Genomic DNA, 142,362 nt, shown 5'->3' with positions numbered 1-142,362 from the left:
TGACCGTCTCAACATCACCACCGTTTACCGTGTACCGTGACACGTGCTGCATCATAAACTCTTAAATAGTTTTCCTTCTCGTGCAGGAAAAAGAACAATGGAAAGTTTAATAAGTTACGGTGTTCTGTCTTAACCATCGATAGAAGAAACTGGAAGTGAATGAGAAATCTCTAACAAATCCTCACTCTGAAAAAAAAAAACTGTGTAGGATTTACTTATTTCCACTCAGAAATTGCAACAATTGGTAGGACGTTGAATTAAATGTGAAATTATAAAATCAGTTGTATCTGTTAATATTATTTAGTGATCCAGAGTTACCATGAACTAACAATGAACAGTTAATTAATTAATATTAATAAAGAATAAATACTGTAACAGATTACGCCTATTTCTTATTGTAAGTTTACATTAGTTAATTCATAGGACCTTATTGTAAAGTGGTACCAACATAGTTTGCTTAATTTGACATAACAGAAAATGGATATATATTTAAATAGTAATAGTTATTTTCAGAAATGGTTAAGTCTCTAAGTGGATTTTTCAAAAACTATTTAAAATGTCATCCTGTATTTACTGTAAAAATGTTCCACACCTTTTATAATAAAATTAAGGTGTTTAATGTAATGCCAGCATAAAAAAGGTTTTATATCTGAAATGTTATACATTTCCATATTATACTTAAATGCTATAAAACGTTTAGAAATGTATAAAATTCTACATTTATATTACATGTACTGAAATCAAACATTGTTCATTTAAACTGAAGACTAATGAAAATAATGACTAAACACAACAAATGCATTTTACATTATTAAAATGAATTGATTTAACGAAACATACTTTTAACAAATTACAAGTTTATCAAACCCAAAAAACTTTAAAGTATCTCTCAGCCATTTCACACAAACTCTACTCAAACCTAGAAGTTAGCAGTGAGTTTTAATGAGTGTTTCCTCACCTCCTGTGTCTCCTGAGTGTGTCTGGGCTGCTCTCAGCGGTGTGCTGTGTTACTGTCACTCTTCACAGAGCCATGTGATGATTAATCCTGATATTGGCTGTTTACCTGAGCCGCCTGAAGCATCCACATTTAGAAAACCATCACAGGAACGCTTTCTTTTCTTTGACAAGTATAGAATTGTTTCATCATGTGAAATATTACAGACAGATAATGTCAGACTGTACATATGTGCTATTATTTGTAAAGAAATCAATCAACCAGATCGTCTCAAGCTGTCCACAGGAAAACAGTGTGATGATGTCATCAGTCTTTTGGCTTTTTCACAGAAGTCAACATGTGATGTGCTTTGAATGAAAACTAAAAGACTGATCTTCCTTCAGGTTAATAGGCCAATCTCCGTGAATAACCCGTACAGGCCATATTTCACCCCAAATCATAGCCTATTATATACATCAAAGCAGTATTTTTATGAAAATTAGGAAATAACCCTTTTCTTATTACCATAATGGAAAAAGTATGCATATATGCGTTTATGTATATGAAAGTGAAAAGTGAAAGTCGTGACATTTTTGCCAAGTGTGGTATATATATATATATATATATTTGAAATTATATATTTAACTTTGTAGCATTTTTTTATGAAAATTTAACACAAACCATTTTATTCTCATTACTATAATGCAAAAAAAGGATTTGTGCTAAATTTTCATGAAAATAATATTATGTACACTCACCAGCCACTTTATACAGGTACACCTGTTCAATTGCTTGGTAACACAAATTGCTAATCAGCCAATCACATGGCAGCAACTCAGTGACTACGTTTACATGCTGTTAAAATTCGGGTTATGGTCGGGTTAAGGTCACTATTTGGGTTTCTGAAACATTCGGGATAACCCGTTTACATGCGTGAGCAGAGAGAGTTACCAATCCCGATGTAAACGGCGACGCACTGTTAGCGTCTGGACGTACGGACAACAAGACGCAATATGCGTCATTTCTGATTCTTCTTCCTGTATCCAAACACGACAACAACAACAGCAGCAGCAGGCGGATAATGAATAGTTTGGGGCAGATAGCGATAGTCTTTGTTTGCGCTGGTACTGATCCACCAGCAGCACTTGACACTACTGTGCCTCTATACTGCACGCGGGGTTTTTTTTATGCGCCGTCTCTACTCAAAAGACCAAGATTCCTTGCGAATAGAACATGCGCAGAACACACATTTTGATGGGGATATGCCGAAACGCGTTTACAAGACCAAATATTCGGGTTAGAAAAGGGGTACCCCAGGTATAATATCCCGGTTTTTAAAAACCGGGATATGAGCATATCCGGGTTTTTGCCGGTGTTTACATGGCCGTGCGCGACCGGGTTATTGCTAATATCCCGGTTTTGAACGGGTTATTGGCTGCATGTAAACGACTGCGTTTACATGCAGCCAATAACCCATTCAAAACCGGGATATTAGCAATAACTGCGTTTACATGCAGCCAAACGACTGCGTTTACGTCTTTTGATACAGGAAGAAGAATCGGAAATGACGCATATTGCGTCTTGTTGTCCGTACATCCAGACGCTAACCGTGCGTCGCCGTTTACATCGGGATTGGCGACTGATTACACATTCCATGCATACAGGAGTAACTCTCTCTGCTCACGCATGTAAACGGGTTTTCCCGAATGTTTCAGAAACCCGAATAGTGACCTTAACCCGACCATAACCCGAATTTCAACAGCACGTTAACGTAGTCAGTGTATTTAGGCATCTAGATGTGGTGACGACGGCTTGCTGAAGTTCAAACCGAGCATCAGAATGGGGAAGAAAGGGGATTTAAGGGACTTTGAACGTGGAACAGTTGCTGGTGACAGACGGGCTGGTCTGAGTATTTCAAAAACATGTCAAAGCTCAAATCATCTCAGACTGGTTTCTTGAACTAGACGATGAGTTCACGTTACTCAAATGGCCTCCACAGTCACCAGATCTCAATCCAGTAGAGCAGCTTTAGGATGTGATGGAACAAGAGATTCACATCATGGATGTGCAGCCGACAAATCTGCAGCAATTGTGTGATGCGATCAGGTCAATATGGACCGAAATCTCAGAGGAATGTTTCCAACATCTTGTTGAATCTATGCCATAAAGAATTAAGGCAGTTCTGAAGGCCAAAGGGGCTCCAACCCAGTACAAGCAAGGTGTACATAAAAAAAGTGGCCTGTGTGTGTGTGTGTATATATATATATATATATATATATATATATATATATATATATATATATATATATATATATATATATATATTACACATGTGTCCCTGGACAACAAAAACAGCCTTAAGTGTAAATTTTTCAAAATTTAGATTTATGCATCATCTGAAAGCTGAATAAATAAGCTTTCCATTGATGTACGGTTTTTGTTAGGATCGGACAATATTTGGTCGAGATACAACTATTTGAAAATCTGCAATCTGAGGGTGCAAAAAAAATCCAAATATTGAAAAAAATCAAGTTGTCTAAATGAATTCTTTGCAATGCATATTACTAAAAAAATTAAGTTTTGATATTTACAGTAGGAAATTTACTAAATATCTTCATGGTACATGATCTTTACTTAATATCCTAATGATTTTTGGCCGGCAGCCATATCACCCTGGAGCCAAAGACCGGTTTCCCACTGAAGCTAAGCAGGGCTGAGCCTGGTCAGTACCTGGATGGGAGACCTCCTGAGAAAACTAGGTTGCTGCTGGAAGAGGTGCTAGTGAGGCCAGCAGGGGGTGCTCACCCTGAGGTCTGTGTGGGTCCTAGCGCCCCAGTGTAGTGATGGGAACACTATAGTGCCAACAAGCACCGTCCTTCGGATGAGACGTTAAACCGAGGTCCTGACTCTCTGTGGTCAGTAAAAATCCCAGGAAGTCTTTCGAAAAGAGTAGAGGTGTGACCTCGGCATCCTGGCTAAATTCGCCCACTGGCCTCTGACCATCATGGCCTCCTAACAATCCCCATACACTGATTGGCTTCATCACTCTGTCTCCTCTCCACGAGTAAGCTGGTGTGTGAAGGGCGTTCTGGCGCACTATGGCTGCCGTCGCATCATCCAGGTGGATGCTGCACACTGGTGGTGGATGAGGAGATACGCCCTGATTATGTAAAGCGCTTTGAGTGCCTAGAAAAGCGCTATATAAATGTAATGAATTATTATTATAAAAGAAAAATCGATAACTTTGACCCATACAATGTTTTTTTTGTTGTTTTTGTGGCTATTGCTAAAAATAAACCCCAGTGATTTAAGACTGGCTTTGTGCACCAGGGTCACAAATATACTATGCAAAAAAGGATTTATGCAAAATATTAATGAAAATAAATATACACGCCATAATATAATAACATTTACACATCATAGTAGTATTTATTCTATTCATTTGATGTGATTTAAATAAAACGTAACTATTTTAGTCATTTTAATGTTATTATAATCTGTATTGCATCAACAACAATCTAATAAAAATCAACACTGGGAATAATGACAATAAAAAATCCAAGCACATAAGTAATAATTTGTGTAAAATGCACTTAACAATCGTAAAAATTATGAAAAAAAGCTTTGTTTTCTTTATGCAAAGCATTTCGTTGATTTAAAGATGACATGTTTTCTGGGGATCCACTCAATCTAGTATCATTTAATCTGGTCACACATTTTCCCAGCCAAACCTTTTTCCCCCCACATGAATGTGTGATCCGTCGGATCATAACTGAGCATCATTTCTCCAGGGCTGTGGCCCAGAAGTCGTCAGCTGGTTGTTCGGGCAGAACCCAGCCCGGAGGAACTGATGTACCGTCAGGGTGTTGGTCAGAAACCAGGAACTGATCCCACTCTCTCCTGTCAGCCGAAATATGACATCAACACATACTTTGAGTTAAGTCACATTTACTCCGAGTTATTTTTAGAGTTCACTTCTGATCTGAAAACAGACCTTATTTGAATCAGCGCAGGAAGGGAGTGCTCTGCCTGCGTGTAGTAATCTAGGAACGGCTGAAGAGGGTGATCAGGTGGCAATTCAGCTAAAGAAAAAGAAACTAATAGAGTTTACAAGAATGCAACTGAAGAAATGCACATTTTATTTAATATCGATCTACATCTTCCATTTTGTGCTGAGGTATCTATAAAACACAGCACTTATGAACAATGAAAACAAGGCAATAGGTGACATATAAATCCCACTGCACGAAAAGATCACCAGTAGGTTTATTTTGTACTATTTCAGGATGCATCTGTACACACAGTGAAGCACATCCTCAAATAGCACAGAGACTCAGAAATGACTATACTGCCACCTTGTGGTCTCTTTAAAAAAGTTGAATGATTGAACAGTGTTTCACTGTGTGTGTGTGTGTGTGTGTGTGTGTGTGTGTGTGTGTGTGTGTAAAATCACCTCCAAACAGCATTGTGTCCACCTGTCGTTTCTTCTGCAGCAGCTTCTCTTTCTCTTTCTTCAGTCGTTTCTCACGGTCTCGCTTGCGCTCCTCCTCCTGTTCTCCCTCCAGCATGACTCTCAGAGCTTTCTCCTCTGTAGCGTACACAGCCGTGCGCTTATGGATCAGACTCCTCAACCGCTCCAAGTGACCCTCAAACCTCTCGTCGCTCTCCTTTCCTGGAAACATGCCTGATAAAATGGGGAAAAATAAATGGAAATCGAGCCTTATAGGTGAAGTGATTAGACTGAACGAATCTCCGAACATGACGAAGAAACGAAATCTCTTGAAATTCTTTTTTTATACCCCAGTTTCATATTTAAAAACAGCTATAAATACTGATATTCTTATATTATAACAGATATAAATAACTGATTTCTTCAAAAGGTGTGAATAATAACGTTATACAGACCACAAAGTGTCAGATCAATTTCTTGGGGACATTAAAATCAAGCAAACAAAATCATATTTTTTGCTGTACCCTTCCTGGCTGCAGCCTCTTTCCTGAGTTTTCGGAGTTTTTCCAGTGATTTGAGGACGTCCAGCATTCTCTTGGCATCAGCTTGTTTCTTTCTGACTTCTGAGAGAACAGCATCAGCTGCCAGCTTCAACTCTTTCTCCTGAACCGTAACACAACATTTAGATCAGAGATATTTCTGGACATTTATTGCATTCTCTGAAATTTACACTATTATATATTCTCTCTCTCTCTCTCTATATATATATATATATAGAGAGAGAGAGAGAGAGAGAGAGCGAGAGAGAGAATATATACAGTATATTGCCAATTTATATAGTATAATATTTAAAATAATAATACAGTTTAATATTGCAAAATTATATAGCATAACTAATATTTAAAATAATAATATAGTATAATATTATAATTAAAGAAATAATACAATATAATATTACAAAATTTATATAGTATAACTAATATTTTAAAAAAATTATACAGTATAATATTAATTAATATTTAGAAATATAATATTTGATGGGACATTTTAAGGAATATTTGATTAAAGAGCGATGTATAACAGGATTGAACCACACTTGTGGCCCAACTGTTGAAAGCTGTGAGTTGTCCTCACTCTGTTCTTCTCTTCCACTTCAAGAATGCGTTTCATCTGCCATTTATCAATCTCGGCCTCTCGTTCGGCACGTCTAGCCTCCTGCTCCAGCTTCTCCTCCTCGTGCTCCATCTTTCGTCTCCTCATCCTGGCTCTCTTCTTACGAATCAGCAGCAGTTTCCTCTTGAGGCCGCCGACACAGTCCGGGTCCTTCAGGTCCGTCAGGCTCTCCTGGAGGTTGTTCTTCAGCTCGATCGCTTTTGAGAGGCTTTCGGTCCAAACGTCCTCGTTCTCCAAACTATCCTTCAGCACCTGACACAGCCTGTTTAACTCGGACAGCATCTGGACAGTCCCATACAGCTTCTGTCGGACCTGAGAGAGGAACGGCTTGGACTCGGTTTGCTTCGGTTCAGGGGATGTGTGTCTTCTCTTAAGCAGGAAACTCCGAATCCATTGCTCGTCTCTCGATCTCTGCAGGGATTCTTCATCAGAAGCTGTTATTGAGATGGATTTACTCTTGTTTTGGTTGTTTTGTTGGCCGTCCAGCCAGGGTCTGTTCATAGACTGACTGTTGAATGGGTAGTTCTGCCGGTTGGAGGAGTAAAGCTGATATGATGGAGGTGCTGCATTTGGATGTTGAGGCTGGTTTGGTGGGACCTGTCCCGTGAAGTGATGCTCTGGAGGACGCCACTGGTTCTGGGACCAGCACGGAGGCGGGTTCTCGCTGTGCTGCGGAGGGGGTCTGCTCGGGTCGAAGGTGGGGAACGGGGGCCAGAGATGCTGCTGCAGCGCCGGAGGTGGATGCTGATACAGGGGCCACGTATGTCCCGCTGCGGGGGGAGGAGGTGGTCCCGCGCCTCCACCTGCATAAACAGCGCGATTTAAACCCGCGGGAGCGCCGAAGGGAGGCGGTTGGGCGCCCGTGTAACTGAACTGATGATGATAATCCATTCTTTCAATCCGAAATCAACCGCAACCCGGTGCTGAAGCGCGCTGTTGTGAGCGACGCCGAGGACAAGCTTTAAACGGAAGTTATGAAGGAAGGACTTCCGGTACGTCTTCAAAATAAAATCCCTTTCAAGTTAAAAGTGATGGATAGTTCCTAGACGGTACAACCAAACAGGGATAGCATATAAATCTCTAAATATCTCTCTTTCTTTCTCTCTTTCTTTCTCTCTCTCTCTTTCTTTCTCTCTCTCTCTCTCAAGTTTATGATTTTTTTCTATGCTGTAACGTTAACTGGTCATGTTTTTTCGTAACTTTTTTTTCTAATGCATACTCCTACCGGGAGCAGCTTTTTTTTAATAGTATTTTTTTTTTCCTGAATGCATTTTATTTTTAATTAAATTAAATGTGTATATAGCACTGTGCAAAAGTCTTAGGCCATTAGTATATTCACCACCACCACCACAAAATAATGGTTTTAAGCAAGTTGTTTCCATCTTTTGCTGTAGTGTGTCTGTAGGAAATATCAGTTTACATTTCCAAACATCCCTTTCACCATTAATTGTAATAATCCGGTGAGATCTTTGCATGCACAAGAAAAGCTCGTTTAATTTTTTTATCTAATAAATTAAGCACTTGTTAGTATTTTTCATTATATATGATGGATTTATATATAAAATCATTCAGTTATTTTGTCCATTATATCCCTCTTTGTTTGTTCCCGTTTAATAAATAAGTAAATAGGTTTTCATTGTTTATTATTAATAAATCAATGAACAGTTTACCTTCAGATGACAACTTCGGCATCATTTAGCTACTCACCCTCGTGTAGTTATAACTTTATTCCTTGCAAAACAAAAAGAGAAGTCAGACAGAATGAAAGCCTCCTTTCATCATTCACTTTAATTGCATCTCTTCATACAGTGTTAGTGAATGAGGACTGAGGAGGTCATCCACATTTGTGTTCAATGGAAGAAAGGACTGGAACAACACAATCTTTCTCTAATCCTCATTGCAGTGTTCATTAAAATATAACAGAATACCTGCATTGCTCGGTGATAATATTTACATTTTATTCCTTACATACATTAGTTTTGTACATCTGTGCTTAAGTGTGAGGATCAAAAACATACATGGTTTCTACTCTCTCTATACAAAAATTAACCCCTTCCCCACCTTGCACTTAATTCATATCATTCTGTAACAACGCAATTCAAAAGAAAAAAAAGCAATAAATTTCTGTGGAGCGACTAAAAATGAGTTTAGCAGAGATCACTGAGAAACTACTGCAGTTAGTGATGCACAACTTTCTCAAAGAGACCAAAGTTACTCGTGTACCATTTGTTTTAATCTGGCCAATACAAATAAATCTTCCACCACTGGGCCACTTTGTGAATAACAACAGAATTTCTTGACAACACATTGATACAATTCAATACAATTCCAGAAAGTCACTGATATTCTTGACTCTTATCATAATGCAAATAGCAGCTTGAGTGTACTAGCAAAACTGACATGTAAAAATCCCATTGCATTGATTGAAGGGGGAGAAAAATACAAGTCGGAGACCCAATTAACTTAAATTCATATTCAGATGGGTTTCTAATTATTATACATGTGTGTCAGCTACAAAAACTGATTTACCATGGACATATTGGGAGACTTTATAAAAATGATCAGATATAGCTTAATAAGAATCTCTAATTGTATCAATATAACAGTATAACTATTACATGACCAATGTGACACAAATGTGTAATTTATTCCAAGCTGGACAAAGAAAAACTTTGTGAATATGAAGTCAAACACACATTGGTACAAGCCTTCTTCACTTTCTGTCTGTTTGGTGTCCAATCAAACAGTTCATAAAATCACTTGCAAGATCAAGTTAATAAGAATAAAATAAAATTCTCTTTACATTTCACATACTGTTAACAATCTCTTTACGAGGAAAGTGTCAGGGGAGAATTAGGTTTATTTTAAACTCATTTCTCTACGCCATGATTGCTTAAAGTAAAGGTAAGATTTGGGATATTTTCGAGGAATAAGATTTTCCAAAGTGAGTAACAAATCATCACTAGCATACAGTGAGAAATGGACCCTTGGGAGAACTAAGGAGCTAAAAAAATGTCTTGACTATAAACTGGGTTTTTCGTTTTTAGTTCTTGGCAGCATCAGCGTGTCTTGTCCAGTTTTCCTCTTCGATTCCAGAGTCGTACTCCTCCTCAGAGGAGTCTTTAGCTGCAGCTCTGAGAAATGAGGAAAGCAAAATGTCAATGAGATGAATTAAAATGACCACAAAGTGCCATTAAACAAATGAGACACTAAATTCAAAGGGACAGCAATGTGTGCTGGAGAGAACCATTTCTGTTAATAATAATCAAATAAATAAAGAATTTTTAATTGAATCCAGAATGAGGAATCTTTACTTGTTTGCATTAAAAAATAATGATACCGAGCAGATAAAATATTTTTCTTGATATGAATTATTTTTATATATATAAATAAATAAATAAAATAAATTACATATATATATACACATATACATATGTATATTAGTGGTGGGCCGTTATCGTCTCTAACGTGCTGCGTTAACGTGAGACTCTTATTGGACGATAAAAAAAAAAATATCACCATAATCTATTCTCAAAGTTGGAGCTGGACACACACACACACACACACACATACATATACAATTTAAATTATTTTTTGCTAAAACGGTTTAACCCCTTAACTGTCACCGTCCCACAGGTGGGACGTTTGCCATTATATTTTTAAAACAATAATATCTTAGTAAAAACCTTAAGTAATATTGACAAACTATATATCATTTGAAAGCTTACAATCTCTAGTTTTCATATGTGGTATTTGTTTTTTAAAATAAATTACACAGGAGCAATAATTTATCAAATTGCAACAAGAATATTTCATTCTCATTAGGCGTGTTTAGGTCTTTATTCTGAAATAGTGAAAAACATGAAAAATCATGAAAGATTGTTAGAAACCTCAGATTATTTTCATGCCAAGAATTCAAAATACAACACCAATTCAATTTAATGAGAAAAAAAGTGCTGAAAATGTTTTAAATATAAAGAAAAATATTATGTATTCTCGATTTGTGATGCGGCTGAGAGCTATAACGTGGGTTTTTTTGCGTTTATTAGAGGTTGAATTCAAATCAAATTCATCCAAACTGCCCATACTACTTCTGAATAGGATGTCTACTTCATAAATTATATGAAAATTATGGAAAAATATAGTTTAGATCACTAAAACCATATATGGAAATGAAGGCGCCCTTATATGGTCAGTAAGGAAGCTTGGATGTGATCTAATGAAAAAACTATGGTACATGTGCCCCAAACAAAATCTTATAGAAAGCTCATTTTTTTAGATATCAACCTCAAATTTGGAACACAACTTGTTCAGATTTTTGGTTTTGATTTTCTTGTAATTTTAGAGTAAAAAATGTTTTGTAAAATATATATTTTATATAAAATATAAATGATCATATTTTTACTTTATACATTTTCATAAACTAAAACTTCTATAACTTTTTTTTTTCTGTTTCACTTTCATAATTTATTTCACTTCTACAATAATCTGCCAAATGTCTTTTTTGCGTTTATTTATTCATGGTTGATGTAACATGGAGCATGCTTTCAATGAGCCTGTCCATTTGATACATGATCATGCATGAAATCCAGGGGGATTTTTTTGTCCTTTTTGTGGGAGGTTTTAGTTACAACACACTAGATTCTATGTTTGGTAAAGTCTTCTGATCAGAAAGAACCCACCCTCATAAACTTTGTCCAATAATGATCAGGAAAGTAATTCCAATAAGTCTCAATGTCCAACCAGAGCAGCCAGAGCCGTATCTAAGGCTTGTAAGATCTCAGCAACTCAGCTGGCCTATGGGCTCTTTGAAAATGGATATTTACACAACCGTTGTCCAATCCATGGCTGATTGTCTGTGGTTGCTAATCACATGTCCACGTGCATTTTGAAAACACCTGCTGATTGTTTGTAAACGTGCATCAAATGAACTGGCAATCAGCAGGAGCAGCCATTTCATTTGCACCTTCACTCCATGGTTTGTGACATGAATCCACAGAGGCCAAACAACAAATTTTATACACTTTTAGAAGTGATAGACAAGGTTTGTGAATCTAGTGAAGAAGAGCTGAATGAGGAATCTAGTGATGAGGAGCCAGACCTACTTTTTTCAGAAGTGAATGCATCTGAAGCATCTCTAGATCGGTAAGTTGCATTATACTCTTTCCCAATTTGTGATAGGGAGCAGTGTGTAAATGTGATATGTAATTATGTGGGCCTATTCTATTTATATCTTGAAATATTTTGCTATATTTATATTTTTTATATATGTTAGGGAGTAGCTTGCAAATGTGTAATTATGTATATTTCTGTTGAAATATATCTCATGAAACACATTGCTATATTTGTAAATGTCAATGCCTATATATGGGATTTGTAAATATATATTTTTATGTGTGCATTTGTCTATATATATATTTACATTTTTATATATTGTTGTGATAGGCATTCAGATGATTCTTTTGATGACGACTGCCAACCATCAACCTCTGTGGCATCATTTCCAACTGCTTCTAGTAGTTTTGGAGAAAGAGAAGGAGCCAGAAGCAAAGACAAAACAAGAGGGAGAAGCAGTGACAGAGGAAGATGGAGAAGCAGTGGCAGACTAAGAGAAAGAGGGGAAAGCAGTGACAGAGGAAGAGAGAGAAGCAGTGACAGACAGAGAGGAAGAGGGAGAAGCAGAGACAGAGGAAGATTGAGAAGCAGTGGCAGACTGAGAGAAAGGGGGAGAAGAAGTGACAGAGGAAGAGGAAGAAGCAGAGACAGAGGAAGATTGAGAAGAAGTGACAGAGGAAGAGGGAGAAGCAGTGGCAGACAGAGAGGAATAGGGAGAAGCAGAAACCGAGGAAGAGGGAGAAGCAGCGGTAGAGGGAGAGACAATGGTCATGGCAGAGAAAGATCTTCATCTGGCTCCAGTGGTGTTTCCACTAGCACCGATGATCGATGGTACACCCAAGAAGAGCCTGATGTTTCACCACCAGTGATAAAATTCAGACCAGCTCGAACACCTGGACCTCAAATTATTGAAACCGATTCCTACAGTCCTCTGCAGTTGTTTCAACTTTTTTTTTCATCCTCGGTTTGTCAGACCATCATCCGGAATTCGAACAGCTATGCTGCTGAGCACCTGGAGACAGCAAGAAGGCCAAGGCAGGAAATCTCCCTGAAGGACTTTTTCTCATTCCTCTCAGTAGTGATATATATGGGTTTGGTGAAGCTGCCTTCAGTTTCAGACTACTGGAATGGGTCCAGACTGTATGGCATTAGGTTTCCAGCATCAGTGATGTCCTGCAGGAAATTTCAGGCCGTGTCCTCAGCACTCCACCTCAGCGATCCTAAGGTAGATGCTGAGAATGCAAAAAATAAAGGAACCCCTGCGTTTGACCGTCTGAGCAAAATCAAACCAGTGTATGAGCAGATTCGGGAAGGATGTAGAAGTTTTTATCACCCACATCAGAAAATCGCTATTGACGAAAGAATGGTGGCATCAAAGGCAAGGATATGTCTGAAGCAATACATGAAAGCGAAACCAACAAAGTGGGGGTACAAGCTTTTTGTCCTTGCAGACTCCCTAAATGCCTATACTTGGGATTTTTTCATCTACGAAGGGAAATCTCCAGTAGCTCAGAGCCAGCAAAACAAAGGTCTGAGCTACGAATCGGTCATGGCTCTGGTGGATGAAAAGGTCTTGGGATCAGGCTACAAATTATATGTGGACAACTTTTACACCAGCCCGATGCTCTTCAGGGACCTCCTCCAGAAAAACATCTCTGCTTGTGGGACTATCAGGAGCAACAGGGTGGGCTTTCCACAAACCACCCAAAACAAGCTGCCCAAAAATGCTCCCCGGGGAAGCATAAGGTGGAAAAGGGACAACCAGCTTCTCTTTGTCCAATGGAAGGACACAAGAGAGGTATTGATGTGTTCCTCATTCCATTCGGCAAATGGAGATCAGACTGTTCAGAGGAGAGTGAAGACAGGAGATGGAGAATGGACCGTTATGACTGTTCCAATTCCAGCAGTAGTGTCAGACTACAACAAGTAAGCAGAATTTTTTCAGTGGATGATGCAAAAAATTTTTGCAGATATGTTTATATTTTATGTATTGACTTTTATGTATGCTTTTTTACACAGGCACATGGGAGGAGTGGATGTGTCCGATGCCCTCATCGGTTACTACTCCGTTCTAAGAAAAACCAGAAAGTGGTACCGCTCCCTTTTCTTTCACTTTGTGGACATTGCGGTGGTTAATGCTTTCATTATCCACCAGCATCTGGCTGCAATGCAAAGCAAGAGGGCAAAAAATCAGAGGGAATTCCGGGAAGCCCTTGTACAAGAGCTCGCTGATTGGGTGCCGCCTCCTGTTGCTCCTGCTGCTCCTGCTGCTCCTGGTACTCCTGCTGCTCCTGGTGCTCCTGGTGCTCCTGCTGCTCCTGGTACTCCTGCTGCTCCTGCTTCTCACCATCCAGCAGGACACACTCCAAAACACATACAACCATCCAGTAAAGTGAGAAGAAGATGCAGAATGTGCCACCAGAAAACCCCTGTAATCTGCAGTATGTGTGACTTGCCTCTCTGCTTCGTTCCAAAGCGAGATTGCTTCAGTCGCTGGCATGATGGTGACATTTTGTAATCCTTAGCTCTGAATAGTTGTAAATAGTTGCAAATAATTGTAAATAGTTGTAAATAGTTGTAAATAGTTGCATATAGTTGTATGAACAGTTTGTCATTTCGATCTATATAACCACTGTAGATACTATATACTTTTTATTTTGTTTTATTCCTATGTTCAAAAACAATTTATACACAATCAAATTTTGTGTGTTGTGGTGTTGTGAGATAAACAATTTATACACAATCAAATTTTGTGTGTTGTGGTGTTGTGAGATCAAGTAGTAAAGAAGTGTCACCAATGAAGCATGGGAATCCCCAATGGAGGAAAAAATGACACCTAGTGACCTTTGTTGTTACAGCAGCTAAAAGTCTCACAGAAGCTACAAGGTTTGTGATATCAATTCCAAATTTGGAACAAAACTTGTACATATTTTGGGCTTCAAATTCCTAGCATTTTTAGGGTAAAACCTCTTTTGGATTATATATTTTTTCATAAAATAAATATGTTTTTATTATAAACCTTTTTTATTATAATAAACTTAAATTGCTATAACTTTTGATTTATTATTTTTTTTCAACTGCAGACACTTGTACCATAAACCTCCAAGTGTTCTCTTAAAAACAAGACCAGAATCAAGCTTCTATTAAAAAGCATTCCAGAATTACAACCATTTAAATTTAGACATCCCCTTTTTAAGTGTAAACTCAAAAAGGGGGGTGACAGTTAAGGGGTTAACTGCAATGTGCATTACAGTTCAAATAAATATATAAACAAATAAAAAGATGGTGTCTTCAAAGTAAATTCTTCAAATGAATGACAGACCTACTTAGATTTATTTTTTTCCTTAATTTGCCCACTCTAAGCACATTTGATCAGGAAGTGTCAATAGTTCCACGTGTCTCTAAAGAGACTTTAAACTTGACTGCGGACTGATAAGATGAAAAGTAACAAACAAGGTCTTGCAGCTCTCACCGTATGTAGCGAGGTGGCGCTTTTCCATCAACCACTTCCTTGTTCACTTCCACGGCCACAATATCTGAATGTGGCACCTCAAACATGGGATCTAGCAGCAGTTTTTCCTGTTGGGAAATAGTGCCAGCTTATGACCTCACAAGAGCAAATGTCATTATACCAGCTTGCCTTTGAGGAAGTGAAAACTTCACAAAGCAAACAACCAAACAGCATTATCTTACCATTATGGATCTCAGCCCACGTGCTCCGGTTTTACGCTCCAGAGCCAATCTGGCAATCGCTCTCAGGGCATCAGGTGTCATGCTCAGATCACACTTATACAAAACAAAGACACAGCACATCCAGAAACACTTCATCATTCACTTTTTATTTATGTCACCTTTTATTATATATAAGCACTAAAACAATCTGCTTAATAATCTAATAGAAACATATACGTAAGGGATATGTGTACAGCTATAGATATACAGCTAACCATTTTATACCATGGTCTTTTGCCAGCATTGACAACTTAAAGCTATTAATGATGTTTGCAGTGCAATATTTGACCGGAAAGATAAAAATGACAGTCAGTTATGGCTTGTTAGTGCTAGCATTCTGCCCGCTTCAAATCAGACACAGAGATGAAATGGTGAGGTAAGGTCACATTTATTACAATGAATGAATAACATTTATTTGAATGAATTACCGATCAGTCAAGAAAGAGAGAAAGAGATATGACAGTTGCATGAGTGAATCACCTGCGTCTGCGCATCTGTCTCTTACAAACAATGAAGCTATGAGCTTAGTTACTTAAACAGCAATTGTAATATAGAACAGTGATTAAACTGACTTGGAACTATCTGTGCATTAAACCGTTTTAATGCATACCTGCCAGCCAATCAGAATCAAGTACTGAGACAGACCATGGTATAAAAATGTAATATTAATAATTTAATATTAATATAAACACAATTTTTATTTATATATAGAATTTGTAAATCAGGCACCAACCTTGTCCATGCTGAAGAGAGCCTGATACTGAGGCACAACAGCATTGCGTGGCTCTGTGAGGATCCGCACCAGTGTCTCCTCATCCAGGCTGTGCAGTGGAACCACAACAGGAAGACGGCCCACAAACTCAGGAATCATCCCGAACTCAATGAGGTCTCTGGCCTCCACGTGATTCAGAAGCCGGTCCTTCTCCTCGATCTCAGCCACCACGTCCACCTCTCCACCCGTGGTGTTAGCCAGGTCAGCCGCTGCCGCTGCCCGTCGACCTTTCCCAATGTTAGATGGTGTTCCAAACCCAAGGTACTACATATGGAATATGAAGGCAACAGCTACATTATAAAAACAGAATTTTCCATCGTGAAAATGTTTTTATTTTCTGAAAAACCTCCTTTTTGAACCTAGACGGTTCATCTGATTTTCACCAAAATGAATTAACCGAGAAGGTCTTGCATGATTGTGTAAAATAAAACCTTGTTGTTATGTGTCTACATCCTGTTTTTACACACCTTCTCATTCTTTCTCCTGCTGATGATACGGTCAAGTCCGTTAAACGCTCCAGATGCTACAAACAGGATGTTGGTGGTGTCAACTTGGACAGTTTCACCTCTCAGTTTCCTTGTGTTCTTCTCAGGAACATTAACAATAGTGCCTTCCAGTAGCTTCAGTAAACCCTATCAAAAACAATGAAGCACATGACAGTCATCACCACTAAATTAGTTTCAGCTTATTTTTTAAAATCTTGAAGTAAAGACATTGTATTTTTAGGCACAAATAGTTATTTAGACAAAATTATTTGTATAAGCTGCATTTTATGGAAGCTTGTTTCTGCCACAGGATACATAAAATGTGAAATGGTCAGTAAGTATATCACAATTCTGTTTTTGTGTTTTGCAAGAATTGCCAAAAAAAAAAAAAACAGTGAGATAAAAACTAACTGGGATAAAAAGGTAGCAATTACCTTCTTATTCTGTGGTGGAAAAACATGTTTTCCATAGCATTTTGCAGAAATGAGTCAACCACAAGTGATTAAAGTAGTACAGAAATACAGAAGTGAGATTCCAAGAATAACAGACTGTTTCTGTTAATCTTTAACAGCATTCTTGCGTTTTAGGACAAAGTTCAGCTGAATATCAATGACATATCTGAAGTGCGTGACCTAGTACAGTGAATCTGGGTTATTTTTAATGACCAACCTGCTGCACTCCCTCTCCTCCCACGTCCCTTAACTGATGGATCCCAGGAACGCTCCCTATCTTGTCTACTTCATCCAAAAACACGATACCTGAAACAATTTCAACACCCCAATCAAAGTTTTATTGAACAAACTCCTGGACAACATGGTCTGTGGTTAAATGTCACAAGAAGTGTTACCTTGTTGAGCTTTCTCGATCACATAGTTGGCGTCCTGCAGTAGCTTTGCGATGACTGACTCGATGTCCTCTCCCACGTACCCTGCCTGAGTGAGGGTGGTGCAGTCACAGATCGCAAAGGGAACATCCAGGCATTTGGCCAGTGTTTGGGCCAGAAGTGTTTTCCCTGTAGCACAGATTAGTTAGGTTCCTAAATGTTCATATTAGCACATTCTTTTTTTTTTTTATCTTACTGACCCCTAGCTTATAAAAAAATCTGTCAAATTGTACACAACACTGAAAGAGTGTTTCTGTCTCACCTGAGCCGGTGGGGCCCAGCAGCACTATGTTGCTCTTCTCTAGTTTGATGTCAGTGTGTGTGGAGTCCAGCACTTCTCCTCCTCTCTTCTCTGGAGGTGCCTGCTGGTTCAGCTGCTGCTGCATGGAGGCGCCCAGAGCATTTCCATGAGGACTGATCCCTGCAATCTGCAGCAGCTCTGGACAAATTACACAACAGTAGCAAAAACTAAATACAAAATGCATTTATTACGACTTTTCGAAGATTAGGGAATTCACAAAAGATTTCTGAATTTCAAGGAATCTTCATTATGTATGTAATGATTTAATGCTTTGAAAATCTCAGCTTAAGCGGTTATATATAATTATACAACAGACAATGATTTTGATGTCTCACTCTTTATGTTTACAGCAATGCGCTTGCAATCGCAGTCTATAGGGCAAGACATTCAAAAATGGCTTGAATCAAAACATTCAAAGCGCAATTTGTTTGTTAAAACATTTTTTTAATATTTCAATAAATTTGCACAGGCAAAATTAGCAGGTAATTTTATCAAAATAAATAAACGGGGATGCTGAAATTATTTGTGGTAATTGACAGCATGCAACATATGATGTCAGTTAAGATGAACTTGTGTTGAACATTTCTAAGAGTCAATTTGTTAAAAAAAATAAAAAAAATAAAAGCCTATTTAAGTTATAATAAAATAATAAGAGTCAATTGTTAAATTACAATGTAAAAAATAGATGAAAAACTTAAATATATTAGTATTCCACTAATGAGTACATCAATAATATTAAAATAACACTGAAAACGATAGCACCAAAATGTGTACTCTCATCATCAGTGAAGACTAGGTCAAAACGCTTAGTGTGTACAGCTGCTCTATTCACAAGATCTAATGGGATTTCCTGTGACAGGAGCCTCTGAAAGCTGCATATGATGAGAGTTAAATCAGGTCACTAGGACACTCTCTCTCTCTGCTCGGCTGCTAAAAAATATGACATCATTGTTTCCGATACATGCACTGTCACTTTAAATATGTGTTAATATAACACTGAAAAGAAGTTAAAGGAAATGAAGAAAACTGATGTTTTTTTTGGCATTTGTACAACACCTAAAAAGATCAAAGCAAACTGAAACAACACAGAACAGAAAAAAAAACATTTCAAATGACACGGACAATAATGCAGATTATGGGTGTTGACATACACTTACTTGTAAACCTGTATTCATCCTCCCGTCGTCTTAGCTCTAGCTCTACAGAGAAAGGAGGACAGTTATGACGAAAACACTACCAATTCCCACGGTGCAAGAAACCTTGACCTATTCAGTGCACTCTGCTGCAAAATTGCAACTGAATTGTACAAATGCCAAATGACAAAAAAATGACAGATTGCATAAAATTTTGCTTTTGGATTATTGCTAATGGATAATGTACATCACAATGGAGGTTATACTGGCTTCTAAAAAGAGTAGATTAGAAGATTTAAGAAGGTACACAATGGAGACCTATCATGGGGGGCTAGTCCTTCAAACATGACACATCCGAAAAGAGCACTTAAAGGAAAAGTTCACTCAAAAGTGGAAAATCATTCACCCTTATGCTGTCCAAGGTGTAGATGAGCTTGTTTCTTCATCAGAACAGATTTGGAGAAATGTAGCATTACATCACTTACTCACCTATTAGGGCTGGGACAACGCGTCGAGGTCATCGATGACGTCGACGCAAAAAATACGTCGACGCAAAATATGCGCATCGATATGTCGACCTGTTTTTATTTCTCTAAAAAACGTTTGCAAAACGTTTACCTTATGTGCGCTGAATATACGCGATGGCCGGATCAACATTCTGTCCAACGTTATATAACCAATCCAGGGTTTTTTCTGCATTGATCTTTTTTTTTTGGCGGGTGTCAAAGCCTTATTTGATCGGTGAGTGACAGTGACAGAGCGCGTACGAGAGAGAGCCCCGGCTGCGCGCGCACTCACAGTCTTCAAACAACACGAGCGCTTCTTGCTCTCTCTCTCCCTTGTGCAAAATCAAAATCATTAAACACGATAGAAAAAGGGCGAAACACCAAAGTTTCACGCGCAGTTTCACTCACAGTCTTCAAACTACACGAGCGCTCTCTCTCTCTCTTCCCCCACCCCTCGTGAATATTAACCAAAATCATTAGACACGATAGAAAAAGGGCGGAACGCCAAAGTTTCACGTGGAGCAAGCGGAGATTTTTTTTTCTCCATGACAGGCTGCTGGCTCCCACTGTTAATTTTTTTTTATTTTATTTTGGAAAAGCACTCTCTGTATTAGCTTAAAGCCCTAAAGTTTACATTGGTTACTGTATGCTTTCAATTGCTCTAAACAAGTATTTTGGGTGAACTTTTTTATTGAATGCTAGACATCAAGTTATCAAGTTGTTATTTTCATCTGAAAGAAGAACTTTTTTTCAGTAAGCTAGGCCCTATGTGTTCAGTAAGCTTGTTTCAGTAAGCTATGTGTTTTCAAGGCTTCAAGGTTTTATTGATTTTATTTATTTCTTAGTCAGTCTTTTATTTTGTAATTTTAAGAGCAATAAACATATATTGCAATGTTAAGGAATTCATGTTTTTTTCATTCAGATATGTAAATCAACATGTATAAATTGTTAGTATTCAATTAATGGGGAGATAATCGAAATCGAATCGGCCCGGAAAAATGAATCGTTAGATTAATCGATGCATCGAAAAAATAATCGCTAGATTAATCGTTTAAAAAATAATCGTTTATCCCAGCCCTATCACCTATAGATCCTCTGCAGTGAATGGGTGCCGTCAGAATGAGAGTCCAAACAGCTGATAAAAACATCACAATAATCCACACCACTCCAGCCCATCAATTTACATCTTCTGAAAAGCTGAGTGAAAAGCAAACTCTCATTCTGATGGCACCCATTCACTGTTGAGGATCCGTTGTAGAGTAAGTGATGTAATACTACATTTCTCCAAAACTGTTCTGATGGAAGAAACAAATTTGTCTTTATCTTGGATGGCCTTTGGATGAGTAAACTTTAAGCAAATTCTCATTTTCAGGTGAACTGTTCCTTTAAAAGTAGATTATAATATTAATCCCTTAGCAATCATCACTACTACTATTTTATCATATTTAGGTTTAGGGATTTGTTCAAATCCTTACTTAAGCTTTGATATGTAAAGGAATAGCACACTTCAATGAACATTTAAAATCATTTTTGGATACATTTTCATTTTAATCTTCGAAGCACAAAAACCTGTGATTTTCATCAAAGGATCACTTCTCAATTTCGGGCTTTTAACTGATGAGTAAAACTTGGCTTTCTGATTACATCAAGTACAATTTGTATCCTGTGACAGATTAATACCCTAATGGCTATGAGTCTCTTACATAAGAACGGTTGAGTGAAAACCACCTGTTCTTAACTTCTCTGTGTGTTCGACACACACACACACACACACACACACACACACACACACACACACACACACACACACACACACGCTCTGCAGTACAAACCTCTAGGAGTGAGGGAGGCCTGTTTCTCCACCTCCACCTGCTGCTGCCTGGAGCCTGCCGGCATGTTGTTGTAGATGCGTTTGTAATGATTGTACACGGCCACCGACAAAACCTTCTTAGCATGATCCTGACCCACAACATACTTATCAAGATAACCATAGATCTGCAAGAACACAAAAAAAACAGAGACATTACACACAAAGGCGGGAACCACCAGCTAACCTTGTAGTAGGTTGTTACACTGCTTTAAAATCTCAACGTTTAATGAATATTTACCTTTTTAGGAGGCGGAGGGGGTTTCTGCTGGAAAGCCAACTTGACAGCTTCTGCTGCAGACTCTGGGTCTTTACTCAAACTCTTCTTGGTGTCAGTTTCTGAAAGCACCACAAAAAAGTGGTGGCACTTTTCACATTTCACGAAGCGAGTTGATGCTGCAAAAGAGAAAACACCTTACTCAGTTTTTTTTTTTTTAAATCGCTGAACGATTATTGAATGAAAACGTCAACATTGCTTAGTGAGATTATCCATTCGCAAAGGCTGTTGTCTAATTCAATATATGCGCTATGTGTTTCAGATTGAAAGAGTTTGGGATGCTTATAGTGTTTATTTGGAAACACAACGTGCACAGATCATGTTATATTAAAATAGTAATTTCACAGTTGTACTGTAAAATAAAATTATTTGTACATTTTTCTTGAATATAATTTATTTTACAGTGAAATACTACAACAGTAATGTTCATTATTTTGTTTAAAATGTAATAATGTAAATGTATTTTACAATATAACTACCATATGATATCTATGCATATTGTATTCCCAAATAATAATCATTATAATAATGCGCAGCCCATCAAACACCACCACAAACTGGAAGATTTGAAAGAAAGCCTTGAAACATAATTATGTTTAATTAAAGCAAGAAGTTAATAAATAAAGTTGCGATTTAAATCACAATCAGAAATGTTAGTTTTAACTAATCATCCTTTAAGCCATGTTACTAATTAAAATACCAGCAGATGAAAAAGCAACTTTTTGTGTATGATGTATTTTTAGCACTGAACAGTTAGTTCAGTAAACACTCTGACCTATTTAAACAAGCTCAAGGCCAAAAGAAACCGTAAGTCTTTGGAAATAACAAAAAATGGGATCACCTTGAGTAATCCACTCAGCAGACAGATAATTATAAGAAAAAAAATATTGAATAAAATCAAATAAGATTAAAAAAATGCAATGATAATAAAATAAAATAAAACATTTAACCAAAAAATGTCATATAAATGAAGTACTCACAAACAAAAGTTTCTACATGTGTGCAAGGATCTCCACATTTGGGGCACCTCAGCTGACTTCCTCCTTTCCCAGAATTACTAGAGTTGCTCTTTTTCCCACTTCCTTCACCGACAGATTTCTTAAAAGGAAAACAAGTGTAATAAAACAATTTCCAGGAAGAGGATGACTTTAAGGGTTTAGTTCACCCAGATAGCAAAATTATTTAATTAATAACTTACCCTCATGTTGTTCCAAACCCGTAAGACCTCTGTTTATCTTTGGAACACAGTTTAAGATATTTTAGATTTAGTCAGAGAGCGGTGTTCATCTTCAGTTCTCTCTTCACAGCAGTTCAGTCAGTGTACTGTTTGAGTGCATGCATTACTCCGGGATATTGGTTTGTTTTAGCTCAGAGGGATTGTCAGCCACATTAAAAAAGTTAACAGCTTAAGTCATTTCTGGATTAATGCATATTAGAAATGCGAACCGTTTAAAACGATTCAGTTCGATTTGGTGAACTGAATGATTCGTTCGCGAACCTGATATCCAGACTGCTTTGTTTTGAACTCTCTCTCACAACAGACACGGAAGAGAAGACAATACTGAATTAAGTCGTCGTTTTTGCTATTTTTGGACCAAAATGTATTTTCGATGCTACAAAATATTCTAATTGACCCTCTGATGTCACATGGACTACTTTGATGATGTTTTTCTTACCTTTCTGGACATGGACAGTATACAGTACACACAGCTTCAATGGAGGGACAGAAAGTTCCAAAGATAAACAGAGGTCTTACGGGTTTGGAACAACATGAGGGTAAGTTATTAATTACATAATTTTGCTATCTGGGTGAACTAACCCTTTAAATCGATAAAGTTATCACTTCCTTCTCAAACCCTTGTTGTCAGAGAACAAAGAGTGTATTACATGTAACACCACGTATCTATCATCTTACCTTTCCACCATCTCCATCCTTCATCCCATCTTTTGCAGCATAATACACAGACGTCTCGGAGAACCACCTGACGGGGACGCGGCGTGCCAGATGAACCTCACGAGTCCCCAGGCGGCTCAGTAACAGCAGCTGCACTCCAGAGCCAGAGAATCCTGTGGCACAAACACAAACAGAAGAGCTACAGGAGGAAATAATCTCAAAATAACAATAATCTGATGACAATTATGAAGTTTGATGCGACTCGACAGGACACTGGCAACAAAAACCACACTTTATTGGAGCACATCCAATCCAACATATAAAATAATGTTTCTAATCAGACTACAGGAGTCCTGATAAACAATTGCATTTTCATATTATGAATCGGGTAAGAAATGTTCAGGCGAAACTAACTGATGACAAACATAAAACAAGTAAATTAATTATTATTCAATTATTCAAATCATAATCTGATTATATAAACAAGTCAACATCATGTCCAGGGTTTTTTTATTTATTTATTTATTTGTTTTACTTTTTTAAGCATTACAATATGTATCCTAAATGAAGGCTGACTTGTAAATATGTTTATAATTCATTCCGGTTTGTTTATATAATGTTAGCGCACTAGCAGCAGTGCTAGCCGAGCTAACTAACGTTAGGTTAAAAAAAAAATCAAACAAACATCAATATTTTTCAAAGTGTTACTTTCTTCTTACCTCTGTGAGCTGAGTTTAGGAGTTTTCTCGCTGCTGAAGCACACGTACACGACATGTTTGAGTGTTGTTGTGTTTTTTGACAAACGGAATCGGTTGAAGGTTAGCGCTACCCGAGAGCTAACGCACTGAAAGCCATTCAATACAGGCCCGACGATAATAAACGGCTTACATCTAATCTGTTAATTAATAAGAATCAATCACATTCATATGCGAAATATTTGGGGAGCTTACCTAAACACACAACCAGTCTGAACTAGACACTGAGATATATGAGTAAACAACTGATGATGAAACACTCTCGAGTCACTGAATCATTCTGATCGTCCGAGAATCATCTCAGTCGATAAATCAATCCGCAAAGATTCGAAGAATCATTCGGTTCAGTGAATCAATCTTCAAAAATGAACATTGAACATACTGTTACAATGACATAAAACAAAAAAAGTCCAAAACCGCAACTACAATACACCAGCTGTCTCATACACATTACTGACTTATATTATATCACTACACACTCCTAAAAAATAACTGTCCTAAAACTGTAGAGAGAAAAGCACAACTTGTGAGTCATAATTTTCAGAGTTCATTACAGATGAATTATAGACTAAACAACCTGAACAAAAACTTTGCAATCTACTTAGTGCATCTAACTAATTAACTAAATAAGCATATTAGTTATTTTTGAATGCAGAAATATAATTAAATACAAAACAAATAATACAGGGAAAAAAACATAGAACATATGGGAGAATACAGAGGAGATATTATTTTTTTTAAACAAATATATTACAATTTATTTAAAAACCGTTCTATAATAGAGCTTTTTTTATTAGAGAAGACTTTTTGAAGTGACGATAATAAATATAGATCAGAAGTAAATATTTTGCTGGGTTTAAATTTAAGGTATCTAGCTTTGTGGATATATTTATCCATCATAAAAATAAAGTTTAAGACATCATCTAACTCCTTACTGTCAAAAATATCAGAATGGACTTACTGACAGAAAATACTACAGAGCTGGTGGAACACAAGAAATAGGGAAAGCTGATATTTGAAGCCATATGAATGATTTTATTAAACAAAAATACTAAAGATACAAAATAAACCCTATAACACATTTACGGATACACATTTATGTCATTAATTTCCGTTTTTGTTTCAACAGAAAGAAAGAAATGCGCTTTGGAACTTTTTTTTCATTGTAACTGTTCCTTTAATGGCTCCCCGTTGCTCTCACCGCGCATGCGCGCAGTTCGCGGCTTCTGATTGGCTGCTGTCAGTCGTTTGTTGGATGCGGAAGCTGCTGTCATGTGATTCAGCGAAGGGCTACAGTGTTATTTCAAGTCTGCGGATGAAAGTCAATAAAAGGAGATTTATTTCAACAACCAGCACGGTTATGTTTACTCCTCTATCGCTCGTAATTATCTGCTGATTTACATTGTTGTGAAGCGTATACAAACGGCAGTTTTATAGAGATGGATGTGTGTTTTTCAGCATTTAAAACAATCATATGTCCGCTTTTGTACTTATTTAAACGATTATTTCAAATCGAATTTTATATAATTTATTTTGTATAACTATGTATGTACATCTACAAGAATTAGTCTTCCACACTAATCACGTTTTTTCTCTCCTAGGTTTTTCTATGGTGAAATACATGAAGGGGGTGTGAAATCAATGACACAGTAACTTACCTTTTCTTTTCTTTTCTTATACATTGCAAGCATTGGACGATCGTGTCAGTTATTCTGTGAAACATACACGTGTTTAACCCGACATTTCATTTGCATTTCAGCAATGGAGGAGATAAGAGTATCTCCTGACTATAACTGGTTCAGAAGCACCGTACCTCTGAAAAGAGTAAGTATCTATCTATCTATCTATCTATCTATCTATCTATCTATCTATCTATCTATCTATCTATCTATCTATCTATCTATCTATCCGTCCATCCATCTATCCGTCCATCCATCTATCTATCATCCATCCATCCGTCCATCCATCCATCCATCCATCCGTCCGTCCATCTATCTATCTATCTATCTATCTATCTATCTATCTATCTATCTATCTATCCATCTATCATCCATCCATCATCTATCTATCTATCTATCTATCTATCATCCATCATCTATCCATCCATCTATCATCCATCCATCATCTATCTATCTATCTATCTATCTATCTATCTATCTATCTATCTATCTATCTATCTATCTATCCATCCATCATCTATCCATCCATCTATCTATCATCCATCTATCCATCCATCCATCCATCTATCCATCTATCTAACCATCCATCCATCCATCCATCCATCCATCCATCTATCCATCTATCTATCCATCCATCCATCCATCCATCTATCTATACATCTATCCATCCATCTATTTATCATCCATCCATCTATCCATCTATCTCATGTTGAATTGTGGTGCATTGAAAAAATAATTAATAATTGTTAATTGTCATGTTAAAAAGTGTAGTTAACGTGAAAAAGAACTGCCGTAAATGCTAATTAGGATAATATGTATTATACGATGCTGATGTAGCACATTTGTGCCTGTGTGCCTTCTGTAGATAATCGTGGATGATGATGACAGTAAAGTCTGGTCGTTGTATGACGCCGGGCCGAAGAGCATCAGGTGTCCCATCATCTTCCTCCCGCCTGTGAGCGGCACGGCAGAGGTTTTCTTCCAGCAGGTGCTGGCTCTCTCCGGATGGGGCTACCGCGTCATCTCCGTACGTTTCCACATCAGCTACAGATAGACCTGCTGGAATAGACATCTGTTAACATTTTTAAGGCTTTATTCGGTTGCCTTCTGTTTAAAAAAAATTGCATTTTGCATGACTAACATGTCCTCTTGCTTCTCTTCTAACATTATTTCTTTTCTTTTTTTTTCCTGTGATGTGTGACTTGATATTTCTGTATCCAGCTCCAGTATCCCGTCTATTGGGATCTTCTGGAATTTTGTGATGGATTTAGAAAGCTTTTAGACAACCTACAACTGGACAAGGTATGGTGTACCGATTGTTTTATGTATGACAGACGAGAAAGGAGTTTCTTTCACAACCTGTTTTCATTCTCTCTGTGCAGGTGCACTTGTTTGGCGCCTCTCTGGGTGGATTCCTGGCTCAGAAATTTGCTGAAGTCACACATAAATCTCCCAGAGTTCATTCTCTGATCCTGTGCAACTCATTTAGTGACACATCGATCTTCAACCAGACATGGACAGCAAACAGGTAGAGACTTACACTGGATACTCGTGCAGTGCTAATATCTCCATCGCTGTGGATTTGTCTCATGTATAATGTTACTTTTCTAGTTTCTGGTTGATGCCTGGTTTCATGCTCAAAAAGATTGTGCTTGGTAACTTTGCCAAAGGACCCATGGACCCAAAAATGGCCGATGCAATTGACTTTATGGTTGACAGAGTGAGTAATGCCATACTGACTTGTATTGATGATATAATTAGTGAAGTTAAGTTTATTTTACAACATCTAGTAAAAAGTCGATTACAGATCAATAAAACCATATATTCAGAGCATTTGTTCAAGTCGATTTGTTGCCTTAAGGACATTTTACATGAACATTAAAAATGACCACCCAGATTTTGTGAAATGTGTAAACATGCTTACTTTCATTGTACTGAAATAGTTAAGTGAAAAGTAAGCCAGACCAGATTCAGTACTTATTCTAGATCTCATACTGATGTGTGAAGGGAATTTGTCTCACTCTTTGCTCATTTATCAACAAAGAGCTCTCTGTTTGTTTGTGCTTCAGCTGGAAAGCCTGAACCAGAGTGAACTGGCCTCTCGACTCACGCTGAACTGCCAAAACTCCTACGTGGAGCCTCACAAGATCAAGGATGTTGCCGTCACCATAATAGATGTAGGTCTGCTTTGTATACTGTCGGTTGAATGTTTTTTTTCTTTCTTCTTATGATCACCAAGCCTGCATTTATTTGATTAAAAAAAACAGTAATATTGTAATAAGTAGTGTTTTTTATTTTAAAATATTAAAATGTAATTTATTCCTCAGTCTAGTGTACATGATCCTTCAGAAATCATTCTAATATCCTGATTTGCTCAGTTATTACTTCTTATAGGTGCTCAATTATTATTAATGGTACATATTATAAATCAATTTTGGAAACCCTTTTGCCACTTTGTGAAACTAGTGGTACATGTTTTCCCCCTAGGATTTTTTGATGAATTGAAAGTTCCGTGAACAGCATTTATTTGAAATATAAATCTTTTGTAACATTATAAATGTACTTACAGTACAGACCAAAAGTTTGGAAACATTACTATTTTTAATGTTTTTGAAAGAAGTTTCTTCTGCTCATCAAGCCTGCATTTATTTGATCAAAAATACAGAAAAAACAGTAATATTGTGAAATATTATTACAATTTAAAATAATTGTTTTTAAATGTAATATACTTTAAATTATCATTTATTTCTGTGATGCAAAGCTGAATTTTTAGGATCATTATCACATGATCTTTTAGAAATCATTCTAATATGATGATTCATTATCAAAGTTGGAAACAGTTCTGCTGCTTAATATTTTTTCAGAACATGTGATACTTTTTTAGGATACTTTGATGAATAAAAAGAAGAAAAAAAAGAAGCTATGTTTTTAAAATAGAAATATTTTGTAATAACAATATACACTACTGGTCAGTAATTTGGGGTCAGTAATTGTTTTTTCTTTATTTTCTTTTAATAAAATCAATACTTTTATTCAGCAAGGATGTGTTAAATTGATAAAAGGTGATAGTAAAGAAAATATATTATTAGAATATATATTATTAGAATTTTTTTTATTTTGAATAAATGCAGTTCTTTTGAACCTTTTATTCATCAAATATATTAGACAGCAGAACTGTTTCCAACACTCATAATAAATCAGAATATTAGAATGATTTCTAAATGATCATGTGACAGACTGAGGTTACATGTGACACTGAAGGCTGGAGTAATGATGCTGAAAATTCAGCTTTGCATCACAGGAATAAATTATTTTTTTAAAGTATATTCAAATAGAAAACTATTATTTTAAGTTGTAATAATATTTCACAATATTACAGTTTTTTCTGTATTTTTGATCAAATAAATGCAGGCTTGATGAGCAGAAGAAACTTCTTTCAAAAACATTAAAAATAGTCATGTTCCCAAACTTTTGGTCTGTACTGTACATAAAGTACATTTATATATGTACTTATCAATTTAATGCACCCTTGCAGTAAAAAAAAGTTAGTGTATCACAATTTCCACAAAACGGTTTGATAATAATAAATGTTTCTTGATCAGCATAAAAACAAGAAAGTTTAACATTTGTAAAAATATTTTGCCCTTCAGGTTTTTGATCAGAGTGCCCTGTCACATGAGGCAAAGGAGGAAATGTATAAACTGTACCCCAAGGCTCGACGAGCTCACCTCAAAACAGGTGGAAACTTCCCGTATCTGTGCAGAAGTGCAGAAGTTAACCTGTACATACAAGTGAGTCCACAGTTTCAACCAGTTAAATTACAATTCTGTTATTAATTACTCACCCTAACGTTGTTCCAACCTCAAATTAATGACTTTTTTCCTGTGCAACATGAGTGAAGAAAACCTGAAGACCTTTCCCGATGCTCGTTTTCCTGTTTTACTCTCTAGATACACCTGCGTCAGTTTCATGGGACGCGGTATGCCGCTATCAGTCCAGAGATGATCAGCGCAGAAGAGCTGGAAGTGCAGAAGACAAATCTGAGCAGCGACAACGAGAGTGATGGCGAATCGTAGAGAGCCCAACAGGCCTCGCACAAACATCCTCTGAATGCTTACTAGATGAATTGGGACATGAGTTTAACACGTTTCAGCTACACAACATTCAGAGGTCATGTTTCGCTATTCTGTTTTTCTATGACCTTAAACTCAGTCAAATGTGAATGGACTTTAAAGAGCCTATTTTTACTTTACAGAAAAGAAACAATATTTTGATTAAGACTGTAAATAAGTGAAACTGAGTACATGGTTCGAGTTTTCAAATGTTTTGACCCGGTTGCCTTACACAATATAAAATGCACGTCTTTGTTCAAATTAGCACTTTTTATTCCCTGAACTTAATTTTCTGCCTTTTGTACATTGGTGTTATTTTCTGTTACGTTTGTTTTTGTTTGTTTGTATGAATGTTGTCAACGTCATCATGCCTGTTGCTTGTTTGAGTCATGCACTGATATAAAATGAAACTCGTTTCAACATCAGATTGTGTAAAACCTCTTAACTTTTCCAAATGACATATCAGGAGTCCTTGATTTGGAAACAAAGTGTCATTATTTACTTAAATAAAGCTGTGTAACCAAAAGACAGGTATTGATCTTTGTTATAGATTTACAACTATTTTTATTACGTGTTCTGCATTTGCTAAAAGTATTATCATACAATTAAAACACTGCTGTGACTACACGATATAAATCATTAAAGTTTTTTCAGATTAATGAATTAGGCATTGCAAATTTATGGCATGCAAATAAATTCAACATTTATTTTATTAGACCATGGTATTCATATTCATGGTATAATTTAGTATCATCTACATACAATAGTATATGAATACAGCAATCATTCAATATCATGGTATTATGATTTCATCAGTATTGTGATGTTATTCTGAGTGACACATTTTATGGGATTAGAAAAGAGGTGGATGTGAATGCCTCTGGTTTAAAGGAATAGTTTACCCAAAAAAAAAAACAATTTTATGCAAATACACTTGCCCTCAGGTTATCCAAGATGTAGATGAGTTTATTTCTGAATCAGGAAAGAAATATGCACAGACCAAGCACCAATTACAAGTGAAAACAGTCCAAAACAATTAAAAACAAATATGGACTATTAAAAAAAAGATTACTCCAATATTATTGGACTGATTCTTTGAAGGAAACCTGGCAACAAAAATACAGAAACGGAGAACTTCCTGTTGTAATATTTTTGTTTATTGAGACGGTGTTGCATGGACACAGAAAGAAAACAGCTGCATGTTCCTCAGAGACAGCTGGTGATGATGGGTTTGCTTGCGTCATACTTGCACTTCATTTAAAACTGTGACTGTGCTTGACTAGCATTTGGATTCATGTACACAATAACATTTGGATAACCTATACGAGAAGCACTGGAGTCTGCAAATTTGCAGAAATATTTTCATACGTCAATATTAACTTTTAACCTAGTTGCTTCAGATCAGCACTGAATTTTCTGTTGAGTCACAGTCCACTACAGCCATTATAACAAAAATATGATAAATATCTAGATTATAGTTATAAATGCAATCTACAAATAGAGCCTACAGTGTTTATTCATCTCTATAGTTTATTTTTCTAGTTAACTAGCAGTGGACAAATAATAGCTTTTCTGAGGTTAATGTTACATTGTTAACAAGCTGTTTTATTGACATCTTTCACAGCTGAAACACTGCTTGAGGGATCACATGATGAGACACGTTACATTTTCAACATACGGTCCAATGTTCATTCATGTTTATTTCGTGCAGTAAATAGTAGTAAGGGGGGAAGGTTTGGTTCATGAAAAAAGTTATAATTTTAAAGCTCAGATTTGTTTTATATCATAAGTAACAAAACTATTAGTTCCTCAGAGAAATTATTCAAATTGAGAAATCAATGTCAGGCCAGTCCTAATCCGTATAAAATACTGCAGAAGATTATGAATCAATTCATTTCATTGCACCTTCACTCTCATGTCCCGTCTTCATATAAGAGCATTTGCACACACTAAAGTTCACACACACACACACACACACACAAACACACACACACACACACACACACACACACACACACACACAAGTGTGTTACCCAGTATCCTGGCTAATGCAGCTTCTTTAGAATTTTATTTGTTTCTAGTGTTAAACATAACCATTACAGAAGAAATGTTGCATCTACAAATAAATTTAGGACTGAAAGACATGCATAACAGTAAAAAAGAACCTGAAATTCAGCATAACCAAAAATGTCATTGCTTGATGAGTTTTTCTGACAGAGAAAAAAAAAAAGAATCTACATGATCTCCTAAAAAAAATGCTGTGATATTTTCTTCAACAGAAACACAATGTTTCAGTCCAAAGTCATGTGTGCTGTAAATATTTGCTCTTGGTGTGAACGGCTAAGTTTTCTTCACTGAGGTTGTATTTTAGGGAGTATTTGTGTTTCATCAGTGCTGTGTATTTGAAGAGCATCTGATCTCCTGGTTGGTACGTGCTCAGTCTAGGCCTTTCTTAATAAATCTCAGATTACATTGTAGAGCATTTTTTAGCAGAAGATGGATCAGTATTTGCCAGCTGTCGCATGCTTTCTGTTAGAAAGAAAAGAAAGTTATAAAAGAGGGAAGGTAAAGCAAGGTTGTAGACAGTGAAACTGGTAAAAATATACACTCGATAACTCTGAACTGAAACCCAAAGTTTCCAGCTGATTACAAGCGTCTAGGCATAATCATGGTCAAAACATTAGTTGGTCACATACAGGAAAAGACGGATATGAAGTTGTCAGTTATTGGTCAAAATAACCCAACTAGAATTTTAAAATCGAATTGGCACACAAAGTCACTTCAGTGCATTCTGGGAGAGATGCATGCAATTCTGCTAACAAGCTCTTCATTTTGCTGCCTTTGAGTCTGAAATGCACATATGATGCATAAAAATGCAGTCTAGATGGGCATCACAACAGGTTTGGGAACAGACCTTATACACGAATGACCTGTAGTGATGAATTCACCTGCCAGATCGATCCTTGAGATTCCTACCAGACCTTCGTACAAACCCTTGATAGGGTTTTCTCCAGCGGTGATCACTCCGTGCAGCCAGATGAGCAGCATCCTGTGCCCATGCTCCTTGTAGCTCTTTGTACCTATAAAATACAGAGCTTGTCATCACTATCACAGATATCTGTCGGTGTCTTCAGTTTAGTTTGAGTAGTAGTGCCATGCTCTTAAGGATCTTGTTTTCTGATTTAGAGTTCAAAATAGAGTTAAGCAGACTACTTCACACTAATTACTATGGTTACTGGCTCATCTAATGAACCTATTTTCCTTAGTGTAATAAAGACAGAATTATTCAGAAGACTTCTGGGATAATGGGACTTTTTTGGTGCATATTTTCCAATTAGGATTTTTGGCAATTTAATAATAATTTGCCACTGATGATTCAAACGCAAGTTTTGAGCAGTGTAGAGTAGCGCTTGTTGTTTGTAGTTTCTCCGATCACAAATACAGACATGGTTTTATGTTTACGCAGTGCGATATGTAACGCAACGTGCAAAAAGACAGTATAAGTCATTATAATCAGTAATTATGCCCCCTCTGGATGCAACAAATGCCTCATTTATAATGGGTTTTATTGTTTTTGTCTTGTCGGGCTGGGACACACGGCATAACAGTATGTTGAGGGGCGTGACAGGATGTCACACGCTTGAGGTATTCGGCCAATCACAATGCACTGGATAGCTGGCCAATCAGAGCACACCTCGTTTTTCAGACCGATGAGCTTTGTAAAAATCGACACGTTTCAGAAACAATAATATACAACATAATGTTCTTTTTGACAACATATGACCCCTTTATGAAAAGTGATTAACATCTAATATAATAATCCACCCATTTGTATTTCCCCATTTATAGACATTACATTTTAATGGGTTACTTAGAATACAAATTGTATATATATTTATATACAAATCCTACCTTATGTTTGGGGTCAGCATGATTTTACAGAAATGACTTTCTATTCATCAAAGAATCTTGAAAAAACAATTATCACCGTTTTCACAAATATATAAAGCAGCACAACTGTTTTCCGCATTAATAATCAGAAATGTTTCTTGAGCAGCAAATCAGCATATGAGAATAATTTTTGAAAGATCATGTGACCCTGAAAACTGGAGGAATGTATGTATGTGTCTAAAAATACACACACTGTATCTATAACTTTTTTTAAATGCACTCAGCAGAGAGGTACTGTAACACGGAGTCAGAGACATTCGAATCCATCCGCAAGGCTTTATTTTGAATCGTCAACAGGTAGGAATAATCACCAGAAAACAGGAACAACGTAGGTAATCCGGAACACAGTTCAATAGATAGGCAATGGTCGCAATGGCAGGCAGCAGTAATCGTCAACGGGGTACACAGTCCAGAGTCATACACAGAAAATCCAACACAGAGATAAATGCTCAGAATTACGACCATAGGGAACGATAAGACTTCGCAATGAACAAAGAAAGTCTGCGCCTATTAAAGGCAATAACTAATGAGATGATAAGCCACAGCTGAGACGGAAAAGTACTGGGTCCGTGTGAGAAAAGAGTCCGGGCGGAAATAATATTCGGGTGATGGTTCCCGCTGTGTTCGGTCAGAAAGGGCCACAGAGGCGCTATTAGTGACAGAGCCCCTCCCCTGCGAACGGCTCCCGACGTGAGCTCCTATTAGGCGCCGAGGTCTACCACGAGGACGAGGAGCGGGTTTCTCCGAGTGTTCCCGGTGGAATGTAGCAGTAAGTTGGGGGTCGAGCATGTCCTTAGAATTGACCCAAGACCGCTCCTCGGGGCCGTATCCCTCCCAGTCCACGAGATACTGGAGAACCCCGCCTCGGCGCCGAGAGTCCAAGATCTGGTTGATCTGATAAATGTTCTCCTCTGCGTCCATTAGGGGAGGAGTCTCTGCCGGAGCGGCCTCGTCCTGGTCCCCCTCTCCTCTCGGTTCCACAGCGGGCTTGAGCAGGGAAACATGAAAAGTGGGTGAGATGCGGTAATGAGATGGAAGATCTAAACGGAAAGACACAGGAGTGATTTGTCTGAGGATTTTGAACGGACCCACGTACCTTAGGCTAAGCTTTCTGCAGGGGAGTCGGAGTCTCAGGTCCCGGGTGGAGAGCCAGACCCACTGTCCAACTAGGTATGGAGGAGTGGCTCTCCGGAGGCGATTGGCTTGGCGGGTAACTCGTTGGATTGCCTCTCGTAGGTTGGTGTGTGCTATATCCCAGGTAGCTTCGCTCCTCCGTAGCCAGATGTCCACTGCGGGGAGGTTAGTAGGCTCCCCGGACCACAGGAATAGTGGAGGTTGGAAGCCTAACACACATTGGAATGGGGTAAGTTGGGTGGAGGGCTTCCTTAGGGAATTCTGGGCGTATTCGGCCCACATGAGGTATTCGCTCCAGTCCTCCTGATGGAGGTGACAGTAAGCTCGTAGGAAGCGGGAGAGTTCCTGATTCAGCCTCTCCACTTGTCCAATGGATTGCGGGTGGTACCCTGACGTGAGGCTGACGTTGACATTTAACTGAGACCAGAGGGACCTCCACACACGGGACGTGAATTGGGGTCCCCGATCCGAGATTATGTCTTCGGGCAAACCATAAAATCTAAAGACCTGGTTGCAGTGGGAAGTTTGGGAAGCGGAATGAGGCGGCATGACTTTGAGAACCGGTCAATGATGGTGAGGATCACGGTGTTGTGGTGAGAAGGGGGCAAGTCGGTCATGAAGTCGACGGCCAGGTGGGACCATGGTCTTTCTGGGATAGGGAGAGGCTGGAGCAGACCGGCAGGGCGCTGGTGTAGGGATTTGGTTTGGTTGCATGTGACACATTCCTTGACGAAGGTTAGAATCTGTTGAGTCATGGAAGGCCACCAGAACTTATTGAGAACGAGTTCCCTGGTCGCCTGGACGCCGGGGTGGCCGGCGCTGGGATTCTCGTGGATCAGTGTCAGTACGCGATGCCGTAGGGGAGCGGGGACGTAGGTCAGTCCAGGAGGGCATTCCGGAGGAGCAGGGTCTGTTTCTAGGGCCTCAGTGATCTCGGCCATGATGTCCCATTGCACGGGGGAGACGATCTGGGAGATGGGAATGATGGTAGCCGGAGAGGTGTCTGATTGGGACAAGTCGTATTGGCGGGAGAGTGCGTCCGCCTTACCGTTCTTGGACCCGGGCCGATAGGTTATAGTGAAGAGAAACCTGGAGAAGAATAACGACCATCTGGCCTGGCGGGCATTGAGACGTCTGGCAGTTCTCAAGTACTCCAAGTTTTTGTGGTCGGTTAGAATGAGAAAGGGCATGGTCGAGCCCTCCAACCAGTGTCTCCATTCCTCCAGGGCCGCTTTCATGGCCAACAGTTCTCTGTCCCCGACGTCATAATTCCGTTCCGCGGGATTGAGACGAGGGATCCGTCTTTTTTTTTTACGAAGAAGAAGCCCGCCGAGGTAGGTGAGGTGGAGGGTCGGATGAACCCCTTGGCGAGTTCTTCGTCGATGTATTGCTGCATGCTCAGAGTCTCGGGTTGGGACAGGGGGTATACACGACCCTTGGGGAGCGTGGCTCTAGGTAAGAGCTCGATGGCACAATCCGTGTCCCGATGAGGTGGAAGCTGGGTGGCCCGGGATTTGCTGAATGCCGAGTGGAAATCCCAGTAAACCTCGGGAAGGTCCTGCGGGGGTTGACCTTCAGGTTGGGGAACTGGGACCACGTGATGGTTCCTCTGTGGGGATTTGAGACACCGCTGGAGACAAGATTGGGACCACTGGATGATGTCCTGATCCTTCCAGGAAATTTGTTGATTGTGGAGGGTGAGCCAGGGGTGGCCAAGAATAATGGCGTGGTGAGGTGATTGAGTGACATGGAGCTGGATGGTCTCGGTGTGCAGGGAGCTGGTGATCAGTGTGATGGCCTCAGTGATGTGGTAGATCTTTCCAGCACCTAGTGGTCTTCCATCCAGGGCTGCCACCGCCATAGGAGGGTCACATGGAACAAGAGATATGCGATGGCGATTAACAAAGTCTTGGTCAATAAAGTTACCGGCCGCCCCTGAGTCAATAAAGGCTTTAGTCTTGATGTGGCGGCCGTGGATGATCAAGCAACCATCCAACAAGAGAGAGGGTGACAAGGAATTGTGGCTTACCCGAGTGCTGGTGGTTCTAGGAGGACGAGCGGAACATTGAGCTCGGAAGTGACCAGACTGACCACAGTAGAGGCATAGACGATTTCTCATCCTTCTGTCGCGCTCCTCATCAGAGAGGCGGGAAAATCCCACTTGCATGGGCTCCTCCAGGGCGTGAGCCGAAGACTGGGGTGAGGCGAGAGGTAATCGTGGTTGACGACTCCTGCGAGAGCGGAGCAGATGGTCCAGTTTGATCGCCATCTCCATATACTCCTCCAAAGTCTTGCTCTCATCCCGACAAGCGAGCTCAGCCTGCAGGTCGGTGCGAAGCCCTCGACGGAACATGGTCTTAAGGGGTTTTCCTTCCCAGCCCGCCTGGGCTGCTAGCGTGCGAAACGTGAGAGCGTAATCCGCAGCGGTGGAAGATCCCTGTCGAAGGTTTAATAGTTCCTCCTCCGCCTCCTTGCCATCCTCAGTGTGGTCAAACACCTCCCGGAATTTGGTGAGAAAGTGCTGATACGACGGAAAAACCATCTGCTGGCCCTCCCACAAAGCCGTTGCCCAGCTCAAGGCCTTACCGGTGAGAAGGGTGCAGACGAGGGAAACCTTGCCATCCTCTGTCACTAAGCCCGGCGGCAGCGAGTTCACATAGATGGCACACTGCATAAGAAAGCCCCTGCACTTGCCTGGGGAGCCGTCATATTTCTCTGGAAGTGCCAAGCGGGGTGCGTGGATTCCCGTGGTGAAGACCGCGGAAGGCGGCGCGGTGGGGCCTGCAGTGAGATCTTGTGGCACAGCCTGTGGGAGCGACCGCATAGACCGCACCAATTCCTCGGTCATGGTGGTCAGCCGATCTAACTGTTGGTGATGCACAGTCAACAGGGAGGCTTGTCGTGTCAATTCAGTAACCACTCGATCTAAAGCCGCTGGATCCTGAGGTGGCGAAGTCTTCTGTAACACGGAGTCAGAGACATTCGAATCCATCCGCAAGGCTTTATTTAGAATCGTCAACAGGCAGGAATAATCACCAGAAAACAGGAACAACATAGGTAATCCGGAACACAGCTCAATAGATAGGCAATGGTCGCAATGGCAGGCAGCAGTAATCGTCAACGGGGTACACAGTCCAGAGTCATACACAGAAAATCCAACACAGATATAAATGCTCAGAATTACAACCATAGGGAACGATAAGACTTCGCAATGAACAAAGAATGTCTGCGCCTATTAAAGGCAATAACTAATGAGATGATAAGCCACAGCTGAGACGGAAAAGTACTGGGTCCGTGTGAGAAAAGAGTCCGGGCGGAACTAATATTCGGGTGATGGTTCCCGCTGTGTTCGGTCAGAAAGGGCTACAGAGGCGCTATTAGTGACAGTTACATGACGTACCTGTCCATTGGTGCTCTATGGCTCGAATATGTGCTTCTGAGAACTTCCAGTGTCGAGCCAGTGTTTTCCACTCGCCTGGTTTAAGATATTTGGAGGCAAGTGTCCATAGGACAGATCGGATATGTTGTGTCTCCTGTCGATGATCTTGTTTAAAGGTAAGGCTCGTTCCTACCAGAGAGTCAGAGTCACTCGTCACATTTTCCTAAGCAAATTAAAACATTAAAAATACCACACAATCTTAAATTATTTGAGTCATATTTTATCTGTCACAATTCAAGTTTAATGTACAATTAACATACCTTCTCCCATTTGTAAAATCTGTCAGCTTTGATAATCATGTCAACGACATTCACATGATTGCCTCGAGCTGCTACATCCAGTGACGACTTTCCCTGCTATAACATTGAAGTAAATATCTTCTGTTTAATTGTTTGATCACAAGTGTATTACAATATTAAATACAACATCCACACCCAAGTATGACAACAGTAATTTACACCTTGTCGAGCAGATTGAGATTGACTCCAGATATCAGGATCATTTCAGCGATGTTCAGCCAGCCGTGTTCTGCTGCTATGTGCAAAGCAGTTTGAAGCCGCTGTAAGGAAGAAAAAGTTAATTTCACCTTAATCAGTGAAATCATGACTGCATTTGTAAATGTGGAGCACTCACATCATCAACGATGTCCAGGTCGCATCCCGCATCGATCAGATCCTTCACTATTCCTGTGGAGTTGTTGAGCACTGCCAGGTGTAGAGCTGAAGTATGTTGCTGGCAAGGAAAAATGTCTGTAAATACTAGGGGTTTTCTGAATAGTAGAACTTAAACTTGTAATGTTTCCGATGTTTTAGCTCCTGGTTCAAGAATAAGGTAAATTTTCAATTGTGCCCAAATCATGCACTCCATATTGCAATCTTACTAAAATGTATTATATTGTGTGCATGCATATGTATTTTTTGCTAATAGAGAATGTTTTTAGAACTTTGGCTACATACTGGCAAGATTCTAACAGTTCTAAACAAACATCCTTGCAGTAACGTTAATAGAATGTCCAATATCAATCAAAATGTATAACAACGTTCTCAAAACGCTAGTACAAAAACATTTATCTAAACTTTTTTCTGAAACATTTTAGTTGTACATTCATATAAGATGGTGTAGGAAAAACTCAAAAGTAACATTCCCATAATGTTTGTGAAATAATAACATTAAATGTATAATAACATTGCCATTAACAATTAAATTACAATTAAAAAATTCAAAGAACACTGAGAAATAAATGTTCTATATACACCATTTATCCATTATGTATGTAATTAGGGAATAAGGTGATCTTATTCATATATTCTTTTAATGTCAACAGAACTTGAATCACCAACTGTTATTTTACACAGAATGTTGGCATGAAGATCTAAATCCATAATAAAGGTTATCTACTGCTTGAACTCAAATTGAGGACAAAAAGCATTTGAAAACAAAGCACACAGGAGGTTAGATTCAGGGGACTCCTCAGTCAAACATTTTGAGAATAGACATGCTTTCGACAAGATGAAAACCCCACTTGTCCCAAATAGTGCTTTGGTCATGTCCTTAAAGTCAAAACAGCTGCACGATACTTCTGATAGCGGTGTTCTGTATAATATTGTCTTAAACATGTCTGTAACATAATCAAGATGGCCTTGTACCTAGACTTACTGACAATAATTAGTCACAATACTGTACATATACAGTAGGGGTGTGTGTGTGACATTGCTAACAGAGAATCCATTAGTTGTTTAATCTGCATGCCATAGTGACCCCCCCCCCCCCCCCCCCCCAAACATTCTCTCCTGTTCTACAACAAAAGTTATAATTCTTGATAGCAAGCAAAAATGTAAAAAGCATGCAGAAAGCTGGGGTTTTTAGTACTGACTGTGTCTACTGAATCCAGGTGGATCCCAGCCTGTACCAGCAGTCGCACCTCTCTTCCTGAGCCATGCTGGACCACCAGATGAAGAGCAGACCTGTTACTCTATAAGAAAAAACATATGACCATGCACTGTAGCTTGATGTACTAAAAAATTTGAAAATCCCATTGGTCATGATGAAGACTCATCACGAAGTACTCACATGAGTGAGTTCATTGACATTGCAGCCAGCCTCCAGCAGCAGTCTGACACATTCATAATGCCCTCCTTCAGCTGCCAGATGTAAAGCAGTCATGCCATCCTGACAAAAGATCCCAATGTGAAACAAAGAAACAACACCAAAAAAAAAAAAAAAGAAAGAAACTGGTGCACACAAAAACGGGATCGAATTACAATGTTTTTTTCATCAATGCTCTCCCCGGTGTCCATGATCTTCTGTAGGATGTCACTGTGGCCTTGCTTAGCTGCCAAATGCAGTGCAGTGTTTTCCTCCTGCAGTTCATGAACACCATATTAATGCCGCATCAATCATTTCTTTATCCTTTGTAATTGACAATACTTTTCTTTTTTTTTTTTTTTAACTAACCAAAGTATGACCGGAAAGGCGTCTACTGTAGCATGCTGAAATATGTTTAGTTTCTCTTTTGTCATTAGGTCAGATTAATACATTTGGAGTTGATTTGTTTTCTATTTTGATGATTTCTTTGGCTCCATTCTGCATTGATTTTTTCTTTTTTAAGAGCTTACTGATGTCTGAACACAGTGAATAAAATAAGAATACAGTGCCACACCACTCAAGTCTACATATTTTATTTGGATCACATTTGCAAGTTTTTTGAAGAACATTATTCTGAAACCTTGGCTGACACACAGAGGAGTGTGTGTCTGTCCCTCACCTTGTCCTTGAGGTCATGAGCACAGCCCATCCCAATGAGAAACTCCACCACCTTCAGGTGTCCATGCCCTGCGGCCAAATGAAACGCGGTCTTACCTGACTGACACATGTTAGAAAGGACAAAATGTAATAGACTCTTAAAAATAAAGGTTCCAACAGGGGACGGTTTCATAGCAATGCAATTGAAGAACCATTTTTGGTTCCTCAAAGAGCCTTTCTGTGGACAGTTCTTCATTTAACAAGAATGTAAAGAATATTTTAATAATCTGAAGAGCCTTTTGTGCAAGCGAAGGGTTTTATAGATGTTAAAGGTTCTCCGTGAAACCATGAACCTTTATTTTTAAGGGTAGTTTCCATAAACATATAACAGCTTTACTTCATCTGTTAATATTCCAATGGGAAATAAAACATGTTTTGACAGAAAGCACAATGAAACTACTCCAGAATATTGATAGTGTGATATCTGTATTATTGATCCGCTTTGCAAAACATCTAATGGGAATAAATGTAAACTTGTGTGTAATGAGTAGCAGAATTCACAACAGCTTGAAAATCTGTGAAAAAAATAAAAGTTTGTTGATGTTCATAATACATGTCCCCACTCATATTGACTGTGCATGATTCATCTATTTTCTCTGAATTGAATTTCTATAACCAAGGCTGTGGAGGCAGAGAAAAACAAACAAATGATCCAATAAACTCCTCATGGATAAAACTTTCATGGAGCTATATGTCCTGTTTTAAAGCTTGACCTTTTCACTGTCTGCTCTTTACGTCAACAAACCTCTTCCCGAAGGCAATTCCTTCCTCAAAGTCATTCCTTGAAAAAGTTGAACTGGTATTTGCGTGAACACTGTGCAATCATCACAGCTGTTATCAGTCTCTTAGATGGAAAACAGCTTAAAGTGTCCGCAAATACAGTATGTAAGAAGTCATGTGATCAAAATATGAACAAATAGTAACTTTTTGGACAAATTCTGTCAAACTGACCACCTCCGTTTCACCCACAGAACTTACACATTTGTATCAGTCAAACTCTCTTTCAGAATTTTCTCTAGTGTAAAATATGTTTTTCTAGTTACAATACATTAGAGAGCAAAACCCATTCTGTCTCTTAACTTTGCCTGGGCTCTAGGGAACTGAAGGTACACTTCTGTGTAATAAAAGACTTCAAAATCACGGTCATTGTGACAAAACATGAGATTCTCACCTTGTCGACTTTATTAAGCTGCACGCTTTCCAGATCTTCCATGATATACTCCAAAATACTGATGTGACCCCTCTGGGCAGCACAGTGCAAGAGATTCAAGCCATTCTGAAAAGAAAAACGGAGAGAGTTCAGTAAGTGGGATGCATTGAAATGAATGATGAAGCCCTAATGTAGGCCTGTACACATGCCGATCTCATTTGTATTGGTTAGTGGTCTTTAAAAGCTTCTGAAGACTATTGGTGAAGAGAGCAGAGCACATCGAGTGAGATGTGCCACTGTCTTCTTAAAAACAAAATACCTAAAAGGATTTGTCCAATCGAGTCTTACTTTGTTTTCACAGGTGAGCTTTGCCCCAGTTGAGACAAGGAGCTTTAGGACCGAGAGGTGACCAAACCATGCGGCTAAGAGCAGAGGGTTCATACCGAACTGGAAAACAATCAAGAATCTAGTCAAAAACAATATTAGCCTGCAGTGAATACAGTTTTTATTATTTAATAAACACAATCCAGGGATGCATACATGTGTAGATCCTTCTGCTAGCAACAATAAGGACATGAGTTTGATTCCCAAAACTGACTTTTTGCACCAAAAGCATATGGAATGACCCGAGACATGCTATATACTTCAAATGTTTTTATAAATAGGATGTTTTTAATAATAATTTTCGGTTAAATTTTATGAAATAAAACTGCATGCATTAGAATTAAATTACAGTAGTTATGCCCACATTACTACTTGAGGGACTTTTGTGTTTTAAAAATGAAACTCACTCCACAGGACCATTTATATGAACTGCAAAAACAAAAACGGGATTCAAAAATGTTGACCATCTAAAAAAATAAATAATAATAATAATAATAATAAATTAATAAATCCTCTTTCACTTATACTTTAACATTAATTTTTAATATTAAATTTCATTGTGACATTTTAATTATCCCTTGCATTTCACGGCCACCCTTTGTCGTTGGTGACACGTTTGTGCACAGATTGGACTTTTATTCTCTGCATATGCAGTGACACGTTCTTAAAGTTCTTTAACATGCTATAATTTCTCAAATATTTCAAAAAGACTTTTCAGATTCCTTAAATTCTCTGTATAATTTTATAAAATAAAAACAAATGCATTCAGCTCTTATTACAGTATATATATATATATATATATATATATATATATATATATATATATATATATATATATATATATATATATATATATATATATATATACACACACACACACTGTACTGAACATTTATTTTAATCTTAAAATTTATTGTAATATTTTAATTTCATGGTCACCCTCTAAGTTTGTGTGCACAAATTGGATTTTTATTTTCATTTTATTGTGGCCTAGTGGTTAGAGAGTTTGACTCTTAACCCTAAGGTTGTGGGTTCGAATGTACACTTTGGATGGGTTAAATGCAGAGCATGAATTCTGTGTATGGGTATATATATATATATATATATATATATATACACATAAATAAAAGATTTCCAGGTACATATTGGTCAACTGCTCAATAACCTAAAAAAGGTTTTGCCATGCTTTGTCTCTTCAATCGTTGTTGGTGCAACAAGCTCATAGCCTCCAGTAATTTACAGGCCACATGGTGAATGAACAGCAGCCCATTAAACATTTATCCAGTTGAGCAGTATTTCACTTATCTGTGCTCATACAGTAAATAAACACAGAACATGAAACATTCCGCCTCAAATGTAGCTACATCTGAATCCGTTCAACAAAATGCAATTGACACGTACGCTGTCCATATCATCCACCTCCATGTCATGGTCCAGCAGCAGATGCACTGCCTTCTCACTGCCGGCTCCTGCTGCCCAGTGAAGGGCCTTACGGTCCATCTGTAAAACCAAAAACACATGAAAAAATGAAACAGCCACTTTGAGTCATAATGCATTATCTTTGTCATGTTTTCAGGTGATAAATACTCTTTGTCTATGGTTAAATAAGTTGCAAATTTTCAACCTTTCCAAGGGCATATATGAAGACTGCTCTTTTACAAGAAAGACTACTTTAGAGTGTCTAGTATAATGCACAGTCATAATACAGTGCATGTAGATCTGCACTGTTCATATGTTTCCGCATTGGCTATATCTCACCTTATTTTTGACTTTGATGTCCACCCCTCTTCTGATGAGCTCCTGCATTCTCTCCGTGTCATTCCTCTTCGCAGCATCATGAAACTCCTTCTCCGAGCGAAGCACTAGAGTGAAAGGTGACATCATTAAGATATGACCCGCTATTAAAGATGTATGGGGTACAAACATTAGCAGGAACAATGATTATCCACATGCATCAACACTATTCATATCTAATGTTTCTTAAGAGATCTTTTCAATCTAGGTTTCAGATTCTATTTTAATTTGACACATCATTAAGATATGACCCACTATTAAAGGGGTACAAACATAAGCAGGAACAATGAAAGTCCACATGCATCAACAATATTGATATCTAACACTTCTTTCCATTTTTATAGAGAATTAAAATCTATGTTTTAGATTATATTCTAGTTTTATGCATAATTAAGATTGAGGATGGGATCGATTACTGGTGTATGGGGAGGGTAGGCCTATATAAAAAATAAAATATTACAAGATATAATTAATAAATAGTATAATATACTGGAGGCTGTAAATATTTTGATGAATACAACACAGCACTAGAAAAACGAGTCTCTTTAGTGCATTATATAATAACGTTTTTATTGTCAACTATTAGTGTTATAAGCAATTCAACGAGATGCATATATGAGAATATATTCCTCTCACTTGCCCTAGTTATTGTCCGTACTAATACCGCACTACAACACTGTTTTTTATTTTCAGTATGCTATTTTAACACTCACATATATCGTCTTCAGACACCAGTCCGTCTTCCATCGTCATCATGTGCGCATCCTCTGATTTGTCTCTACATTTTCATCTTTTGCTGTGATGTTTCGGTCTGGTTGTCGCTCAGCCGAGCTCAAGCCTGCCGCTTTGGGACATGACGAATCCTGCTGAAGCGAACGAAGGTTTGGCTCATGAATATTAATTAAGTCATGCGGACGCTGCTTCGTGTTTTTCTATGGACGCTGCTGTGGTCATAAATATTAATTAGATTGTGCTGAAGTTATTTCCAATGGCAGTTAATGAATATTAAATAGGTCACGCCGACGTTGTCCTGAATTATAGTTTAATATTTTCGCTACCACTTCATCGCCATTTGTGACAGACAGCAGATGCCATTTTTATGGCATCATATACAGTACAGTGAAAGTTAAGCTTCTTCTTCCTCGGGTGAACAAACAAGAACAACTTGAAGAAAATAATAATAATAATAAACAATATAAAAGGTGAAAAAAAATGTCTGATACTGATTATTTATTTTAAGAATACATTTATTTTAACAAAATGTTGAAAGCATTTGTTTTTATTGGACGATATATATAATTTTGGGATAAAAGGTATACTTTTATAGGCTACTCCGACTATCTTTATTTGAAGTTATTAAATTCATTACTCTATATCATCAGACTCTTTTCATCGAGAGCGGATTTTTCATGGATTCGTTTTCTTCTCGGATTTGATCTTTGTTGTGTAGCCTAATAATAGGCAATTGAGCTTGTTTGTCTGCCTGATGGCTTTAGGTAAACTAACTTGAATGCTGGACAAATGTTGACCTGTTTGAACAAAGAAAGCCGACACATTATTATAAGAAACCTCCACTAGAGAGAGCTGCAGACTCGCTGGCTTCACTTCCGAGACTCATTTCTGGCCAATTAAATTTTTTCATGCACAGCTGTTGGGGCTAATAGGCCATTTAAAGATTGTGAGTCACAAATTCAGTTGATTTTTGCTTGCATAGTTGCATAAAACAACCAAGCAATGCATGTTGGCTAGAGAAGCAATCCAATATCCATATCAGAACAAACCACTGTGCACAAGGCTGAATGGGAATGCAATCATCACGTTTTTGTTTAGCAAATCAAGGAAATTTTCTTAAATAAAAAAATCAAATAAAAAATGCATTACATCATTTCCTCACCATTATGAATGGGTGCCATCTGAATGAGTCCAAGCAGCGACTAAAACTTTATTTATGAACAACATTGTTCATCGCTACATACTAAAAATACTACAAACATATAATGTGACATTAAAAACATTAATAAGCTACATTGTTGTCACATGAAGTCTGCATTAATCTTTTTATGTGCAACAAAGTCATAACTCTTGCCAGTCTGATTAAATAGTTGCATGTTAAATCACTCCTCAAGTCTGCCAACTCTCACATATTCAGCTTGAGAATCATGTATGGCACCGTTCTCAGGAAAGCGACTGTAAATCGGTTTGCTTTGGTGCACATGAAACTGACAGCAGGTCTCCACACTTCTAGTTTATTCATCACTTTGGAAAGTAAAGGTGAAGACCATAGGTGAAGACGACAGAGTTGCATTGTGGGATGCAGTATCCTGTGCAGTGCTTATGCAATGCATAACTGGAACAATTTTCTAGTCACATGCATACTGAACATATGCCTAATATGCATCGAATATGTACTGCATACAGTATAAATATTAAACAAAAGGTATGCATGTTTGTATGCAGTTCTCAGTACGTGTACTTTGTAGTATGCCAATACTTTCACTATAGGGAAACAAAACAAGACTTGGTTTCTAAAAACAACCAGCAGAGTGAGACAGGGTGAAACCGAAGGTATCTACTACACACTATTTTGATAACCACACCACAAATACAGATCTGCTATCGGCCTTATTTTGCAATGGGGAAGTAAGATATTTACAGTGAATGTGCTAGACTTTCGCTTCATTAGCCACTACAGGCAAATAGCAACAACAAAGTACATAAACGGTGAAACTATTTGCACTTCAAAGCAGTGCGTTTATGAGGACGATAATACATTCAAATTATACGACAAGCCATAAAGCTGGCCAAATAACTGTAAAATTCAAGTTGCAAATACTACAAACAAGGGGGATAAATGGAGAAAATAGAAGAATGTTATCCCTAACAAAAATATTTTACCAAAGTTTTAACCAAAATTGAAAAAAATGAAGGCTGTTAAATAGTGGAATCTATTGGTCAACATATTTTCATGGTAAAAAGGGAAGGCAGGATTTAGGGGTGTGGTGAGGGAGCAGCGTCCTGCTGATCGGTTCCACATTTCACTATGATACATGAAGTGGAACAGATTTTGTTTTTTTGGCTAAAACACAGCGTACCTGCCCAGTCTAAACTTAATGGGGAATTACATAAGACTTTTACTGTTTATATATACACACAGACAGTTATACTTTTTATAAGCCATCCGTACACACACCCTACCACTCACAGAAAAACTAATGCATTTACAAAAATAATAAAAACTTAGTTTATTTTTATACCAATTTTACAATTGAGGAGGTCTCCAAAGGGAGGTTTTTGGAGATTTGGTCAGGTTTTGCACACTTTTAGGAACACATCTGTCCCCAAAATTTGGTTAAGTATACACACACACAAACACGTAGGGTTTCCATGTTTTATGGGGATGATATTCCTTAAGTGAAATGGTTTTTATAAATGTACAAATTGTTTTCTACCCCCCTTACTCTAACCCTACCCCTCACACAAAACTATGCATTTTTAGATTAAAAAAATAAATAAATCTTGCTTTCTATTTTGCTTAAGGGGACCAACAAAATGTCAACAAATTTAAGAAATGACAGGTATTCCGATCTTTTGATGCGCATAATGAAGAGAATAGCAGGCACACACACACACACAGACACAACTGATTCTCATAAAGTACATTTACTCTTTTTATATGCAATCCAGTTCATGACATCACATGGGCATGTTAAGAGCTAAAACACGTCCTATTTTACTAATTTCTAAACTGACCAAGTATTTGTTAACCACTGTGTATGTATATACAATGTGTGTATGATACGTTTTATTATGTCACTGATTTCATTATAAATACACACTAAGGTTCAAAGGAATTAGGTTTATAAAATAAATTTTAAACATGAATAAAATTGCATCTAGAAAGTTTAAAGCAAACCCATTGAGACATCAGAATATATAGAATTCATTTTAATTTTTTTGACAGATTTGATTAATGCAGGTTTGATAAAAAACATCAGTATCTTTTAAAAAAACAAAAACCATTATAAACTGTTCAGCATATGACATTTCATAAAAATAGAGACATGCTTTGCAAAGCAATGATTTCCCATTTTTGCACATTTAATATGCAATTGGATTAAAAATATATTAGTGCAGTTAGTAAATACAATTAATAGGCACTCGCACATAAATCCATCAGCCTCTTCAAACATCAACCGTAAACATTTAACAGTAAATCTACATTTGATCTTAAGCTTTGATTAGACAGACAAACATGAATGTCAGAACATTAATAACTTAAATATTAAGCATTCCCCTGCTGGCCGGGCTATGTACAACAATGTTCAAATATTCACTGAGCTATAGTTTCATTAAACATATTAGAGAAATGATACAAATTGAAACTTCAGAGGGAAATTAGGAAATGAAACACTAAATGTACTGCGCAAAGGACAAAGTACGAAAATGAATCCCATTATCAAAGACTACATACTTTATATAATGGACTATTTACATGCAAGATCATATTTTTCAAAATGGTACCACAAAAAATAATCACTTTTCATCATGGGAATATTCTTGATTCTGTTAGGTCTAGAATACACTGAAGTAAAACTCAGCTACACAGTTGGTTTTGCAGACTTTCAGTAACTGTTAGCATAATCACATTCTCTGTGCGTTAAGAAGCTAGAGGTGAAGTGCTGCATGAATCTCGTATCTGCAGATTATTAATAGACTGTGTGAACAGGGAACCGCTTTGCCCATCGCATCAGTATGAGAAAGAAAAAAAAAGGAACAGAGTATTTAAGAGATACTTCACCCGAAAATAAAGATTAACGGTTGACAGTAGCCATGGACTTCAATTGTAATTTTTGTAGTTTTTTCTTTTAAAGAAACACATACTTTTATGTAGCAAGGATGCATTAAATTGATCAAAAGTGAGAGTAAAGACATTTCAAATTTAGATTTCAGTTATTTCGTTACTTTCTATTCATCAGAGAGTCCTGAAAATATCAGGTTTCAACAAAAATATTAAATATTTAAATATATATTCAAATAGAAGTTATTTTTAATTGTAATACCATTTCACTTTTTTTTTTACTGTGTTTTTGATCAAATAAACGCAGCCTTGGTGAGCAGAAGAGACTTTTGAAAAACACTTAAGTCTTACCAAAACCTAATGTTTAAAGGCAGGGTAGGTAAAAAATGTATAAACAACTTTCTTCCAAATTTGTTTAAACTTTCTATATATAATCAATGCATAATTAAAATGTAAGTACTCTGATAAAAAGAGTATAAAAATCGAGTGACTCTAGACCGTTTAATCTGTATTAAACACAGCTCATTATTTCCATTTCGGGACGAAACATAGGATTGGCTTAGGCGACTGTCACTCTCTCGCAACCATGGCAACCACCCTTTTGCCACACATGACCTGCCCACTTGCGCGTGCACGTTTGATTTGAGGAATTCAACAGGCACGGATCCTAGGAATACCAAAACAATGGCAGAGAAACAGCAAGCAAAATTCACAGTACCAGCCTATGCAGTTAGTGAAGGCAAACCAGGCAAAAAAAAAGGAAGACCGTAACAGTACAAGAAAAGGCAATGAACAAAAAGTCTTTGGATAAACAAAGAAATAAAACGCGAGTTAATATCGGCATGGCTTTCCAGCGATGGCGAGAACTGAGGGAACTCAAGGGGCTGAAAAGTGACTCCTTGATGGCTTTATTTCTGCTGGACAGGTAAATCTTTCTTTTTGTATTTTGATCATACATATTTTTCTGTTTATTTTTTCATGAAGCATGTGTCATTAGCACACGTAGCTGCGTAATATAGCTAACATAACATTACTTAGCGAGCCGTAGTAGAGGCTTTTGAAGGAGCCCAGAAGGGAGGGGGTGGAGTGAATGGAAATAATGAGCTGTCTTTGAAACAGTCGTGAGAGGTCTACAGACACTCGATTTTTATACTTTCTTTTCAGAGTATTTACATTTTAATTATGTATTGATATATAAATAAAGTTTAAACAAATTTGGAAAAAAAGTTACCTACCCTGCCTTTAAATGGTAGGGTATTTGTGAAAGTCTTAAATAGTAAGGTGGATATTTTTAGATAAGATAATCATTAATCAGAACGGACAAAAGACAAACAGTAAACTATAGACTGCACTTTATATAACAGACATGGATCAGGAAATATAAAGCTTTAAACTGTGATTATTAACCCCTATATATTAGAAGTTTAAGGCACTGTAATTGTTTACTTAGCTACTTATTTTGCCTGACATATTACTGAAAAATGTGTCTCATAAGACACAATTGTCTTTCGGTAAAAAAAAAAAATTATATATATATATATATATATGGGGCGGGGTTGGTGGCCAAACAGAAATCTCCCTGTGAATTATCTTGCATATTCAGGTTGGCTGAAATGGCTTCAAAGGGCCAGAGTTTTAAAAGAATTAGGGTTTTATTCAGTTTGGCCCAAGTTAGCGAAACAGCAGCACAGCACCTTTAAAGTGGAAACTGGGACTGCTGATTAAAACATACAAGCACAAGCTTTAAAAGCACTCCGGTATCGCTCCTTGGTAGCCACTAGAAACATTTGAACATGTCCATTGACTCTTAAATTTTCAACTCCTCTTTTTTTTATTATTATTATTTTTTTTATACAAAAAGTTGCAGTGCAAAACTCAGCATACAACATGTCACCCTTCCACAAATGTGTTAGGTGTAAAACGCTTACTTATCTAACAGTTGTTATGTGCAGTTGTAACTTATGGGGGTTTAAATCCATTTTAACAAAGGGCCAAATATAACTAAACATGGGGTAAGAAACAGAGAAAGCCTAAAGAAAGACCACACTACATGACATAACATCAGGTATGCTAACCCGGCTAGCAAATTTAGCATGTTTCTTCACAAAATAAAATGTAGCATGTACAAATTTAGCTCAATTTTTACTAAATGGTTTGTCTTCCTACCAAAAACATGCAGGCCTTCAGTGTCATCATCTAAAGCAGGAGTTCTCAACTCTAACCCTCAAGATGCACTTTCTAGCAGAGTTTAGCTCCAACCCTGATCAAACTCACCTGGCTGTAAAGTCTAGTAATCCTGAAGAACTTAATATTCGAATATTAATCAATATTGTTGATTAAAATGTTTGGAGAAAGTGCACCTTGAGGGCTTCTTGAGAAACCCTGATCTAGGCAGTTGCCCAATCATGTTCCTTGCAATCTATCTACCTGCAAAGTCCAAACACCCTGATCAAACACATCTGAATGAGCTAATTAAGATCTTCAGGAGCTCTTGATGTTTACAGACAGGTGTGTTGGAGCAGGGCTAGAACTATACTCTCCAGGAACATGTGCAGCCCAATTTTTGTGTCCGTGCTGACAGTCCACGTACAACCCTCATTACACACACCTGAGCAAGCTCATCAAGGTCTTCAGGATCCCTAGAAAATCACAAGCAAGTGAGTTAATCGGGGTTTGAGATAAACTGACCGGATTTGAGGAACCCTGTTGTAGAGGCCATACAGCTACATTACCAAAACTATAAAGGTCAAAGTAAACTGCAGACATCCACACACATCGTTTGCATGCAGCCCAATTTTTTTGTCATGTACAACAGTGCAGGCAGGTAAATGTTGAGACCGAGCGAGTCCACTAGGTGGTACTCCGCATGTGTCAAACTCATCCATCCACGGTTCAGTATACTTGGGACACGGCTGTGCGCGAAAGGGAGAAAAGTATACCAGAGCCTTAAGGCATCTTAGTCGTTTTAGGTTTCTTAGAGATTTGAAAAAGGTTGGGGATAATAATTGCATATGATCATTTTCATACTTTGAAATTTAATTTTCAGCATAGATCAATCATCCCTACAGTTTCCTTCCACCAACATTTACCATTAAAAACTTAATCTGTTTCTGTTATTAAGATTGTTAAGATTTGTGGCTTCCTTTAATAACTGGTCAGATTTCCTGACCCCCGGGCTCGAGTCCCCTTTCGTTTCCGTCTCACCACTCTGTCCTGTCACGATTGCACTCAGCAGCTCTCCAGTTTCTTTGATCTCAGAAGACATTTTGCTTTGCAAGTCCTTTACGTCACTTCCTTGTGGATTAATTGGCATATTTTTTTCCTTGCTTTCCATCTTATCTGCATTCTCCACAAGGAGGTCACCTAGGGATGCGGAGCGGGCCTTTGAAGAATGCTTGAGAGGCATGGTGAGGTCCAGGGACATGTTGGCACATTGACTTGGGGTTGAATTTGCATTGAGAACTGACGTCTTTGAGGTGGTGGATGGGGTTTCTAACAATGGCTCCTCCAAGCTCTCGGCTTTGCTGTCAGAAGGTTTTAGATCCTCCTCACTGGTCTCCAAATCAAGTTCCTGGGAGCTTCCTTTGAGCTTTGCAGAGGATGGCGTAACATGATCACCGGTTTCAGACTCCTCTCCTGAGTGCTGGGCACTGTCTAAAGACTTCTCCTCCAAATCTTCACTTGACACATCACCAATTGGCTCAGTTTTGGGTTCTGGAATAGCCAATTTGATGTCAGCTGTTTCTGAAGACGCAACGACCATTGGGTCACTTTTTGAGGCAGTGTCTTCTTTCTTGGCAGGTGCCTTGCCTGGCTTCTTCTTGGGTGGAGCAGGGGGTCCGGGGCTCTTTTTCACAGATTCAGGGGTTGAAAGTGGAGTAAGATTAAGTTGAGAAGGTTCTAGTGAGGTTGCAACTTCTCCAGTGGTCTCAGAGGCTTTCTTTGAGTCTTGCACTTCTTGTTCAGGTTCTTTTGAAGGCATAATGGGTGAATCCAACATCACTACTTCGGGTTTCATGACCTTTTTAGATAGAACAATGGTCTCTACCTCTTCTAACTTATCCACGTCTTCTTTCATATTTGAAACTCCATCTAGCTTGGTACCTTCACCATCAACGTCCTTATTCTTCTCTTTTTCCTCTATTGTGACTGTGGCTGGTGTTACCGGTTGGGTAGGCTTCATATTTTTGGAAGGGGGAGTAGGGGGCTGGATGCTCTTGGTGGAAGAGGTTGGTTCGGAAGAGTCAGTGCTTTCTGCTTCAATCTCCACTTTACTATCCGAGACATTCTTCTCAACAGCAGCCCCATCAACAGAGGCGCAAGGTTTTAACTCCTTCAAAGGAGGCATCGGTGGGGTCCTCTTTTGAGCTGCAGGTTCCTCATTTTTGGCCTCATCCTCTTTATGATTTTCACTGGGTTTGTTGTCTTTTGATGGCGGCATGGGCAGCTTTATAACTTTCTTCTGGGGTGTGGACTCTTCATCAGTGTCCTCCTCTGGAATGTTGTTCATCACTGCAGATGGTTTAGAAGGTTCCATTTGTTTATCCCCTTCTGTTTTCAAGCCATGAGTTCCATTCTGTACCGTGACCTCACCATCAAGGTCTAGTCTCAACATTCCATCACTTGAAACATTTGCAGCCTGTAAGAATAAACAGAATATTATTTTTAGAGGATATGTCTGGCTTATTTTTGTTAGTGATTTAAAGTATGCATTAAATCAATCAAAAGTGACAGTGGAGACTTGCATGGCTACAAAGGATTTTTAAAAAAAAAAATGATGTGCTTTTGAACCTTCTATTCATCAAAGATTTCTATAAAAAATATATTAATCAACACAACTGTTTTCAAAATTGCTAATAATAAATGCTTTTTGAGCCGCATATTAGAACGATTTCTGAAGGATCATGTGACACTAAAGACTGGAGGAATGATGCTGAAAATTCAGCTTCTTTGCAGAATTGTTTTCCACAATATATTAAAACAGAAAAGAGTTCATTTAAATTGTAATATTGTTTCACAATATTACTGTTTTTTTATTTTTATCTAAACTGTTTTTATATCTAATAAATTAGCATGATAGACCCGTGTACAAAACCAATATCAACACTGCATATTTAATATTTTTCATCATTAAACACTCCTTTAAAAGTTCATATTTATTACACTAATCTCTTAAATGTAATATTTGGCAAATCTCAAAATGAATAACTATTTTCATATTGTACATTATAAAGTTGTGATGGCTAACTTCACTTAAAATGCATTTATTTATCAAAAGTATTTATTTCAGTTTTTATTTATGTATTAGACACATTATTATGTAATTTGAATATCAGTATCGGTCAGAAATGTAACTGTGCATTCCTAGTTGTTCTCCAGCTGGGGTGAGAAATGTTGAAAGACTTTTTTTGTCCATCTGAAATGATTATATCATACCTCCTTCATGTGTATCCTTGTTGGCGGCCTTCTTCCACGGTCCCCTTTTGGTCGGTTCCGTGTAACATGTTCTAAAGAGCAGCTTTCATCCACTTTTACCTGAGATTTAAAACATAAACAAAAATACGTTTCTGTAACTGTATCTTTGTCCATTCATGCAACACCATATTTATTCAGGAAGAACACAGAGAAAGGATTAGTGCATGCTTATCTATATAAAAAAATTCACATATGGCTATTGTAAATGTTTTTATTTTCAGTCATGGTGCTATTTATGTGAATGTGTCTTTAAAAATCACAGTAACATTTTACAGTACCTCATCAAAAACTGTGTTCTTTGACTGATTGATTCCTTCACTCAGTGCATTTATCCAGGCCTCTTTCTCCTCCGGGGTTTGTGCTTGAAGTTTGACATCTTGGACCTAAAATGATCAACAAATTAAAAATTTAAATTAAATTAAATTAAATTAAATTAAATTAAATTAAATTAAATTAAATTAAATTAAATTAAATTAAATTAAATTAAATTAAATTAAAATAAATTAAATTAAATTAAATTAAATTAAATTATAAGTTAAAGAAACTTGTGTGACATGCACACACATGAATAAAACACTGAAAGAATGACAGAATCAGTTGCAAATGCTAATCCTGTTTTGTTTTTCTGTTAAATGAGGAAATAACCCGAGCTGGATCAAGCGTCTAGCATTATGCTTGATCACAAGCATTACCCACCAGATCACATTTTAACAATTATATTCAGTACTATATAAAGGTTTTATTAAAGGTCCAGTTTCTGTTTTGCATTGAACATCCCTGATGATTGGACACATCGTCAAAATGAAACGGGAAAATACAAAGTGATTTATCCGTAGGATGTCCCATTGTTCAGTTAGGTTTATATAAAGTGTCACTAGCATCCTGTATATTGCCAGACTCAGCATGAGTCTCCGAATTGCTCCGAAAATGTATGTTCTTAGGGTGTGTCTAAAATATTTGTGAAACAGGAGGGTTTGGAATCTCTTAAATCTTTAAACTCTTTTCAAGAACTACAGTATACGTGAGGTTTAGTTATAAAATAAAACAGCAGGCTGTGGTGTCTGACTCATACAGCTGGCTGGTCAGTTTTCAGGAGAGGAAAAAGTGACAAGTTGGTCTGGCTGCTCTTTACACACACACACACACACACACACATATTTTCTCTTCTAGTCTCTTGACATCTGCTGAGCTCTTTGCAGTTCGCCAACGATTCGCTCTCGTCATCTGTTAGTAATAATGCATATTTCGCCTGTTAGGTATCTTCAGAATTTCTCAAGTCCTCTCCCCACCTCCAAGACTCTGGATTGTTATAGTGTACAGTAAGCAATGTATACTGTGGGTGTAGGAAAGAATCACAGCTCTTTCAAATAATCACATTTTGTTGCTTTGCAGCCTGAAATGAAGATGAATTATGAATTAATTAATGTAATTCTAATGCTGCAATATTCAAGGAATCAGACATGTGGAATGACCAGCTTCTCTTGCAGTGGCTGAAAGGGTCATCTCGTTGGCCTTCATCTGGACAACCTGCTTGTGCAGGCTTTCAGTCACCTTAGAGTGGCCCACCGTCTTGCAATCTCGTGAAAATTAGAGGAATGCTGCCAGTTAAATAAATAGGGTTTGTCATATGATTAAGTAAATTAGCACCAGGTGCCAGGTTAACACCAATAACTTGGAGGTATATGTAAGTGTTCTCTAGTTTTGAATCGGAGTTCTTTTTCAAATATCTAATTTAATTGTTTTATACTGTGCTTCAGTAGGATAACTTCAAAAAGGACTAGGCAGTATCGATGCAACGATACATTTAGCCCATGCTTCAATACATATCTCGGTTTTGAGCAGCACTCTAAACACATGTACTGTCTGTTTCATTCATTCATACTGGAAGCTGAAGGGCGTCCTCGAGCAGAAACACCACATACGCATCACAGAAGCAAAAGTTCCTCATGAATCAATGACTCATGAATCTTTGTTCTTCCATCCAACTTGGATATATTCATAATAATTAAGTATATTCATAATCCGTTTCTAATCGACAGTCTTTATTACAGTATAGAATATATTTTCTGCTACATTCTGTGATAAGGAGCCACATAATTATTATTATTTCAAACATTTGGCTAATGTGAAGTAAAAAACATTCAAGTTCTCTTTTGTTGGACAGCAGGTTTAGAAATGCTTCTCATTACAAAGGAAGATGCTCAGCGTGTGTTGCTTTTTTGCAACATTATAATGAAACACACATTATAAGTTGGGAGGTGTTGCCTAATCTTAACACATATGAAATAAAATGCAAAGAAATGATTTAAACACAAAACTGAAAAAAAAACACAATTTACAAGCAAGTATTGAACCGTGGATGTTGTACCGAATGATTCAATATTATATTATACACACACACACACACACACACACACACACACACACACACACACACACACAAACACACACATATATATATATGTATAAGATGAAAAACTTCACTGAAAATTTTAAATGTTGTTTCAACTAACTGATATACAATACATTTAAGCTGAAATATTAAAATTACTAAAACCAAAACTGAAATTAAATAAAATATATTATTAAATAACTAATAAAAAAGACAAAAGCATTTACCAAAAATTTATTTGAACCTAAAACATTTTTAAAATGAAAACTAACTTAAACATAATAAATAGTGGTGGGCCGGAAAAGGGTGGCTTGCCCACTTCAGGTTGGTGGAGAGTTCCTGCCTCAAGTGGAGGAGTTTAAGTATCTTGGGGTCTTGTTCACGAGTGAGGGAAGGATGGAACGGGAGATTGACAGACGGATCAGTGCAGCTTCTGCAGTAATGCGGTCGATGTACCGGTCTGTCGTGGTGAAGAAAGAGCTGAGCCGCAAGGCGAAGCTCTCGATTTACCAGTCAATCTACGTTCCTACTCTCACCTATGGTCATGAGCTTTGGGTCATGACCGAAAGGACAAGATCCCGGATACAGGCGGCCGAAATGAGCTTTCTCCGCAGGGTGGCTGGGCGATCCCTTAGAGATAGGGTGAGAAGCTCAGTCACCCGGGAGGAGCTCAGAGTAGAGCCGCTGCTCCTCCACATAGAGAGGGGTCAGCTGAGGTGGCTCGGGCATCTGTTCCGGATGCCTCCTGGACGCCTTCCCGGGAAGGTGTTCCGGGCGCGTCCCACTGGGAGGAGACCCCGGGGAAGACCTAGGACACGCTGGAGAGACTATGTCTCCCGGCTGGCCTGGAAACGCCTCGGTGTCCCCCCAGAAGAGCTGGAGGAAGTGTCTAGGGAGAGGGAAGTCTGGGGTTCTCTGCTTAGAATGCTGCCCCCGCGACCCGGCCGCGGATAAGCGGAAGAAGATGGATGGATGGATGGAGTGGTGGGCCGTTATCGGCGTTAACGTGAGACTCTCATCGGGCGATAAAAAAATATCGCCATTAATCTATTCTCAAAGTTGGGTTGGGAGCTGGGTCTATACTAGGCGAGCTATGATGACTTTCACCTTGATATTTTAGCGCGGATGTATACCTGGCCGAATTGCACTGTAGGGGGCGAGCACAAGTCTTTAAACCTGTGTGTATGCCTACTGTGAAATTACCATGATGTGCTAACATGGATGCAGCTTGAAGCTGCCAGATTTGCTTCAGGGAATTTTTTTTTTTTTTAAGAAGCTTCCCAATGGAAACCTCGACAAGACGCACGCCTGTTTCACACATAATCCATCTGCAGTGCATATGCAGTCCGTGTGCGTTTCGTATGTGGTGCTGAAGCAGCACGGGCTCATACTCATTGTGCTTTCACACAGGATGCGTTTGCAGTCGCTACTCGGTACGTAAACGATCGCTGCACTGCTGCAGACGCACTGCTCCTGGAACGCACTGCAACCGCGTGAACGCTGGAATCCGTTAACATGGGTGCGTAAAAAAATACGAAACGCATAGACACTGCAGACGGAGTAAACAGGCGTAAAAAGGTTGTTTGCACCTTGTGTAATGTGTAATTCGTTTACAGCTTTCTCAAGCAGTTTTTGCAGTTTTGGAAACAGGAGATGAGCCCCTGGTCTAATGCACCACCTGGCTTGAGAAACCCGTTCGAATAGACTTACTTTTAGTCATTATTTTATTTGGTTAGCACACATATTCTGAATGCCTTTGGCAGAATTCGAATGAGCCATTTTAATCTAGATTAATTCCAAGATTACAGTGAGATTAATCTAGATTAAAAAAATTAATCTATGCCCACCACTAATAATAAATAATATTGAAATAACACTGGTATTTGAAGTGTTAGAGAAAATAATATTACTTCTTATTTTGCTCACCATTTCACTATTCATTCACATTTTCACATTCACATTTCACAAAGTCATTCACTTTCTTTAAAAATTCTAAAACCAACATAAAAAAAATAAATAAAAACTTGGTACAGTACATGCTTTCCTTTGATCATCTCAGACATATTTATTCATCAGCAGCCTGATATTTTACACACGGCATTCAGTCTATAGAGAAAAATCTAATTTTCACTAGAAAGTGAAAAAATTATGGTTTGTGGCTGTTTTGATATACCACAAGTATATGCATAGTTATACAGGAAATTGTGCCCTGTGTTTTTGTATGTATAAACACTAGGACAGGAAATGATGCCTTGCTAAAGGTTGTCTAAAGGGTTTTCCCCCTATGGCTGCATTAATGTCGTTTTAACCCTAAGTTAAAGCCATTGTTAACAACGAGTCAGCAACATACAACATTTTTAAACCTGGGTTATGAAACCAAGACTAAAGTACAGCAACAAAGGTTTAAACTATGAATTACCAAGTCATGATAAGTGTGAACAATGTTGAAAATAACACTCTGTGAAAACATGTAACACAGGATGTTAATCATTTTATCTTACTGCAATATTTGACACTAAGCACAAATACATGCACCACTCATGCAACAGCCGACCTTTCACACACACTTTCAGCCATTATTCAAAGTAACTTCGACAGCAGTGAAGGGTCACAGAGCTTGAGGCATGAGTAATTGGCTCATCATTGGTCATGTGTTCATTAGACTCAGTACAATGAGCTAGTGTGCCTCTAGTGCGTGCCATATTGAACTACTGACGTCACGACTGCAAGCCAGCCATCCACAACTGTGTATTGCATTGTCATCCTAATGTGAGCCACTCTTTATATCATGCACAAAGGAAATGGTAGACTGATATATTTGACGTGGTACAGCACTGTAATGTTAATTATTACCTTGTTAGCGTACTTGGGGCTTCGTATTAGTATCAGTCTGTGTTTCTTCGTGAAAAGACTCTTTAACTCATGGCAAGTCTCATAGTTGACCAAGTCCAGTTTCTCCAGGCATGTTGTCAATTCCTGCAAGACAGAGAAACATTTTTCTAATCTGTAAAAGGATAAACAAGAGGAAAATTGTATTGCTCAGAGGTTGTTCAATGGAGTTTTATTTAAAGGCATAATTTACCCAAATATTTTGTCAAACCTGTATGGCTTTCTTCCTTCCGTAGAAATCATGGGAGATAGTTAGCAGAATGTTCTCACTGCATTAAGGACTAAGGACCCTGTGGTCACCTTACACTTTCATTGTATAAAAAAAGACCTGCTTGGGCATTCTGCTAACTCCTTTTGTGTTATACAGTGTACATAAAGATTAATTAATTAAAATGAATCTGAAATAAAATATTATATATCTAATATATAAAACTACAAATGTTAACCTTAAATAAGAGCACTAAAATCACTAAATGAAAAACTTAAAATGTACATTTTTTACGAAAACTGATTTTTTTTTAAAACATAATTTGATGGGTTTTTTTTTAATACACACATAATTCCGAAATAATGTAACTTAAAATATAATAAATAGAAAAACATAAAAATGAAAGCTAATTCAAAATCTTAATAATAGTATATAAATAGTACGTAAATAATACTTTCTTCAAAAATTCCTTATGAAAAAAATACATGCACACACACAAAAAAAAAAAAGTTCATGGACACTTTAAGAGTACAGAGCTAAAAAATTCAGTGTATGAAAATCTAATTTGTGATTTTGCATTGTTATGTCTTAATATGAAGGTGGATACTCTATAATTCAACGTTTTAATAATGATAGATGTCTAAAGATGAATCTAGATTTGTTCTGCTCTTCATTTAGGTTGGTAATCAATACTGATTTATCTCAGCTTTGTAGAAAACGTAATTTCTTAACTGACCATCCTTAATTCATCAGCGCACATTATTCTAATCATGTAATTTTCCATCAAAAATAATCTTCCAAACTTACTCGCACTGTAGCAAGATTTGACACCGGAGGCTACACCGGCTATTGTTATTCAATGTAATGGTGAATGAATGTTAATCGACAGCCAAATAGCTACAGTATAAGTAAAAAATGTTTTAGCAATGGTTTGGAGGACCACTTTACAATCCAATCCAATGGATACACAACCAAGTTCCAACCTACAGTTTTTATTGTGCAATAACATATTTTACTCAGAAATACATGAAATTATGAAAAGGTACAGTAGGTTGGGTTCATGTTGACTTCGTAGCCTATGTTTCATCATGATTTAGCAGACTTACCTCATTCTCATAGACTGCAATCACTGTTCGGTCCAGATGAATGTATCGGTCCTTGTAGCTGCCAAAGTACCTCCCTGAATACTTCTTCAACCAGCCGGCCTTCCCAGCGCTCGTCACCTCTTTGGGCTTGGCTGGCTCCTCTTTCACACCCTGTTTTGGAAAGGAAGGGGCAAATCCGCATTGTTAGTAAACCTAAATTTCAGTTTGACTTGACATGCATTGAGATCTGAGTCCTTACTTCAAGAGGAAGAAGAAATATGTAGCGGCTTTAAATATATATATTTTTGACTGGCATATGAGTTACATGTGACCTTTTTTTTCACACTCAATAGAAAGGACAGATGATGCATTATTCCCACATCTGTGCGGTTTCATTTTTTACAGCCTTCTCATGCCTTTTGGGGATCTTATCTGAATTTATCATTAAGCTCATAATTACTGGCGTTTGTTAAGGAAAGCCTTACTATTATTATGTCTCATAATTTAGGGTTAGAGATTTAAACAAACTTCTTACATTTGAATTAAAAGTTGAAAATGCAAAACTAAGTTTTAAAGACTTATGATTCTCCTTTAAAAAACATACATTGAAGCAGGGTTATTATTATTATTAAGTAAACTAATATTAAATTCTAAATGAATTGAGCAGGTTGAGTCCAAAATTTCTGAAGAGACTCATTCACTTTATATGATGCACAGATTTAATTTAGGCTTTTATGTAGATATTAACTTTGATCAGCGAACATAAAAAGAAGGTCAACTGTACTTGCTTGACGCGTGAAAACAAACCTCACTGGTCCTTGCAGAATCGCAAATGTGCTGCATAACACAACAGATCCAATTAAACGCCAATCCATTAAAAAACAAAAAACAAAAGTGTATCCATATTCAAAATGTAATAATCACTTTAATGTAGCTTGCGCCAACAGTTGTACATTGAAGCAGCAGCGGGAGCATGACCTATGAGGTTAACGTTTGTTAACAGGAGCAAAGGAAGCAAAGTTTCCTTACTTTAGCAAAGGAAAATCAGTCTCCTGTTGGCTTAAATCAAAATCCTCCAACATCCTTGATGTAGTGATTATTAAGTTTTGAATATAGATAATTTTTCTTACAAAAATACATCGATTCGCTACAGAAGGCCTTTTTCACCCCCTGGAGCCATGTGAGACTTTTTTTAAATGGATTGGCATTTTTTATTTAACTTCTTTTGGACTGATGCATGCCACACCCTCTGAGTCGCATGAAACAGCTTGAAAGATCAAAGACAGTTTTTTATATAACTCCGACTGGATTCATCTGAAAGAAGAAAGTCATGTATGCCTAAGATGACTTGAGGGTGAGTAATTAAATTTTCATTTTTGTGTGAACTAACCCTTTAAAAGTTTAGCAGGCTGCATGAAATTTCTCACTATTGAGGTAACACAGTGCTGTTCTTGAAGCAGATGAACTTACAGTTTCACTATTAGTAGAGATGCTGCTACTGAACACTGTTGAGAGATGCACAGACACACCTAATTTCATGAGGCTCCTCCAGATACAACGTTGGTAACTTCACCTCTTTCTATCTCTCATAACTGCATTAATAACTGCACAACTTTCAACAGCTCCAGCCTCCGTTACTAGGTCTAAAATGACATTTTTGTAATTAGCAACAGAGGATGAGCTGCGTAAGAAATTAATCATACACACAAGAGCATTTTTAAGCCTGTTGAATTATTAGCGAATAATACATACCCGACGTATTATGGCCTGCTTCAAATCGCGGCCGCATCACCACCTAGGGTCAATTATTTCATACATAAAAGCCTAAATTCAAACTGTTCATCATATGAAGCAATTCGAGTCTCTCCAGGAAAATTTGGACTAAACTGCTCAATTCATATGGATTAGTTTTATAATCTCTTCATTAACTTTTTGAAGTGTCAAAGTGGTAGCCACATAGACTGTCAATGGAGGAACAGAAATCACTCAGATTCCATGAAATAATATCTTCATTTGTGCTCCAAAGACAAAAAAATGTCTTACATGTTTGGAACTACACAAGGGGGTGAGCTATCCCTTTAAGAAAATGTAAAACAATAGTTCTAACAATCATGATTATGAGAGTAAAAAAAGACACAGGCAAGTATAGTTTTATGCTTTTTTACAACCCGAATTCCGGAAAAGTTGGGACGTTTTTTAAATTTTAATAAAATGAAAACTAAAAGACTTTCAAATCATATGAGCCAATATTTTATTCACAATAGAACATAGATAACATAGCAAATGTTTAAACTGAGAAAGTTTACAATTTTATGCACAAAATGAGCTCATTTCAATTTTGATTTCTGCTACAGGTCTCAAAATAGTTGGGACGGGGCATGTTTACCATGGTGTAGCATCTCCTTTTCTTTTCAAAACAGTTTGAAGACGTCTGGGCATTGAGGCTATGAGTTGCTGGAGTTTTGCTGTTGGAATTTGGTCCCATTCTTGCCTTATATAGATTTCCAGCTGCTGAAGAGTTCGTGGTCGTCTTTGACGTATTTTTCGTTTAATGATGCGCCAAATGTTCTCTATAGGTGAAAGATCTGGACTGCAGGCAGGCCAGGTTAGCACCCGGACTCTTCTACGACGAAGCCATGCTGTTGTTATAGCTGCAGTATGTGGTTTTGCATTGCCCTGCTGAAATAAACAAGGCCTTCTCTGAAATAGACGTTGTTTGGAGGGAAGCATATGTTTGCTCTAAAACCTTTATATACCTTTCAGCATTCACAGAGCCTTCCAAAACATGCAAGCTGCCCATACCATATGCACTTATGCACCCCCATACCATCAGAGATGCTGGCTTTTGAACTGAACGCTGATAACATGCTGGAAGGTCTCCCTCCTCTTTAGCCCGGAGGACACGGCGTCCGTGATTTCCAACAAGAATGTCAAATTTGGACTCGTCTGACCATAAAACACTATTCCACTTTGAAATAGTCCATTTTAAATGAGCCTTGGCCCACAGGACACGACGGCGCTTCTGGACCATGTTCACATATGGCTTCCTTTTTGCATGATAGAGCTTTAGTTGGCATCTGCTGATGGCACGGCGGATTGTGTTTACCGACAGTGGTTTCTGAAAGTATTCCTGGGCCCATTTAGTAATGTCATTGACACAATCATGCCGATGAGTGATGCAGTGTCGTCTGAGAGCCCGAAGACCACGGGCATCCAATAAAGGTCTCCGGCCTTGTCCCTTACGCACAGAGATTTCTCCAGTTTCTCTGAATCTTTTGATGATGTTATGCACTGTAGATGATGAGATTTGCAAAGCCTTTGCAATTTGACGTTGAGGAACATTGTTTTTAAAGTTTTCCACAATTTTTTTACGCAGTCTTTCACAGATTGGAGAGCCTCTGCCCATCTTTACTTCTGAGAGACTCTGCTTCTCTAAGACAAAGCTTTTATAGCTAATCATGTTACAGACCTGATATCAATTAACTTAATTAATCACTAGATGTTCTCCCAGCTGAATTTTTCAAAACTGCTTGCTTTTTTAGCCATTTGTTGCCCCCGTGCCAACTTTTTTGAGACCTGTAGCAGGCATTAAATTTTAAATGAGCTAATTAAGTGGATAAAAGTGTAAAATTTCTCAGTTTAAACATTTGCTACGTTATCTATGTTCTATTGTGAATAAAATATTGGCTCATGTGATTTGAAATTCCTTTAGTTTTCATTTTATTAAAATTTAAAAAACGTCCCAACTTTTCCGGAATTCGGGTTGTAGTTTTGCAATTATTATTAATTAAGAAACTAAAATCCAGCTGCATTAAGAATTCCCAGGAAATTTCAATAGGAGTCTATGCAAAGAATTTCCTCAGGATGTCTCTTTAAAGGGTCATCGAGCTGTTTTTCCAATTTCACTAGGCCTTTGGAAAGAGCAGCATGTGCTAGAGAAGGTACAAATGTCAGAGGAAAGAAAACCTGGAGAATAATAGGAGCAGCACTGTGCCACAATGCCCTGTCTGGGAAACCAACAGGTCACCCATGCCCTTGCAGCGTCTGTGCTCAGGGAGGGGGATGCAGTATGAGACAGCTCTTTGTTTTTCTCATTCTGTTTGTGTGTAAATTGGAGCAGAGCGCATGGCACTTCACAACACACTCACCGGAGAGAGACTTTGGGTGGGACAGAAAAATCTATATCGTGAAAAAACAGAGAGCGGAGCCTATATGGACGTACAAAGTGGAGCGTATATGACAGCAGAGCAAGAGAGAGAGTGTGCAGTGTTTTAAAGCATATGATAAAACAGGAAATAAGCCAAAACATACGTTAAGCTCGGGTCGATCAAACAGGAACTCACAGTGCTAGATGAGATAATTTAAGAAAGCGAGAAGTTTCATTGGTGGTGTTTGCTGTGGCCTGCTTCAGTGTTGCTGTTGCTCATACTAGGGTTTGGGGTATTTTCAGATCATTAACACAAAGTAAATTTTGCAGTTTAACTCATTCCCACACGTTTGTGCTAAAAACATGGATGTGAACGTGATCAGATATATGAGTATGTTTCCTTAAAACACCCTAGCAATGTCTCCAATGTTCCAGTCTTGCATGGGCCAGAAAAGGAAAATTATTTGACAAATTTCATTTTAATTATTACATTTGGGATTTTCACTGAACTTGAAAAACCACACAAATGTTCAAAACAAGTGAGCAATGATAATAATAAATTAAATTATTACTATTGTTAATTTTATAAAGCACCCGTGGCTTCTTTAAATAAAGGCAATTTAAATAAAACAAAGTCATCAAAACAACATGTATTATATATTATATAATAATAATAATAATAATTAACATTAACAATAATATTACTATTATTAATAATACTTTTATAAAACTCCATTAAAGTTTTCAATGCAGTTTACGTAAGACATAAAAAATTATTATTATTATTCATTTTGTATATTATGTATTGTTTTTAAATTCACTTTACATAGACAAAGACATAAGAACAATACTTAATATATAATATAAAAGTTAAATAAAAGTAAAATAACAACAACAATTATTATTAGTAGTAGTAGCAGCAGCATATATTACTATTAGTGATAATAATAATCATTTTATAAAGTTTTCAAGATGGTTTACGTAAGACATAAGAACCAATGCATAATATACATATAAATAATAGAAAGTCAAATTTATTTGATATAAAAATATTTGCAACATCTCAATCACAGGGAAGTGTAAAACAAGAATGCCAGTCAGAGAAGTAAAAAAGAGGAAATAGTGACCAACGTGACAGATTTTACAGGAATTAAGTATTATTGCTTCACTTGTCCTCCTTACTGCTAGTTTTACAAAACTTCTCTCTGGCATTTTAATCTTTTATTGGAATTTTTTTTTTTTTTTATCATTGATGTTGTTTTCATTTTGTTTGATTTATTTATATATGTGATGGAAAGCTTATCAATCTGAAACCAGCTCAATCCTAACAAAGAAAGATTCAACTGGAATGCGCAAGTTATGAAATTTTACAAAATGTAATATAAAATATTTATTTAGCATCCTTGCTTAATAAAAGTATCAGAAACTATCTTGGAGTATGGAAACATTTGAATGGCAGTGTATTATTTTTCGATAAAAAAAATGCTACAAATATTTCTACTTTTTATACTTTAATGCAATTATTTAAATGAGGTTTTTCTTTTATTGGGGTACTGACTAGTTCATATTTAACAGTGCCGGCTAAGTTACAAAAAAAAAAAAAAAAAGTAATAGCTGCTAATTACATGTTTAACAACATTATTCGATTACTGTACTAATTAGGCTACTAAACTTGCATAAATTATTCCTGAACTGACCAAAATATTTAAAGAGTCAAAAAGGTCACCGAAAAAACATACATTTTGACATTAGATCATAGATTCAGTATTTAGTAACTAATTAATTACATAAAAATAAAGAGTAGTCCCTTACTTTAACCTTTCAATGGAAAAGTAATTACATTACTAATAATTCAAATAACTTAATGCTTGATACATCACTTAATCATTTTCAATTATTAAACGTATTACTCAATCATGCATTACACCCAACATTGTTAACCATCCACTAAATGTCACATAAAAACAGAATGAACCGTGGTTAGTCGCTTTTTCCTGTATAGCTTAAGTAGGTGACTCTTGACCAAAACAAGCCACAAAATAACACAGATGTTATGCTGATAGTGAAGAGATAAATGCCTAAAAATGGTGCACAAGTGCACTTTTACTGCTGATGCTTTTACAAGTTTATGACAAGCTGAAAAGACGAGGGCAGGCTCATTAAGAGATTCATTATGAGGTAGGCTAAACACTGAGTGATCTTCCTAAAAAAACAGTGAACAGTGAAGAAGATTTCCATGGCTCTCTGAAGCCCCAGGACAAGCCAAATTCACTGTGACCACAACAGCTGGTCTTTGTCTTAATGTCACATTAAATGTTTTTCCATGCTGACATTATTATGTTCAGATAAATACGGCATCAAATTGGCCATGATGTACACAAAAGCCATTCAGGCAGAAACAGATCCCTTGACACAAACATCTGTACCTATTCATCTCAGTTCACATTTCAACTCCAGACACTTGTGTTCTAACAAACCACAACTAAGACTTTAGACATTTGAGGCATGCTAATGTCAAGGTAATGTCTTCTTATCAAAGCTAAATAATGAAACTAGCTATGTACACTACATATTAACAAAGTGTTTTTCTTCAGCTCTGACCACTGTTACTTCCTTGTTTCAGTAAGCATTTCCTGAAACTACTTGTTCACTTAGTAAGAGCATCTTTTTAGCAGAAATCTGTTTGTGTTTAACATACAGATGGTTTAAAACAGAGCTAGCTAGCTAGATAGATAGCTAGATAGATAGAAGCTTTGAAATTAGGCATATTAAATATGTTTCCTGCTCATGATAAGAGTGTTTTGATTATGTTTGTAAAGATACTCAGTATCTTTTCTGTCACATGACCTTCTGCCCTAGATATGTATCTAAATGTAAAAAATAATAATAGCTTGACAAAACATCTGATCTTATCCTTTAATATTCGTATCTAATTGGGCTCAACTGATGATGTTTTTTTTTATAGAAAAATTATCAAAAGCCACTGGTCAAAGGGCAGGATATATATATATATATATATAATTGTATACCCCTATGGGTGGATGCAACACCTTCGAATCAAAAACATGCTATCTATCTATCTATCTATCTATCTGTCTGTCTGTCTGTCTGTCTGTCTGTCTGTCAATCTGCAGAAAAAAAAAAAAAAAAACAGTTAACCAACACATGGCTTGTCTTAGAAGTGTCGGATGCTGCTGCCCTTCACTTCCTGGTACCGATCTAAAGCTACATCACCTCGATCTGATGAACAGAATATTAATAGTTCATAATTAAGGCTGACTCTACTGCAGCATTCCACGACACATTTTAATCTCAGTGCACAAAAGCAAACAAGTGATGCAACCCACCATTTCAAGACACTCAGTTTTCACTGGACAAACTCAAAGTCAAAGTTAAAGTCAAGTGAGTTTTGCTTCACGTCGCCAGTGACTTAAAAGATCCAAAATTAGAAAGATTATTTAAAATAATGCTAAAAATGTTCCATTTTCAAATACCATCTGCATAGTGATAAAGAAAGGTATGTGAAATACTCACATCTTCCATGATATTAAAAACACAAAACAAAGATCCCGTTATGAGCAGAAGAAAACGCCCGACGCAGGACTTTATCTCGGGTTAAAACTGTCGACGTCTCTTCGTCTCCACTTTCTCACATCCACCATGACGATGAAAAACAAGGAACTGTGTATGAGGCTAAACTTTAACGGGACTCTGCGGCTCTTTTTCCTCTTTCGACTTTCAGCAGTCACAAGTTTGAGACACAAACAAAAAAATAAATAAAAGTTGATTTCCGGTAAGACCCCAAAAGCCTCTTTTGCTGCCAAGAGACAGCACGGCCGCGTCTCAAACACATCGATGCCTATCTAGACAGCATCGGAACGACAAGAATGCCACTCTACACTCGCGCGCTCTTACAGAAAGTGCTTTGACGGACGTAGCGCGCGAGGTCTAGAATGACTTTCCAGTTAAAAGACTTTTGAATGGAATTTGTATAGATCTATTTTGGACCGTCTATTTACGCTAATCTCACTACTCAATCTCTCTTCTGCCTCTAACATGTCAACTACTATAAAGATGTTGTGTCCACAACATTAAGTCTTTTGTGATAAATTAGTTATATTAAAATCTACAATGACAGCATTTATGTTTTGTCAGTGTTCCCTCCTGAAATGAATTCAAAAGTGCTCGAGGTGCCTACTGTTTTCATGTTTTCTCACTGTTTTCTCCTCGAGGTCAAGCGATTTTTGAGTCTAGACCTACAGCCCCCCCCCCCCCCCCCCCCCCTCAGAATTCTTAATTTCCCCCTCAAAATTCCGAAAATCATAACTGCAAGGTAAAAACTCAGAATTCCGAGAAAAGCCAAAATTTTGAAATGTAAACTCCGAAATGAAATGTTTTGAAATGTTTCTCCAAATTGCGAGAAAAAAAGTGAACGGGGGAGTGAAATGTCTTTTGTACCACATCAGTCAGTTAATAAAGTAAATCTTCTTATAAATCTATATATGTTTTCATTTGCATAAAGGGACATTTCACCCAAAAATGCAAATCCTCTCATCATTTACTCACCCTCTGAGTTTCTTTCTTCTGTTGAGCACAAAAGAAGTTATTCTGAAGCATGGCTCCCATCAACTGTTTGGTTACCAATATTCTTCAAAATATTCTTCTTTTGCATTCAACTGTGAGTAAATGATGACAGAATTGGCCTTTTTTGGGTGAACTGTCCCTTTAAAATGAGATTCAGATAGGGCATCTATGAAAAAAACAATGGCAAATAACAAAACAGGTGCTAGAGGTAACAAAAACTCTCACTGAAGCATAAATGTGTTTGCATGATGCAAATTATAATTATATATATATATATATATATATATATATATATATATATATATATATATATATATATAACTGTGTGTGTGTGAAATAGTGTGTGAAATAGTTTGTGATTAGTTTAATAAAACACTGATTTAAAAAAAAGTAATTTTGCATGATGCCTATTCAGCACAATATGAAGTTAACCAGCTCAGATAAAGTATAAAAAACTTCATTTAGATTTCTCCATGATTGCACAAGCAGGCCAAAGGATATATCTGCAGAGATGTTACACTTCCTGGGTGTGTGGAGCACGTCAGCATGTCAACTGAACAGGAAGAGGATACACTTATAATCACACATCACATCACGAACCCAATGAAAGGTGATGTGAATTAGAAGGAGGTTGTGACCTCAGCCAGCTCTTGAAATTCTAATTTGGCAACCAGCATTTTTCACTTACCCACTTCATCTGCTATTTATAAAGACGACCAGTCAGTTTCTGTTTCGCGTAGACCTGCAGGTGTTGATAAAATAAAATTGTCAGATTATTATTTTTGTCTTGACCTCTTTACAAGGTATTAATTTAGAGCCACCATTTTTTTTTTACCCATCTCACTTTTGCGATACTCGTAAGTAGCTTTAAGTAAGTAAATTTGAAATATTTACTTAAATACAGAGCTTTTGTTGCTCAATACTACGGTTCCCCCTCACAAAGCAGTGCTGCATCTGAGCCACACACCGCTCAAACCAAAAACTTCTCCCAGACGCTGTGTTTTAAACCACAGAGCTTTGTTTTTAGCCTCAGGTTTCTTTTCTAGACTATTTCAGAGCTCCTCTGATGGATGGCTATCAGCTAGCTAGGTCTTCAAATCAACATTATTGTTTAATGTTTAAGAGCACCACCACAGATGAAGTGATGATTGTCAACTAGTGCAGGGCTGAAGATAATATTTAAGTTATATGCTATTATATCGCTTCACTTTTAGAGAGTGTGAAGAAGGAGGACTTCCTGTTTCACAGAGAAACAATGCAGCAGTTAATATTAAATCTTTGATCTACAAAGATGCATTTTTTTCTTTTTATTTGTTGCTTTAAAGATATTTGTATATCTTTACATGCATGTTTTACTTTTATACCATTTCCAATTCATACAGTAACCATTAATCCTCATAATGTGGGATTTTTTTTAACACTTTGCACAGATATATTAGAGTGGAAATAACCACAGTGGATTTATCGATTACAAGGAGTGTGATAAACATGAGCATGCATGTATTAAAATGTTGTGAAACCACACACATCGCATAGAGAGGACAGGGGAAGCACACTTCTTTTTTTTTTTTTCTGGTTCCAGTTTCTTAAGTGTATTGCACCCCCTACTGCTCCTTATTAACTTCTTATAAACTATGCATTTTAATATGATTGCCTACATTTATGGATTGACACCATACAATTTAAGGCTTATTCACACCAAGAGCAAAAAAACAAAAAAAACAATGATAATGTATTCAATAATAATAATAATAACAAACTTTTATTATTGTTGCTGCTATTATCATCACAATTAATGTTCCATTAGAGAAATAATATTTTAATATTTAATGAGTATAATAATAATATTAGTTTTGCAAACACATTATTATTGTATATTTGCAATCACAGTTAAGCTTTCATTATGGAAATAAAGTACTTCAATATTTATTCAGTATAATAATATTAATAAACATTATTAACAAATAAACATCATTATATTGCTATTATTATTATAACAATTATTCTAAATAATGCAACATTAATAGTAACTGTATTTTTATTATTACTACAGCAGACTTTCTATTATATATTACGGAAATAAATAATTAAGCGTTTTGATATTTAGAACAGTATATTTTGTCACATCTTACCATGTGCATTATTTCACCAACACTAAAAATACAAATAAATTTTTAAGTTCACACTTCAGTTAACATGCACAAAAATGGCTAATGATATGATATAATATATATATATATATATATATAAAAATATATCTAATAGTAAATTTATAGATCATCAACAAATTGACCAGTACATATGCATGTTTGACTCCACAGATTGTTTGATAGACCGAAAAAATCCAGGTAGCATCAAATGAAACAAAGATTTCACCCAAATACTTTTGAATGAGATTTATTTAAATAGGACATTTTTATAAGAATGGTTATAACACAGGAAAGCCACCATAGATGAACATTTCTCTAAATCAGAGACTGTTCTTTTTTTTTTTTATTAATATATTCACACTTTGGTGAAGAAATATCATCTGCACAGGCAACACTGCTGTTCCTCGGGGGGTTTGAATTTTTCTTTTTCTCAGTGAGGGATTAATAAAACATGAGCACAAACTCCAAGTGCCAATCATGGAGGCCATAAAATATGACATCAGAATTAATAGAAGCTGCTGTAAACTACCCTACAAACCGAGATCAGATGCAAACATGTTTGATGCACTGAGAATGAACCATGCAGAAATAATAAAATAAAATAAAAATAACAACAGGTGTCACATCTGTTCACATACCGTATGGAGCTCGATGTCTTCTGATATTAGTGTAAACACAGCGCTTATATTTGCCCTATTAGTTTAACAGAAAAGGCCAACTTTTTGTTCATAACTGCCAGGCTTGACTCTGCACTGTTTCAGTTCGATCTACTCCACATAGTGCTTGATAGCCAGTACCAGTAAGCCTCGTAATCACTTGGCAGTCATGTAAAGAAATACAACAGTGCTTTCAATGAATCATCTGCCTCCTCTCACACTACAAAAGGTGCATGAATTTAAAAAAGAAAATGAAAAACAGGTAAAAGCATTTGAGACTTTAGTTGTTGGTGAGTGAATGTCACTCAGGTTTGCTCTCATGGAACATCTGGTAGTGTGTTTGCTATAACAGCTGTTTTAAAGAGATAAACGTACAGCCAAACATCAACCAAGACGAGATGGTTCATAAAAAACAAATGAGTGTATGTTCTGGTCAATCTTAGCTCAAACCAAACAGCTAAAATGTCCACATCCAGAACTGCAGCTGACAATGAGAGCAATTGGTTGAATCTCATGTAAACAGTCAAAAACACTTTCGGGTCATATTTCACCTTATATAAAAAAATTTTTTTTTAATATATATATATATATATATATATATATATATATATGGAATAAAGGAAATAAAACCATTTTAGGAGAATACTGAATACATTTTATTTAGAGACCATTAAACCTCTAATTCTCATTATAATAAATTTATTTTAATAGTATGAACAAAATTTTAATAGTGCTGAAAAAAAGGACAACACTTTTTCCATTCTTCTAATATCCAGATAAGGAGTTGTTTTGCATTTTGGTAATGAGAATTTGGTTTCATTTTAATGAATCTGAATAATTAGTGGAACAACTTGCATACTGTACACAATCCAACTGGTTCTAAAAGTTGGCTGAATTTTCTTGCAAAATATACTTTATTATTTTCTTCCTTTTGATTTTGGGGTGGCATATGACCCAGATATTTCTGTATGAGATTCATGCAATTCTATTTTTTACTCATTGTATATTTGCATGTAATAAAGGCTACTGTTACCCTGCTGTTACAATGCCTCTGATTCAGGTGGGGAACATCCTGGAAAGGTTATTAACCTCCAGCAAAAAACAAAAACAAAAAACAAAACACGTGAGGCAAAATGTCACGTGTCCTCTTCTTATGTTGTTAACACATTCTTGAATATCTGTAAAGAATAAATATTTCTCCAAAAAGCAAGCAAAAAAAAAGATGCATCCCACTCCATGTTCCATGCATGTGTGCTATTTACAACTTGAAATACACACTTGTGCATAAAGCCACCCAACCAAGCATTCCCAAAACACAACACACTCCGCATGGCTCAGACCTGTAATGCTATGCTTAAGACAAGCCAATCTCAACTCCAACTATAAAAACGACTTCAGACAAAAAGCACTAAAAAATTAAAAACAGACTAAAGAAGAATCTCCACAGAAAGCTTGGAGAACGGAATACATTTCCGTGCCGTTTTGACAATCAACTCTTACAGACTGCAATACTGACGTAGGAGTTTTATTAGAATATTCTACCTTTTTATTTCAGTAAAATTAAATTAAACTAAATAATAACAAAATGCAGATGCCACGTAAAAAGGATGCAACATGGAGATGGCCGACCGGAGATCATAGCACGTTTGCTGCTTTTCTATGCTCCGAAACTTGTGATTCAGCAGTTCCGCTCAGTCTTCAATGTACTCCCACAAGTCTTTCTCATAGCCCTCGTGAACGTGCTGCAGCAGCACTCGTCGCCGGCTCTCACAGTATCTACACAGGAGGAGAAATGCAGAAAAGTCTTCAAACATGAGCAGTGCCCAACACATTCTGATAGGAATGTTATAACAATGTCCCCTATTTCGTATCCAGTTAAACTAATCGGATTTGAAGTAGAAATCATTTCAGTGCAGACTGTTTTCTGTAAGGGCATTTTCACAGGAGAATATAGAGATAAAATGGATCTGTTCTAGGGATGCATCGGAATTTGTGCCATCGGAAATGGCAAAATAGCCAGCACGTTTATTATGGATGTGAGCGCTTTATTTGAAGACTTGTGGACTGTTCAACTGTAACATCCACAGACTGCAATAACAGAGCCTGAAATCGCCAGAACAAATTTTAATATAACTCCGACTGGATTTGTCTGAAAGAAGTCATATACACCTAGGATGCCTCGAGGGTGAGTAAAACACAGTCTAATTGTCATTTTTAGGTGAACTAACCCTTTAAAAACTAAAATGAAAATTAAAAACAAAAGCAAATTAAAAATACTAATACTATGACGGCATATAAATAACACTAAAATAACTGCACTGCACAAACTGTACAAGCAGCAGTAGACAACATCACAATTTCATGCATTTAAAAGAAAACAAAGAAAAACAAAAACACAAGAGATACAATATTGTGATTATGGATAATTTGCTCACCTGTACTTATCCTGAACTTTCTGTTTGATATCTTGCAAAGAATCCTGGGAGATATCTCGCTCTAGATAACCCGAGAGCACCTCTGTAGCGTTCTCCAAATCAGCCTGATTGTTCTGGAAGAAAAAAAAAAAAACAGCAGTAAGACAAAATATAGTTTGAATGTTAGTCCCACCAACAACAGGTGGAGTGTTTTGGAAACCTGTCCAAAAACAGTCATTATTTTCGCAGCTATAAAACAGTGGGGTTATGCAATTAAAAAACAAAACATGATTTTCCCCTCACCTCGAAGATGATGGACTGGTTGTTCTTTCTGAGGTAGAAGGCGAAGACGTAAGTGAACATGAGCGTGGAGCGACACTGGCACAGCACATCCACAGCCTTCTTCAGGAACTGCACCTCGATCCACGACATGTTGTGCTGCTGCATCTCCTCCATCTTCTGCTTCACCTGCGCATACAGCTTGTGCTCGAAGCGCAGACTCTGCATGTGGTTCATGTAGCGGTTGCAGTAGAACAGGTAGCGCTGCAGGGCTGCACGGGAATGCTGTGACGCATATAAACATATTCAGGAACAGTTAATAGGCCATGGATCTCTCTGGACAGGGAGAAGTCATGCTTTCCTGCAAGAGCTCATTTGAGTCTCCTTGGATGCTGGGTCAAATAATGACTTAAAATACCTCTTGAGCATCTCTGGCAGCCTTTGCATCATCTTCATTGTAGCGATTGCAGTTGTACCTGTAATCAGTGTGATAGGTACATGTTAGTTCAATGCTTTACAAGTATATAAAAACACAAGCATTAATAAGAGGTGAAGCAGACTCACCAAGCAGAGCCGTGAGGTTCCCAAGGGCCGAGACAAACCCAGCAGAACTCTGCTTTACAACTTTGGTTTCTACACACCATGTGATTACAGCCACCATCTTTTTCAATGGTCACATGACATTTGGGACATTCCTAAGAAAAACAGGGATACCCATTTAAATTAAAGAAATATTGTGGGTTACACACAAGTTAGTATAATTGAGATCTTTACTAAGCATCTGTGGCATGTTGCCGATTACACAAAAACGAACTTACCCTTTCAGCTCATTAAAATTTATGGATTGACAAAAATTCACTTTGCAAAGTGAAGATTTCAGAAATTTCTATATTTTCTCTCCTGCATCTCTGTTTGTTACTAGTCAAATTAATGTAAATGAATTTGTTAAATGGCCAGACCGTGTTTAACAAAGTTCCTTTTCTCTCTGGATACAGTATGGGATTAAAGTAGTACAACATTATCTTAATCACAATAAAATAAATAAATATTAATAAAAGTGAATCGATTATATTCACAGATTTCTCCTTAGTACCTTGGTATTTGCTGCAATCCAGTTGGATGTTTCACTGTCATCATCACACTTCTTTATCCACTTCCTCAACCACTGGAAGATTAGAAATATTATTAAAGAAAAATGAAACCTCTCTGGACAAATCTAATCCAATAATATCACTATCAACAATGGAAATAATCCAATCTAAAATAAGTGACTAATGCTAACATGACAGTGAGTGCATAATTAGATGTGAACATACCTTGCATTTTACAGGATCATGCCAGTTCTCTCCACAATTGAAACTATTAATTGAGGGGGAAAAAACAAAAAAAGTAAAAGGGAGCCACTAATGAAAATACTGTCATTACTTACTCCACCTCATGTCGTTCAAGTGCAATATGCTGTTGTTTGTACTTACATATTAAAAAGAAAGAAAGTGACGTGACATTCAGCCAAGTATGGTGACCCATACTCAGAATTTGTGCTCTGCATTTAACCCATCCGAAGTGCACACACACAGAGCAGTGAACACACACACACTGTGAGCACACACCCGGAGCAGTGGGCAGCCATTTATGCTGCGGCACCCGGGGAGCAGTTGGGGGTTCAGTGCCTTGCTCAAGGGCACCTAAGTCGTGGTATTGAGGGTGGAGAGAGAACTGTACATGCACTCCCCCCACCCACAATTCCTGCCGGCCCGAGACTCGAACTCACAACCTTTTGATTGCGAGTCCGACTCTAACCATTAGGCCACGACTTCCCTAATAACACCATACAGCTGACGTTGAGTCAATAATGACAGAACAAACTGTGTATACTGACATCATTTATATTATTGCAGCGTTAACATCCACTGAAACTCTGCACTGCTTTCTGCATCATGATCAGACTCTTACCAGAACTGCCTCCCGCATTTGCAGCGAACTGGTTTGGCATCAGGATACTGAACTTTGATCACATGGTGGCAGTCGGGAGCTGGACACCATCTCAACAGTCTGTTACACTGCAGAAGTGCAGAGAGACAACCAGTGAGAGAGACTACAAAACAGCTCACTGCAGACAGACTGCATTACATAGATACCAATATTTACCTAAATGTCATATTCATGCCATTCTAAAGCTTAACCATTAAGAAATTAGATGGAATTTCTAGATTTAGCTTCATGTCAGAGTTTACAGCCAGACCAGTTAGTGTATTTCAAAATCTGTCCTGATTTTTAAAGTCCTGTAGTGTATTCCAGCCATTACCCTCAGGTTATCCAAGATGTAGAGGAGTTAGTTTCTTCATCAGAGCAGATTTAGAGAAATTTTGGTATTTGGTACCTTTATCCCAGCTTATTCTTGGAGCAAGCCAGTTGCATTTTAGACAGTTTTACACAACAAAAATGAAGAACATCTTACCTCTACAAAACTATTGGTGATTAAATGCTGATACTTCAACTTCACTTTAGAATCTGTGATCAGTCGCCTACAAAAGAACCCATAAAATATATTTTAAAAAATTATCTAAAAAATACAGAACAAAATCTTAAAGTAAACAAGCTAAATCACCCGAAACACTTACATTACAGTGTTATCGTCAACCAAAATATCACAGCTGTGAGCAGGACACGAGATGGTCTGGAGAAACAACAGCAAAAATAAATATAGAATCAAGCAGCAATTATCAAGGCCAAGCACTACAGAAGCAAGCAAGGCAGCAATCATCAGACCAACTGTGGCAAGGAGTAATTGAAACCATTTTAAGATGATTTTAGTCAAAATGGCTGAAAAATTATAAATAACCACTAGTAATATAATTTAATGGCTTAGGCCTAAAAAAAAAATTTGTTTGGTTCCGGTTTCCGACCGACCCTGTCAATTTATGTGCGACCCAAATTTATTTTATGAGACTGGGGAAGAACGGTCTTTCACACATCGTTAATTAAATTACAGTTTCCTTTAAATGCTGTTTTACACTTAAGTAATCCGTTAAAAACCATTAAGTATTGCATCAAAACCCTTTAACTGTCAATTCCTAAAGTGAGCTATAACTTAAGGTTTGGAAATCGTAACATTAAGAGAAACACGGGGGGAGTCAACAATATATCGCGGAACAGAGAGGGCACTGACAACATGCTGACAGACAGGACATTAACATTACCAGCTTACTTTTAATATGAAACAAAGTCTCATTTGGTTATTTCACCTTTCAAATGTGGTCATTTTTTAAAGAAATGTAAACAATAAATACCGTTTTGTGGCTCTTGAATGTGTCGAACAGATCGCTGTAAGTTAGATCATCAGTTAAAACTAACTGATCGTCTCTTGCTTCTAGTTAATTTATAGCATCAAAATCAAATAAACCACATAAATGAACATAACAAAGAATGTTGTTTGACTACAAAAAGATGTCTGTACACTCCGTTTTTCAAGTTCAAATCCTCCATGTTAATCTACTATGAGATCGCCTGTCAAACTCCCGCGAAGGCTTTTTGTGTGTGTGTGTGCGTTTTGCGTGTCTATGGCAACAACAGACTTTAAACGGGAATACAGAATCACTGTCGTAAAAGTACCGGTACACACATTTAAAATCAGCGCGCGCGTGTGTGTGTAAAACTGCCACTGGAGAAAAAAAAATAATAATTAAAAAAAATAATAAATCCCTACCGACCAATGACCTCAACTGACAACCAACCGGAACCAAACTTTTTTTTTTTTTTTAGGCCCTATCATTTTTGACCAATAGGTGGCGCTGTCATTAAATAGATGTGTGTTCTATGTGAGGTGACAATGGCAAACACAAAGTGGTAATCACGGAACCGGATTTACTGATTAGATGCGCATGATCATATCGTTAGATATATCGACCAGCCCTAGGGGACACTTTACGGTCAAAAAACACTGTCCTTCGGATGAGGCGTTAAACAGAGGTCCTGACTCTCTGTGGACAGTAAAAATCCCAGGATGTCTTTCAAAAAGAGTAGAGGTGTGACCTCGGCATCCTGGCCAAATTTGTCCATTGCTCACTGATCGTCATGGCCTCTTAATCATCCCCATATAATGATTGGTTTAATCACTGCCAGTTGGATGATGCACAGTGTTGGTGGATGAGGAGATCCCTCCTTATAATGTAAAGCACTTTGAGTTCTTAGATAAGATCTATATATAAATATAATGAATTAATATGTAAAAGCTTTGCAGAGATTCAGATTCAGATGCCAAGTTCAGATGCAGAGTTATTTTGACATCATGCTTCAACTTTGTTGAGGGGCTATTCAAAAACGGTTTTGTCTATTGACACAAGATCCGAAACTTGTTGTCAGCACAGTCTGAATTTGGTGAAAATCAGATGAACAGTTGAGGAGTTTTTTAAGAAAATCTAAATGGTGGACAGGACGTTCACAGGAGAAAATATAGATAGAATAGGTCTCTACTTGGGATGCATCAGAATTTGTGCCATTGGAAATGACAAAATAGCCGGAATGCCTTCCGCGTATGACTGATAACGGAAGTGACAGAAAAGTGTTTCTTACGTTTGAAATATGGATACTTTTCTTACAAAAATGCATGGATTCACTACAGGAGGCCTTCATTCACCCCCCAGAGCCATGTGAGGCACATTTTAGGGCTGTGCAATTAATTGAAAAAACGGTTCGATTTCGATTTTGGCCTCCAACGATCATGAACATACAATAATCGAGATAAAACGATTATTGCACCCCATTCTTGCAGCGCTGCGTTTTCGTTCCTCCATAAAAGCCGAATTTCCCATGCAAATCAGGGGACATGCTTTATTTATAAAAGTATATTTATTCATGTTTTTAAAAGTGTGAAAGAGAATTTTCACAGCTCCTCAGGAAGAGATATGCGCTTAGAGACGTAACAGAACACAGACATGTAAAGTCATCTTTTAGCTCAAGGTGCGCGCCTAAACCCTCAAATACACGCAAAAAAAGTGTCAAAATAGTGCGCTTGGTAATTATTCATGAATACCTTTGTCGGCCATGTAATAAATGAACAAAGAGTTGAGAATGAAAATACGTGTGTTATGGTAATTTGGATCCGTGCAGCTCTTAAAGTAACAGCGGGCTATTTTCCTGCTGCGACTGTGTTTATTAATCAAACAACAAAAGACAAATTTATAAATCACACACTGCTATTGAGTGAAGGACTTTTGTAGCTTTAAGAAACAAAAAACAAAAAAGTGTAATTCTTACAGTGAAGACTGGCGTTTTATTTTACATTTGATTATTAATTTCTGTAGTAGGATGTAAACTGCTTGAGACTTGCATAAAATAAACATTAAACCACAGTTTGTTTCATCTGTATCTTTTTAGTCTATTGTATTTGATTTTTTATTACTGACAGTTAAATTATTTTTAGGGATGGGCGTTTTCAGCAAATATCACATTCGAATATTTGTGCTCACAAAAAAACGAATATTCGAATATTCGTTTATTCAAATTAAGTTTAATGAGACGGACGTTATTTTTCATCAACATTTATTGTTTCCGTCATTTTGAACAAGCTTGAACATAACACATCGTGTTTTGTAGCTGAAAACCTTTAACAATGCGTGCAAACAAACAAAAGTACAGATTAAAAGCAAAAAAAAAAAAAGTGAACAAAGAAAAAACGTAAAGCAGCCTGCAGCAATTAGGCTATTGTAGAACGTAGCCTTCACTTAACTTTGAAACTTTTAAACTGTCAGCAAATCTTTTTTTCTATTGTTTTACATGTTCTTGTTAAGAAACACAGGCATGTAAACATGATGGGGGAAAGTCGGCTCTTTAGTCTGTTAACAATAAGGCCGGCCGCGGAGAAAACGCACTCTGACGAGACAGACGTGGTCGGGACTCACAAATAACGGTGTGCTAAGCGAATAAGTTTTGTGAAGCGCTTCGTGTTTTCGTTTCACAACTGAATGGGATCCTCATCTGGTGGAATACATGGCTCCAGCAAGAACTGTTCCCACTCGTCTCGGCTGGACTCTCTGTAATCATCGCTGAAGAACTGGCTCAGCCTTTTCCGACGAGTGGGCATTGCATCTTCTTCATCGTTGGTGACGGCTGCATCCGCACCACTCGCATCAAGGAAAATGTTCTGATAATGTTCAAAAAAGTTTTTTTTCTTCTCTCATGTTTTCATCGAGAAACCTGAGATGTTTGTGCCGAGGGTCTAGGGCAGACGCCAGAAGAGGAGTTTTCACTGCATTCTCCAAGTTAGCGGTGTTTATTTGTTGCTTGAGAGATGCCGCAACAATGTTCTTGAATTCGGTCACTTTCTGTGATTCTCCACGGCATATTTGAAGTACTGTAGAAGACCGCAGTTCTTAGGGGCCGTTCACATCGCGTCTTTTGCACGCTCAAATTCGTTATTTCCAATGTAGGCGCGCGGTATGCGCGCTCATAATGGAAGCGACGCAGTCGCGATGCGCACCGCATTGAGTTAAAAACATTTCAACTTTTCAGAATGCCGCAAGCGCACCGCAGGTCATGTGACAAGAACTAAACATTCAGCTTCATCCTTTTCCGTAACAACGTTGAAAGCTCAGCCAAGATGAAGGAACAGCTGATCATAGCTGTATATGGATTGCCATTTTGAAATAAATTTAGTAGCAGAGCTACTGAAAGCAATTTTTTGTGCTGCAAATCTATTTATCCTTTGCTGAAATTTCCGCATCTTCATGAAGAGAGCGCATCATTGTTGCTTAGCAGCGGCAGACGCCTCAGAAGCACTTCTGCCCGAGCACTTTGGAAAGAAGGAGATAGCGGCGCCTAGCGTTTTCCACACGTTTTTAGGCGCGATGTGAACGGCCCCTTATTCATTTCATTAATTATTTTTTGCTTGCATACATCTTCAAATATGCCATGGAGTATTCCAGAAAGTGACCAAAATAGGTTTTACTGTGAACTTTTTTTTTTTTTTTTGCGAAATTCGAATATCATTTTTTTATCTAATAATTAGAGCAGAACGAATATTCGAATGTTCGACTATCCGTGCACACCCATATTTTCAGTAATTTTGTGGACTTTGTTTGTTTGTTTGAAATTCCGCTGGTCTCTACAATGTAGATGTCATAGCAACCGTATTTACAGAAGATACATATTTGGTATGTATAACTTTCTTTAAATCACTCATTAAGTTTTGGTCATATGGTCCCCTCATAATGTTAAATAATCGTGATTACAATATTGACCAAAATAATCGGGATTATGATTTTTGTCATAATCGAGCAGCCCTAGCACATTTATTATGGATGTGCACACTTTATTTCACGACTTGGTATCCATGTTCTCAGCATGACCCAAGGAATATTTTGAGACCTGATTTAAATCAAAAGTTATTTGCATTTTTGTAAATTTCATTATTAATGGTTAATAGCTTCATAAGAATTGTTTATCACTTTTGACCAATAGGTGGCGCTGTTACCATATTGATGTGGCATGGTCAGTGTGAGGTGACACAATGAATGTTATTCGAGAACGATTGGACTAATCTAATTGAATTCCATAAATTTTTGCCCGCATCGTCTGAAGATGGTCGGAAAATCAGACAAACTGTCTACAGTGCGACAAGTAAAAAAAAAAAAGTTATTCAAGCTTAAAAATCTTGACCCATAGAAATCTTAATTCTGGTGTCCATTTGACTGGGCATGAACCACAGAATCAGGAAAAAAAGTTTATTGTTCAAAAGTTATTAGCATAAACATGAGTGCAAATTTTAACTATTGGTGGCGCTAGAGGTTTTGAGATAGAGACTTCAAACTTACCACGGTTAATGTTAAGACTGTCCTCTATCTGTGTGCCAAATTTCATACCTTTACCACAAACGGTTCTATGGGCTGCCATTGAGCAGAAAAAGAATAATAATAAGAACGCCAACGAAAACAATAGGTGCTTGGCCCCTAATAACCAAAATTGAGTCGAGGATGCGACTGTAACATCAGATAGCAATGAGCGGAACAGAAACCCACCTGTCCCATGCCTTCCTCAATGATTTTGGTGGTTAAGTAGTCGCCCCAGCACTGCATGCAGAACTTGTGTCCACATTCAAGACCTGTGAAATACTAGGAAGGAACACACATTCCTACAGAATAAGTCATCAAGTTGCGCAAACTGAGTCACTTCAGTGGACTTCAGTTTTGTTATCACAGTTTTGTTATCACATTTCTAAGGAACTGATGAAGGTTTAGGAGCAGTAGTGAACAAGATGGCATTTGGCTTTAACTGGGAGACACTGACCGAGTTTGGGAAGTTGAGATAGCAGATCTGGCAGGGCATATCCTGACTGGAGGAGCGTGTGCTCATTGGTCGCGTTTTGGGATTTTTACTGGGGTTTATGACATGGCACTCTGTAAACAACTTGTCCAGATTTCCATCAAAGTACCTGCAACACCATTTAAAGGTTGCTCTTTCAAACAGCACATAGACCTATTGTAAATGTTTATTCATACTTCTTATCACAATGTCCTTTAACCGAGCTATGCAAAAATTTTATGACAATGTTAAAATATAGTGAAATAAACACAGAAAATGTCTTGCCTCTCCATGAGCTTCTCTTTGTCCCAGTTGAAGTGACTGAGGAGTATTCTAGTTATCGTAGCTGGGTTCTGAAAAAGACACAACAACCAGTGACGGGTCTAGTTAAATCAAAGTCTGTTTACTCTGCAGCTATATTGGCAATGACTCTGGCAGCTATTTTGGGCATCCAAGTCAGGGCATTCTGTCTTATCTGACTGAATGGGGAAATCCTGAGATCTCAAAAACTGCTTGACACATTAACATTAAAATACAGACATGAACTGTCCCATAAATGCTGTTTCTTATCCACAAATAACATTAAAAAAAATGTACATTTGAGGTTGGTTTCTATAGCGAAGACTTTACCAATTGGTGTTTGTTTGGTTCTTTTATTTAGAAGACTGAAATGATTACGCAATACAGCATATTGCACCTTCTCACAATTATAAGTCATATAAAATGTGTATCATCTTTGCATATCTGAAGTCTCTGGTTAAATCTTGTTTCAGTTTATTTTGATATAGCAGACTTTTATTAAAAAAAAAAATTCTGCTGTGTTTACAAGGTACCAGGCTTATACACTTGGCGCTTTTGATGAAGAAATAACAGGTGGAGCTAACAAATTTTAAGAGATTTTTAACAACAAATACACTGAAAGATATTAAGAGACATAATCTCGGTTTCACGGAGAAGGCTTAAACCTGGTCCCAGACTAAAGTGTAAATCCAAGCGGTTTTAACTGAAAGAAACTTGCACTGACCGATCTTTGAATATATCAGTGCCTTTGTTTTGTCTCAAGATGCACAAAAGTAATGATTTTTCTAAAGGCACGTTAATAAAAATGACTTAAATGTCTTAATTAAACTATGGCCTACTTCTGGCTTAATCTACACCCTGTCTGTGAAACCGGGCCTTAAAGATATAAAAAATATAGAGTTTTGTTAGAAGAAACCACAGATTTATTTGCACTTATTACTCTTGATACAAAATTTCCCAGCATTCCTTGTACAGCTTTTCTCAGACATGGCCTTGTTATTATTTTTACACACTGAAAAAATTGGTGTAGTTTTCACTCAGAAGTTGCAAGCAATATTTTTTTACATTATTTATATATATATTTTTTTTATTTAAAATTAAAATGGATATTTTATTACTGTGGTATAATATATTTCACATAAACCACTACATGGTCTTTTTTTTAAATGCAGCTTTGCAGATGGTCTTTTCCGGTCTAAGAGGGTGGCTCTTGGTCAGGTTGAGCTGCAAAGCAAACTAAACTGTTATATCAATCATCTGGCACAACATGATTAGCTTTTACCCACTTGACTTCTTACAAATTAAAAGGCGAAGCTGTATTTGTCTGTCAAGCTATTTACCATTCAGATGTAATGCTACCCATCCAAAGCACACATTTTATGAATTTCACTAATATACTATTACTGTCCCACCAAGTCTTTAACAGCTCAACTTATGGATGATATAAGAAATCAAGGAAGACGGTGTCTAGTATTACAAAGATTTATTTTGTGACCAACAATGTTAATAATTTGAGGTTTTCCATAAGCTATACAAATCAATAAGTATCTTAAGTTCACTGCCCAACAATGCATATGCTTCACATGTTGAATTTTGTATGTTTGCCAACAATTAATGCAGATTCATGCAGCAGCTTTCTTTACCCAGGTTCATAAAATCCCATGATTTTTTTTCTTCTCCATATTCCTGATCTAAACACTCACAAAATACACAACAGACAGTCATTCATCCATGTTCAAAAACACATTAATAACGTTTCACCGAAGTTTTCCAATCGTCACTAAACTTGCAATGCTAGTTTGCTTGGCAGATGTGCTTTTGTTGAGCTGAGATGTTGTAGAACCTCCCCAAAATATAACTTTATAGGGTTCTGTGCCGTTGTTTGGACAACCAAATATGTTTCATAAGCCTAAAACGGTCCATTTTAAACAAATGTGGCATGTAGCATTAGCTACAGTGACGGTGCTAAACTTAAATCTGCAACCAGAAACATAAAAACACTGCCATCGGACTCATAGCACAATTTGAATAAGATTAAGATTACATTTAGATATCATTCATAAAAGCTGTCAAATAAAGTTCAGTCTCTGTAAACTGGCTCGCTAAATCTAGCTAACAAAATAAATCACTTAAATAACTCCTAAACACAAGGCACCAAAACAAACACATAAAATACCGCATAAGATTAACAAAAAAAAACGGTTTATTTCGCATCATTCGTCCTCTCCTATCAGTTAGCAGCTAATGCTAAATGCTAACAGCACCAGCTCTCCATATAAACAAACTTAACTTACAACTTCCAGATATCACGCTAAAGCTTCTTATCTACCTGTATGACCTCGTTGACCTCCCTGATGCACTCCACCATGTGCTGGAGGATCTGCTCGGTGGTCAGCACCTCGAAGCGGTAGTCCTCCTCGTCCTGGCCGGGCCCCAGGCCTCCTCCGCCGGTGTCGACGCAGTCATCGGGCTCTCCTCCGGCCACGGCCGGGTCCAGCAGCTCCACCTCGCCCAGGTCCTCATCCTCGGCCTCTTCTTCCCCGCTGTCCTCGCTGCACTCCTCCTCCTCTTCCTCCTCCTCCTCTTCCTCGTCAAACTCGTAGTTGTAGCCCTCGTCCGAGTCCATGTCTCAGTGTTGTAGGGTGAATGTGATAAAGTATGTTTGTTTGACCTGCGCCTTACTGACTGAGCTGATCCTTATTACAGACGCGCCGCGTCACTGCTGCGTCACGCTCTACAGTCAACTAACACACGGAACACATCAGGGTTGCCACGTTTCCACAAGAAAACCCGCACAATCGCTACTCAAAACTGCGTTTCGATGGGCTCCTCAGTTAAAAATTGTGTTCCGTGGTGTAAAATACACGATTTTTGGTAAGGGTCCCCTGCTAAAATTAGTATTCCAGGGGATTAATATCATGTTATTGGAGTCGCTGACATGAAAAACATACCCGCGTCAACAGTGTATAAGTAGCATAATTCCGCGGAAAACCCCTGACTTGGCAACACTGGAACACTTCCTCACATGCTTTGCGTTTGTCCCTTTTTATACAGTCTGGTTTGTCGTCGTAAGAAATATTATTCAATTAACCTGCCACTTCTATTAGCTACATTTAATCTACATACATGTAAATAAGGGGGATTTCCTTTTTTAATTTTTATTCTTCAATACCATTCAATACCCAAAAACACTATTAGGTTTAAAAATTAGAAAGCTGTAAAATGTGTTAGTATGCTATTTGTAAACAATTTTTATTTAACTTTTTATACACACACACACACACACACACACACACACACACACACACACACATATATATATATATATATATATATATATATATATATATATATATAATTAAAATATTAATAAAGACTTTAATCGTATCTAAAGATACCTGATAAATTGCGAACTCAAAGGGTCAAAAAAAATTACGAGCTGTTCTTTTCAATTCATTTTCTATAAAAAAAAATGCCTAAATAGCTATAGTCATTCAGATGTCATTCAGTAGGTGCTAGTTTGGGTCTAATTTGTTATTAATATTCTTGTAACACTTTACAATAGGTTAATGCACTAAATAAGACACATCTTTGGTACAATATTTATTATGTATGGATTGAGAATAATATAATAATATTAAATTGAGAATATCAAATTAAATATCAACAGACTGTCAAAAAGTCAAGACCTCTGAGCTGGGACAGACTAAAATCATTGTAATACAGTAAGCATTTTAATCTAAAAACTTTTGAAAATATTTTTACTTAACATATGGTCAGTGAAAGATTTACATTAGGACAGGAAAATACTTTTTGTCTGTATTTTTCATATTTTTAGGATATTTTTTATATTCTGTCTATTTCTCGGGGGGGGGTTTTTATGAAGAGAAATAATGTGCTAATGGCCCTTAAAATTAATTCTTTATATATAATATATATATATATATATATATATATATATATATATATATATATATAGTGACATTATAGTAAACTAAGTTTTTAAAACATTCAAGCACAATCCCCCTAGACAAACAGTCAAGAGAAACAAAGTCAGACAGAGATCCATATGTTTTATTCTATTACAGGCAGGGCAGTGTAAGTGTGTGCATTTAAATACATTCTCATTCATGAAAGGTGAAAGACTGGCAGGGCAGTGACAAACATGAAGAAAGTTTTCTTTTCTTTTTTCCAAAAATGAATGTTCAATCGTTAAATATTTTCGGAAGTCAGCATATGGCCACAGGATCAGATTTTCATTCCTGAATAGTCATCATTTTTTCTCTATTTATAATTTAAACGTAGATATATCAATATAGCTATACATTTGAGATAAAGTCATCACTATGGTACAAGATAGAGATTTTTTATTGTTAAGTCCCATTGATTTTATATCTATTTTTTTTAACACAACAACTGGAAAAAAGACAGTATTTACACTCATGTGAAAAGACAGTGCTATACACATCTTTTTTGTGAAAAAGTACAGCAGTAGCAGCTTAAGTTATGAGTTATTTAGTAAAGCAGCAAAAAAAGAACAGGAAAACAAGTGCTTATTTTGGTATATATGCCAAACATTTGATCATTTATATTACATCTCAAAAAATCTCAAACGAAGAAGTGTTAAGTTTGGTTTTGTCACATGCAGAACCTATAACCAATCATTAACAAATTATAACATGCAATCAAAGCATGATAGCATTGGAACTGTGATACAAAACAATCGACAGCATACAAAATAAAACACTTGACCCATTTGTGACCCGCAAAGCTCTGTGGTGACAAACCGCTGTACTTTTTCACACACCCACCCAAAAACTCAAACACTTCACCCTGAAACGGTATAAAAAAATGCAAGTCTAAGTTATTAAAATATTTTGCCGTTGAGATAAATCACTATTTATTGTATTGTAGCAACAACAGTAGAAATTATTTTTTAAAAAAGCAGATGAGAGGAAATCTCTCTATGCTTATTTTGCTACTGATTGCACATCATACCCATCCCGAAAGAGACTTTTCTCAAAGGAGGCGTCTCGTGCTGCGTAAAAGACATCGCAGATTCAGGCGAATCATTTAAAGGGCGCATTTTGTGACATATATCGTTTAATACTCATATAATTCAACAACTCTTCCTGATGTCATTTGCATTTACGGGCAGTGGTTCGTAAACAAATAATTATAAAAACAGAAAATCATTATATTTTAATTTCACAGAGTTCAAACATTTGACTTGTATGAAGTTGGCTTTTTTGGCAATCGGTGAAAAAAGAAATCATATAAAACCTGCATGCGTAAATTCAAGAGGATTTATGCAAATAAGAGAAGACAAAAGTTAGCAAAAGCATTCAGCATTTGCTCATGCACATCGAGAGCTCATAGATGTCCACCAACCGTCAGTGCCACCAGTTACACACACTCAGCAGGACATTCCACACAATCTTCAATTAAAAACTGAAAAACTACAATCCAGCAAAATGAACTATTTATTATCCTACGCCTGAGACGTCTTTGTCCCATTCTTCATTCTTCAAGGTCCTGAGGAAATGTACCCCACTGCTTGTTGTGTGCGCCCCTCCCCGTAACTCAAGATTAAGTCTTATCCCAGCCTTTCCCTTATATGAAACTGCCAACCTTTGTGATAGCTTGGTGTTCTGTAGTGTCAATGTAAACATAACCGTAACATTGGATTCAATGTGAACGTAGGGTCATTTGTGCAAGCTTCTTGATATGCTAGCAACATCTTTAGTGTTCGAAGGGGCCTCTCAGCCCCTTGTGTGATGCAGGCAGCGATTAGGACACTTCATAATGGTGATGCAACAAGACACAGTGCATTCAGACATGTCTTACAATAGTACAAAATGAGGTCTTCTGTTCTTGGTGAATCCTTAACGGTCCACAAGTCTGGAAGTCTTGGACTGGCCGCGTTGCTACGCATGCACGTTTCAACAATCGGTTCAGAAGGAGCAAAGAATAATGATGGGGAAGGAAACCATAGGGTAAAATAAATAGATGGAAAAGGAGAGCTGTGAGCTGTGGAAAGTGGGCAGCTACACCATAGACGACAATGGAGTTTCCTTGGGGTTGGGAGTAGCAGGGGAAGTTCGTAGTGCAGACATATGGTTGGCGGGTGGCACTCCATCAGTAGGAGAGAAGTCATTGAGTTCTCCAGAGGATGAGAGTGGAAAGGATGGAGAAAGCGAGATCCCGGAGGAAGGGTCAGCTGAGCCGGCAAACGTGCGAGGGGGCTTGGGAACCAAGTTGGGCTCTAGAGTAGCTCTAGCCAGAAGCTGCCTGTCCTTGTCCATGTCTTTCACACACTGATCTGCATGGTGTTCCTCAGCCTGACTGTATGATCCCCGTCCAGACTCGGATTCTGCATCGGACAGCTCGAGAGGTGGAGAGCTACTGCCGTCGAGCCTAAACAGAGAGTCCAGGTACTGGGCGAACTCTAGGACCGCCTGACTGGGAGTGCCATTGGACAGCGGCCGAACTGGTGGAAGAGTCTGGGACCGGCCACTCTCTACCTCTCCCTCTTCAAACACTCTATCCTCGGGTGTTTCTGGCATAGAACCAGTCCGGGATGCTACTGGGCAGGATTCTTGATTTTTAGGAACAGCTGACGGCTGGCAAGCCACAGGTGTTCCTGAAGACCACCGGGACTTCTTGCCCGGGCTGGCTGGCTGATTTACGATAGTTTGTCCAAGGGAAAGTGGAGAGAAGTGCCCGCTGATGCGGGTGTTGAGATGTCTGGCATCATTGGAAGGTACTTCCAGTTCTGGAGGAGTAGGGCAGTATGGGCCAGCCTCCCCCAATTCAAGGTCCAAGCCGTCTGCGGCCAGCAGCTCTGTGTGAGAGCTCAGCGACGGATTCTCTTCTGGGATGGGGGCATCCAAAGGGAAAGGTAGACTCCCCAGACAGGGCGAGCCTCTCAGGGCAGCAGATGATCGTCGGGAGTCCAAGCTGTAGACGGATTCGGCATCAGAAAGACTTTCCATGATGGCCAAGGGGGCTTTTCGCTCCCGTAGCTCCATGGCCAATCGCTCACGAGCGCCGGTGAGCACCACGGGGAAAGGAGGAGGCGGACACTCCGAGAAGCCATCCAGCGAGATCTCAGAGCGGGCACAGGAACTACAGCAGGACAGGACAGGACCGGAAGTGGGCACAGGTGTAGAGTAGCATGTAGAGAAAATAAACAGAGACCAGAGAGACAGACAGCATGGAGGGAAGAAAGAGAAGGGTGATGACAAATAAAATGAGGGAATTAAATAAAAGTAGCAGGGGGGAGGGGATCCAAGAGTAATTAAGAATATAAAAAAAACATTAAAAATCCATAAAATGGAGTCAAAATAATAAGTTTTGATGGAAAAAACATGAAAAAAATAAAAAAATTTTATATTAAATCAATGATTTTATATATATATATATATATATATATATATATATATATAAAACACATTAAAAAAATAGAGCAGAGAACAGGAAAAAGAAGGAAACATTTTGAAAGAGAGGAAAGAAAAGGTTTATGGTTAGGCAACACTAATGTGACTAACATCTAGGCTGATCTTTTCTACTGAAACCAAGAGGACGAGAGGGAACTGTATAGTACCATACACTGTACCTCTGCAGTCGGCATGAGTGAGAAGGACAGGCAAATAGTGTTAAAATCAGATGATAAGAAATGCTTAAAACACCTAAAGAAAATCTACATCATTGATCACTCATTGGTGTGGTGTGATTGGTCAGTCAGGTGGTTTCAAAAACTGATGGGTCCTCGTGACTCACCGGACACTACTGTTTCTGCGGTGATGTGTGGCAGGCGTGGGCTGCGGTGAACTAGACGCATCGAGGAAAACCGTTTCTGGATTCAGGTCCACTTCTGTAGGACTAACCATTATCTTAGCAGCAGACAGTAAAGCTGTCTTCCCTTTATTATAGTTTTCCAAAACCTGCAGGATATACAGGAAAAGAGAAACACAAGGCAGTTTAAAAAAATATAAATACACATGAATAAATGAATGAATAGACAGAAACAAGCAGGTCTCACAGCCTACTTGAAATTGTGAAAAATGTTATTTATGTATTATATGATATCAAGATGAAATAAATGCACCTCAAAACATTTTTATAAGGTAAAGCGCAATTTTAAGATACACATTTTTTTATTACATTAATTTGTTGCAATGTTAACTACAGATTATTGAAGCATAAATTTATTTGAACAAAACTATCAAAATAAATACTTTGTAAACATACTAGGAAGAATTAATGCTTTTGATATTCAATTAAAAATCTTTTCATAATTTTAAACACAATTACAGAGTGACATACAGTAAAATGATCTGTATTATGTGCATGATGAACACAAATCCAGCAAGACAATCAACAAGGACAAAGTTGAGTGGAACAACAAAGGAAGAAGTCCAACACCCATAAAAAAAATGATAATGCGTATTTCTTTATTAATGTGTGTAAACATGAGTATGTATAGAGTTAGAGACAATAATCAGTAAATTAGAGACAAATATAAGTAAATGGATATAATGAAATGCAATGGAAGAAACTGTGTAAATGATGTACATGTACCATGCAAAAAAATAACTACAAACTACATACTACAAACAATAACAAAATAATTGCACAAAACCATTTACTTAAAATAAAAGCAACTGAATTCATTTTAGTAATAATAATTTAAAAAAGCATCTCGAATGAACGCTAAACTTCATGTTAGCTCAAATGATTAGTGAGTAAACATTGATTTTTAATCCAATGGTCCATTTAGCACATTTTCTGCAGACATTCACAGATCCTTCTCCAAAATGACAGCAAAAATAAAGATAAAATTAAATTCTACATTCCACTATAAACACATAATGAGATTTTTATCCTGGTCATACATGTTGGAACAACATTAGGTTGAGTAAATGATGACACAATGTTCACTGTTCCTTTAAATGTACCCTGTGAGGCAGAACTACCACCACCAACAAGCAGGGAAAACAAACACTGATGCCCACCGCAAGAAGCACCACAGGCCTAAATCCACCTCCAAAAGTAATACACCAAACGTAAAAGACCAGGTGACCAACTCAAGGCACACGCAGAGGGACAAAAGCTGCAATCAAAATCCTGCTGCAAACTGCTAAAGCATAAACCAGAGATCAAAACAGGAAGTTAAGAAGAACTGACAGAGAGACCAGGAACCTGCAGAAAGGAAGAGAATGACACACAGATGCCCAAAGCTCGAGCTGATGGATATTTCCGGCAGCGACGAACAGAGATTATTAGCTGCAAAGGAAGAAAGCACATGCATTTGGTTGTACTGTACATTGTGTGACATACACTGCCCTTCAAAACTTTGGGGTTGGCCAGATTTTTATGTATTTGGAATAACTCTATGATTTTCACCCATTACACCATTAAAAAAAGAAAAATACAGTAAAAGTATTACAATTTACATTTTCCTTCAATAATAATTCTAACAGGCTAATATGATTCTCAAGAAATATTTATTTTTATTATCAATGTTGAAAACAGTCGTGCTGCTTAATATTGATGTGGAAACTGATGCTTTTTTCAGGATTCTTTGATGAATATTAAGTAAAGAAAATGACTTTTAGAAATATAATTTGTTTAACTTGATAAATATCTTGTTGAATAAAAGTATAACGTTTATGTATGTATGTATGCATGTATATATATATATATATATATATATATATATATATATATATATATATATATATATATATATATATATATATATATATATATGTATGTGTGACCATACATTGTATGGGTCGAAATTATTGATTTTTCTTTTATGGCAAAAATCATTATTATCATTAGGATCATGTTCCATGAAAATATTTTTTTTTTGCCACTGTAAATGTATTAAACCTTAATTTTTGATTAGTAATATGCATTGCTAAGAGAGCTTCATTTGGACAACTTTAAAGGTGATTTTCTCAGTATTTAGATGTTTTTGCACCATCAGATTCCAGATCTTCAAATAGTTGTATCTCGGCCAAATATTGTCCGATCCTAAAAAACCATACATCATTGGAAAGCTTATTTAGAAACTGAAAACAGAGAGACTGCTTTTGTGGCGCACGCACGCACGCACGCACGCACGCACGCACGCACGCACGCACGCACGCACGCACGCACGCACGCACGCACGCACGCACGCACGCACGCACGCACACACACACACACACACACACACACACACACACACACACACACACACACACACACACACACACACACACACACACACACACACACACACACACACACACACACACACACACACACACACACACACACACACACACACACACACACACACACACACACACACACACACACACACACACACACACACACACACACACACACACAGCCAAGCTACGAAACATGTTATCTGTTTCTGATGCAGAAAAGCTAGTTCATGCATTCATGACCTCTAGACTGGACTATTGTAATGCACTTCTGGGTGGTTGTCCTGCTTCTTCAATAAACAAGCTACAGGTAGTCCAGAGTCCTTACCATGTCAAGAAAATATGATCATATTACCCCAATTTTACAGTCTCTGCACTGGCTACCTATTAAGTTCTGTATCAGTTACAAATTATCATTACTTACCTATAAGGCCCTAAATGGTTTAGCTCCTGTGTACCTAACTAGCCTTCTACCACGCTACAATCCATCACGCTCCCTAAGGTCACAAAACACTGGACTTTTGGTAGTTCCTAGGATAGCAAAGTCCACTAAAGGAGGTAGAGCTTTTTCACATTTGGCTCCCAAACTCTGGAATGGCCTTCCTGATAATGTTCGGGGTTCAGACACACTCTCTCTGTTTAAATCTAGATTAAAAACGCATCTCTTTCGCCAAGCATTCGAATAATGTTTCTCTTAAATTGTGACTGCAGTTGCATCTGATCAAATGTGCATTCTTATTCTTTAGCTTGGGCTAAACTAATTAATTTTACTTTGTTGGAACAGCAGCTATGCTAATGATGTCTCTATTTGTTTCTATGTTTTGCCGCGGGAGCTCCAGTCTGGATCCAGAACACCGGAGAAGAGATGATGCTGACCCCTAAGAGGACCGAAGATGATGCTAAACCTGAATCAACAAACAGAACTAACAAATATTGCTACAAGTGTGACTGCATCATATAATAATTGCTGTTAATAATGTTCATCGTCTAGCAGAGTACGTCTTGTATTAACTTTTTCTAAAAATCCTGTCATACGTGCACAAACTGACAGTCACCACTTATAAGCTACTACTAAATATTGTAGAAACTTAATTTTCTGTAAAGTTGCTTTGTAACGATTTGTATTGTAAAAAGCGCTATAGAAATAAACTTGAATTGAATTAAATTGAATATATATATATATATATTCATATATATATATATATTCATATATATATATATATATATATATATATATATATATATATATATATATATATATATATATATATATATATATATATAACTGACCCCAGACTTTTGATCAGTAGTGTAAATCAGAGGCTTGAGATATAACATGTGGCACTAAAAGAAGTCTCTTCAGACCGAGCAGTCGAGGAACTCAATCTAGACTGAGGAGAAGTTAAAGGTGTGTTATCAAAAACGTCAGATTCTGCAGAACTGTTCTCCGCTGAGAGATCAGCTGATGTGCTTTTAGACATTAGTCCGGTTGAGGAGATCTCTGAAAAGTCTGGATTTATGCTGGTTTTCAACAGGAACTCTGGGAGAGAAGGGGAATCTGATGTGTTTGGAAATGGAATGATACTTTGGGAAGTTGTCTTCTGGAATTTAATGCGGGACTCAGGAACAGATACATCAGTCACTTTGGAAGATATAGAGCCATTAAAGGCAATGGTTGAGTCATGGACAGATGAGGGCATTTCTAATGTAGAGGTTAATGTAATGTTCGACTGGCCAGAGTTTTTGGGAGCACATGCAACCATTGGGGATTCAGACTGAGATGGACATGTTGATGGTTGTTGAAGGACACAGAAATTGTCTCCTGGCTTTATATCTAAACTAATTGAAGATGTATCTACAGAAACAGACACAACAGGGGTGAGAGTTTCTGTGATAGCGTTCTGAGGGTTTGACTTGTAAACTGCTTGAAGACTGACAGTATTATCGAGCGATAAACCGTTCCTGTGAGTGTCTGAAGCTCGTGGCTGGACAGAAACTGTTTCACTGGGAGTTTGAGAAGTAGAGCATGTTTCTCTAACCATAAAACATTCATCTGAAGAGAGAGGTGTTAGAGAGGGATCTGGGAGTGCATTAGGGACAGAAACACACGCTTGGATGCTAGCTCTCTGGCTTCCAACCTGTGCAGCAATCAGTTCTGAAATTAAATAAGGGTTTTCCAGCACCTGTGAAGACAAACCAACACATTACCATACAACAGGCATAAAAACAAAGGAACATACTTTCAAAAGAAAACAAAACAAGATAGTCCAAATTAAGAGCAGCTAGATTTGCAGCAGGACAAATTATGCACCCAAAGTGTAATACTTTAGATTAGGGCTCTGAACAAACTCCTATCCTTAAATATGAGCAATAGTAATAGCAATAGGAAGAAGGAACAGCCATGCCAGAAATGCTTTTATGCTCGTGGAATCCTGTTGACGGCAGACAAAAACAAAAACAAAGACATGAATGTCCAGACAGAATACACAAGATGTTTACACAGACCTGCAACACATATACCTGTCCACTGCAGCCCAAAAGCCTTCCAAGCAACTGATTCAATGACCCCAAACCCATTCCGATAACAAAGGCAGATCTGGGCACACCAGAATCCACGGGTACTTACTGTGTGTTAGATGTTATTTTACAGGGCTGAGCAAGATGCATTAAAATTATCAAAAGTAACAGAATGATTAATGAAGTATCAAGTGAGTAATGGCTGCTGAAAAAAAAAAAGTGTGACCCTGGAGCACAAAACCTTTTTTAAGTCGCTGGGGTGTATTTTTAGAAATAGCCAAAAAAACATTGTATGGGAATTTTTTTTTTTTTTTTCTTTTATGCCAAAAATCATTAGGATATTAAGAAAAGATCATATTCCATGAAGATATTTTGTAAATTTCCTACCGTAAATATATCAAAACTTCATTTTTGATTAGTAATATGCATGGCTTAGAATTCATTTGGACAGCTTTATAAATGCAATATTTCTGGATATTATTTCTTCTGAAATGGCTTAAAAGGTGTCATTTTCTCCCAATCAAAGGAACTATGATTCAAAATATTTAAATACAGCACAAATCTAATTTATAAAAACATTTCTAACCACACAGAGAGTTTTGTGAGTGATGATGCAAATGAATCATTGTTTGGACTTTTGAATCAATTGACTGAAATGGATAGACTGAACTGAATTACAGAAATTAATCAAAATAGCCAATTCAAATTTTGTTACTAAAGTTGAATCAGATGCATTATTAAAATAGCTTTGTCTTAATTGTCTCATAATCATATAAAAGACATAAGTCAAGCAAAGATTGCAAAACTAGACTAATGAGACTTAAGGAAACTTCAATACAAGCGCATCAAAATAATCCCAATATTTTTATTATGCAAGATCACTGTATTTATTTTAGAAATATTTAATATATTCTCCAGTACTAGTGGAAAGTTTGCCATTTTATTTCATATTATTATTGCATTCATCGTTGCTGGATCCGGTCTAACTCAGATTTGCCCAGAATGAAGTTGAACATAACTTTGCATTTAGCAAGAGTTAGCCAGGAAAACATGCACAAAACACACATGCATATAAAACCACACACCTTGTTGACGCCATCCATCACCACATGGGGCATGTGTTCATTCAGCATGGCTGGAGAAATGATGACCTCATCAAAGGCCTTGTTATCCCCCCACAGAGCGGAGTAAGTGGGCTCTTCCTGACCACAACTACATAGAGAGAGCGAGAGAGAGATGGTATGAGGAATGTCAGACTTACAGTAAAACGGCGTAGACTCTAGCGAAACTTTGACTCAGATAAATGCAGGATGTGATGCATACAAAGTTCATTACTGGAAATGAAAAGTCCCAGTCCTCATAGCAGCACCGAATGGAATTACAAAAGCTATTTCCAAACATGTAGAAGTCCACAGAGAGACCATGTGTTATTTGTCTGTTTTGCACTATTGAAATCATGATTTGAAATAATATTTTTCTTATAAGAGTAATTTTGAGAGGAAAAAAATCTCTGTAACTAACAAATAAACAATTATCACCTTAGCAACATTTGCATTTCAATAGACCTGTATTTTTGTAGACCCCTAACTGCCATCAAAGTAAAAAAAATATTTCCAAATATTTATTATACTTACTAGTAGTACTTACATTACTGTTCAAAAGTTTAAGGTAAGTCAGATTTTCTTTTAAATACATAAATAAATAAATACTTATATTCAGCAAGGCTGCATTAAATTGATCAATAATGAAACACTTGTACACAATAAACACACACACACACACACACACAAACCCCATGAAAAGGCATCACAATTATTTTCAACATCGATAATAATAAATGTTTCTTAAGCAGCAAATCATATTATACTGATTTTTGAAGGATCATGTGACTCTGAAGACTGGAGGAATGATGCTGAAAATTTAGCTTTGCACCACAGGAATAAATAACATTTTAAAATATAATCAAATAGAAAACAGTTGTTTTAAATTCTAAAAAATATTGGACATTATTAAAATTTTTATTGCATTTTTTATCAAATAAATGCAGCCATGGTGAGCATAAAATACTTCTTTCAAAAACTTACTGAATCTAAACTTTTGAACAATAGCGTACATTTTTAAACTTCAACCACAATTCTGTTTAAGTGCCCATTTACATCTTTTCCTACAGCTAAATTAACAAAGAAGCAGGAAATCTTAAACAAGCAGAATCTATAAAAACATTTCTCAATGCCCTATATCTGAAAAGAAGAAACCCATTTTCTTGTTCCACTAATCCACTTAATTTACTTCCACTCTACTCACCAGATCTCAGGCGGGTGGTTGTGCACCACATGAATGACCCGTCCCGGTGGATAGAGCGGAGTGGAGGCTGACAGGGCGATGCTCAGGTCACTGGGGTGCAGCCACAGGCGGGAGTTAGAGGGGGTCACGCCCTGAGATACAGGGGCTTCTTCATCCAGGGGTAGCTCTGATTTAGGGATGCACTTCGTACCCCCAGCAATAATCCGCCACTGAAACAAACAATCGAAAAAGAAACTTACAGGCTCTGTTCCAAAACCTAGTGAGCAGCCTACGCAGGCAGCATTTCAAGCATCATTTCCTGCTGAGAGCAGCTATCCAGCAAAGCAGCAGTGTGATTATGTAGAAATGCATCACATAGAGGCCACATTTCTCACAAAGTTCCCTGAAATTAATCAGAGCCTGGCAGAACATATAAGTGAGGTATAAGACGCTGTTCATGATGCAAACTAATTAATATGGCCTTCATTTCTTTCATGCATCATCTCAGCTGCACGTCATTGCAGTGTTGGATTTGATAGAAATAGCAAAAAAAGTTAGCTGAAGTTGTTTGGTTAATGGTGAGTCATTTATATAAGCTAAACTGAGTAGGTGACTACTTTCCGGACAGCTGGTCTACTATAAGTTATGTAAGCCCTAATATGAAGTACAGTTCTGTTCAAAAGTTTATGGTCAGTAAGATTTTTTTTTGGAAATTTATTTTTTATGTACTCTATGCCAGCCATGATGTATATGAGCTTGTTTCTTCATCTGAACAAGTTTGGAGATATTTAGCATTACATCACCAATGGATCCTCTGCAGTGAATGGGTGCCTTCAGAATGAGAGTCCAAACAGCTGATAAAAACATCACAATAATTCACAAGTAATCCACACAACTTCAGTTCATTGGTTAATGTCTTGTGAAGTGAAAATATGCATATTTGTAAGAAACAAATTCATCCTTAACATTAAAACGTCACTTCTCACCAAAATATGAGTCTTGTCACGGTTGGTAAACAGTGATCTCTGGGTTTTTCACGATGTGGGTGAAGTCTGTGTGTTACGCGTCAGCACTGATTGTTTCCTGTTACTCTCTTGTGTGTTTCTGCGTTTGGATGTCCGTGTCTCCCCGGAACCCCGTCCACTCATCGCATCTCACCATCGGATCATCACTTACCTCTCGGCTCGCTTCCCCACAGTTCCTGTGTCACCCTCTCCTGCTGCCAACTCATCACCGCACTTCGGATCCTCTACTCACCTGCATCTTCCTGGACTGTGTATCCCCGGCCAAGTATCATCTGTGTTTCCATCTTCATGTACTGTGTCATTCATATCATTAAATATTCATTTACTCGCACTTGCTTCCTGCCCCTCCTTTCACCAGTCGTTACAAGTCTATAATCCATGATAACGCTTCTTCCAATTAAAGCCCAGCCCCATTAAAATCCACCGAGATGTTTGCTTAAAACTGTATTTGCTAGTAAACAGTGCTGGATCTGTGCATATTTCTCTTCTGATTCAGACAAGATGATTTTTTTTTTCACTGGAGAAAGCAACGGTGTGAAGATTAAAAAGTATAGATGGATTTTTAAAAAATATATTAACATGCAGCATTTCACTTCACAAGATGTGAACTGATCGACTGGAGTTACCTGTGGATTACTGTGGTTTTAATCAGTTCAGTGGTTACACTCGTTCTGACGGCACCCATTCACTGCAAAGGATCCACTGGTAAGCAAATGATGTCAATTAAAATTTCTCCAAAACTGTTACATTGAGGAAACAAACTCTGGCCTGAGGGTGAGTACATTTTCAGAAATTGCTATTTGTTATTCTAAAACTAGTAAAAAAAATAAAATAAAAAAAACTTGCAAAACACCTTTTTTTTTTTTTTTTACATCTTACTGACTCCAAACCTTGAATGGTAGTGTATTTTTTTAAACTGCACGCAAATTAGAAGCTCAAAGCCACAACCTTGAGAAAAAAGTTTAATGGTCCAATTACTGAACTAGAATAGAGACATAAAAAAGAAAAATCAGGTTAAAAAAAATCCCACATCTGTGGTTATAAATAGTAACATAATTTATAATTGACTTTATTCGCCCAGAGGAAAAGGATAAGGGAAAAGCCCAATGTGATCGATAATGAGGATAGTTAATTATGGAACACTTCAATGATAATAAATGCTACTGTGCCATCACCCACATGCATAGACCCTCTAGAATGCTTGATTCTGTACACACTTGTACAAATGTACACTTTTATTTCAATGTACAGTCAACTGTTCATTATGGCAAACTTAACCACTTCTTGTCAGGGCCGTGATCTTCCTAATTGTGCAATAATAATAATAGAGTGATTGAAGATCATCTCTTACATATTGTGTACAAACACTCCAGTGACTGAAGGGAATAAAGAAAATTCAAAGCAAGGCATGTGTAAAAAAAAAAAAAAAACATTTTTCAAGGTAAATTATTTTTTCCTTTATAGCATTATTCAGTTTTGTTTCCTTAAAACTGTATCACATTGACTGGAATGGAATCAATATAATAGTTACAGTAACAGTAACAGTTCTTTTCAACAAAACTGAACGCACACTGAGACTCTGGGAATAAGCCAGTCTAAGCAGTTCACCTTTGGTTTATCACTCTTCTGTAGGACTTCAAGTAAGTGGCGACGGAAGCCCTCAAGCTGAGAGAGGCCAATCCTGAACGAACACAACAGCAAAACATTAACATCAGTCTGCTCAGACTTATAAACGCATCCGAGCACAACTGAACTCTCACTTACCTGGGGACCAGATCTTTTCCTAACACGACTGAGGTGACGAACTCTTTCGAGTACTCCATTGCATCCTCACTATGAATTAAACAGAAACCGAAGCTTGAAAAGCAGTGTTCACAATCTGTTCTTCTTCTGCCATAATGTGACAGATTTCAGAGTGAAATGTGAGATTCAACAGTCGATTTAATGATGACTTTATATTTAGATTCACAAAGAATATGTCCGTTTTTTAATTTAATTTAATTTTTTAAGTGTGGCAGGTAAGAGTTTTGCCATTACCTACTGAATTAAACCGAAAACGTTTTGAATTACTCTCAACTCAAATAATATCCTTCCAAAAGATTAGTGCATCCTGTGAATTTGTGCAGCCATACATGTTTTTTGAGCTAATTCTTCCCACAACAAATTGCATTACAGAGAAGAAGATCTATAGCTTGTGACAAATCTCTTTCAAATTTAGAAAAACAATCAAAGAATGCAACTATGGCTGCCATTATGGTTTTCAAATGTATGAACATAGAAGTTACACCACCAATGAAACGTTTGGTAAGATTTTATTTTATGTTTTTTAAGGTCTCTTTCGCTCGCCAAAGTTGCATTTAATGTTTTTAATAAAAAACATTGTGAAATATTACCGCAATTTAAAATAACTGTTTTCTATTTTAAAGTTCCCCAATTATACCATTTTGAATATTGCATGTAATCTAGCGGAGATGTGAATGCAAACGATATGCAAAGTTGTAAAGCTGAAAGTGCATGATAAATAAAGTTATGAACAGCCTGAACAAGTCGTTAGTAATTCGAATCCCACTTCTGTGAACCATGCTTTGTTCCTCATATAAATCTATTCATAACTATGGCCAGAGGTGGGTAGTAACGAGTTACATTTACTTCGTTACATTTACTTGAGTAATTTTTTGGGGTAACGAATACTTTTCGGAGTATATTTAAAGATGGGTACTTTATACTCTTACTTGAGTAAATTTTTGGGGAAAAATCTGTACTTTTACTTCGTTACTGTGGGCGACGCTCCTCTCGTTACTTTATCTTAATGCAATAAATGTTATAATGCTTCAGTTTATTCCAAACGCGCTGTCTACTTTTCTCTGGGCAATGAGCGATGCCCATTCGCGAATGATTCATTCTTTTGAGTCAATTCTGTTCAAAGGCTTGATCAAACCAATTGGCAAACGAGTGAATTGGTTCATGAATCAGTTTGAATGAGTCGTTCAGTTCCCTGCCGCACGCGCTGAGCGTCTGAAGTGGTTCACTCCGAGTTGTAACGTTTAAGAACAGAAAGAGCGCTGAAAACGTGGCTGGAACTGCACTGAATTGAAATCTGCAAAGGTTATTATTTGCTAGCGATGGAGATCCTTATTAGATGAAAACCGCGTGTGCTGTCTACTGTTTAACAGGTAATAACTTGGGCTACATTCGATTACAGTACACGATACCACTGTGACATTAGTTTGTTGTACGTGTGTGGCTTATAACAGAAGGGAGTCAAGTTGAATTCAGCTTCCAAAAGACAAAAAATAGCCGATTAAGATTTTATTAATTTTAATACAATCACACTGGTGCAAGTACGTTCAGCGAGTCATATTATCAGCTGCTAAATTCAGATCTGTGATTGCTTGCTGGCGCTGAGCCAGAGATAGATGCGTTTATACAGCGCTGCGCATTATAACCAATCACACATGATTCTTTTGAGCTTATTAAAGCATTGGCCAATCAGAGGCGTTCAGATGAGTCATCGCTAAAATGCCGGTGCTTCCTTCACTCGCTCACTGACTGAATACCTCTTTCTGGCGAATTCTCTCGCAGAAACAACAAAGTGCAGATGTGTGTACGAATCTTTAATTAAGATATTGATTTCACAGTGTTAACAGTTTCAGTGATTTTAATGGGAGTTTCTGAGAGTGATTGAAATCTAGACTGTCAGTGAAAATGATCTTTAATAATGTAAATGCTATTTGCTCTCTTTCTGAACAATGAAAGATTAGTAGCAATATTTATATCACATTAACTTTCAATGTTAAATTCACCTTTAATAAAAAGTCAGTCGTATTAAAAATATGTTATGGCATGGCACCTATATCTGTTACTTAAGTAAACAGACAGGGTTTTATAATAAATTACATAAATTGGAGTAAAGGCTGATGAAATATATACATTTATACACGCACACATACATTACATACATGTTATCTATATATCTAAATAAAAATAGGCTCAGTATGACCCAAAGTAACTAGTAACTAACTACTTGAGTAGATTTTTTATCCGATACTCTTTTACTCTTACTCAAGTAACTATTCAAGACTAGTACTTTTACTTTTACTTGAGTAAATATTTCTAGAAGTACTTTTACTTTTACTTGAGTACAGTTTTTGGGTACTCTACCCACCTCTGACTATGGCTCATAAATGATGACGATGGCTTCAGAAGATAATTTTTATGATGCTTTTTTTAGAGTTTATAAATAACCATTCACTTTCCTTGAGTGGAAACCGAACTTCTAAATTTATGATTCAGAGCAGAAAGAAAATAATACAGTTTTGGAACGACATCCAATTGTAACAATAATGACAAAATTTTCATTTTGGCACAAAATAATCCTTTAACACATCAGATCTCTTATCTAATGTCATCATGCTTCAGTGACGGCTAGACACTGTTTCTCTCCTCTCTCTCTCTCTCTCTCTCTCAGAGGAGATGAGTTCTCAGCTTTCTCTATAAATGTAGTGTAAAACGGATGCCAGATCAACATTTGAGAGGTCACACTGACCTGAGCAGGCCGCCGGGAGGGGAGTAGGAATAGCAGTGCAGTGAAGGATACTGCGGCCGGAGGAGGAAGGACAGGATGGCAGCTGTACCCGCACCAAGAGAGTGACCCACAATCACCAGCCCGTAGTGCATCGTCCCTTTACCCTGAGATACACACAAACACCACGATCTGGGGCTTTTAGTGTCACATCATATCATGCACAATGCAACCATGCAAATGTTGTCTGAAGTTGTCTAAGTTTCGTCTCGTTACTCATCTGATTCTAAAATAAAAACTGAGACATTTTTAAAGACCTGCACAAATAAAATGAATACTGTATATATATATATAGAGAGAAAAACTCAAAGTGACGCTTCATATAAGTTTTAGAAAATTATATGAACACTTTTGCAGTCTGTGGGAAAATATTTTGAGTAAGCTCTGTGATGTCTAAATTAATAACCATAACGCGCAGAATCATGTGTTTGCACTTACCAAATCTCTCCCAAAGGCTTGAGAGAGAATCATTTCTTGCTCTAGTTTCTTCTTTATGTATTCAGCTGAATAAACCATTCCCTAAATGAAAGATTCTTGAGAATGAGTGTGCAAAGTTTTTGTGTTCATATGTGTCAATATGCGTGTTTTTATAGCACCTTGTGTCCGAGCCATGTGCCGTGCTGCTCTTCTAAAGGCAAACGCTCAGAATCACCCGTAAGATCCGTTAAAGCATCCTGAGAATGACAGAGAAAGATAGCAAAAGGGGAACAAATTTACAGCAAACTAGCCATTAATGCAAAAAAACGACTTGCTTTATTTTACAATATTGACTGTCTCACTGTATCAGCAAACCTATAACATGGCTACTCCTCAAATAAATAAATAAATGGACATGAAGTATTGATTTGAGTCCAAGTTATTTTATTATGTGAAATGTAAGAGACCACAGAGTGATTTGAGAAACATGAAACTAGCACAGGATTGTAGCAAATCAATAGCTTAGTACTACAGTCAGATTTTTATCCTTAAAATGTGTGTTAAAGTACTTTCTTTTGTCACTGCTCAAGTATTCTGCTTATAAACAACTAGTATTTTAATTGGATGAAGATATAATTAAGCCTGACATCACAAGGTTGTGTGTAAAATGAGAAAGAGCTGTTAAAAGTACACGTGTGGTTGACCCACCTTAGGGGACAAAGTCCCTCTGATGCTGATCACGACTTTTTTCTTTGCATGATCGACTGCTACAAAGAAGGGCGTCTCATAAACCTGCAAATCCCATCAAAAATACGGACAATAACTTGTATTAATCACACGTTTCGCATTTATCACTTTAGCTACGGCTTCTCAAATTGAACTATTTTAGTCTGGTCGATGACTCAGTGATGTGAACAGACATTTATCACACAAGACGTGACGCCTCAGGAGTTTGCAGGACGGGGGCTGAGGAATTAATTTAAGATGCCATACCGCATCATGGCAGGATGTGTAGACAATCTGGACCTCTTTAAGGTCTCGGTCCAGAAATTGTCGTCGGATGGCAAGAACGTTACAGCCACAGCAGTTATCCTCCTCAACCGTGATGGACTGAGAGAGACGAGAACCTGAAACTGTAGTGTTACAGCTGACAAGAGAGAAGAAAAGAGAAGAGACACAGAAGAGAAAAAAAATTAAGTAATTTGATTTCATTTATATGTCCTATGAATAAAATCTATAAAAATATATATAAAATGTAAATAAAATAAAAATGTGATTTCTTATTGACAATAAATCACATAGTACAGACCAAAAGTTTGGAAGCATTACTATTTTTAATGTTTTTGAAAGAAGTTTCTTCTGCTCATCAAGCCTGCATTTATTTGATCAGAAATACAGAAAAAAATGTAATATTGTGATATATTATTACAATTTAAAATAATTGTTTTTAAATGTATTATACTTTAAATTATCATTTATTTCTTTGATGCAAAGCTGAATTTTTAGGATCATTATCACATGATCCTTTAGAAATCATTCTAATATGATGATTCATTATCAAAGTTGGAAACAGTTCTGCTGCTTAATATTTTTTCAGAACATGTGATACTTTTTTAGGATACTTTGATGAATAAAAAAAAAAAAAAAAAAGAAGCTATGTTTTTAAAATAGAAATATTTTGTAATAACAATATACACTACTGGTCAGTAATTTGGGGTCAGTAATTGTTTTTCTTTCCTTTTTTTTAAATTAAATCAATACTTTTATTCAGCAAGGATGTGTTAAATTGATAAAAAGTGATAGTAAAGAAAATATATTATTAGAATATATATTATTAGAATTTTTTTTTTTTTTTAATAAATGCAGTTCTTTTGAACCTTTTATTCATCAAATATATTAGACAGCAGAACTGTTTCCAACACTCATAATAAATCAGAATATTAGAATGATTTCTAAATGATCATGTGATAGACTGAGGTTACATGTGACACTGAAGGCTGGAGTAATGATGCTGAAAATTCAGCTTTGCATCACAGGAATAAATTATTTTTTTTAAAGTATATTCAAATAGAAAACTATTATTTTAAGTTGTAATAATATTTCACGATATTACTGTTTTTTCTGTATTTTTGATTAAATAAATGCAGGCTTGATGAGCAGAAGAAACTTCTTTCAAAAACATTAAAAATAGTCATGTTCCCAACTTTTGGTCTGTACTGTATATATGTATATATATATATATATATATATATATATATATACACACACACACACAAACACATACATACATGTCACATTTTAATGTTTCAAATAACTTTTTGGAAAATAAAACGCTAAAATATAGGTGAAATAATGTTTCAGACAGATTTATGTAAAAATGAAACAACATACTTATTCTGACCTGTACTTGTTAAAATATATAAAATAATTATTATAATTATAAGTATTTATCTTGTATTTTATAATATTTTAAATCATTAGAAAATTTTCCCAGACAAACGAGCAAAACATAGCGGTTCAAAATACGCGTACACACAATTTTTGTGTGCACACAAAATTTTTTTCCAATTTATAATAAATTACATATATATTTTATAATTATACTCATGACATGTCATGTATTATTAATTCAAAAATCAATTAATATTTGACAACAATTTATTTAACTGCCGCACACCCCTGGTAGTTAGGACTAGGCTTCCACTTCAGTTTAATCCAGCTTTAGGTTTAATAAAGAGCTAAGTCTACCAAAAACATGACATCAGGTAACTATACCATTATAAGAGCCTCTCTTATTAGCTTTTATCTCATTTCCTACCAGCTGTGCGGAACAATCATATCATATTTTTACGTACGAGCAAGTGCTGATAAGTCTGCAGAGTCCACACACTGGTTTTCTTAAAAGATATACAGGCCAGCCATACGCCGCCATGGCAAACAGCATGTAGTAACACACCTCCTTATACATGGCCATCTCAGACTGTAAACAGAAGGAGAACATCATAAATAATAAACATACATCAACACAAGCACATATATATACATATATATATATATATATATATATATATATATACACACACACACACACACATATATATATATATATTGTATTCTTCAAATACCAAGTTCTTGAGGTCCAAGTATTTAGTGTTGCGAGTTACAGGTATCCCGGACAGAAAGGCTAAAACATCATTGTTTGCCTGCAAAGAGAGAGAGAGAAAGAGAGAGAAAAAAAAGTGTTATCATTTGGACAGTGAGGGATAATCATCCAATCAAAAGTAATGTTAAAGACAAGCTAATGCACACCTGATCCAAGATGGCTGCCCTCTTGGCCCGCTGTCTCTGTCGGAGCAGGACCAAGCCAGCGATGATGTCACTCGGCACGATATCCAGATCCCGGAAAAACTCGGCGAACAAGCTGGCCACCTCAGAGTAAGCGTCCTGAGAGAGAACATCTTCTGCTGAGAATGTGTGTGTGTGTGTGTGTGTGTGAGACACTCTCACAGTAACTGGCATCTGTGTGTATCTGAGTTGGTGTTGGAGTCTTACGGATTGTGTATCTTTTGTTCGAGTGCAGCACATGAAGAACTTGAGTCTCCTGCTCCAGCTGCTGGCTTGACCTTCTTCTAGCCTGTGTCTGAAAGAGATGAAACCCAACTGAGCAAATATCATGAATAATAGGTCAATATATATATATATACACACATACCGGTATATATAAAATACACAATTCCAGTTAATTTTAAAAAATGAGATGTGCACGAGATTGCTGATATGAAACGAAAACTTATTTTACATAATATTTACTCAATGCACTTAAAAAAAGCAGTACACAATTCATGAATTCATTAATTTTATTAATTATTAATTTTTCCAATTATAATTATAATATTAAAGTAATTTCATGTGCTTTTGTCATTTATATTCATTTTTGTTTTTTAATATTTCTATTTAACTTTTATTTTTTTATTTATTTATTTGATTTAAGTACTTCCACTTAAAAGAAATGCTGCTTAATCGAAATAAGACAATAAAATAATTATAATAATTATAAGTATTTATCTTGTATTTTATAATATTTTAAATCATTAGAAAATTTTCCCCGACAAACGAGCAAAACATAGTGGTTCAAAATACGCGCACACACAATTTTTGCATGTTCCAATTTATAATAAATTACATATATATTTTATAATTATACTCATGACATGTCATGTATTATTAATTCAAAAATCAATTAATATTTTTATTTTATTTCATTTCATGTGCTTTTGTCATTTATATTCATTTTTGTTTTTTAATATTTATATTTAGCTTTTATTTATTTATTTGATTTAAGTACTTCCACTTAAAAGAAATGCTGCTTAATCGAAATAAAACAAGTTTAAGTTCTTCATTTTAAAATTTGTTTAAGTGATTGTATGTGCTTTTGTCATTTTTATTAGTTTATTAGTTGCTTTTTAATTGTTTTTCTTAGCTTTAATTTATTTTTAATTACAATTTTTAATATTTGTATTTTATTTTTGTACTTCAACTTACTTAGAACCTATACTTAATATTATACAATTATTGTCAATTAATATATATATATATATATATATATATATATATATTAAAGTTTTATTTTCAGTAAATAATAACATAATAATAATATAACATTGCATAAAACATGCACTTTTAGCAATCTGTAAAAAAAATCTATGTTGTGGATTTTAATAGGGTTAAATAAACACTACACTCTTATTGGATGCATAAAGCATAATAGAAATAACAAAATAATTAATGAACAAAATATTTAATAAATGAACACTTAAAAGGTGGGAGAATTGTAAAACTTTGCAAAAGATATCCCGAAACAAGCTAGCATGAACACTGTTAAGCGCTGTACCTGAGAGTGTATGTTGTGAGGTTACGCTGACGACGGCGAGTTGCTTTCAGCTTCACAAAGGTCCGTCCGGTGGGGTCAAAGGTACACATCATGGTGAAACACAAACTGAAGATGACCAACCAATTGCACGCCACAATTCCTGTCGAAAATAAATGAATAAACCAAACAAATTTACTCATTTAAATGTACAATATACATCTTCATTTGGCGCTTATACATTCAGTTGAGCAGGAAGCACTTTACAGTAAAACTAACCAGCTGTCTCTTTGTCAGTTCGTGTCTGGTATAGACAGATGATTGGCATGGAAGTGAAGTGTGCTATTATGGGATGGGGGAGGACAATGAGCGACACTGATTCATGGTCTGCACACACATGGGAAAAGCTACACTAGGCGTATTGTTAGAAAGCGCGCGTTACGATTCCAGGACATAAATAGCTATAAATGACTTTCAAGTTTTCAGAAATCTGCTGAGATTAACAAGGGGAGGTTTCATGAGATTTTAACAGATGCCTGGACTGCCTCATCACGCCACACCCTCTGAAGACTGTTGTTTATTTTTATTTTTTTACTTGTTTCCGATAGTGGTGAGGCATGTTAGGGCTCACAATTTCACAAAAACATTAACAACATTGATAATAATAAGAGCCATTATTAATATCTGACCATCAATAAGAAATGAGAAGCAAATCAGCGTACTAGAATGATTTCTGAAGGATCATGTGACTGAATAATGATGCAACATTCATACAGATTTCAAAACAGCTTCAAACGTGGCTCTGATCCCAGACTTATGATACATTCGTTATGAATAATCTTGTCTTTTGGTTTGCATCCATGCAAATAAAAACAGAGAGAAAAAGATCAAATGACTTTTATCCAAAGCAGGGAACAAAAGCATTTTGAGAAGGAGCCAACAATATTCGTAATATACAATGCCAGGTTTATTTGACAAAGCAAGCTAGAACCTTTAGTTTAATTTAGTACATTTTATATGTGTGAAGTATTTAATTTAATGGATTCTCCAAAAACAAGCAGTGGCTGTTAAATATAAACTAGTTTATCATTAAAAAAAACTGTGATATGTGATCTATATATCATTAAGATGGTTATAAAATTACTCACAATGTCAGATTTTAAGTCATATTTCCCACCCCCTACATGTCACTTAAGGGCTTTTAATTTCAAAATCCCTTGTAGCCCTTCGGGCAGGCATTCTTCAGATTTTGGCAGCCAAAATTAATTTAAATAGCCCTAATAAAAAAAAAGATATCAGCTAAACTTCACTGTGGACAAATCAGCATGATTCAAAACTTCTGTCTTTCAATTTGTTTCTTCAAATAACAAGTCAAAAGTGTCAGGGTCCAATAGATCACAAAATGCATGGCTCGGATCAAATTACAGATTTTGATTCACAGATCGGATCGATTTTTGGATGAGCAAAAAAAAAATTATTATTTAAAGAACACTTCAAATACTTTGATACCACAGCAGAAACTAGTAGCACAACTAAAAAAGTTCAACTATTATAACTAAAGACAAGTGAACCGTCAGTAACAAATGAAGCACAAACAAACAAATTAAAAGCATAGATAAAACATAACAAAGCTACAAATAAAGTAAATGTCTAACATTAGTTTTCAGGCACAGAAATGTAATAATTAAGTGTAAAATAACATTGCCTAGTGTTCACTATATAAATGAAACACTTTGTTAAAGCTGTTTTCTTGAATAACATTAATTACACAGACAGCAGCAGGTATTTATAGGCTACTGTCCCTTTAAGACTTTCTGTTTATCTTCACTTCATTCAAAACACAAGCAACTTATTAAGGGAATCTTTGCTGAGACAGGCATTTGTAGATAATTTTGTGTGTAAGTGTCCGCTCAAGTGCAAGGACACGTGAAAGAGGAATCAGTTCTGTTGTCTGAAACACGATGTTTTGAGTGTGTGCGCGCAAATAACAGCGCTCAATTACCGAATTGAGTTCTTGAGTGCTTGAAACGTTAAAAACACTTAAATGTTAAAATTGGCAAGACTTAGAAACACTTTCAAATGATCAACTATGTTCTGTTTCACCCCTACAAGCGAGAGAACAACGTGAAGCAAGGAAGGGATTTTATTTTACTATTCAAGATAGCCGGAGTAGTGATTTAGTAAGGCCTGCACTTATGGTTTTGATTCATGTCTTACCCAGGGCGAGGTTCTTGGCAGTGATGTCGGAGCAGGGCTGGTAGTACTGCACCAACCAGGCGATGCCCACCACCGCATACACCAGCTCCACTAGCAGGATGGCTGCAGAGAGAGCAAACAATTCAAGGTTCAAGGGATGATTTAGGACCTAACCACATGGAGTAGGAGTTTTCATCTTAAAATCATGTTGCTCTGTAAATTTGCAGTGAAACAACGCAACCCAAAAAATCTTGTTATGGTAAGCATTAGGATTATTATTGCTCATACTTTGTTCATTGATTTGGTCAAAACTCAGTCAAATGGAAGCTTGTTTCCATCATGGGATAAAATTGTAAGTTTGTCAATACTTAAAATAATGAGACCGAAAACTCGCAATTCTAACAAGTCGATAAAACGTTGAAGTTACCATTTAAATTTTTATTATATTGCAGAAACAATAAAACAGAATCCCATGATGTAAACTCAAAATTCAGAGAAGAGTCAGAAGTGCAAGACGTACATTAAGAATTCTGAGGGAAAACGTCTGAATTGTAATATGTGAATTTGCAATTGCGAGAAAATGTTTATTCTGTGGCGGCAGCAAAAAAACATACTTTTAATGCAAAACTGAAAATTCAGAGGAAAAAGTCAGAAATGCTAAAAATTTAAATTCAGTTTTCCGAGGGAAAAAGTCTGAATTGCGAAATATGAACTTGCAATTGCGAGAAAAAAATCTGAATCGTGAGATAAAAGGTTGCAACTATTTTCTATTTTTTATTCTGAGGCAGCAGCAAAAAAACTGAATTATTTAATGCACAATAAAATTTCAGAAAAAAGTCAGAAATGCAAGATACAAACTTAGAATCCTCTTTATAACTTCCAATTGCAAGATAGAAACTCACAATTCTAGGAAAGAAATGCTTGAATTGTGCGATATAAACTTGCAATTGCAAGAAACAAAAGTCAGAATTGTGACATAAAAGGCTGCAATTACCTTTTAATTGTTTTTTTATTCCATGGTGAAAACAAGCTTCCATAAACCTCTGCGTGTGAAAAAAAAACGAAAAAAAAACACATGAACGCATGCAATTACTGAACAAAATAGTCCATTTTAATTGGATTGAACTAAGAGCTCAGGATTTTTCACTGAGCTCACTGCAACACATTCAGGGATTGCTTACTCCAATAAGGACACTTGTTGCCTTAACATTCGAAAAAGAATTTACCACAGAAGCAGTCTATGATGCCTTGTGAGATCGCATGTATTAAGAGAACTAGTAGAAGATTTTTTCATGGTTGTTTTTATGTGCAAGTGTGCGTCTTACCCAGCCGTATATAGAGCACGTACTGCACTGCCTCTCTAGGTTGTGTATACAGGATGCTGCCTCTCATGCTCAGCCACATGATGGCACTTTCACAGATCAGACAGCTGACCAGGATGCCCAGGTAACCGCGACCGTGATCCACCAGCGTGACCGAGCATGATTGCCCTGAACTGTACGGCAGCCCAAAGAGAACCACGGACAGAACCACGAGCCTGCCGAAAGAGCACAGCCGTGACATCGCATGAACATACACATGACCTTACAAACCTTGGAAATCTGATATTATATATGACATGTGGGTTAAAAAGAGATTTTCAGAATACAAATTTACATGTTTGTCGCCTCAAAATAGCCAAAATGAGTATAGTTTTTTGGCAAACTTTATCATTATTCTTCATTAACAGCTGACAAAATGTGTATAAAAAATAAACAGTAATAACAATCACAACTTATTTACATCAATACCTACAACTGACACAACTCAGGAAAGTGAGTTGCTTAAATAAAACCTAGAGTTGTATTATCATATTTATGCTGATAAACTTTAAAAAATCAAGTACAGCTGCTTATGATGCAATTGAAGCATATACGGAACAGATTTGTCTGTAAATGTTAAACCATTTCTTATTTAACTGTCGCATTGATTAAACTAAATGTTATCATTTACATAAGCATTGATACACATACATAGATCTACATATACCATACACATACCGTTCAAAAGTTTGGTACCAGTAAGATTTTTTATGTTTTTTAAAGAAGTGTCTTATGCTCATCAAGACTGCAGAAATGCAGGTAAAAATGTGTCTGTTTACTCGTGCATGAATGTAAAAGAACAAACTTTACAGACAAGCACAAATACAGACTCACCATATGCAGTGTAGTATGAACAGGAAGAAAGCCGGTAACACCAGGTCATCACTGCCGACTGACCAGCGTCGCCGAAACAGTACCATGCCCGGCATCACTGCCCTGAAACACACGTCAACACACTCCAGTTACGGACCACCTGACTCACACACAGTAAGACTTCTCATTCGCCACATCTTCAATTCTGCAATAAAGACGAGATAAACACGACAAGACCAAAAAAAAAGATGCATGGAAGTGCGATTGCAGAAAAAAACTCCTCAGCTTACATTATGAAAAAAACAAGTGTGTCCACACATTTCAAAACACAGAACAGTATTCTTATAATCAGCCACTTTAAAGAAATAGTTCACCCAATTTTTTTTTTCTTCTGCCATTTACTCATTCCCATTTCATCACAAAAACACCATTCAAGTATCATTTAATTTTTGGGTGATCTATTTTTCTTTAAGTTTTATAATTGTGCATCAGAGATTGAAACTAAACCTGGTCTGATAGGAATAAGACACTAGAGAGAAAGAGAGAGAGGATTGAGGGAAATTATGAAAGAGGAAAAGAAAGGCAAAGAGGAAGTGGCCCATGAGAATGACGACAGTCTGACGACGTCTATCCTAAAGCATACTTGCCTACTAGTTTGTTTGTAATGGTAAAGCTGTGTGGTTGCTAGGGTTTTTAGGTTTTAGGGTGTCATGTTTGGTTGCCAAGGTGTTGCTTTGCAATTGCTAGGGAATACTTGGTGCCCAGTGCATTGTTATGCAGTTGCTAGGGTGTTCTGGGTGGCTGCCAGAGTGAAGCTATGTGGTTGCTATGGCATTGCTAAGCAGTTACCAGGGTGTTGCTATGCAGCTGCTGGGATGTTCTGGGTGGCAAGTGCATTGCTCTACAGTTTCTAGGGTATTTGGGTGGTTTCCAGGGAGTTGCTATGTCATTCAGAGGGTGTAGCCGCAAAGGCACTGCTAAGCACTTGCTAGGGTGTTCTATTGTTAAGGTTTCAGGGTGGTGCAGCGCAGTTGTTAGGGTGTTCAAGGTGGTGCAGCGCAGTTGTTAGGGTGTTCAGGGTGGTGCAGCACAGTTGTTAGGGTGTTCAGGGTGGTACAGCACAGTTGTTAGGGTGTTCAAGGTGGTGCAGCACAGTTGTTAGAGTGTTCGTGGTGGTGCAGCACAGTTGTTAGAGTGTTCGTGGTGGTGCAGTGCAGTTGTTAGGGTGTTCAAGGTGGTGCAGCACAGTTGTTAGGGTGTTCAAGGTGGTGCAGCGCAGTTGTTAGGATGTTCAAGGTGGTGCAGCGCAGTTGTTAGGGTGTTCGTGGTGGTGCAGCGCAGTTGTTAGGGTGTTCGTGGTGGTGCAGCGCAGTTGTTAGGGTGTTCGTGGTGGTGCAGCGCAGTTGTTAGGGTGTTCAAGGTGGTGCAGCGCAGTTGTTAGGGTGTTCAAGGTGGTACAGCGCAGTTGTTAGGGTGTTCAGGGTGGTGCAGCGCAGTTGTTAGGGTGTTCAAGGTGGTGCAGCACAGTTGTTAGGGTGTTCAAGGTGGTGCAGCGCAGTTGTTAGGGTGTTCAAGGTGGTGCAGCGCAGTTGTTAGGGTGTTCGTGGTGGTGCAGCGCAGTTGTTAGGGTGTTCGTGGTGGTGCAGCGCAGTTGTTAGGGTGTTCGTGGTGGTGCAGCGCAGTTGTTAGGGTGTTCGTGGTGGTGCAGCGCAGTTGTTAGGGTGTTCAAGGTGGTGCAGCGCAGTTGTTAGGGTGTTCAGGGTGGTGCAGCACAGTTGTTAGGGTGTTCGTGGTGGTGCAGCGCAGTTGTTAGGGTGTTCAAGGTGGTGCAGCGCAGTTGTTAGGGTGTTCGTGGTGTTGCAGCGCAGTTGTTAGGGTGTTCGTGGTGGTGCAGCGCAGTTGTTAGGGTGTTTGTGGTGATGCAGCGCAGTTGTTAGGGTGTTCGTGGTGGTGCAGCGCAGTTGTTAGGGTGTTTGTGGTGGTGCAGCACAGTTGTTAGGGTGTTCGTGGTGGTGCAGCGCAGTTGTTAGGGTGTTCGTGGTGTTGCAGCGCAGTTGTTAGGGTGTTTGTGGGGGTGCAGCGCAGTTGTTAGGGTGTTTGTGGTGATGCAGCGCAGTTGTTAGGGTGTTCGTGGTGGTGCAGCGCAGTTGTTAGGGTGTTTGTGGTGGTGCAGTGCAGTTTTTAGGGTGTTTGTGGTGATGCAGCGCAGTTGTTAGGGTGTTCGTGGTTGTGCAGCGCAGTTGTTAGGGTGTTCAAGGTGTTGTAGCGCAGTTGTTAGGGTGTTCGTGGTGATGCAGCGCAGTTGTTAGGGTGTTCAAGGTGGTGCAGCGCAGTTGTTAGGGTGTTCGTGGTGGTGCAGCACAGTTGTTAGGGTGTTCAAGGTGTTGTAGCGCAGTTGTTAGGGTGTTTGTGGTGGTGCAGTGCAGTTGTTAGGGTGTTCAGGGTGGTGCAGCGCAGTTGTTAGGTTGTCTATGGTGTTGCAGTGCAGCTGTTGGGGTGTTCAGGGTGTTGCAGCGCAGTTGTTAGGGTGTTCATGGTGGTGCAGCGCAGTTGTTAGGGTGTTTGTGGTGGTGCAGTGCAGTTGTTAGGGTGTTCAGGGTGGTGCAGCGCAGTTGTTAGGTTGTCTATGGTGTTGCAGTGCAGCTGTTGGGATGTTCAGGGTGTTGCAGCGCAGTTGTTAGGGTGTTTGAGGTGGTGCAGCGCAGTTGTTAGGGTGTTCATGGTGGTGCAGCGCAGTTGTTAGGGTGTTTGTGGTGGTGCAGTGCAGTTGTTAGGGTGTTCAGGGTGGTGCAGCGCAGTTGTTAGGTTGTCTATGGTGTTGCAGTGCAGCTGTTGTGGTGTTCAGGGTGTTGCAGCGCAGTTGTTAGGGTGTTTGAGGTGGTGCAGCGCAGTTGTTAGGGTGTTCATGGTGGTCAGCGCAGTTGTTAGGGTGTTCATGGTGGTGCAGCGCAGTTGTTAGGCTGTCTATGGTGTTGCAGTGCAGCTGTTGGGGTGTTCAGGGTGTTGCAGTGCAGTTGTTAAGGTATTAAGCTAGTAACGGTTTAATCTATCACACAAATGTGGCGATCCAAAACAGTGAATCGAATCACCATTCAGGCAAAAGTTTGATTTGGTTTGACACCCAGAACACATGAGTTATTCGTCTTATCAGCAAGGCATATAGGCATAACTTTTTACAAATCGGCCAATGGCGATATTCACATTTTTAGCCTTTATCAGCCGATTCTAATAATGGTCTGATAATATTGCACTTCCCTAAATAGTAGTAATGCTTACCACAGCAAACACCAACTACAAGACAAAAACAAACAGAGAGAGTCTTGTGATTGTGAACGAGGACTACTGATGGTTTCCATGGATACCGCTTTCAGTTCAGACACTGTAAAGCTCTGACCCAGCAAACTTTCACTGTGTGGCAAAATCACTCTATTTATAACACAAATCTCAATCAAAACATTTAATCGATCAACAGGTACTTTCAGAGAACACAGGCAACGTTCTATGTTGTGGAGACAAAACTAGATGGCTAATGTATGATAATACAGGATGTGATGGACAAGTTTTCTGATCTTTTTCTGGATCGGGCTTTTTAGTGGGTGGTGTGGAGCAGAGGTTCAAGTCAACATGAAATCAACATTTTCTTCCTTCTTCCATTGGTTTCAAGATCCAAGTTTGTTCAAATCCCAAAGAACACACAAAATAATTCTTTGCACTCATATCACTGATAATGATTGTTTTTAACCAATTAGTTTTTGTCAATATTTGTTTAAACAAATAGATCCCGCCCCAAACTCCCGCCATTGGTTGACAAGTCAAACCCAATAAACAAACACTGCAATGATTTGAAAGCTCTCTCATAGAAATTCAACATAAATAACTGACTTGTAGTTGTCTCTGCACATTAAAAAACAGCAGAAGTATTTTAACACCAAAAAAGAGACTTTACCTTTAAACTAGAAGTCTTGAGGTACTAGTTAATCAATCCCTGCCTGATAAAGTGACAGATTGTAAATGGTTTCACTACAGCTGTACAATAACACACGCAGCCTATTACACTGTTAGCAGTTCATCCATTCATCTTCCCTTTTCTCTTCACACCTGCGTCTCTCAGTTTCTCTCTTTCCTACCATCCATCTATCCATGAAGACACATCCCTAAAACCAAAACACAAATATGAAGCCTGTCTGGATACCAAAAACACTTCATGTAGATACAAAAATACATCCATTCTCAGCATATAAACATCCTGCTCACATCCTCAGGAAGGCAAGATGAAACCCATGAGGCAAGACTCATCTTGTACTCTGCTATGAAAGTCTAAGGCTATTCCTACAGTAGATAAAAACTAAAATCACTCCCATTATAATCAACAAACCACTTAGTCCCCCATTTCTATTTTTGTCACAACTACGCAGGCAAATCCTTTTTTCAGTTTATTTAAAATAAAATTATTTTATTTACAAATAGCATGTGTTATTATTTTTGTGAATTAAATTTGGTGCATATTTAAATAAATTAATCTGTGTTCTCTACTAACTAATTTTAGGACTTAACACTCAGTACATTGGGGTCAGTATTTAAAATGTTTTTTTAATTAAATATATATATATATATATATATATATATATATATATATATATAGGAGCAGCAAATCAGTATATTAGAATGATTTCTGAAGGATCATGTGACACTGAAGGCTGTAAGACTGATGCTTAAATTGATCACATGAATTAATTAGATTTAAAAATATAAAAGTATATAATATAAGTTCATTTAAATTGTATTATTTCACAATATTACTGTCTTTACTTTATTCCTTTAGTCCAAGAGAGACTAACAAATCCAAGTAGTTCTAAAAACAACCGGTATTTCCTGCCATTATTTCCTGCATTAACAGAAAACACCCTACAATACAATGTTTGTCACTGAGGGGACCTCTAAAGGGAAATGGCTCATATCATTAATCACCTAAAAGAAACAGCCAACAAAAAGCAACACCCTAAACCAGAAGGGCCATCATATACAGTTGTTATAGTGATTATAAATACTGAATGAGTGTGCAGTCAGTCTGTCTTATATGAGACTTATCTAAAGTCTTACAACTTTAAATCCATTTTAAAGATTTCACCTCAAAAACTTGCAAAACGTTTCATATTTGTTTTTGATTTTATACATTTCAGAATTAGACAGCATGTTCAAACTTACTCAGGCATATACACTCTTTCAGAGCAGACATAAATCCGCAAACACACACACACACACACACAAACACTGCAGGTGGAGCTGGAAGATGTTGAAAGAACCAAGTGGGCGGCAGGGAAAGTGAAACATGATGAGGTTGCAGGGTAAAGGAGGACTAGCATGAAAATTAGGAGAAAAAAAGACAGAAGGCAAAAGAGAGCAAGGGTGAGTGAAGGAGGACGAGAGAGAAGGAGGGAAGGAAGAATCTGGAGCAAGAGATGAGAGGAGAGGCAGGGGAGAGTGGGTGTGTGTAGCACATGGTCCTCAATCTAAAAAAAGGACGAGAGCGGTTGAAGCCAAACTCGGAGTATGGATGAGTGAGATGAAAACGAGAGAAGACAGAGAAAGAGGGCTGCAGCTACACAGAGATAGGTCATTTCACCAGAGAAATTAAAGATGTTGAAAAAAATTTAAATGTAGGAATCTTCTAATCAGGATTTTTTTAAAGCCAATACATTTTTTTGTTTTTGGTCATCTGAACCATCCCAATGCCAATAATTTGGCCATTTTATTTAACAAATTTAATACTGCATATTTTTCTTTAAAAAACACAGGCCTAATAAAAACAAGCTTAAACTAAATGTTTTCCATTTTAGGATTTTCTTAAGTTATTTATTAAAGAAGTCTGAGGATGCACTTCTGCAACACCAAATCATCAAATCGTTTATGCTCATGTCTGAAAATTTTCCCTTCTCTGGAAAAATCTAGGTTAATCTATAAACACAAAAGTTATATGGAAAAAAAATCATTAGGTTTGAGACTAACTTTAACTTAAAGTGATTTATAAGGGGAAAGACTGAATGGAAAACAACATCAGAACTGATGGGAAGGTAAGAAAAAAAATTGACATGGTCGAATCTGGTCAATAATTGATACGCTGGGCAAAAAAAAAGATGGATGGATGGTTTGAAGTTAACACTTCAGGAAGATGGTTGTAAAGTGGAAAGATTCTGAATTTGGCCCTGAATCGATCAAATAAAGTGTTGACTTCATAATGGAAATGAGGGATTATGTACTGACATGCCAAGGAATGGGTAGGGGGTGGAGCGCAGCGTGTTGAAAAATAAATAGGGCATGACAGGGGGAAAAAAAAGTGTTGAGCGTGTGGCAAGGAGAAAGAGAAAGACAGAACAGAGCAGAGCAGGATCCAGTCAGCTGGCTGCTTTCATGCTGGCTCCTTGTATCAACACTGGACTCATAGCAGGACTGAATATTTGCCTTTGTGCACTCTGGAGACATTCACACAGGACATGTTCTGGTGTTCTGCATGCACTACTTTGCAGTCATTGTACACATGCTGCAGACAGACATCTTTGGTTGTTTTCCAGCGTCTCCTGACATAAGCACGTACATCAAGTTAAAAATACTTCAACTTGGCATACACAGCACATCATCTCAATTTGGGGGTGCAGCAAATTAATCAGATGGGATGATAAACAAATGCATTATACACAGCAACTATTATCTTCACTGAGATGATATTAGATGCATATATTCTTTCTATATTATCATAATTATATATGGGGTGAGTCTGTTTGTGTGTATGTATGTATATATATATATACTTTTTTTTTCATTATATATTCTTATATAAGTAACTTGTGGGTTGAAAAAACTGTATTAGAACAGTGTAATTACAATTTCATTTATATAAATGATAATAATAATAAAGCACTACAATACCTACAATCCACAATATATTCCCTATCACGTTGGAGATGGATCTTGGAAACAATTCAATATTTAACAACAAAAAAAAAAAAAAAATACACTGATTTGTAACATTTATCCATGGCTCTAAGTAAAAGTATAGTATGATATAATGCACAGCATAAACAGTTTAGCACACTGTGCATGTGCTGATGTTTCTATTTCGTATACATCATTCACTGCGCTTCATTATTTCATTTAAGAGCACAGGTCTCATGTGTTGTGCCTTTGTCTTTTTTTCAGATTTTCAAACATGAGCAAGCTTGAATATTTGCACGATACACTTCTGCATCAAATTAAAGGTTGTGACGCTATGATTTATCTCTGAGCTAGCTTGGTTTGTTAAGAAATTCCTATGGAGAAAATAAACAGGAAATATTCTTCCAGATGCAAAGCCAAAAAAAGTGGACAGTCACTTCTGTGCTTTACTGTGTGTGCAAATTAGCAACAATATATAGATGTCTGTAACTCAAGAATGAGTCTTGTAGCCTGTCAGTCACCTTCAGAATGCCACGCCTCCACAGAAATACTTGCCCGGAATGGCGTTGCATTAAATAGCAAAATAATAGCTTGTGAAACGCTAGAAGTACATCCAGTCTCACTCAGTGGCCTTATTAATATGAATGATATGCTAATGTATTATGAGATTGTACATCCACAACACCTCATCCAAATGAGTCCTAAATGAAAGCAGCCTGAAGTGATGAGAAAATATTTTACTATTTTTTTCTGGTCTCATAGTGCCTCATAGCCCATTTCCAAAGCTGACTACAATCAAATCTGTAGCAGCTCACAATGAGATGATTATACATATAAAAAAAGTTTATACACACATATTTTATGCATATTATAATTTATAGAAAAAATATATACATAAACAACATCTGAACAATTAATGATACCAAATAAAATGCACAAAATTTGATACAATTAACTACACACACATTTTATTCTAAACCGGTTAATCTCATAACATTATTTTTAGACATAATGCCACATAAACTTGGAGAAAATGGAAACAAAGACAGATCAAATTGAACCTCAATACAGTGTCATGAAAATGTGACACTTACTATTTGAGATGATATATATATATATATATATATATATATATATATATATATATAGATATACCAAGCTGCAACACAATGATCTGTGACGTCCGTCTGACGCATGTGTAAACAAAAAAATTACAAACAATTACAAAATAGTGCAGACAGAATGCAAAAATGCATGGTCTCTTGTTCTACTGAATTCGCACTCGCACACATGCATGATGATAACACCAAAGAATATGACAATCAATGGACTGATTCATACATGAGTCACTTTAAAACTCAAGACATTCACTGAAAAGCCTGACTGGAGATGCATTGATGGGAATCCTGAATAATCTGGACCCGTTTTTATCTAGGTGAGGTGATGATTAACTCCCGGAGTCAATTAGTTTAAAATAAAACACAGATTTGTATGATTAGGTTCATGCTGTGAGATGAACAATGTGCTGAAACAGACTTTAAATAGATAAATGCAACCTATTGAACAGAAAACAGACGAAAGTGACCCACATTAAAGGGCCTGTATCAGTCAAGCAACCAGGTTTAGATTTTAAGAATTTAACACACAGTCAGTTATGTTATTAAACTTGTCTTTGATTGAGAGAGGTGGACTTTTGCATGGTTCAGCATTAATGAAAAGCTGTGATTAAAGTTACGTGAGCCCTGAAGATCTACACATTGCTCAATAATGTATTACCAGAATGTAATACAATTTTAAACTATACAGCTGCTACATTTCTCTAGGCCACATGCAATCTCTTGATGTTTTTGTTTTTTTTTGGTGACAGACTGCAGGATGTTGTGGAGAAAACGTCTCCGTTGTTCTTGCAGAGATTTTCGTAGAATTTAAGTTAACTACGGGACCTTATGTTTGTTGCACATCATAAACTCATGATCAAACTCTAACATTCGATCTCATGCATGAAACACAAATCAAACCAAGTTTTTGTTTGAATCGTTCATTAAATCGTTCACCATTCTCATGTAAATTGTTGCACTTAATCTATTGTTTTATCACAAAATTTCATTCTGCTTCGGTTTCATTAATAAGGCCCAATGGCAGTAATTACAGAACCAAAACAGAACCAAAGTGTTGCATCATTTAGAGCAAAGACTGGAGAGACTTAGGGCAAAATAACAATCACTCTCCATGAACTGTTTTATCCTACAAAGGACATTATTTGATCTGATGATTGTTTATGCTGTGAGAGGCTTTACTGGCTTACTGCAAGTGTGTTCACTACAGTGCAATACTGGAGATTTCATGAGAGGAAAGCCTGCTTCTGAAGGCCGAATGGAGCCTCCAGGCCATTTCAAGACCCCACCTACACCTCAATATGCAGTACCACACTGTCTGAAGAATAGGGTTGGTTTGCTTGTTCGTCATGGGAGATGCTGGAGAAGTAGGGCCGAAGGATAATGGTTAAATTATTTAGTACATATTTATCACATACATTAACACACTCTCTTACATAATGAAAACTGCTAAAACCTTAAGTAACTTCTTCTAAAAGGGAGTATTAATATTACTTCCAATGATTCCTAATTATGTTCATGTTTTTCTATTAAAAACAACAAAGAAGACCTTGTATTGTCACACAGAGGTGGAATAAATGCATTTATGCAGGAGCCATAATCGCAAAAACAAAATATTTAAGATTTGCGTTTGGATTTATTACAGTTCGCAGATTTAGTTGCAGCAAATTGCACAATCGGCAAGAGACAACTTCGGACAAGTCCTTTAGAGATCTTAGTAAATAATATTGTTGTACTTGCATTAAAAGCATTCCAATAGTCCAATAATATATGCTTAGTAGAAAGAGGCTCTTGCAAAACATAAACAGGTTGGCCCTTCACTTTTCACAAGAAATGCAAGATTTAATAAAATAAACAAAAAACAGAAGGGTGGGACTTTTTTTTATCCATCTGGAAGTAATTAGACTGAAAAATATGGGCTTTCATGCAAGAATGGAGCCATTGGACAGTTTCTGAAAATAATACTTTTCAAAGCCAAACTGTAAGATCAGGACTTACTAAAAATATAAGACCAATTTTGATTATCTTTAAATGCACATTAGCACATATTAGTGATAAAATGATCTATATCGGACCAGCCAGACTAATCATCTGATATTTGGCCATATCTGCATCAGTCGCATCAGTTTCGATTAATGTCAATAGATAGCACTTATTATGTTTTCATTTTAGCAGCAACTTTTTTTCAGTTGACAATCTGTTCAAATACAGGTCAAGAGTTAAATCAGCAATCCTTTTTATTTAAAGCGCTATATAAATAAAGGTGACTTGACTTGTGTGAATGACACTGTGCACCTTCTATGTATCTTATTATTTAAAAGCTGCTTGTGATGGGCTTTGTTTCATCACGTGTCTTTCTCATCACCACCTGCTTCAGGTGGTTACCAGTGTATTACAAAAGTACAAAACAGATTTCAGTACTTCAATAAGTTGGTATATTAATATTATATTAGTTAAATTACAGTATTAAACTGTACATTTAAGGTAAAACCATTAAACCTAAATCGGTGTTACTGTATTTTTTTATGGTATAATTCTGGTAACCACAGCTGCCAGTTTTTTTACCGTATATTTTACGGATTATTTTTTCCATTGTAAAACCTGCTGTTTGTCCATATACAAAAAGCTACACTTAGTCATTTACAGCAATTTCCTCTCTAAGTGAACATGCATTTGCTGGCCCCTTCAAACCACTGATGGGCTTTATACAGCCTCGAAGATACAACCACAACCTGTCCATTAAGAATTAAAAGCCTCTGGTTCTGAACGTCACTGTCCTTTTCACACCATGTGTGTGTGCTGTACACATGAAGATCTGCAATACCGTTGTCAAATATGAAAGGAGCTCAGACATCCTGAGCAAGAATTATAAAACAGACATTCTCTAACTCACCACAATATACTGTCGTTACTTGGTCATGGACCAGAAATGCTGGGTGTGCTCACATGCCTGCAGCAATGCATAACTCTTCTTTAATAAACCCACTGCTATTCTTACAGGTTTATAAGGTATGACCTTAAAGATTGCTAAAAATTCATAGGTACAAATATCTGTATATTCAAAGAATACCACAGAACCACTATGGTATCATGCTCAAACAACCCTGAAAATACTATACCTGAAAGTACTATAAATATAATACCTGAAAGTACTTTCTGTGCAATAACAGTGTTGAGTATGACATTCGGTTATGAATTGATGAATTATGTATTTCATATTCTATATGAACTATGGTAAAAGTATAACTGATGATTACAGACTCTGGTATTTTTAAAGGATCTAACTTATTTCCAAGAGCACAATGTTAAGACCATGGTACATATCTCAAGACATGGTAATATCAAGGTACTCTGACATGACTTACAAACAAATACTGTGGCAGTACTATGGAATCAAGCGGTATACCGCTGTACTTAAGTACGTAAGTAATTTAACATTGCACAGAATGATTACTATATTTGCATACCATGCTATTAGACACTCAAAGTAGTGGTCGACCGATATATCGCCAAGGCCGATATATCGGCCAATATTTATCATTTTTTAAATATCAGTTTAAGTTTTTCTGCTTGACCGATGTGTTCAAAGTGGGACTTTTATTTTGGCGGCGCTGAGAACGGCAGGGGCTGAGTGCACACAGTGCTCACACTCTCTCTCTTGTTCGTCGTCATCATTAACAGATCTGTCTAACATGGATAGAAGTCTGTCTAATAATCAGACAGAACGGTTAAACAAAGGAATTAATGTATACAGAAAGTATTATACCAATTGCTTTTATATTAGGCCTGTTAGTAATAGAAAGGCATACATTATAATACTTTCTCGTTTGCCGTCAGCAATAAGCAAATATGCATTTATATAATTGACACAAATCTTTGAATGAATAATGAACATTTAATTTCAAAACCTTGCAAACTCAGTCAAATCCAGCTGTGAGATCTTGTGAAGTGTGTGTGTGTATCCAGCATGATCACGTGTTCTCATTGTGACAGTCAGTCCGTGTGAATTGAATGCTTTAAAACTTTAAACTCGTGATTTTAAATTATGCTGCGCTTTATGCATTTGCCCACTGTCATATTCACGTCATTTTCAATGTGTGCTGTATGTAAAATGAGTGTTACCCTGGCTTTATTTCCCCTGTTGGTTACAGTGTTTAATTTCTTTTCTTTTTATTATATTTTTATTTATTTGTGAAAAATACTGTCATCTAAAGTATAAGCATTTATTTTTTAATCCATTGTCAAATGATTTCAAATTTCTTAAATATTAATAATAATAATATAATTAATTAAATTAATTAATAAAATATAATTAATAATAAATATATTTAATATAATATAATGTAATTCATTTCTGCATTATATCTGCCCCTCTGCTTTCCGAGATATCGGCAGTCAAAAAACACATATTGGTTGACCACTAACTCAAAGTACAGTCGTGGCCAAAAGTTTTGAGAATTATATAAATATTAGTTTTCAAAAAGTTTGCTGCTAAACTCCTTTAAGATCTTTGTTTCAGTTGTTTCTGTGATGTCCTGAAATATAATTACAAGCACTTCATACCTTTCAAAGGCTTTTATCGACAATTACATGACATTTATGCAAAGAGTCAGTATTTGCAGTGTTGGCCCTTCTTTTTCAGGACCTCTGCAATTCGACTGGGCATGCTCTCAATCAACTTCTGGGCCAAATCCTGACTGATAGCAACCCATTCTTTCATAATCACTTCTTGGAGTTTGTCAGAATTAGTGGGGTTTTGTTTGTCCACTCGCCTCTTGAGGATTGACCACAAGTTCTCAATGGGATTAAGATCTGGGGAGTTTCCAGGCCATGGACCCAAAATTTCAACATTCTGGTCCCCGAGCCACTTAGTTATCACTTTTGCCTTATGAAACGGTGCTCTATCGTGCTGGAAAATGCATTGTTCTTCACCAAACTGTTGTTGGATTGTAGGAAGAAATTGCTGTTGGAGGGTGTTTTGGTACCATTCTTTATTCATGGCTGTGTTTTTGGGCAGAATTGTGAGTGAGCCCACTCCCTTGGATGAGAAGCAACCCCACACATGAATGGTGTCAGGATGCTTTACTGTTGGCATGACACAGGACTGATGGTAGCGCTCACCTTTTCTTCTCCGGACAAGCCTTTTTCCAGATGCCCCAAACAATCGGAAAGCGGCTTCATCGGAGAATATGACTTTGCCCCAGTCCTCAGCAGTCCATTCACTATACTTTCTGCAGAAGATCAATCTGTCCCTGATGTTTTTTTGGAGAGAAGTGGCTTCTTTGCTGCCCTTCTTGACACCAGGCCATCTTCCAAAAGTCTTGACCTCACTGTGCGTGCAGATGCGCTCACACCTGCCTGCTGCCATTCCTGAGCAAGCTCTGCACTGGTGGCACTCCGATCCCGCAGCTGAATCCTCTTTAGCAGACGATCCTGGCGCTTGCTGGACTTTCTTGGACGCCCTGAAGCCTTCTTTACAAGAATTGAACCACTTTTCTTGAAGTTCTTGATGATCCTATAAATTGTTGATTTAGGTGCAATCTTAGTAGCCACAATATCCTTGCCTGTGAAGCCATTTTTATGCAACGCAATGATGGCTGCACGCGTTTCTTTGCAGGTCACCATGGTTAACAATGGAAGAACAATGATTTCAAGCATCACCCTCCTTTTAACATGTCAAGTCTGCCATTCTAACCCAATCAGCCTGACATAATGATCTCCAGCTTTGTGCTCGTCAACATTCTCACCTGAGTTAACAAGACGATTACTGAAATGATCTCAGCAGGTCCTTTAATGACAGCAATGAAATGCAGTGGAACGGTTTTTTTGGGATTAAGTTAATTTTCATGGCAAAGAAGAACTATGCAATTCATCTGAGCACTCTTCATAACATTCTGGAGTATATGCAAATTGCTATTATAAAAACTTAAGCAGCAACTTTTCCAATTTCCAATATTTATGTAATTCTCAAAACTTTTGGCCACGACTTGTACTTTAAAGAATACCACAGTCCTATCGTGCTAGATGCCCAAAAACATGGTAATATTCGTAAGTGCGATAACAATCTTACCGATAATCGATAGTTACTGTGGTCAAGTGTTGTGTTGTACACAATCTCAGATAGATGACAATACCCGAATACTGAATGTACTCAGAGGTGCTTCAAAGAACCGCAATACACGTACAATATCCAAACAAAACATTTGTTTTTCTTTTCATTAGCGCAATAACTGTAACGTTAGCAACTATGCTTTTCTGGAGGAAACTCACCTGTAGTCTGAGTGCGTCTTCCAGAGACCTTCTTCTGCATGGACTCGCTTAAATCTCCCATCGTCACACACACACACACACACACACACACACACACTATTAAAACAGCAGAACCGACCCAGATCACGCTTCCGAACCAGCCACAGGTCTCAGAACAGCAACAGTTCCGTTAATGCGGCGTCCCGTTTGCATTCACACGGATACATGAAGGAGTGAGGATTTGTTTAATTCGGGCTGTCCAGAAACGAATGTCTTTTTATTTCATCCCGATCGGCTCGGTTTCACTGACATTCCGCCGTAACGTCACGGATATTTTCACGCCTTTCCAAGCACGCGTCGCGTCAGAAGCCGCTCCATATTCCCTTCAAACCGCAAAAATGTCCACGCACACCCGATTCTAACATGTATTCCCCAGGCTCGGTCATGACATGCCCTCTCCGCGTAGTAAAATCGTGCGGTAAGCCCAGGCCACGCTCAGTGTGTCCGCGGCAGCAGCAGGTCCCAGTCAGATTGATTGCTGTATTTCTTTGCTACGGTCTTTTTTCCATACAAGCAACGTCGTTGCGATTCTCCATTCCAGTTGCGCATACTAGACACGCATCCCTATTCCCGCCTGCGCTCCTGGCGTATCTCACGTCATCCTTTGGTTGCCGTAAGAGGCGCTGCGCTTTTCCGCTGCTTAGGAACCACTGGCACACTGCTGGGACGGGCTTAGTGAATACAGAGGAGGAGACCCCTCCAAAATAGTGTGCTGGGCGTGCCGTGGAATGACGTCATTTCCCGAATATCTTAATATTTCGTAATCAGCAGGGAGTGAATGGATAAGAAACAAATCAATTATTCAATTTATGAGGAGATACCCCCCTGACAATGTAAAGCGCTTTGAGTGCCTAGAAAAGCGCTATATAAATGTAATGAATTATTATTATTTGATTTTATCAGTACATTTATAAAATACATTACTTTTTTTTTTTTACATAGATAGATAGATAGATAGATAAACACACTATATTGCCTACTGTTATATATATACTTTAAATATAGAATATATACTGTTGTTATATACTATATAACCTACTACAGAATACATATATATATATATATATATATATATATATATATATATATATATATATATATACTGTCAGATATATTTGATAGACAAATAGGTAATTTAGATAGATACTGTAGATAGATAGATAGATAGATAGATAGATAGATAGATAGATAGATAGATAGATAGATAGATAGATTTATTTATTTAAGAAAGTTATGATGATATAAACAGGTTCATACCAAACAGTCTTTGAGGTGTGTGGGAATTTGACGTAACGCATGACTGACATTCCAATGCAATTGAGCTTGTAAAACATTTTTGCTCAGGTAAAACCTGTTCAGGCACTCGCCCAAAAAAATGCATCTTCTGTTTTGTTAAAGGATTGATTGCCCCAGGACAGTAACTGTCTGAGTTTGCTGCAGACTGTGGCACCTATATGACGTCAATAAAGTAAAATGACATAAAACTTCAATGCAACAAGCATTGCACCAGTTCACGCCGAACGAAAGTACACACACCCCAGCTGCACTGCGCCTCCCCTATTCTCAGTGATGGAGTGGTACATCCCAGCACCTCTCCTCTCCTCCTTCTCCTGCTGTGTCCTCCATCACTCCATTTCCTTTGATTCTGTTTCTCCTTGAGGACGGATTCAGGCCTTCCTGCAGAGCGTATCTCTTGGTTTCTCATCCTCCGTCTCTCCAGACTCCTTCTTTGAAGGGTTACAAGGCGACATAAAGAAGGTATGTTCCATCCATCATCATCTTTCTAAGCAGACATATATAATCAGAGAATGTGATGCGCTGCTGGGGCCTGTGCATCCATCATAACTGCATCACTACACAAATCACATCCATCACATCATATTTTTTAATCCATCTTCCCAGGTTATACATTCTCTGCATGGTTCTGCATGGCTTCAGTCCTTTTTTGTGATTTGAATTATTTTTAATGTAATGTGCTCCCCTCCCCTCCACCAGTCCTGTATGACTCATGCAGATTAACAGGGATATTTCTGTATGCTGCAGACTAACTAGTGCATGTTTAATGCCTCAGAACCATAGTTCATTGTGTTCGGTGGATGCAAAAGGTCACATCTGTAAGCAACATGACTGTTGTTAAGAGTTATGTGTCACTTTTGTCCTACATATACTCTAAAAAAAGAGCTTCTACGCACAAAAGAAGTACATGCTTTTTAAGGAAATAACAACTAATGGATGTTGCCCTTTGGCTGTCTAATACAAGCAAACACAGCATGTGACAATCAGTAGGACACTGCATATATGTAATGTCATTGCCATATCAAGGTCAAATACTCAAATGGTTCGTGTGATATGTATTGTGATATGTGTTCACATATTTTTCCATCCTAAACCCATGTGCATTTTTCTGTGGACAATTGTTAAAGACTCTTCAGCAGCTCTTTTTCATATAATGCTAGTTCAGTTCACTGCTCTCGAGCAAAAACTATTTAATCAGCAAAGATGCAATAAATTGACCAAAAGTGACAGTAAAGACCTTTATAATCTTACAAATAACTTATTTTGTTCTTTTGTAACTCTCCATTAATAAAATAAAATATCCTGTGTAAACAAATCCTGTGAAAAAATATTTCATGGTGCACAAAATATTAAACAGCCGAAACTGTTTTCAACATCGATAATAAGAAAAGTTTCTTGAGCATCAGATCAGTATATTAGAATGATTTCTGAAGGATCATGTGACACTGAAGACTGGAGGAATGATGCTAAAAATTCATTGCGGGTATATATTAAGTAATGCAATATTTAAAAACACAAAACAGTTATTTTAAATTATATTCATATTTCACATTTATACTAGGGCTGGGATAAACGATTATTTTTTAAACGATTAATCTAGCGATTATTTTTTCGATGCACGAATGAATCTAACGATTAATTTTTTTCAGACCGATTCGATTTCGATTATCTCCCCATTAATTGACTACTAACAATTTATACATGTTGATTTACATATCTGAATGAAAAAAACATGAATTCCTTAACATTGCAATATATGTTTATTGCTCTTAAAATTACAAAATAAAAGACTGACTAAGAATGCATTACTTTGCACTTGTATAGAGATAGCATTCAATAAAACCTTGAAGCCTTGAAAACACATAGCTTACTGAAACAAGCTTACTGAACACATAGGGCCTAGCTTACTGAAAAAAAGTTCTTCTTTCAGATGAAAATAACAACAACTTGATGTCTAGCATTCAATAAAAAGGGTCACCCAAAATACTTGTTTAGAGCAATTGAAAGAATACAGTAACCAATGTAAACTTGAGGGCTTTAAGCTAATACAGAGAGTGCTTTTCCAAAAAAAAAAAAAAAAAAATTAACAGTGGGAGCCAGCAGCCTGTCTTGGAGAAAAAAAAAATCTCTGAATGCTCCACGTGAAACTTTGGCGTTCCGCCCTTTTTCTATCGTGTCTAATGATTTTGGTTAATATGCACAAGGGGGAGAGAGAGAGAGAGAGCGAGAGAGAGAGAGAGAGAGTGAGAGAGAGGGGGAGAGAGAGAGAGAGAGAGAGAGAGCGAGCAAGACAGCGCTCGTGTAGTTTAAAGACTGTGAGTGCGCGAGCGCGCGTGAAACTTGGGTGTTTCGCCCTTTTTCTATCGTGTTTAATGATTTTGATTAATATGCACGAGGGAGAGAGAGAGAGCAAGAAGCGCTCGTGTTGTTTGAAGACTGTGAGTGTGCGCGCACAGCTGGGGCTCTCTCTCGTACGCGCTCTGTCAGGCGCAACACAATCATTCTATTCTACATCACTCACCGATCAAATAAGGCTTTGACAGCCGCCAAAAAAAAAAAAAAATCAATGCAGAAAAACCCCTGGATTGGTTATATAACGTTGGACAGAATGTTGATCCGGCCATCGCGTATATTCAGCGCACATAAGGTAAACGTTTTGCAAAGTCAAACGTTTTTTAGAGAAATAAAAACAGGTCGACAAATCGATGCGCATATTTTGCGTCGACGTCATCGATAACCTCGACGCGTTGTCCCAGCCCTAATTTATACAGTTTTTACTGTATTTCTAATCAAATAAAAGCAAAAGAGACTTTCAAAAAAAGAACTGACCCCAAATTTTGAACAGTTGTGTACATGGAGAAATTTAGAACCTCAAACTCTCCCTCTTCTTTATAATTTTATTTCCAAAAGAAAGCTCAGGAAAACCTGCAGGATTTCCTTGACCCCTTGATCCCACTCCCACATGGAAGCAAAAGCCAAAGGAGCATCAAAGTCTGCCTCCAAAGCAGAGAAGAAGGAGGCAGCACCACCGCCAAAGCCAGACCCCATCTCTGCTGAACCCAAAGAACCCGAGAATCCGGAGGAAGATGGAGAAACCAATCAACAGGGGACGGAGGAGTCTGCGGGATGTAGCTGTGAAGCCTTAGAAAGTTTAAAGCCTTTCCTGATTGGAGGAGCTGTTATCGCACTTGGAGCTGTATTGGTGGGCGTAATCTTATTAGTCAAGAAAAACTGACACAAGGCCTATGATGGTTGTTAAACAGTGGGGTTGGTTAGTTCACAGACTATTAAAGTTTATATAAAGGGTTGGGGAGTCACTAGCGGGGTGAACATACATCCTCTTTGTCCAGAACTTATCCAGGCCAGGATTTCTAAGTTGTCTAAAATTTCCAGATTTTGACTTTGCTTTCCTATTGTTTTCATCCTTGCTGAAAGTCCTAATTAAAAAGTAGTTTGACCAATAGCGTGCAGACATTGTACACATGATTGACCAATTGTGACACACGATAAGGCGGGATCTACAAAGAACGGTTAAGAAAATGCAAATATAATATGTGAGGGCTGTGGAACACATCCATAGTAAAAAATCCTCATCCAAAACTGTGACATTTTAGGCAATTTACAAATCCCAGCCAGGTCATGTCTTGGAAAATAAGTATGTATGGTCACCCTAGTCGCTAGGCATCTTAATTTTATGCTCTACTTTAATTTTAGTGCTTGTGGTGATGTTCCTGCCTGTATTTAGGCCAAACACTTTTCATATAACATATAACCCATTTATAGCCAATGCACATTTACACCAAAACTTTCATTCCAGTCACTTATCCTGACGCTCAAAAACATCCTCATCCATGCCATATTGTTAAAATTAAACCAATTATCCAAAAATATTTCAGTTTTTCAAGCTGGACTTAAGTCCAAACTGCCAACTGTAAAATAACATTAAGATGCATGATTCAAGTTTAAATATATAGAAGTTTTCTGTCTTTTATGGAAATAAAATGCTATTTATGTCTTGATACCAATAAAAGCAAATGCTTGTGCAAATCCATATGTACATATCAAGCCACTGACATCTATTACAGTTAGGCCTGTATTGTTGAGAGAAAGTGTAGAAATGTAAAGAAAATCTCAGTTATTTCAAATATTGTACTATGGTTTCATTTTGTATTTGACATCACTTGCAATCAACCAGAAACAAGACATTCAGTAATTTGATAATCGTGCCTGTGAACTACATACTGTAGACCATCTGTGCCATTTCAAAATCTTAGTTTCTTGTTTGAACGACGTTGACGATTTGCTGAAGTGGGCCAATGGGAATAGATGCGTGATGCAACATACTGTAGATGCAACGTAGATTATGACAGCTCTCGGCCAGCAGCTTTAATTTTGCTGTCACACTATAATGAGTGCTACACAAATCAGAAACAATCCCTAAATGCATGCAGACACAAACAATATACACCCACACCTCACATGAGATCCTGTTACAGAAAATTAAATTTTCTTTAAAGTGCGTATGTAATGCAATAATTCAACTAGAACTCTGTATTTAAAAGAAAGAAGACTGTATAAGTTGCGATACTGATGGTAATGATGTAAATGAACATGCGGCAACATGGTGGTTATCTTAGTGGTGGTGGCGATGATGACGAGTGATTATGATTTTATTTGTTTGTTCTAATGAAGTTTACCTGTTCCTCTAATGTGGCCCCTTTCCTCCTGCCATATGTATTTATTTTGCACACAACCTCGCCTGCTGCCTTTCTTCCTCGTGTGAATTAAAACAAGATGGCTCCCTTGTCACTTGCTGACCTTATTAAATGACAATGAACAATATTTTCCCAGACTCAGTGTGTATTTTTTTCCCACCTTGGGCTATTTTTTTTAGAAAGAATTCAGTACTTGAATTCCTTTTTTTTTTACAGTATGTGTGACTTTTTTTCTTTGCTTTTTGCTTTCTTTGCTTTAAACATTTATTAAATGAATTGTTTTATTATGTTGACAGCCCTAGTTTTATAAACTAAATAAAACAATATAAGAGTTATATATATATATACACATATATATATACACACACACACACCATAGACTGTATGATATATACACACGCACATCTCTTCTGCTCACCAAGACTGCATTAAGTTTACAAAAAAATACAGAAAAAAACAGTAATATTCTGAAATATTATTGCAATTTAAAATAATGTTTTTTTTCTATTTTAATATACTTTAAAATGTAATTTATTCCTATAATGCTAATCTGAATTTTCAGCATCATTACTCAACTGTTTAACCCTCTGGAGTCTTAGGGTATTTTCGGGGCCTGGAGAAGTTTTGTCATGCCCTGACATTTGTGCTTTTTTTTCAGTTTCTTATCAATATCTGAATGGGTAAAGTCTAATCTCACTGTAAACAGCACAAACTGGGCTATAATAATACGTGAAATGCATGTACATGATTGTGTTTTTGAGAAAAAAAATATTATGCGTGGTTAGTGAAAAACTAAAAATGTTAAAACACTTGAAAAAGGCAAAAAAACACATAGAGAACATTGGTTCCCGGGATTTTTGAGAACTGGAGCTTGTAGCCTAGAATTTTTCTTTCTAAATTATGTGAAAATCATCTTGTTTACTCACTTACAGAAAACTATATATTGTCACATGATCCTTCAGAAATCATTCTAATACGTTGATTTATTATCAATGTTGGAAACAGATTTGCTGCTTAATATTTTTAGTTCTTTGGAACCTGTGATACTTTTTTTCAGGATTATTTGATGAATATTAAGTTTAAAAGAACAGTGTTCATCTTTTGTAACAATACACTACCGTTCAAAAGTTTGGGGTCAGTAATTATTATTATTTATGTATTTATTTTTAAAGAAAGGAAAGCTTTTATTCAAGGATGTTTTAAGTTGTTAAAAGTGATAATAAAGACTTACATTACGTTAGAAAAGATTTGTGTTTAGAATTTGTAAGCGTCTTTGGCATCAAAACGCCTGAAGACCCCATGTCTGGATAAAATAAGCTTAAAAGGCTCAAATATAATTTTATGTGAACTACGTAATTGACATCTGTGTTGTTACAGAGATCTGGTGACTTTAACTCACACCAATTACTGATTTTTCTCGCGTGGCTCACTCGCGTTTTCAGAAGCCGCGGAACGCTTCTCAGAACCACGTTTCCACCCGCGCGCTTTTGACAAACGCGCAGCGGAAATGACGCATCTATTCTGCGTTCGTTTCAAGCGGCTCAAGAGGAACGTGTGCTACCCGCGAGATTGTTTAGGTAACGTTCCTTACATTTTTATTGAACACCTTGAAAAATAATAACAACAACCCGCTCTCATTTGTTTAGTTATGGATGTGTAGTAGCTCATATTTACATTTCTCTGCAGAATAAAACCTCATTAACCATAATATGAACAGTCTAGGCTTATTGTTGACACTTTTTTTTTTAAAAAACACTAACGTTAATAGGTATTCTTAATTAATTAATATAATGAAACGTTGTTTACTTTGATTAAAATGCTTGGTATCTGACATACAAAAAAGAAAAGAAAATCTGTAAAATAGTAAAAACGGTGGAAACCCACTGTGTGTTTTCTAATAAACGCTTGCTTTCTTTGATTCAGTCCTCTCGTCCTTCACCATGATCATCCCCGTCCGCTGCTTCACTTGTGGGAAGATTGTTGGGAACAAATGGGAGGCGTATTTAGGTCTTCTTCAAGCAGAGTATACCGAAGGGTGAGTTGATCAAATTTCCTCTTGGGGTTGATTTTCTGCATTCTTCAGATGATAAGAGTGACTTGAAACTGACTCTCTCTGCTCATCTTCATAGTGATGCTCTTGATGCTCTGGGTTTGAAGAGATACTGCTGTCGCCGGATGCTTCTGGCTCACGTGGATCTCATTGAGAAGCTGTTGAATTATGCACCGCTGGAGAAATGAGGAGCTTTCTGTGCAACTGAAGATGAAAATCCCACTCGGCCTCGCCTCTCCTGTACTTTCAAAGACTTGATGCTAATGGAGGACATACAGGCATGGGCTTCGACTCGGACATGGCTGGTTCATTAGACTATATCTGACGTCAACTTTTGTTTATTTGCATTTTGTTAAATAAAGATTGAAATGTATCTCTTGTGGCGTTCATTACATATCACAATAACACAAAAACATTGAGGCAATCTAATGGGCATCTGCTTAAGCAACTTTACAGTTTTGATATTTGAGTTTAAAAAAGAAAAATCTGATAAAAATAATACTTAGCCTAAAAAAAGAATGCAATTTGCTATTATTCACCCTCATTGTTTTCTAAATTTGTGTCATTTATTACGTTGGAACACATAAAGAGGATTTTTAAATAATTTTTTTGCTGCTCTTTTCTGTGTAACAATGGCTCATATTGATACATCTGTCAAGTGTTTGCCCTTAAACATTAATTATTTACTAAAATCATAAAAAATATTGCTAATCGAAATAAAGCTGAACATTATATATATATATATATTTTAAATTAAACCAACATAGTAACATAAAAAATGGCAGTAGTATATATTTCATATTAAAATAACTTGTCGAATTGTTGCTAAAAATATATTTGAACATACATTTACCTATAGCCTATGAGTAATAATCAAAGTATCTTTTGTCTAAGCTTCCAGAAATCACTATATATTGTCCATCATAACTGACACATTCATACATAGCATCTAAAAAATTTAACATTTGTAAACTAAAATAAAATATCTGTACATTCATTAAAACATACTTGTCAAAGAAGCTCTTTCTGACTTTTATGACCGGTGTACTTTGGATTTCGGCAAACTGTGAGGAGTAAAAATATTCATCTCTTTTTAAGTTTCAGAATGTAATTTAAGTTTATATATTTTCAGACATTAAATAGGGGTTTGCTTATTAATTACGCGTATAATAAACGTAAAGCAAAGGTAATTCATATGGGATAAGATTATTGATTATAATTAGTAACACTGGTCCTTTAAAAATTGGCATCCGCTTTCACAAGTCCTCACTGAAAAACATTCCCTAGGAAACAAACAGCAGCTTACAATATGTTTTACCCTTTATTAAGCCAAGAAGTCAAAGACAAACTCGAAGGCTAAAATACTCACCTTACATCTGCACGACACAGAAAACAAAGAACTATTCAAAGCAGCATTCAAATAATATTCAAATAAGACAATGGTTTTGACCTTACCAACATGGCGCTTCCTGCTTTGATTGTGAAACCATGTGTGAAACAGTTGCATAAACTCTCCTTCAAAATAATAATAAAACAAATTGTCAGCCAAACACCTGATCAGTCACACATCACTGAAGATACTGCAAGATAACATGTTTTCAGCAAATGTCGCACGAAAGGTACGTTTTGCTTGCTTTGCATTCTTATGTGGAGACTGGTTTTTAAAGATTTCATTTGACCTCATGTGTTTGCAGTGAGATCCTCTGTTTGCGGCCTATCACACACACTAATTAATATCTAATATACAGCTAATATATAACATCCAAATAAACGCAGGGGTTTTGTTGGATTTTTATCCTCTTGTCTTATTTTGACAGCAAGTTCAGATGAGGACGTTAACAACACTAACTGTGCTCTGAATTCATACAGGAGACCAGTTTCACTTATTTTAAATGTATATATTAGTTTACACACACACAGACACACACACACACACACAAACACAAATATATATATATATATATATATATATATATATATATATATATATATATATATAGCGAGACAGTTTCCTGAGCAGGTATTTTTAATTTTTAATGAACATGTAATGTTACAGATTCTTCAACCCCTGATTTTTTTTTTTTAACAAACCACGGTTATTATAGTTAACCAGAACTATATTTCCTCAGGCTGTTCTTTCTGTTTGCCGGGGATCCCTGCGTCCAGCTGTCAGCACAGTGATTGCTCGGGGGTACCGCGGTGATGCCCCAGAACCGGCGGTCATTGAGATCCCTCTGCCTCCGTGGCAGGACAGGACAGGAGAATCCCTGGACATCAAGAGAAAGAGACTCCTGTACGAGAGCCGCAAGAGAGGCATGCTGGAGAACTGCATCCTTCTGAGGTCAGCAGGTCACGGGGACGTCTACGATAAATGCCACTGTCTCAACACACCGCTAAAGTCTTGGCAACAACAGATAATATTGTCTAAGTGTATCTAAGTATGTTCAGGATGAATTGTAGTGAGCTGTACAAACAAAATTACTACAGACTATTTACAAATATAGTCATTCTATTCCAACTAAAACCAGTAGTTAACTAATGTTATCAAATGGAACCTTATTGTAAAGTGTTACCATTATTATTCAAATTAAGCATAATACTTATTACTATATAAAATAGAATTACACTCACTGTGACTGTTTTTTTTTTTACCAGCCTTTTTGCGAAGCAGTATCTGAACACAATGAGTGTACTTCAGCTGAAGCAGTATGACAGGCTCATCAACGAACCCAGCAATGACTGGGACATCTACTACTGGGCCACAGGTATGTATGAATGGACAGACTTAACAGATAGAAGAGATGAACAATGGTTTACAGCTCTGCTTGTGCATTCAGAAGAAATCTTGACTTGGATTTGTCCATTGATGTTTTCTTTGCAATGACGTGGATTGATGTGTCATGCACAATAAGACCAGGAATGTGTATATCGGAAGTAAATGAGGTCTAATATGAATTTGCACACATTTCTAAATATGTCTTCTTGTCATCAGAGGCTAAGCCGACACCTGATGTGTATCAGGGCGAGGTGATGGACATGCTCAAAGAGTTCGCCAAGAACAAGGACATGGAGCAGCGTCTGGATGCCCCTAATCTGGAATATCTGGACAAGAGCAATTAAAACTCACCTTTCTGTCCGAGACTGTCATAGCAACCCGGGACTGAACTCACCTAAGACACGAGACCTAATTCGAAATCATTTTTAAGGTTCCTAGCATTAAATATTTCTAAAGTGACTATAAAATGCACATCATATATTGTACAGTTTGCATGCATGCACACGTAAATAAAACGCTCAACAACTTTTATGTCCTCATTATGTATTCATAAAAGAAATATAATTATTATTATATTTTTTATTATAATTTATTAGAATACAATTTATATATTATATATAATGATTTATATATTATTATTTTTAATATTAAATATTATAATATTATATTATATATGTGTGTGTGTGTGTGTCTTAACAGGTTTATAATAACCACAGAATGAGTATTTTTAAAAGATTATTTTCTGTCTGATATATTATTTCTGAGTGTGTTTTTTCCCATGTGAGATGACATGAAGCAAATATGTGTCATGTTCATTTGATAAAAGGTTTTGAGAAGATATTTTCTTAAACAGCTCAGTTTACAACAAATTAGGCTATATTCAAAGCTCATGCACAGGGTTGTGCTAATGCTCCATTCAGCTCTGATATCAGAACAGAATAGACTGATTGCATCTATTAGGATTGTTAGAATTTTAAATAATTGACATTGATTTGTCCAGACACAAAATGTGACACCCTGAGCCTTGAATTCAAGACATAAAAGATATAAAACCTGATGAGTTTTGAAAGATGCTAAAGACGCCAGACGAGAATGTTGTTGTTGTTAGTCAGAAATATTAACCCAAGAATTATCTGGACATTTGGCACACTTAGTCTTAATGTCACTGCATTTAGTTTTTCATTAATGCAATGACATGCATATTTATATATAACGTGTTTCAGTCTCTACCAGAAGATGGCAGACTTTTCATTGCTAATAAGATGAAGGTAAAGAAACGCACCCAAGTATTTTGACTAATGCACCAGACCCAACACTGGCCTGAATACTGAGGTGCTGGGACGTATAAAGGGCATGCGGTTTTATGGCACTGAGCTTGCAGTCATGACACGAGCACTGGACCAACACTATGTGTCTGTATGGGAAGGGAGATATAATGTGTAAATATGTCATTTTTGACAAACAGATGAGTTTTAAAGGATATAATTAGTGACCTTAATAACTGTTCACGGAAAAGTTATTTGGACAACCAAAATGGTTCTTTTATGGCATCAATGCTTTAAAAAGCAATAATCATTATTGCTATTGTTCGAGGGGTTAGATATTTAAACACCCCCCTTTCCATTAACTCGTCCTCTTCTGCTACATTATAAAATGACTTCCAGTGCAGTTCTGTAGAAATGTGTGAACAGGGGAGCTAATTGAAACAAACCCTTTATCACCTAGCAATATGCTAAACTCCTCATGGCAATGTCTTGGCGAACACCCACAGAATACAGTCAAGCTTACAGTCTTACTGTTATTTTGAGATAATGCATGCTCTGCACATCACCATAAATCCTGGACAACAACACAAAGGGAGGGTAGAGTTGTCATATAGCTTTGGCTAGAACTGTTGCCAAACCATATAGAGCCAAAAAAAGTTAGGGCAAATGGTGGAGGAAGAAAAGAAAAAAAAATTTCAAAGAAAAATAAGAGAGAGAGAGATTGTAAATATGCCAAATGTTCAAAGGCTATAACTATACTATCTTCAAAGTTTTGGGGTTGGTAAGGTTTTTTAATGTTTTTGTAAGTCTCTTACGCTCACCAAGACTGCATTCATATGATCAAAAATACATTAAAATTAATAAAATATTATTACTCTTTTTTTATTTAAATATATTTTAAAATGCAATTTATTTTCTGTGAGGCAAAGCTGAATTTTCAGCATCATTACTCCAGTCTTCAGTGTCACATTTTCCTTCAGAAATCTAATCATCTAATATGATGATTTGTGCTCACGAAACATTTATTATTATGTTGAAAATTGTTGTGCTGCCTAATATTTTTGTGGAAACCATGATACATTTTCTTATCAAGATTCATTGTAAATGTCTTCACTGTCACTTCTGATCAATTTAACGCATCCTTGCTGGAAAAATATATTATTTTCCTACAGAAAAATAAATAAATAAGTAGACACAGTTCATTGTTTATTCTTGTATACTT

At 37.1% G+C, this 142,362-nt stretch overlaps 9 protein-coding genes and 2 long non-coding RNA genes across 14 annotated transcripts; 4 read left to right on the top strand and 7 right to left on the bottom strand.

Annotated features, from left to right (window-relative positions):
* Positions 1 to 4,357: 4,357 nt before the first annotated feature.
* On the bottom strand, positions 4,358 to 7,545 carry pdcd7 (programmed cell death 7). Its single transcript, XM_059506592.1, has 5 exons — positions 6,519 to 7,545; positions 5,909 to 6,047; positions 5,388 to 5,618; positions 4,929 to 5,016; positions 4,358 to 4,834 (listed from the first exon to the last, which is right to left on the bottom strand). Exons 1-5 carry the CDS (start codon positions 7,446 to 7,448, stop codon positions 4,714 to 4,716), a joined length of 1,509 nt encoding a protein of 502 aa, XP_059362575.1. The 5' UTR covers positions 7,449 to 7,545; the 3' UTR covers positions 4,358 to 4,713.
* Positions 7,546 to 8,494: 949 nt separating this feature from the next.
* On the bottom strand, positions 8,495 to 24,577 carry LOC132101534 (ATP-dependent Clp protease ATP-binding subunit clpX-like, mitochondrial). 2 transcript variants are annotated; one of them, XM_059506571.1, is made up of 14 exons: positions 24,242 to 24,576; positions 23,544 to 23,695; positions 22,609 to 22,726; positions 21,593 to 21,747; positions 21,317 to 21,479; positions 19,003 to 19,044; positions 17,807 to 17,983; positions 17,509 to 17,673; positions 17,331 to 17,419; positions 16,644 to 16,808; positions 16,138 to 16,440; positions 15,366 to 15,458; positions 15,145 to 15,251; positions 8,495 to 9,691 (listed from the first exon to the last, which is right to left on the bottom strand). In XM_059506571.1, exons 1-14 carry the CDS (start codon positions 24,294 to 24,296, stop codon positions 9,601 to 9,603), a joined length of 1,875 nt encoding a protein of 624 aa, XP_059362554.1. In that variant the 5' UTR covers positions 24,297 to 24,576; the 3' UTR covers positions 8,495 to 9,600. The 2 variants fall into 2 exon arrangements, with proteins under 2 accessions (XP_059362554.1, XP_059362563.1); XM_059506580.1 differs by lacking the exon at positions 19,003 to 19,044 and having other exon boundaries at positions 24,242 to 24,577.
* A 911-nt stretch (positions 24,578 to 25,488) lies between these two features.
* On the top strand, positions 25,489 to 30,594 carry LOC132096529 (maspardin-like). Of its 2 annotated transcripts, none has more exons than XM_059501952.1 (10): positions 25,489 to 25,634; positions 25,879 to 25,926; positions 26,037 to 26,101; positions 26,822 to 26,983; positions 27,178 to 27,258; positions 27,339 to 27,484; positions 27,568 to 27,676; positions 28,026 to 28,133; positions 29,607 to 29,747; positions 29,907 to 30,594. In XM_059501952.1, exons 3-10 carry the CDS (start codon positions 26,039 to 26,041, stop codon positions 30,030 to 30,032), a joined length of 936 nt encoding a protein of 311 aa, XP_059357935.1. In that variant the 5' UTR covers positions 25,489 to 25,634; positions 25,879 to 25,926; positions 26,037 to 26,038; the 3' UTR covers positions 30,033 to 30,594. The 2 variants fall into 2 exon arrangements, with proteins under 2 accessions (XP_059357935.1, XP_059357943.1); XM_059501960.1 differs by lacking the exon at positions 25,489 to 25,634 and adding an exon at positions 25,749 to 25,790.
* Positions 30,595 to 32,122: 1,528 nt separating this feature from the next.
* LOC132096524 (ankyrin repeat and death domain-containing protein 1A-like) lies at positions 32,123 to 45,582 on the bottom strand. Its single transcript, XM_059501938.1, has 15 exons — positions 45,436 to 45,582; positions 44,687 to 44,790; positions 44,330 to 44,428; positions 42,893 to 42,991; positions 42,566 to 42,670; positions 41,357 to 41,455; positions 40,854 to 40,952; positions 40,663 to 40,761; positions 40,466 to 40,564; positions 39,226 to 39,324; positions 39,053 to 39,151; positions 38,853 to 38,948; positions 38,554 to 38,755; positions 33,017 to 33,148; positions 32,123 to 32,597 (listed from the first exon to the last, which is right to left on the bottom strand). Exons 1-15 carry the CDS (start codon positions 45,476 to 45,478, stop codon positions 32,536 to 32,538), a joined length of 1,536 nt encoding a protein of 511 aa, XP_059357921.1. The 5' UTR covers positions 45,479 to 45,582; the 3' UTR covers positions 32,123 to 32,535.
* A 4,265-nt stretch (positions 45,583 to 49,847) lies between these two features.
* Positions 49,848 to 51,274, bottom strand: LOC132096521 (uncharacterized). The gene is made up of 2 exons (XR_009422592.1): positions 50,756 to 51,274; positions 49,848 to 49,877 (listed from the first exon to the last, which is right to left on the bottom strand). It is a non-coding gene; the product is annotated as an uncharacterized LOC132096521 (long non-coding RNA).
* A 1,155-nt stretch (positions 51,275 to 52,429) lies between these two features.
* LOC132101524 (pleckstrin homology domain-containing family O member 2-like) lies at positions 52,430 to 69,649 on the bottom strand. Its single transcript, XM_059506560.1, has 6 exons — positions 69,251 to 69,649; positions 61,591 to 61,740; positions 60,241 to 60,363; positions 55,274 to 55,378; positions 54,957 to 55,055; positions 52,430 to 54,159 (listed from the first exon to the last, which is right to left on the bottom strand). Exons 1-6 carry the CDS (start codon positions 69,257 to 69,259, stop codon positions 52,612 to 52,614), a joined length of 2,034 nt encoding a protein of 677 aa, XP_059362543.1. The 5' UTR covers positions 69,260 to 69,649; the 3' UTR covers positions 52,430 to 52,611.
* A 5,128-nt stretch (positions 69,650 to 74,777) lies between these two features.
* On the bottom strand, positions 74,778 to 87,374 carry arih1l (ariadne homolog, ubiquitin-conjugating enzyme E2 binding protein, 1 like). Its single transcript, XM_059506548.1, has 14 exons — positions 86,727 to 87,374; positions 84,383 to 84,450; positions 84,083 to 84,227; positions 83,815 to 83,907; positions 78,421 to 78,476; positions 78,258 to 78,324; positions 77,753 to 77,859; positions 77,116 to 77,158; positions 76,893 to 76,964; positions 76,364 to 76,494; positions 76,218 to 76,275; positions 75,824 to 76,084; positions 75,542 to 75,654; positions 74,778 to 74,882 (listed from the first exon to the last, which is right to left on the bottom strand). Exons 1-14 carry the CDS (start codon positions 87,021 to 87,023, stop codon positions 74,798 to 74,800), a joined length of 1,596 nt encoding a protein of 531 aa, XP_059362531.1. The 5' UTR covers positions 87,024 to 87,374; the 3' UTR covers positions 74,778 to 74,797.
* A 1,076-nt stretch (positions 87,375 to 88,450) lies between these two features.
* On the bottom strand, positions 88,451 to 129,710 carry dagla (diacylglycerol lipase, alpha). 2 transcript variants are annotated; one of them, XM_059506528.1, is made up of 20 exons: positions 129,000 to 129,705; positions 114,706 to 114,807; positions 113,836 to 114,047; positions 112,532 to 112,633; positions 110,339 to 110,477; positions 109,000 to 109,087; positions 108,757 to 108,891; positions 108,573 to 108,650; positions 108,303 to 108,427; positions 106,441 to 106,594; positions 106,156 to 106,239; positions 105,627 to 105,704; positions 105,469 to 105,549; positions 104,995 to 105,137; positions 102,213 to 102,281; positions 102,057 to 102,129; positions 99,445 to 99,653; positions 98,226 to 98,352; positions 92,180 to 92,343; positions 88,451 to 91,525 (listed from the first exon to the last, which is right to left on the bottom strand). In XM_059506528.1, the coding sequence occupies exons 2-20, from the start codon at positions 114,798 to 114,800 to the stop codon at positions 90,445 to 90,447; spliced, it is 3,237 nt and encodes a 1,078-aa protein (XP_059362511.1). In that variant the 5' UTR covers positions 114,801 to 114,807; positions 129,000 to 129,705; the 3' UTR covers positions 88,451 to 90,444. The 2 variants fall into 2 exon arrangements, with proteins under 2 accessions (XP_059362511.1, XP_059362519.1); XM_059506536.1 differs by lacking the exons at positions 88,451 to 91,525; positions 92,180 to 92,343 and adding an exon at positions 95,905 to 96,806 and having other exon boundaries at positions 129,000 to 129,710.
* Positions 129,711 to 130,447: 737 nt separating this feature from the next.
* LOC132101498 (uncharacterized) lies at positions 130,448 to 133,566 on the top strand. Its single transcript, XR_009423179.1, has 2 exons — positions 130,448 to 130,796; positions 133,245 to 133,566. It is a non-coding gene; the product is annotated as an uncharacterized LOC132101498 (long non-coding RNA).
* A 2,924-nt stretch (positions 133,567 to 136,490) lies between these two features.
* polr2l (RNA polymerase II, I and III subunit L) lies at positions 136,491 to 137,472 on the top strand. Its single transcript, XM_059501917.1, has 3 exons — positions 136,491 to 136,626; positions 136,973 to 137,084; positions 137,179 to 137,472. Exons 1-3 carry the CDS (start codon positions 136,557 to 136,559, stop codon positions 137,285 to 137,287), a joined length of 291 nt encoding a protein of 96 aa, XP_059357900.1. The 5' UTR covers positions 136,491 to 136,556; the 3' UTR covers positions 137,288 to 137,472.
* A 933-nt stretch (positions 137,473 to 138,405) lies between these two features.
* Positions 138,406 to 140,406, top strand: sdhaf2 (succinate dehydrogenase complex assembly factor 2). Its single transcript, XM_059501905.1, has 4 exons — positions 138,406 to 138,718; positions 139,229 to 139,440; positions 139,755 to 139,864; positions 140,092 to 140,406. The coding sequence occupies exons 1-4, from the start codon at positions 138,692 to 138,694 to the stop codon at positions 140,217 to 140,219; spliced, it is 477 nt and encodes a 158-aa protein (XP_059357888.1). The 5' UTR covers positions 138,406 to 138,691; the 3' UTR covers positions 140,220 to 140,406.
* The last annotated feature ends 1,956 nt before the right edge of the window (positions 140,407 to 142,362 follow it).

This window comes from Carassius carassius, chromosome 2 (assembly GCF_963082965.1).
Source record: "Carassius carassius chromosome 2, fCarCar2.1, whole genome shotgun sequence".
NCBI classification, from domain to species: Eukaryota; Metazoa; Chordata; class Actinopteri; order Cypriniformes; family Cyprinidae; genus Carassius; species Carassius carassius.
Note: the sequence above shows the minus strand (reverse complement) of the source record. Positions and strands in the feature narration are given on the sequence as shown.

Bases quoted from the DNA above. Each gene is read 5' to 3' on its own strand.
- arih1l (XM_059506548.1), bottom strand. From the start codon at position 87,023: ATGGACTCGGACGAGGGCTACAACTACGAGTTTGACGAGGAAGAGGAG. The intron at 84,228-84,382 runs GCAAGACATTTT...ATGGTGTTGCAG, and splicing joins AAAGAGAAGCTCATGGAGAG to GTACTTTGATGGAAATCTGG. The intron at 76,495-76,892 runs GTACTAAGGAGA...TGTTTTTCTTAG, and splicing joins GGATTGCAGCAAATACCAAG to GAATGTCCCAAATGTCATGT.
- pdcd7 (XM_059506592.1), bottom strand. From the start codon at position 7,448: ATGGATTATCATCATCAGTTCAGTTACACGGGCGCCCAACCGCCTCCC. The intron at 6,048-6,518 runs GTGAGGACAACT...GTTACGGTTCAG, and splicing joins AAGTGGAAGAGAAGAACAGA to GAGAAAGAGTTGAAGCTGGC. The intron at 4,835-4,928 runs GTCTGTTTTCAG...TTCGGCTGACAG, and splicing joins CCTGCGCTGATTCAAATAAG to GAGAGAGTGGGATCAGTTCC.
- dagla (XM_059506528.1), bottom strand. From the start codon at position 114,800: ATGCCGGGCATGGTACTGTTTCGGCGACGCTGGTCAGTCGGCAGTGAT. The intron at 99,654-102,056 runs GTGAACTGCTTA...TGTTTGTTTCAG, and splicing joins AGAAGAGTGATAAACCAAAG to TGGCGGATTATTGCTGGGGG. The intron at 91,526-92,179 runs GTGAGTCACGAG...GTCCTGCTGTAG, and splicing joins CGCAGAAACAGTAGTGTCCG to TTCCTGTGCCCGCTCTGAGA.
- LOC132101524 (XM_059506560.1), bottom strand. The intron at 60,364-61,590 runs GTAAGTCTGCTA...TCTGTCTTGCAG, and splicing joins TTGCAGTCTATGAGAATGAG to GAATTGACAACATGCCTGGA. The intron at 55,056-55,273 runs GTACTGTAAAAT...TTTAAATCTCAG, and splicing joins AGAACACAGTTTTTGATGAG to GTAAAAGTGGATGAAAGCTG.
- LOC132096524 (XM_059501938.1), bottom strand. From the start codon at position 45,478: ATGATGACGATGGAAGACGGACTGGTGTCTGAAGACGATATAT. The intron at 44,791-45,435 runs GTGAGTGTTAAA...CTTTCACTCTAG, and splicing joins GGTGTCTGAAGACGATATAT to TGCTTCGCTCGGAGAAGGAG. The intron at 38,756-38,852 runs GTATGTTAATTG...TAATTTGCTTAG, and splicing joins GATTTTACAAATGGGAGAAG to GAAAATGTGACGAGTGACTC.
- polr2l (XM_059501917.1), top strand. From the start codon at position 136,557: ATGACGCATCTATTCTGCGTTCGTTTCAAGCGGCTCAAGAGGAACGTG. The intron at 136,627-136,972 runs GTAACGTTCCTT...TCTTTGATTCAG, and splicing joins CTACCCGCGAGATTGTTTAG to TCCTCTCGTCCTTCACCATG. The intron at 137,085-137,178 runs GTGAGTTGATCA...TCATCTTCATAG, and splicing joins CAAGCAGAGTATACCGAAGG to TGATGCTCTTGATGCTCTGG.
- LOC132101534 (XM_059506571.1), bottom strand. From the start codon at position 24,296: ATGTCGTGTACGTGTGCTTCAGCAGCGAGAAAACTCCTAAACTCAGCT. The intron at 17,674-17,806 runs GTGAGACAGAAA...TCTGTGCTACAG, and splicing joins GCTGGGCCCCACCGGCTCAG to GGAAAACACTTCTGGCCCAA. The intron at 15,459-16,137 runs GTTGGTGCCTGA...GTTTTGTATAAG, and splicing joins CTCTCTTCAGCATGGACAAG to TGTGATCTGAGCATGACACC.
- LOC132096529 (XM_059501952.1), top strand. From the start codon at position 26,039: ATGGAGGAGATAAGAGTATCTCCTGACTATAACTGGTTCAGAAGCACC. The intron at 26,102-26,821 runs GTAAGTATCTAT...TGCCTTCTGTAG, and splicing joins GCACCGTACCTCTGAAAAGA to ATAATCGTGGATGATGATGA. The intron at 28,134-29,606 runs GTAGGTCTGCTT...TTTGCCCTTCAG, and splicing joins TTGCCGTCACCATAATAGAT to GTTTTTGATCAGAGTGCCCT.
- sdhaf2 (XM_059501905.1), top strand. From the start codon at position 138,692: ATGTTTTCAGCAAATGTCGCACGAAAG. The intron at 139,441-139,754 runs GTCAGCAGGTCA...TTTTTTTACCAG, and splicing joins GAGAACTGCATCCTTCTGAG to CCTTTTTGCGAAGCAGTATC. The intron at 139,865-140,091 runs GTATGTATGAAT...TCTTGTCATCAG, and splicing joins CATCTACTACTGGGCCACAG to AGGCTAAGCCGACACCTGAT.